General features: G+C 46.6%; 1 protein-coding gene across 4 annotated transcripts; it reads left to right on the forward strand.

The window, feature by feature from the left end:
* Positions 1-6,985: 6,985 nt before the first annotated feature.
* On the forward strand, positions 6,986-116,409 carry LOC132392844 (neuropilin-2-like). Of its 4 annotated transcripts, XM_059967327.1 has the most exons (17): positions 6,990-7,847; positions 31,368-31,548; positions 38,194-38,375; positions 55,038-55,268; positions 56,543-56,698; positions 57,389-57,558; positions 61,049-61,204; positions 71,040-71,184; positions 72,162-72,520; positions 76,538-76,682; positions 83,933-84,049; positions 88,333-88,494; positions 90,310-90,572; positions 91,213-91,309; positions 93,075-93,122; positions 112,455-112,535; positions 113,607-116,409. In XM_059967327.1, exons 1-17 carry the CDS (start codon positions 7,769-7,771, stop codon positions 113,909-113,911), a joined length of 2,877 nt encoding a protein of 958 aa, XP_059823310.1. In that variant the 5' UTR covers positions 6,990-7,768; the 3' UTR covers positions 113,912-116,409. The 4 variants fall into 4 exon arrangements, with proteins under 4 accessions (XP_059823311.1, XP_059823312.1, XP_059823310.1 ...); XM_059967328.1 differs by lacking the exons at positions 112,455-112,535; positions 113,607-116,409 and adding an exon at positions 94,014-108,370 and having other exon boundaries at positions 6,986-7,847; XM_059967329.1 differs by lacking the exons at positions 112,455-112,535; positions 113,607-116,409 and adding an exon at positions 105,687-108,370 and having other exon boundaries at positions 6,989-7,847.
* The last annotated feature ends 20,345 nt before the right edge of the window (positions 116,410-136,754 follow it).

A 136,754-nucleotide genomic window follows, 5' to 3' on the forward strand; every position in this document is an offset into this window, starting at 1 on the left:
AGAATGCTTTCCACCACTGGTCTGTAGAAATTTGCAAGGGTTTTTCAAATACCAAAATTCGAACTCCCAACAAAGTAGGGTGTCTTTTTTCTGATTGCATTAATGTATTGGACCCAGCACAAATCCTCTGGAATGCTGACATCCAGGAACTTAATCTGCTCTTACTTTCCCCTGCTGACACCTCAATGAGGTCTTGTGCTTTTTCTCCTGACCTTCCTATCCTGATATTCTCAATCAATTCCTTGGTCTTACGAATATTAAGTATGAAGTTGACATTGCGACACACTCAACCAACCAATCTACCTCACTCTTGTATGCCTCCTCATTGCCATCTAAAATTTTACCAACAGTAGTGCCAACAACTATTGTTGGACAACAGAGGGCCTGAATCTACCTGATCCAACTAATTGCACTATCTACTGAAGTTCCAATAGTTCAACATAATTAAGGAACCATCTCTTGTCTGAGTAGGAAAATTCTCACACCAAAAGACTTATAAACTCTTTATTAAACAAAAATAGAAATGCTTGAAAACTGAGTCATCATCTGTGGAAAGAAAATAGAGTTTACTAATATTTTTACTGAGTATTTCTAGCATTTTCTGTTTGTGTTTTAGATTTTTAGCATATAGAGTCATAGAAAAGTACAGCACAGAAACAAGCCCTTTGGCCCATCTAGTTAGTGGTGAACAATTTAAAGTGCCTACTCCCACTGACCTGCACTGGAACCATAGCCCTCCATACCCCTACCATCCATGCACATATCCAAGCTCCTCTTAAATACTGAAATCGACCTTGCACGCACCATTTGTGCTGGAAGCTCATTCCATTTTTTGTTTTTTCAAACTTTTTAAGGAACTTAAAAGAAAGTTAGATTTGAGTTTGAGAGAATAAGAAAATGGAGCAAGGCAAAGCACTAAACAAATATTGTAAAACAAATTCCATGGGAAAGGCAGCACAGCTTGGAGGGCTACTCCAGTGATCCTGCCCACTGGTACTGCGCATGGAGTTTGAAAACTCTCCCTCTGAACGCATACATTTTCTTCAGGTGCTCCATTTCCCAAAAGCATGCACGTGGGGGTTTGTGAGTTAGTTGGCTGATAGCATTCGGTTTGGGAGTGGGGAGAGATGGGGCAGCAGGTGGTGGGGGTGTTGACGGGTTTCTGTGGAGAATAAAATGGGATTAGTGTAAATGGGCAATTGATGGTTGGCAAGGATTAGGAGGCTCCAACATGCAAGATCAAAAGAGACTGCAGAGAGTTATTGAATCACCACCATAGAGGACTTTTTCAAGAGGCAATGCCTCAAGGTGACATGCATCACCATCTGGGGTTCACCCTAACCTGGAGTAGGTTAAAAGTTTGGCACAACATTATGGGACAAAAGGCAATGTTCAATGTTCTACGTTCTCATTGCTACTGTTGGGGAGGAGGTAAAGGGGCTGAAGAACCTTTTTAGGAACGGCTCTACCAAGAGTTTTTTGAATGACCCACGAATCCATGAAAACTAAATTATTATTTCTTTTTTGCACTATTTATTTATTTTGTAACATAGTAATTTTATGTCTCGCACTGTACTGCTGCCACAAAGCAACTCGGATCACGATACACGTCGGTGATAGTAAGCCAGGTTCTGACTCAGATTCAGTCTATTTAGGCCTTTTTCCACATGACCAGCATATCCCTGCAGTAAAGCATCATGGGTAAGGCCATATTTAGAGCCCCATATTTCATATTGGGTAAGCAATTTTCAATTCCTTACCCAATATGAAAAATGTGATCATAATCACATTACTGTTGCTTGTCACATTTCTGCAATTACAATGACCAAAAAGGCAAGGAAAATCTTAAACCTGCTGGGCACACATGTGCACCCTGTTAAAGTGAATACACACACACACAAACATGTGTCCTTTCAATGATTGTGGGAGGGGGGATCTGCCCATTCTGGATCCTACCACTACCCCCCTTGATTATGCCCCTGACAAGGTCGACACACTTAAAAGGAACATGAATTCCAGAGCACTTTGACATATGCTGTGGTCATGAAAGGCTCTTTATAAATGCAAGATTTTCATTTATTAATCATTTGCCTTCACCATCTGTCCAATCTAATCTTGATTAACCACGACCACTCACCCCAGTTAACCCTGGTTAACTCACACCATACCATTCACCCTTCAACCTTGTTCTTGTTGACTGATGAGTTGCAAAAAGAAAACTATGTTTAAAATTGGCTATGAATCCTCATGTTCCAGTTGATATTGGAAGTTTTTAGCCACAGAGAGAAGGGTAGATCCATTCTGCCAATCTATTCACCGTTAGTAACTGATCCATAGTTTATTCCCAGTATTGTGTTTCCCTAATTAGGGTTTGGAGGGGTCATGGGGTAGGAATATAAAACATTTTGTACAGATATAGCAAGGGGGTAATTTTATTGTGGAAATGTAACATACCCAGGCTATTATTAATAGTCCGATATGATACACCTAAACTATTATATTTCAGGGAAATTTAACAATGACTTGAGAGAACATGTTTAGCCGTTCACAACTGAATGCACATCTACAGGAAAAACAATTAGTTTAACAGTGGTTCCATTTATAAAGGAAGGCCATCAATATCAGTTGTAAATGGCCTGAAGTACCCAAGAGTGGGAGAAGAATTCTGCCTCCCCCTGCCTTTCTCTATTGGCTACTGCAGGCCATACCTCTGCACACAGAGCTGAGGGCAGGATATGGCCAGCTGTGGTGACCCTCATTGTTATAACTGGGTGGGATCTCTTACTGTTCTAACACAACCCATTTATTTCAGGAGAACAAACAGAAAAACAAACCAATATATCTGTCACCTTAAAACAACTAGATATGATATTTTTGGGTCTAATATGGATATTCTGGTTTCCCATCTAAACAAGAAGCATTTTTGTGTGTGAAGGTAAAACTGAATATTCCAGTCTACTGTATCATTCTGTTATATTCCAGTCTTGAAAGTGGATAATATATCAGACACCTTAGCTGTGTATCTCAGATATATCATCGACCTCTCAGATATTTTTATATATCAAGGTGATATATTAGAATGTTAATTTAGCATGGATGATAATATTACTCCCCAGGTGTATTATTATGTTATTTCTCATGTATGTTGCTCTGTTGTACTCATGAGCTTTCCTTTTGCCTCTCATCCTCGCAATGTTAGGTTCCAGGCACTCCAAAGTGTTGTAGTCCATGTGATCCAGTGCTACATCTCAGATACATCACAGTGTTAAATCCCCAGGTTTATCAAGGTCTAAAATTCTAGAAATATCATTATCAAATTACAAATTTATGCTACATACATCAGTGAATCGTGGTTATACCCCAGGTATGTATTGGTTTTATATCCCAGGTATAAAATGAAAGGCTATCCCAAGTACATTGTAGTTATGTACCAGGTATTCTAAAGCACTCTATCCCAGGGAGAGCATGATATACTAATCGTAGCATTTCAGACCGTTATGTATTATGTGATATCCAGGACGGTGGTGAATATTCTTAGCCCGGGCTGAGGCGTTTGACATTGTGGTGTTCAGAGAGCTTGGCAATTAGCCTGCTGGCTCTTCATCGACTAGTCGAGGGGACACCCTCGCTGCACAGTTGTTGGTATTTCTCCCCGGGAATGTTTGTGTTACATCCTCCTAGGCACATCAGAATGATACGTCCCAGGTAAATGAAGGGGCTATAATCTCAGATACATCAGAATATTATATCCAAGATAAAAATTCCAAGATGTTAAATCACAGGTGTTTGGAGATGTTCTACCCTGAGTATATTGACAGACGAGGGGTGATTAATATATTTGTGACCTAAAGTAGAAGGAGTCAATTTTAGAAAACCTAGCACGTTTATTTTTCGACATAGTTCCCCCCTACATTTACACACTTAGTCCACCGGTCGTGGAGCATACGGATCTTGGACCACCAGACAGTGTCCACGGCAGGGGTGATTGATAAGTTTGTGGCCTAGGTAGAAGGAGATGAGTTATACAGCTCTCATTACATGCACATGCAGTTCAACTCTTTGAGTGATTATACAGAAAGTTTTAAGTTAATAGTTCATCTCCGTCTACCTTAGGCCACCAACGTATCAATCACCCTTTTCATTATAATGAAGGGATATGAAGGTCTCTTCATATCCTAAATATTGGATATGAAATATCTGAAGGTATATGAAATATACCTGAAATGTATGAAGGTCCTAAATATATAAAGTGGGTACACCATGATGTTATATTTCAAATAAATGAAGTTGTTCTATTTATAGGCATATCGGTAATGTAATTGCCCTGTAGTAGCACCTGAGGTAATGCTTTGAATCCCGAGTATAATAATATCCTTATCTCAGGGTGTTGCAACCCAACAAGAGTGTTGTTCTACAGTGTTAAACCCAAATATTATCCAATTGCGGCACAGTAAGATACCTGCGGTTATTGCCCTCTGTAGGTGTACCACGATGGGTCCAAATACTATCTTGATTCCAGCTTAAGTACAATATGTTTCGTCGTTTCGGCTTGTTAACAGCTCGGCAAATTCATATCTCGCGGTCAGCTTTGAAGCCGGGCTTTTCGGGATCCACGTTGGCATGTGCATGCGGCAGGAACATACTCCCGGGAACGGCCAGTACCCCCCGGGCTTGAGAATCAGATGTGGACAGCACCGAGACAGCACCGCGGAGAGGGTAGGGCGGCAGAATGCGCCGCTCCGAGCAATGTGCAAGCGGCTGGGAATGGGGGTTAAGATGTTGCAGTGAACAGGTCGGTGTGCGCATCCCGGTACCTTGGGACGATTGGTGAGGCAGAGAAAGCCTGGCCGTTATCTGGATGCCTGCGGCTGGATAGTTTCCAGCCAGAACCTGGCCCCGGCCGAGGGAAGCTGTGAGCGCTGGGGACCCCCGCTGTATGTTCTTACAGTGCGAATCAGTGGTAACGCCGCCCGGTCTCCCACTCCTGATCTTCCTCAGCCCGCCCCGCCCCCGCACCAGGATCTGAAATTTTAAAATGCTGGGCATTTCAAAGTAACTGCGGACTGATCGATCTGCATTGGCTGGCCAAGAGCACGATTCCCATCTCGGTTTGCAGATTTCCCAGCCTTGTGAGGGGTCTCCGGTGCCGCTCCTTCCCCGCGGAGAGCGGAACGGACCACAGCCTTAGAGAGAGAGAGAGTGTGTGTGTGTGTGTGTGTGTGTGTGTGAGAGAGAGAGATGTCAAGATAGACAGAAAAAGGAGAGAGACTATACACGTACTGCATAGAGAGAGAATTATGTTGTGTAGGGAGATGTGATTTGTACTAAACGTACATATATATCACGTGATTGAGTGTATATACAGCGGGAAAAATATAATAAGCAAAAATATCTCAACATTGGGAATGCAGATACGATGAACATTTCTGCGCATCGAATTGAAGATAGTAAAATAATTCGGGTGTGGCGGGAGGCGGGGGGTGCAAATGGGAGATTGTATCAGTCGCCAGGCAGGAGAAATAAAGTGTGAGATAGCGAGACGATGGACGGATGGTGGGGAAATGGGAGGGGTATGGGTATATATGCATGTAGTGCGCGGGAACGTGTGTAGTAGCTGAGCGTGTGGTGAGGTATTTACTGTATTGGGTGAGGCGATAGTGACTGTACATAGAGAAGACTAAGCAAGATCGGTGCATATCGTTAACAAGGACAATTATAGAGAAACATATAGAAAGTGGGCTGGCTTCTATGTAATCGGGAGGAATTGCCATCTGCTGAGTGAGCACATACAGGAAGGGACAGAGTGAGCGATGATTGAATGAGTATCAAACGAACGAGGTTGCATGCGTGGCGAGAGGGCATCGTGCGATTATATATAATGGGATGTACAGCATATTGTAGTGTGGAGATGAGTTAAAGGTGATCGGGAATGTCTAGTGGATAATGAACTTGTAGTGATTAATTTCCCCATATGTAGGCAGTGATCACTGCAAGATAGTGGGCATCAGTACTTGGGTACCGAGTAGGCAAGTGAGCATTGATGGGAATACGCTACGTGGGACGTATTCGTGGTATATGATTAGCGATAAGGTATAATTAACGAGAGAATTTATCTTGAGAATGTTCGTGAGTGACAATAGTGATAACATGTCATATGAGAGGAGAATATATTTATAGTGGAAAATATTTATGTTGAACACACACGCGCACATGCCGTATACTATATATTTTATGTATATTATATGTTGCGTATAAACATTGAGAATGCATACTTGGAGACAGATGTATAAAAATCCAGACATGAGAGAGTGTAACACATCCATTCTTATGGCGCCTGTTTAATGCATAATGTGTTTGCAGTTCACTTGCATTTGTAACACAACCCATTGTAACTCCTAAATCACTGCTTCATTTGAACGGAATCAAGCGGTATAATCCCTGTGTACTGTACGGCTCGCTTTGAGGAATGTGCGCCCGAACATGAGAAGGGTTGCTCGGAAAAGTGGCGGCTTCCTGGGATTATCCTTTCGTGACTCTCCCGCCTTATGAATCAAATAGTTCTTCTGTCTTTTAATGGTCTGTTATTATGATATAAAAACACCGCACATAAATACTTACGAACGCACATCCCAGCAATTAAATTGTTGCGCAAACGCATCAGTCTCCGCTTCACTAAAGAGAGAAAAATGCTTTTATTAAAGATTTTGTTCACTGGGGCTAACGAGTAATGACTCTTACTGTGTGTGTGTGTGTGTGTGTGTGTGTGTGTGTGTGTGTGTGTGTGTGTGAGTGTGAGTGTGTGTGTGTATGTGTGTGAGTGTGTGTGTGTGTGAGTGTGAGTGTGAGTGTGTGTGTGTGTGTGTGTGTGTGTGTGTGTGTGTGTGTGAGAGAGAGAGAGAGAGAGAGAGAGAGAGAGAGAGAGAGAGAGACCTGGAGCGCATCTTACGTTGAAAGTCTGGCTCGCTTTAATCGTGGCTCTGGGAGGGCGTGTGTGTGTGTGTGTGTGTGTGTAATGCGATAGTCTCCGTTTTTTATGCCTTCGCCCTCATGCGTGTAGAACAGTCCGAGGGAAGGGAAGAGGCGAGAAAGAGAAAGAGGGAGGGAGGAGGAGGAGAGCGGACAGGAACGCGAGCTCAGAGGCGTCAGAGCTCATTAATACATCCCAAGAAACACAAAAGTGGTGCCCTGCACGTTGGAAAAGAGGTACTCCCTCTCTCAAGTTAGATCTGCTTTGGCACTGAGCTAAGTTTTAAGGAGGGCTTATGTGGAGGAGAGCGAGTTCTTGTTTGAGGACTGCGTTGTTTCAAAGCAGCAGCCAGTCTCCGGATCATCGCCGACCAAACGCTACTCTTAGTATCTCTGTTCTGCCGAGATATCTGCTGCTTGCTGTTCGGACCGCGTCTCGTTTGGTGTTACACCACCCCCCAGGGATGTAACACGGGAGGGAGAGGGAGAGAGATAGAGACAGGAAGCCTTCAAACCAGCTAACAGAGGAAGTGACACCAGCCTATGCTTAAAGAGGACAATTTTTTTTCCATTCTGTAATTGTTTTTGAAGAGAGGGGGAGATTGGAGTGTGGCGTATCAACCGAGAGAGAAGCCTCCGTGAGTGTGTGTTTGTAAGGCAGTGTGAAGAGGGATCGCACATCTCACAGCAGGACAAGACGCGACTTGGAATATAACGGGACTCGGTTCCGCCAGAAGCGATCTGAGGTGGAATTTACAAAATAAAAACAACCCAAAGGAATCCTCTGGGACGCGGAGGGGAGATGTTCAGGAGTGCGGTTCCAGCGACGCTCCTCTGGATCAGTTCCTGTTGTTTTCTTAAACTTGGCGCTGGGCAGAACGGTAAGAAGAGAGCTCCCTTAAAACTTTCGAAGTCTCTGGGCCGAGGACTCCCGCGAATGTTATAACAGTTTTCCTTCCGTGTCATTCTAAACTTTCATAATTATTCCCTATCATTTAACATTTCCTTATCAGCACATCGCACCATCCGAGGCGTTTTAATGGGAGTTGGTAACATCGCAGCGTAATTTTGTGTCTGTTAACGGTGAACACATTTTTGCTCGCCGCGTTCCGGAGAGACCAGCGGCAGATGTAGATCCTGGCTGGTTTTAAGGAGACATGTGGGTTAAATAAAATAGGTCTTTTTTTCAAGGAGAGAGACAACATGAAAAAGAGAGGGTGGAGAATAAGGGGCAAAGTTACCCAGAACAACAATCTCGCTGGCTTGGAGTGGGACCAAGCAGGCGGTGTGTATGTGTGTCTGACTGTTCTCCCGCTGCGGCCGGCTCTCCGCGGCTTCCACACAGGTACAGACACACGGAGCAGGGCGCCGGTACAAGCGGGTCTAACCCGGCAGAGGCTGAATATCTGGGTGCTGGTAGTGGGAGAGACTGGCATCTGCTCCTGCCAGTATCTCTCATTAAGCGCATCTCCGTCCCCATTCTCTTTCCTCTGTACCTCCGTCACGTACACTGGCAAGGCAAGTTGTGAAGATGTTCTCCCCGCTTCCGCCCGAGGCAGGGCCGGTAACCGGGGATCTATCACTGCGCTCTCTGCGCGGATACCTGTTACTCCGGGGCACCGGGTAATCGGGTACTAACGCTTACCCCGTCTCTGTCTCCACTTCGGCGGCTAATGTTGCCGTGCGAGAAAGCCGCCGACCTGGCGTTAACGGAGCAACAAGCGAACCGAAGTCCCCACCTTCCCCGGCTCTGCTCGCTCTGGCCCCGCTCTAGTTCTAACGGAACAGCTTCCCATCCCGAAATTAGCAGGCGTGTGGAGCGGAAGTTAACGAGCTCCGCGGTCCGGGATCCTGACCCGACGCCTCAAGCCCCACCGGAGATCTAGACGGGTAGTGTCGGCCCGTTCCCCGGACTCTGGCGGGGAAAGTGACCACTCGTCCGTGGGGGGGGGGGCGGACAGGGACCCGGGGGTCTAGCGCACCACCCGTTCTTCCCCCATCTCCCTCCCTCTACCTCCCGTTTTGAAGTGGCTGGGGAAAATAACCAACTCACGTCCCACCCCGCCGACCGGGAGACCTGGCGCGGTTCGCCCGCTGGCGCCGAGAACGCGGACCGGTGAGCTGAGTCGCCGTCGCCGCGTTCCCCCGCCGGAGGACCGGGGCACCGCCAAACATGCGCTTCTCCCGCTGCCTTTGCCCTGGAGTTCTGAGCTGCCGCTCTCCCAACACAGAGGCAATTCCAAGATTCCACCTCTACCTCCAGCAGTTATTCCCCACTGCAGCCCCAGTTACTCGGGCCCCAGAAGGGGGACACGGGCAGCCCGCTGTACACTGGGCGCACACGGAGTTAGACTCATGAGGTGGGTTCAAAACCAGGGAGGGCAGGGGAAAACAAGGGAAAGTCAACGGGCGCTGAGCTGTGGGACTCCAGTCCATCGCTTTACATTCTGCAGGGAAGACAGAAGGTTGCTTTCTGTCTGGTCTGACTGAAATGCCGCGCGTTCTCCCCATCTTGGAGCACCCGGTACAATTTGTGTGGGATTGATGGACAAAGTGGCGGACGCTTGCAGGTGATGGGTGAAAATGAAAAACACGCAAACCCAAACCAAAAACAGAAAGTGCTGCAAACACTCGGCAGGTCGGATATACCATCTGTAGAAGGATAAACGAAGGTCTGGGTTGAGGGGAAATTGATGTAATCATTCAGCAAAGAATCAGGCCCTTCGGCCCATTCATTTCACACTGATCCCTCCCTCTATGCTCCCTCTCGCATTCCCATCAGCTCCTTCTGGCCCAGGTCCCTCCTCAGGCCAGTTAACCGCTGGTGTGTGGGCTGAAACCTGAGTGTCCTGGGTGGCCACAGGGAGAAGGTGGAAACCCCACGTCGACAACACCAGAGGCCGGGATTGAACCCGAATCTCTGGAGCTCCAGTGTATATGAAAGGGAAGTGAACAGTCAAAACAATCGAATGACAACCCAAACTGGTCACTGTCACTGGAGCAGAAACCCCTGGCACCTTTCGTCACATGCTCATTCTAGCTCCCCAGGGGCTTAGACCACTTTTACCATCACGCACCAAGCAGCAATCTTGATGGCTTCCGGTCTATTTGCTGCCGGTGGGTTAACCTGGAGAATGGTTGCGTTGTAAGGGTGGAAGTGGTTTGCCGGCGTTTGGACCATGTGTATAGTACACATGGATTTTAAGCAGAAGTTAAAGACGTGGGGGGAAACCTCTCCAGAAAAAAGATATAGGTTGATATCTGCAGCTGTCATCTTGAGTAATGGTGTTTTCCATTCCCTCTGGAGACTTTCCCTGCTATTTTGAGTTTAGTTTCCAGATATCTCCAAACGTAAATTTACCGTGTCTACTGCCTGTGCCTGAGACTTGGCGATCCAGCCAACTCTCGCCCACTCCATCTGACTGTTAAGCTTCTTGAGAACTTGTTTCTTGGTTAATGGATGAGTTCAAGTTTGTAATTGCATAAGCATCACCCGGCAATTCCGCCTCCGTAAGTCCCCCCCTCCACTTATTTATTCTGTCATCACACTGTCCCACATTGACACCGTGTTAGCTCAAGCTATACAGAGAGTTCTTCCCTGAATTTCAGTGTGACATCTCCTTAGCTCCTTGTATCTTGTCCCTCCCAACTACTAGAACATCACCACATCTTCACTCTTTTCAAACTAAACGTGGCTCTATTGTAAGGGTGACAACTACAGTAGGAGTACGAGAGAGAATAGCTCAAGCAAAATAAATGGACAAATAGAATTGATGTGATAGCCAGTCTAGAGCTGATGGGCTGAAAAACTTCCTGCTATATTAGGAAATCACCTTCCCCGCAGTGGGTCAGTGCTGCCAGTTATTTGTCCTGATATGCTTCAGCTGTGAATAAAACAAATGAAGTGTAATTTTTTTCCCCTCCTCAAGGCATTTCCACACTAACAATGGAATGTTTCCCTACCTTTTTAGGACAATGTTTAGTTTGGGAAGGAATGCTTGAAACTGCATGGGATATTTTGGTGCAAGAACCAGTCATTAGCTGGCAGACTCGCCTCAGCGAGTGAGTCATGACAGAGTGTCGGTGCATTTCAACCTTTGTCTGTCAAGATAAAGCTCCATCCCATCCTGTGTTGGCATTGAGCAATCTCTCAGATGCATCAGAGCACCAATTAAAGCCTGCCTTTAGATGTCCAGAAAGCGAACACTTAGAAATTAAAATCTGCCTTCACACTGCAACTCTCAGAAACCCAGTGTGATCCCACAGTCAATGCAGTGCTTTTAAAGTCGAGGTTTACGGAAAGACGGTGGATAACCTGCACATAGCAAGCTTCCGCAAGCCAGAGTCAGAATCAGGTTTCTTATCTGTGACACAAGTCATGCACTCTGTAGTACAGTGTAATACATAAAAATTGCAATGATATATTAAATAAGTAATGTAAAAAGAGAGCAAAATGTGAGGTAGGGTTCATGGGTTTGTTGTCCGTTCAGACATCTGATGGCAGAGGGGAAGAAGCTGTTGCTAAAACATTGAGTGGTTGTCTTCAGGCTCCAGTACCTTCTTTCTGATGGTGGAAATGAGAAGAGGGCATGTCCTGGGTGATGAGGGTCTTTAGTGATGCCTTTTTGAGGCATTGCCTATTGAAAATGTCCTCGATGGTGTGGAGGCTGGTGCCCATGATGGAGTTGGCTGAGTTTTCAACCCTCTGCTGCTTTTACCGATCCTGTACATTGATCCAGAGTCTAAAGTGACTTAGCAAGTCTCCCCAAACTCTCAATGGAATATCTTTCCTTTTGCCTGCTTGCCTTCCCGGTGATTGCATCCACACAGAATGCTGGGCTCAGGAAAGATCTTCGGAGATGTTGACACCCTAGAACACGCGGCTGCTCAAATAATGCCCACCAGACAATTCCTTTCAATGGTGTTGATTTCAGAGAGTTATGTGTCTGAGCGATCATTAGCTGGGCATTAATGCAGCATTACTGTAGCACGACTTGGCACAACTGTCCAAGTTGTGTGTGGGACTTGGGAGTGACAATGTTTCCACAAGTCAGTGCTCCCTGCCTTCGGAGGTGCAGAGGCTGTAGTCTGGGAGGTGCTGCTGTGGAAGTCTGGATGAGCTGTCTCAGTCTATCTCTTTGCTGATATCTCATATCCAAAGAGCGGTGGTGGTGAACAGATACTTCATCAGGGGGGTGGCTTGTCATCAAATTGGGGGCTTTACTATGGATGGCATTGAGTTTTTTCAGTGTTGTGAGATATGAACATGCCAAACCTGGGGAAGAGCTTTGAATGTGACAAATGATATTGAGATGTGGGTTAAACAAAGGATGCTGTATAATTCACAAACTGTATTATAATGTGAGATTTTAATTTCCACTGGTGTGCAGTAGTAAAATTACCAAACTTCCCTTTACAAGAGAATTAAATAAAAACTTGCCAGCAGTGTGTGCCTACAGTTTAACAGACCAGGTCCTTACTGTATAGGTATCATAACCGTAGCAATGGCTCTTGACACCTCTAGTCTTAAATTCAAATAACTCAGAAAGCTGGTTAATAACAGATCCTGAGAAAATGAGCTGTAATTAGTATGGTACAAACTGTCTAATTCCAATTACAGCATATCCTCCTCTTTTTTCCCCTCTCCTCACACATAGACTAATCGAGCACTGATATCGCCGATGTCAGTGTGTGCTGAGGCTGCTGGAGAGATTGAAATCCTTTTTCCTGTTTTCCTTTTTTTTACAAGCTATAATCGGCTTGTCTGAAATTTGAAAATTTCACAGGACTCCTTGTTAGAGCCATTTCATAACGCCTCTCCAAGCCAACTTCCCATTCAAACACCTCCGCTCCGGGCTCAGCGACACAACTTACACAACTGGAGGCAGCAAGCGCCCCCTTCAGGGCATCCCGTGTTCCTGCCTAGGGTGTCTTGGCCGATTCTCCGGTGCAGCACCAAGATATTTTGCCCCCGTTTCTGGCGAGGGGATTTCTCTCACCACCTTATGACAGAGGACTGTATTTTTGGATGAACGGTAAAATAAGGGTCCGATCTGCCCTTTCAAAAGATGCAAACAGCACTCTCTTGACGGATAACAGATGAATTCTCCTGGCAAACGGTAATTTGTTTTTAAGGCGCAACTGGTAGCGCCGGTACCTAGCCCGAGGTTCAATCCCGACCTTGGGTGCTGTCGAGGGTTGTCGTCTTCACCCGTCACCCGTGTTGGTTTCTATTCCAAAGTAGATTAATTGGCACTGTGAATTGCCCTGCGTGTAGGGGTGGGGGGGGGGGCTGATGGGTACTTGGGCAGAAGAAAAATAATAGATTAATGTAGATTTAATGGTGATTGATGGTCTGCTGTGGGCTTGTTTCTGTTGCTATGATTCAATTGCTCTTCTTTCAACATCAATAAAACAAATTGTCCGATCATTATCAATCAGATTGCTGTTTGTGGGAGCTTACTGTGCGCAAATTATTGTGTCAAGTTCACCTCATTTTGACACTGTTGTTCAAATCACAGCATTGGCTGTGATGTTGTTGGGCTCTCCTGAGGCTGTGACCGGCCCCTCAGCCAGTGATTCTTGGGAGAGTTTTATGAAACGGAAGGCGCAGTAAGTGCCCCCAAAAGGACCAAGTAACCCGGGGGCTTTGAGGGGGATGGAAAACTGAAAGTTTTGAAAACTTCTCAAACCTTGGAACTTTGCACCATTGGTGGGAAATGATGGGTGCTCCCTGACTCCGAAATGGACTGCGGGGATATTGTGGCCAGCTGAAAGGAGCTGATTGCAGCGCAGGGAAAAATGGAGGGCTTCAATGACTTCTGTCATTGCCCAGTTTAACAGACTGTGTCACTGGGACTCTTGTAAGTGACTGCTGCCCAACTGCAGTAAATAAGGGAAATGTTTGCGTGTAAACAGTATGGCCATGGGAGCAGACTCATCCAGGCCTGGCGTGTTATTGGAAAGCACAAGGTTTTCCAAGATCAACTTCAGTGCTCTCTGTGCCAGGTGCCTGGCGTGTCACCACTGACTTGCATGGTGCCATAGAAAAAGGGGAGTTTGGGTCACTTCCAGCCACAGGGGAAGGAAAGACAGACATTGCCAAGCTGACAGACATTGTGTCCTCATCCACGAGTTCAATCCATTCTGTGTAAAGCAGATTTATTCCTTTTAATTTTGAGCTGATGCTCGAACTTGTGTTCATTTCCCCCCAGAATGGAGGCTGATGAAGGGTCAGCCCGAAGCATTGACTGTTCCCTCATTTCCATTGACGCTGCCTGGCCTGCTGAGTCCCGACAGTTTTTTGTGTGTACTGCAATGCCTAGCAGAGGCTGACCACAATTGTCCCTTGTTTCAAAGGGCAACAGCCATCCTGGAGAGTCAAATCAGAGTTCCACTCATTGTGCCCGAGACGGAGTTGAACCCACAACGATCCCATCAGCCAGAAGGTGTCACCAGATGGCGATAGAGAGCAGGATCCGGTTTCCTTATTTCATCTAAAATTTTATTTCACTTTCATGAGACCCAAGGTAGAACACCCTGAAACATTGACCCTGATTCTTCCTCTACCAATTCTGTTTGACATGATCCTTCTGCTATCAATTCCTCTGCCCTCCATAACCCTCAAACTCCGCCAGAGATTTGCACCCTTGGGGTCTCTGTGATGATGTAACTCTGGACCCTTGTGCGTTGCCCTATTGTCAACACCTTTCCACTTGCAGCCATGCCTTAAGGTGCCAGGATCTGGTCTTTGAACCCTCAACCTCCAGCCTCTCTGCTCCACCTCATCCTTTTCACCTTAACGTTGTGCCACTGACTTTAACTTCTCGTAGCTGACTGTTAAGAATCCCACCCAAGTCTGTGAAACAGTTTGTCAAGTTTAATGAGAGTAAGTAAGCAGAGAATGTTGTATCTGTTTAAGCAGTCTGTGATATACCCAGCTTCTAGTTCCTCCAGTCTGCACCCCACACCTGAGTACACAACAGAGGTACCCAACGGCATCTCTTAAACTAACTGAAATTTACAGCAACACCCCAAATCACCATGACCCTATAACCAGTTCTAATGGGTTTTGTCCAGGGCCAGCGTCCCCAGGAGATTTTTCCAGTTACATTGTGAGATCAGTTATGTCTACTTTAGAGAGCAGATGGTTGCTGTGGTTAATATCTTGTCTGCTAGGCTGCAAGTACCAACCACAATAGTCTCCAGCGTGGGATTTGAATCCACAATCTTCCTGACTCGGGTGCTGCTGAGCCACAGCTGACACTGCCTCTAAGGCACTCCCATTTGGAACCCACTGAAGAGTGCAGAGAATTTCCTTTGGGCCAGCTAAGTGATTCATCAGGAGCCTCTGCCATAGCTGACACTGCCTCTAAGGCACTCCCATTTGGAAAATCCACTGAATAGTGCAGAGAATCTCCTTTGGGCCAGCTAAGTGATTTGTCAGGAGCCTCACTATGCTTCCAAATCCCAAACTGGGATTTTCCTTAAAAATCTGAAAACGGCACCACAGCTGAGAAGCCTGAGGCCTTCTTTCTAATTGATTCATTCATTTTACAGGATCTGGACCACACTGGCTGGGTCAATATTTATTGCCCATCCCTACATTCCCTTGGAACTGAAAATCCTCCTCTGCCATTTCAGAGCCAAACACGTGGTTGTAGGCCGAGACTTAACTTCAGCGCGAATATATTAGCAATACATGTGGGTCATTTACAACAATCCAGTAGTTTTCAAGTCATCAGTACTAATTGGTTGTAGCAACATTCCAGATTATTAATTAAATTCAAGTTCTGTGGTGGGATTTGAAGTCAGGTTTTTACATTGTTATTCACACTTGAAGTGATTTCCTGGTTGTACCTCTGTCGTATCCCTCCTGCAGGCCTTTGCTGTCTGCCCTGCTCTGTGGCCATCCAGGTATTTCTGTTCCTCATCTTTCTAGCTATTTTATTCAGTGATTTCCTAGAAACCTTCCCCCCCCCACCCCCATTTCCAGTCGGAGGGTGTGAGGTCGAGAGATAGGGAGGGAGGGTGAGAGAGAGGGATGGCTCGGAGTGCTTGAGAGCCTTGGCGTGTGAGAGAGAGCAGACTGAGGCCAGGATGCTGGTGGAAGGCCAAAGGGAGTGAGTCCGCAGAGCTGAGAGCAGTCTTGAGCTGGCAAGAAATCAAATGTTTCTACCTTCCTAGGGAAAAAAAACATACTTCATTTTAACAGCTGCTGCAGTGTGTCTGCGGCAAATGTGAGCTCAGTTCACATTCAGATTGGGGGAACTGCTTCAAAGCATTCACTGACAGACTGCCAGCTTGATTGCCCACTTGCTCCCACCTGGGAGTCCCTGTGTGTGTGACACAGTGCAGGGATTGCCCCTGATTCACTCTGTCATCTTTCTGTCACATTTTTTCACTTTCTTTTTGCCAAGGGGTTTCCCTTGTTTTATTTTAACTCCTCCTCAGGTGTCCTGATTGCCGGATGAGGGGAGAGTGCAGTGTGCTGGGGCTGGTGGGCTTTGAGGTGGGTCTGGACAATGGGCTCCATGAAGTTTGGGTCAGGTGGGCCAAGTGGCATTCATCTGTCAACACACACAAGATGCTGGAGGACCTCAGCAGGCCAGGCAGCGTCTATGGAAAAGAATACAGTCGACGTTTTGCGCCGAGACTCTTGGATCTCGGCCTGAAACATCGACTGTTTACTCATTTCTATAGAGGCTGCCTGGCCTGCTGAGTTTTTCTGGCATTTTGTGTGTGTTGCTCAGATCTCCAGTATCTGCAGGTTTTCTCTTGTTTGTGATTGGCATTCTCCTATCCCTTATTTTCAGGTGTGTATTATCTTTCAAAGTCATAGAGGCCCTTTGGCCTGTTGTTGCCAGAGTGGTTCTTCTGAAGGAAGCTTTTACCCATTACTTTTCTCTTTCACTGCATTTTATCCAATTTCCCTTCTGCTTAACAATTATTGTTCCCACATCTCCTGTCATTCCTTCAGTGATTTGTTGGAAAATGCTGGCGCACATTTGTTCAACTCCACCGCTTTAAATTGTGATTTCTTTGTGTTTTTTTTTGTGCATTCTTTCCGAACTGTTTCCACATTCCCAAAGCAACAGTCTTTTCCTGAGCTTAATGTATCTTACAGGGCAAGGGAGGGTCTTGCTGGCTGAGCAAGTGCCTTTCCGACCTTGCCTGCCTCATTCGCCTGTGCTATTTGCTTCATTCAAGAAACCGGCTCCTCTCAGCGTGTCACAGAATGTTCACCAAAATTACCCAGTTCTTCTTGGTTGGTTTATAAACAAATAAAAGCCACTAGACGGGACGGGGCTGCCCTTTCCTTCCTAAAAAGCACGATTAGAGAAGGGCAGCACTTTTGCGCAGTGCCAGCAAGCACCTGTTTGGGGTTCCATTCCTGCTGCTGCCTATATGTTCTACCCCTGGCAATGTGGATTTCCTCCAAGTGCCCCAGTTCCCTCCCACAACCCAAAGGCATATGTGTTAGGGTTAGTGAGTTGTGGGCCTGGTACATTAGCACTGGAAGCATGGCAACACTCGTGGGGTGGCCAATGCAAACAACACATTTCACTGTATGCTCTGACGTGCATGTGACACATAAAGCTAATATTTCTCCTTGTAATCTTTAAGCAAATAAGAAACTGATGCCAGGAAATTTAACTAGTCATTATTATTTGCCAGTTTCTGTCATCTTTACTTTCTTACCCAACATTTTGCACTGGTCCTTCAGCCACCCTGCCTCTGGTTCGGGGGTTTCTTCTCCTACACCCCTCCACTTGCCCTCTCCCTCACCGAGCCTCATTCCTCAAGAAGACCATTACTCAGGGCCAGCTCCTTCAGCAACAAAGCACGGTATCCTTCCGTTCAAAAGCAGGAGAGAGAGGATGCCACAAGCCATTTAAAACCCCTTACAAGTTTTAGTCATGAGTTCCGGAAGGGCTGAGCAACAGTCGCGTTTTGTAGGTTAATTACAGTGAACTCCTGGGGAGCAAATAATATACCCAGGGTGACTTTTGTTGGTTTAGAGGAAACTTAAGCTCTGCACATGGTGGGGGGGGACAGGGGAACAGGGCTTTGAGAAAACATGGCTGCGACGGAGAAACAGCACCAAAACAGGCCCTTCAGCCTGCTGACATCAACCACCGACTTGCGCCAGTCCCGTTTCTTATTCCCCCCTCTCCCCCACTCACTAGTGCTCAGTCAACTTACCAACCCACATGCCCTTGGGAATGTGGGAGAAAAGCAGAGCACCCGGAGGAAACCCACGTGGTCACAGGGAGAACGTGCAGACTCCACACAGACAGCACCTGAGGTCAGGGTTGAACCCAGATCACCAGTGCTGAGGGATGGCAGCACCATTGGGTGCTCTCACCGTATTCTTGGGACGTTGGTACTTTGAGGAGATTAAAGTGGCACATGGTCATTCTCGGTAACTTGAGAAATTAATGATTGCTTTGAGAAATTTTGATGCAGTACATAGGGTGAAACAGCTAGACCAGCAGGGCCATGGATATACCAGAAAGAACAGATCTAAGGCAAAGTAAGAGTAAGGTGAGGAAACTCAAGTCTAGATGCCCAAAACGTTGAAGATCCAAACTCCGGACTCGCCAATGACGGAACCCTGAATACTAGGCCTTGAACCATGGTCTTGCTGACCCCTGTATGGGGTCACCAGTCTTCATGCCTTCTGCCTGCACTGAATTTCAATCGTGGAACTTGCTGTCAACTTCCTGACCTGGTGGTGTCAGAGGGCACCAGCCCTCGTCCTCGCTGTTCTGCCAACCTCATACCCAAACACGGAGGTCCTCTGTAACAAGTTCACATTGCCAGTTTTCAAGTGTGGAGCTGAGGCCTAGACTCCAGCCTGACCTCTGATTCCCCATATCCCTGTCCCTAAAGCATAACCTGACCCTTAACTCCCCCTCTGACCCCTAAACCCCAAAATTATCTGGCTCCTGCTAAAGCCCAGCGCAGGGCCACAGGTCAGGTGGTCTCCTTCCGTCCTGGTGCCCTGCAGGCACCGGGCTCTCCCACCATGTCCTGGCAGAAAAGGCGACAGAGGTCCCTGGTCTCTGGGCTGCTGAAACCTGTGCTGTAACTGAATTAGGAGCAGTAGCTCTGGCACCTGACCTGCAGAATGCTTCCTTTGAGGAATTTCCAAACAGATGGAATTTACAGATGTTCCGACCGCGTGGTCACATGACGCCAATGGGCCGGCTCGGCAATATTTCAGCAAAAAATTATTTACGATCATCATTTCGATGAATCTTAAATCCAGCCCAATGATTTTGTTTGCAATATCCATTTGTAAAGCATCGTAAATCATTCTTAATGAGGTGTTATCTTTCTTTTTCATTCATCCATGGACACAGTTGTGAGGAAGAGCGGCTCCTGTCCTTTGTTGTAAATATGAAAACGCATGCAGTCTAATTAAAAATTGAGAAAGCAAACTGAAGGGACTTGTACTTATCTGGTCGGGTGGGATCCTAAAGACGACTCCCTAAGTGTGTTTCCGCTTGCTACGAGCCACTTATTTATTTGTTTATTTAGAGGAACAGGCCCTTTCGGCCTAATGAGCCGCTCCACCCAGCAACCTGCCTCCTTAACCCTGGCCTAGTCACAGGACAACTTACCATCAGCAATTAGCCTACCAACCGGCACGTCTCTGGACTGTGGGAGGAAACCCACACGGTCACCGGGACGATATTCAGGCTGCTTACAGCCGGTGCCAGAGTTGAATTCCAAACTCCAAACGTTATTGTGGCACTGAGGAATGAGAAGGATTCCTTAATCTGAGGGAGGTTGAGGCAGGAACATTTGAGGCGTGGGATTGACCTCGTGGAGCAGGTTGAAAGGGATTGTATGAGGTATGGTAGGGTGGGAACATGTCAAAGTCAAAGTAAATTTATTATCGAAGTGTGTATATGTCAATTTTATTACAGGCATTTACAGGAAAATAAAGAAATACAACAGAATTTATGAAAATCTTGACATAAACCGACAATGTACAAAAGAAAACAAATTATGCAAATTTTTAAAAAATACACACAAATCACACAAACACATGAGAACATGAATTGTAGAGTCCTTGAAAGTGAGTGTATAGGTTGGTGAATCCGTTCAGTTATTCACACTGGTTTAGGAGACGTTTAGGATGGTTGTAACTGTTCCTGAACCTGGTGGTAGTGGAAGAGAGCGTGGTCTGGAAGGTTGGGGTTCTTGAGGATGGGTGCTTCAGAGCTCCTTGTAAACGTGATCAGTAATGGGGAGGTCTTTTCCTGTGATGGACTGGGCTGAATCCACCACTTTCTGTAGACTTTTCCATTCCTGGCCATTCATGTTTTTATATCGAAATTTGCCCTTCAGCCCCGCCAAGTCCATTTGGACTTCAAGCACCAATTTATTCCATCTTTTTTTCCACATATTCCCATAAAGTCTATCTAGATTCCACCCGCCGCCTACATGCTCGGAGCAATTTGCAGTGGCCAATCGAACTACAAAACCTGTGGGAGGAAGCAGGAGCATGCAGGGAAACCACTGTGGCCACAGAGAGAACGTGCAGACTCCACACCGGCAGCACCCGAGATCAGGGTTGAACCTGGACCTGTGAGGCAGCTGCCCTACTAGTTGCACCATTGTGCTGTCTCAATTCTTTGCATAATTTGGTGATTTGAGTACTTGTTCCTGGGAAAAGTGGGTCAATGCTACAGAAGCAAGAAGGGATTCAACAAATCCCAAGAAGTGATGCTCTCCCTCTCTCTGTCTCTCTCTCACAAACACACACACTCTCTCTAACCTCTCCCTCTCTTCCCCTATCTGTCTCTCTCTTTCTCTCTCTCCACTCTCTCTGCCCCCTCCCTCTTTCCTCACTCTTTCTTTCTTTCCCTCCCTCTCTTTTCTCTATTTACCCCTATCTCTCTCTCTCTCTCTCTCTCTCTCCCTCTCCCTCTCCCTCTCCCTCCTGAACTTTACTCACTCTGCAAACTGCAGTAAGCTAATCTCGACATCAGGAAAGCTCACTAAGGACAGGAGGCCTTTCTGTGTTTAAAGGACGCTGTTTAGCACATAAATGCTTCCTGTCATCGCCAGGCTCCCTTATCCACGAAGCTGATGCTGAGATATGCTGGTTTGCATTCATCTGGGATACGCACAGTTATCGGCATCATAAATAAAACGCTATCACATTGATCCAAGATATTCTGGAAACAATGCACCTTTGAAAAGGTCTTTCTTAAAATCTTTTTTTTTGTTGGCTTGCTTTTATGGTGGCTTTTTCCCACTCTTGAGATAAGGGCTACAGTATTTGCATTTTTTTCACACTCGTTGCCAGCATCCAAGACTTCCAAGTAGTAGGTGGTGCTGGCTGAAAAGTCTGCTCAGACGTAAATGAGATCTTCCGCTTGGCATTGTACACCTTTTGCTTTTAGTGCAGAGAGATGCAGGGTTCACACTATCCACCTGAACCAGGAGTGGAGTGCACGCAGTGCGGATCTGCTGCGTTCCAGGGTAGATTTTCTGAAGCCCCCTTTACAAAGTATTCAAGCATTCTGAGGAATATAGTCATCCATCAATCCAACTGATTTGGTCACTTGTGGTTAAAACCGCTTAGTCAGACTGGTTGGTGGTAGTAATGGGCGTTTGCAGACCCAGACGAGGGGGGTTCACTCTTCCCCCCACCCCCACATTTAGTGATAAAACACACATTTGCATTGCATTCATTGGAATTAAGATATAAGATAAGATAAAGATGAGCTTTATTTGTCATGTGAAATGCTGTTTGTGTCAAATCAAATCAGCAGGCGTCGTGCTGGAGGGCAGCTCGCGGGTGTTGCTGAGATAGCGTGATGACAACTTGCTAACCCTAACCGCACGCCTTTGGACTGTGCGAGGAAACTGGAGCAGAGACAGAGGAAACCTACAGCACAATGCAGGCCCTTCGCCCCACAAAGCTGTGCCGAACATGTCCTTACCTTGGAAATTACCTAGTGTTACCCATAGCTCCATGTACCTGCCCAGGAGTCTCTTAAAAGACCCTGTCGTTTCCGCCTCCACCACCATCAACAGCCCATTCCACACACTCACTCTCTGCGTAAAAATCCTACCCCTGACATCTCCTCTGTACCTACTTTCAAGCACCTTAAAACTGTGCCCTCTCGTGCTAGCCATTTCAGCCCTGGGAAAAAGCCTCTGATTATCCACATGATCAATGCCTCTCATCATCTTATACACCTCTATCGGGTCACCTCTCATCCTCCGTCACACAACCTATTCTCATAAGGCATGCTCCACAATCCAGGCAACATCCTTGTAAACCTCGTCTGCACCCTTTCTATGATTTCCACATCCTTCCTGTAGTGAGGCGACCAGAACTGAGCACAGTACTCCAAGTGGGGTCTGACCAGGGTCCTATATAGCTGCAACATTACCTCTCGGCTCTTAAACTCAATCCCACAATTGATGAAGGCCAATGCACCGTATACCTTCTTAACCACAGAGTCAAAGCCAGAGGAAATCGACGCAGCTACAGGGAGAATGTGCAAACTCCTTTCAGACAGCAGCAGGAATTGAACCCCATTTGGTGATCGCTGGCGTTATAATAGTGTTACATTATGCTGCCATGCCATCCCCCCTCCCCTCATAGAACATAAAACATCCTAAGTTGCTTCACAGCTTATGGAACAGCTGTGAGGTGTGGGTGTTGTGCGGTTGGGATCCAGACATCTGATTTATGTAACTGCATTGTGGCAATAATCAGAAGATCCTCTACAGTTGGTAACTTTGGTTGCGGGATCCAGGATTGAGGAGGGAAACCCAAAGACAAAACCTGCAGATATTGGAAATCTGACATTAAAAAAAAATCAAAAATGCTAGTAATACTCAGAAGAGCAGGTGTCGCCTGTGAAAAAAGAATCCATTTCTCCATTGAAAGTCTATTGCCCTGAAACATTACCCTAGCTCTCTCTCCACACATATCACCTAATCTGCTGAGTGTGTCCATTGTTTTCTGTTTCTGCACAGGAGAGAGTTCTCCTACACAGCTACAACAGCACCTTTGGTCTCCAATTTAGAAGAGATCTCTTACACAGTTACAATGGGATCTTTGCTGTCTAATTTAGACGAGTTCTCCTCCACAGCTGTAGTGGGATCTTTAGTGTCTAATTTAGAAGAGTTCTCCTACACAGATAGAATTCTGATCTTTTGTGTCTAGTTTAGAAGTCAAGTTGGCGTAGGCTAATACAGGGGTTCCCAACCTGGGGTCCACGGACCCCTTAGTGGTATTGGTGCATGGCATAAAAAAGGTTGGGAACCCCTGGGCTAATATTTCAGGTGAAAGGCACTCCTGTGTATCAGCTTGAATCTCACCCTTGGGTGTCTGGAATGCAACCGAGCCCACCACCTTCAGATTTAGTTTGAGAAATCTGCTGAGCCAAACGCGGTCCAAAGTGAGTATCAGAGGTGAAGCGCCCAATGACAGCTGAGAGAAAAACCCTTTTGATGCTTATCCCATTATCATTGATTACCAAGGACCCTTCCCCACTGACTCCAGAGTCCCCTCAGCCCATTGAGACCAATCCAGTAATCAACAACACACTTACACTAATCTGATATCACAACCCCCCCCCATCCCACAGACAGCAGGGGCAATTTACAGTGGTCAGTTAACCCACCTATCTCCACAAGTTTGGGATGTGGGAGGAGATCAGAGTAGCTGGAGAAAATCCAGATGCTCTGATCATGGGGAGGACATTCAGACCGCACCCAGATAGCACTGGAGGTCGGGACTGAACCCGTGTTGGTGGAGAGGTGGGGCTGTTGTTCAGTGACCTGTGCCACTGGGTCTCCCTCTGACCTCAGCATCAGTGTCAGTCACCTGGCAAGGTGACAAGGCTACCCAGCACCAACCCTGTTGCTCTAGATAGTGACCTAATGCCTTTCAAGCACCCAGGGAGCTTCAGAGGAGGATATAAAGCTTCTTTAGGTATGTGAATAGCAAAAAAATAGTTAAGACCAAAATTGGGCCATTGAAGACAGAAACGGGTGAATTTATTATGGGGAACAAGGAAATGGCAGACGAGTTGAACAGGTACTTTGGATCTGTCTTCACTAGGGAAGACACAAACAATCTCCCAGATGTAATAGTGGCCAAAGGAACTAGGGTAAAGGATGAACTGAAGGAAATTTATATTAGGCAAGAAACGGTGTTGGATAGACTGCTGAGTCTGAAGGCTGATAAGTCTCTGGGACCTGATGGTCTGCATCCCAGGGTACTTTAGAAATCGTGGACGCATTGGTAATCATTTTCCAATGTTCTATAGATTCAGGAACAGTTCCTGCTGATTGGAGGGTGGCTAATGTTGTCCCACTTTTCAAGAAAGGAGGGAGAGAGAAAACAGGGAATTATAGACCGGTTAGCCTGACGTCAGTGGTGGGAAAGATGCTGGGGTCAATTATAAAAGAGGAAATTATGACACATTTGGATAGCAGTAGAAGGATCAGTCCGAGTCAGCATGGATTTATGAAGGGAAAATCATGCTTGACTAATCTTCTGGAGTTTTTTGAGGATGTAACTATGAAAATGGACAAGGGAGAACCAGTGGATGTAGTGTACCTGGACTTCCAGAAAGCTTTTGATAAAGTCCCACATAGGAGATTAGTGCGCAAAATTATAGCACATGGCATTGGGGGCAGAGTACTGACATGGATTGAAAATTGGCTGGCTGACAGAAAACAAAGAGTAGCGATTAATGGGTCCCTTTCGGAATGGCAGGCTGTGACCAGTGGGATACCGCAAGGTTCGGTGCTGGGACCGCAGCTGTTTACAATATACATTAATGATTTAGATGAAGGGATTAAAAGTAACATTAGCAAATTTGCCGATGACACAAAGCTGGGTGACAGTGTGAAATGTCAGGAGGATGTTATGAGAATGCAGGATGACTTGGACAGGTTGGGTGAGTGGGCAAATGTATGGCAGATGCAGTTTAATGTGGATAAATGTGAGGTTATCCACTTTGGTGGCAAGAACAGGAAGGCAGATTACTATCTAAATGGAGTCAAGTTAGGAAAAGGAGAAGTACAACGAGATCTAGGTGTTCTTGTACATCAGTCAATGAAAGCAAGCATGCAGGTACAGTAGGCGGAGAAGAAAGCTAATGGCATGCTGGCCTTTATAACAAGAGGAATTGAGTATAGGAGTAAAGAGGTCCTTCTGCAGCTGTACAGGGCCCTGGTGAGACCCCACCTGGAGTATTGTGTGCAGTTTTGGTCTCCAAATTTGAGGAAGGACATTCTTGCTATTGAGGGAGTGCAGCGTAGGTTCACAAGGTTAATTCCCAGAATGGTGGGACTGTCATATGTTGAAAGATTGGAGCGACTGGGCTTGTATACACTGGAATTTAAAAGGATGAGAGGGGATCTGATTGAAACATATAAGATTATTAAGGGATTGGACACACTGGAGGCAGGAAGCATGATCCCGCTGATGGGTGAGTCCAGAACTAGAGGCCACAGTTTAAGAATAAGGGGTAGGCCATTTAGAACAGAGATGCGGGAAAACTTTTTCACCCAGAGAGTGGTGGATATGTGGAATGCACTGCCCCAGAAGGCAGTGGAAGCCAAGTTTCTGGATGCATTCAAGAGAGAGTTAGATAGAGCTCTTATAGATAGCGGGGTCAAGGGATATGGGGAGAGGGCAGGAACGGGGTTCTGATTGTATATGATCAGCCATGATCACAGTGAATGGTGGTGCTGGCTAGAAGGGCTGAATGGCCTAATCCTGCACCTACTGTCTATTGTCTAGAGGATTGATGAAATGGTCACTCTCGTGTCCTTTCTCCAGGGATGCTTCCTGACCAGCTGGGTCTTTTAGCATTCTCTGTCTTTAATTCAGGTTTCCAGCATCTGCGCTCTGGGCAAGTCGATATGAAGGTGAAAAAACAATGGAAGCAGTTGACTGGACAGTGACATTGTCATATTGTAGAGGATGTCACATTATCGCTTCCCTTCCGTGTTTAAGCAAGACATGGTGCCTTGTAAGGGAGATGTTGCCAAGACAACCGTGCCCTTTAAGGAACACCAAGCGTGTGACCTTTATGCAGGCTGCAGCAGGGCTGCTAATGAATAATAAGGTGTTAACATTGACACAGGCAGAGACCCACACTGAAAGGATTAGCATTTACAGAGGTGAACACAGGGGCCCTTTCAGCGTGGACTGTACTGAAAAAAATCTTCCATTCCTGAGAAAACTTCACAAGAAATACTTAGTCTTGCCCTTTCGCTGAACAGGAAGCTTTTTAAAATTCCCAATATACTTTTATTGTCCCTTAGCTGCAGAAGAGTGTGACCCTCTCTGATATTCACTCACCTCAGCTCTGAACTGATTCCACAAACTATGGACTCACTTTCAAGGTCTCAACAGCTCAGGTCTCAGTATTTATTTATTTTTGTATTTGGACAGTTTGTCCTTTGCTTATTGGTTATTCGTCAGCCTTTGCTTCTGTGTAGTTTTTCACTGATTCTACTGTAAATTCCTGCAAGAAAATGAACCCCATTGTAGTATATAGTGATATGTATATATTTGAAAGTAAATTTGCTTTGAACTTTGAACTGTTCACCCCTGCACAGCCATTCATAGCTCTTCTGCAGATCCCTCTGTGTCAATGGTTACTTACCGTGACCCCTGTAGGATATTATTATTGTGTTGGCTCCCTCTGCGGCTCCAGTCTTTCACCAGCTCTCCCTGTGGAAACAAACTCCACAGCATTACAAGGCATTATTTGTCAGTCACGGCCATGCAGTTCTCGGGGGCTGCTTCCTCTTGTTCACCTGCCCTTGACCCTTCACCCTTATTGACTTCTTTAATAAGCCTTTGACTTGTACAGCGCCCATATTGACCTCAGGAAGTCTCAAAGTGTTTCACAGCAAGCCTCGAGCTGCTGTCATAGTGTAATATCTCAGAAAAGTTCCCTCAGAACTGCAAACAAAATTTTGTAGCCAAATCTATGGAGGAGGGTTTAATTGTTTCTGGGTTTTTTGTTATTTCATAAATGGACATTATTTATAAAATATATATACAATACACACGTTCAAGGATCAACTTTATTCAGCACATACATTTACATGTATTAGGAATTTGCTGTGGCGTGCTGGTCAGCATGCAACAAGAAACACAACATTCAACAATGATAAAGAATAAAGAAATACATAAAAATAAAGTTAGAGGTTAATGTACCGAAATGGAATAAAATGTGCATAAGTACATAAATACCAGCATGTATTTACAATGTAAACAGTGTTATAAAAATTGATTGCAGTGCAGCGACCAGGGTAATAGATAGAGGGGTGGTGATTGGGGGGGGGGGGGTGCGGGGGTTGACTAGAATGATTGAGCAGATGGACTGCCTGGGGGAAGAAACAAAATTTTTCTTTTATTAGCGGTTTATAGTGTTGTCTGGTCTGTTTATTCATAGCATTGTTGGATCTATATATTTATAGTGTTCGGGTTTGCAGTGTGCAAACCACGTTCATGTGACCTTTTCAAACAGTACATGCTTAGAATGTTCGAGAGGCTTTTTCACAGGACCCGACTGCTCAGTGCCGATTGCAATCTTCCAGCGCTTTGTGGTGAATGTTTGCTGCTTTTGGGATGGCTTGTTAGTCCCTTTGCTAATTGGTTCATGGGATATGGGACAGCAGGTTATGGTGATAATGAATCAACCTTCATCTAATGGCGTAGCAAGCTCAATGGGTCGAATGGCCTAAATCTGCTCCAATCGATAACAAGTGCACAGTGCACCAGCTTGAAGCCAAACTTGCACGAGGCAGTATATGGTTGAAATCAACTCTTGCTTTGTTGGGAATGACTTCAGCCTTCCCATTCTGTTTTCAGAGAAATTCTTCTTTACACTCACCCACTCCTTGCCATAGCACTCCAAATCCCCACCTTGAAATTGGCTTTAACATCTTTCCCTTTGGTGGTGTTTGTCACAACAACAGTTGCTAGAACTCAGATGCTATTGCACCATTTCTGTCTTGAATATAAAAGTTGCAGGAGGAACTCCACAGGTCACACAGCATCTGTGGAAAGGGAGCCGGTTAACATCCGAGGCCCAGAGATTTTCATCTGATCCCGGACCTGAACCATTAACAGTTTCTCCTTTGACAGGGGATGTCAGTCCTGCCGAGGCCTTCCCAGCATTTACTGTTTTCCGCTTCATTTGCATTGCATTTTCTTCAAGCTCCCCTTCCCACTCTCCCTCTGGCCTGTCTGTTATTGGCCGTTTACCCTGCTTTAGGGAGGGCAAATGCAAGCTGGGAGACCAACAGCTCATACATCTGGGTGCACTGCTACTCAATGTCAGGAACAATGAATTCTCTAACTTCAGGAAACCCACCTTCTCCCACCACCACCACCATGTCCCTTTCCCAGTCCAACTAGTCCATCCAAGTTCTCTGTCCTTTCATTCACCTTCTCCATCTCTCATTACCAAGACTTGTTAGCCATCCCTCTATGGTTCCTTCTGCCTATCTCCCACATGCCTATCCACTATCCCTTGGTGGACCTGAGGAGGGCTAAGGCACTGGTGACCCCTGTTTCCATCCAAGGGGTCAGTGTGGACATAGTGGAGGATTACAAATACCTGGGGATATGAATTGACAATAAACTGGACTGGTCAAAGAACACTGAGGCTGTCTACAAGAAGGGTCAGAGCCGTCTCTATTTCCTAAGGAGACTGAGGTCCTTTAACATCTGCCGGATGATACTGAGGATGTTCTACAAGTCTGTGGTGGCCAGAGCTATCATGTTTGCTGTTGTGTGTTGGGGCAGCAGGCTGAGGGTAGCAGACACCAACAGAATCAACAAACTCATTCGTAAGGCCAGTGATGTTGTGGGGGTGGAACTGGACTCTCTGACAGTGGTGTCTGAAAAGAGGATGCTGTCCAAGTTGCATGCCATCTTGGATAATGACTCCCATCCACTCCATAATGTACTGGTTAGGCACAGGAGTACATTCAGCCAGAGCCTGATTCCACTGAGATGTAACGCTGAGCGTCATAGGAAGTCATTCCTACCTGTGACCATCAAACTTTGCAACTCCTTCCTCGGAGTGTCAGACACCCTGAACCAATGGGCTGGTCCTGGACTTATTTTCACTTGGCATGATTAACATTATTATTATTTATGGTTTATATTGCTATATTTCTTCACTATTCTTGGTGCGGCTGTAATGAAACCCAATTTCCCTTGGGATCAATGAAGTATGCCTGTCTGTCTGTTCACCTCTCCCATACCTTCCACCACTTAGTCGTACAGGCCTGTCACCCTCCCTTATCAGATTCCACTTACTGCCTGGCAGCCTCTGTCTGAACACTCTCCCCTCCCCTTCCCCATTATCTCACCAGTCCCACCCTACTCACCCCAGTCCAAAGCACTCCCCATGCTGCCACAAGAAAGCAGTATTCGTTATTGATGTCCCCACCATGTAGACCACGCTTTCTCCTACTCCTCAGTCCAAATACCCCACTATCCTACTAGGACTTCCTAACCCCAGAGCTCAGAGAGTCAGAATACACAACCGCTCCTCCCTCCCCGTCACCCTGTACACGGGATGTGTGCTGAACCCTTTGGTGTACGACCTGCTCACGCACAACTGCACGGCCAACTGCCCAAGCAACCACACTGTCAAGTTCGCCAGTGACATGACACCAACAACGATGAGATGGCCTTTCGAGAAGAGATGCAAGAACTTGAGGGTTGGCGACAAGCTAATAATCTCTTCCTGACGATCCACAGTACAACGGAGATTGTTAGCAGCTTCAGGAGAACTTGCCCACTCCCACCAACCCCCCCCCCCCCCACCTTACACTGGTGGCACGAGCAGTTTCGATCTGGCACATCCCAGAACACGTCCTCCTCACCAACACCTCTACTTTCTGAGGAGGCCGAAGAGAGCTGGACTACGCACATCTACACTCAAGTCCTTCTGCAGATGCATGGCACAGAGCTGCTATGACACTACATGGTACAGAAACTGCACTGTGGTGGAAAGGAAGACCCTACCACGGGTAGTCAAAACTGATCAACATACCCCCAGTACCAGCCTACCTACCATCAAGGAAACGTGCCAGTAACTTCATAAAGGATCGCACCCACCCTGCTGGCGGTCTGCTTGTCCAACTCCCATCAGGGAGGAGGCTATGTAGAATTCATGCCAGGACCACCAGACTCAAAAATAGTTGCTTTTCCCAAGCAGTAAGGCTGATCCAAACCTCCACCCACTAACCCACCCCTCCACACCCATCACCACTACTTTATCATTTCTGGTCAGTCACTCCTGTGCCTGGTGCCATTATGTACATATAATCGATTAATGTCTATGAACTATCTGATGTGTTCAGATTTATTGTGATTTTTATCTTCTCGTGTGTTTTTTGTGCTTTTTCTGTCCTGCATCGTATTCGGAGTTACAGTTATTTTATTCGCTTTTACATTTGTGTACGGGAAATGACATGAAACGATCTTGAATCTTGAATCATGAACCTTCTCACTATTCCATTGGGCAGGAAGTACAGGAGCCTTAGGTCCCACACCACTAGGTTCAGGAACAGTCACTACCCTGCAAATACCAAACTCCTGAACCAGCGAGGATAACTTACTCAGCTCAACACTGAACTGATTCCACAATCTGCAGCCTCATTTCAAGGATTAATGTCTTCAGTATTACTTCTAAATTTTAAATTGCACAATTTGTCTTCTTTTGCATATTGGTTGTTTGTCCATCTTTGTTTATGTATAGATTTTCATAAATTCTATTGTATTTCTTTATTTTCCCGTAAATGCCCACAAGTAAATGAATCTCAGGGGCTTAGGTGGTGATGTATATGAACTTCGATAATAAATTTATTTTAACCTTTGAATTTGACCCGCTGAGTTCTTCCAGCAGTTTAATTTTTGCTCCAGATTCCAGAATTTGCCATCTCTTGTGTCTTCTTTTGTAGGGTTTTGTTTTTTTTTGCATTTACCATAGCAAAGCGACCCACGTTGCTAATACCTTCCTCTAGGAACTCAGCAGGTCAGGCAGCATCCATGGAAGGGAATAAACAGTCAATGTTTTGGGCTGAGACCTGACATTAGAACTCCTGACAAGGGTTATTCCCCTGAATGAATCTGCCTGACTTGCTAAGTCCCTCTGCTATTGTGTTGCTCAGGATTTACAGCATCTGCAGACTCGCTTGTGTCTAACCTTCCTCTTCATGGTGTCTGATCCATGGACGTTTCTGCTTCTGAGCTAAGGCAACACCTGTTAGATTGGCAGACAAAAGTAAATGCTGAAAGATCTGGTTTTAAAAGAGAAGTGTTTCTCCTGCCCTGATGATTAGTGTGGTAACTCCAGTTTCTCTTGAAGGTGCTGTGCCTTGCGGGGAGAGTCTGGATGCAAGGGAAGCAGGATACATTACCTCACCAGGATACCCTCATGACTACACGCCGCACCAGAGGTGTGAGTGGGTCATCCATGCGCCCGAGAGCCACCAGAAGATTCTACTGAACTTCAACCCCCATTTTGAACTTGAAAAGCATGACTGCAGGTACCAAAGATAACCAATGTGAATTGAAGTCTGTTTGCCATGAATGTAAACCTCTCTCTCTCCGGATAAAATTGTAGATCTATGCATATATTCTATGCTTATTTTCTATGTTTCAGTAACTCTACGGAGAGCCCAAGGACAGTATTTCTCAAACCCTCGAACATGAAACATCCATTCCTCCCCCTCTCTCATTAAGTGTCTGTTATGGCAAAAACATAGTTCTACAAAATATCTTTGCTGGGGGAACATGGCGCTGTGTGGAGCGGTTATATACAACTTTCAGACTGGGTTTGAGTGTTTCCATCTGACTTTAGACTTTCCTGGTCTGCAAGGAATATTCCAGGTGTGCTTTCACCAACATCACCCAAAGTTTTAATGTGATGTTGTAACATGTGGTTAGAGGGAAAGAGATTGGGATTGAAATGTTCAGCGTACCAACATGGGCTCAATGGGCCAAATGGCCTTCTTGTGTATCATAAGGAAATACGAGAAACTCACCATAGGGTCAAAAAGCAGATAGAAACAATTGAACTCAAACTCCAAGAGTTACATATAACCACTCCACACAGTTGTATATAATCATACAATTCCACATTCTCTGAGCCAAGATATTTTGCTGTCTTGATCTTGGAGACCTTCACTCTCAAGAAAGCGTCATGAAATCTAATGCATCTCCTTTGGCCATGTACAAAGCAGAACGTTGCTCTATTATAAATGAGTAGTGATGAGTGAGTCTGTCTATGAAGGAAAGGGTATTTGATTTCACTTCAACCTTAAGCAGATTAAAATTATATTCTGTTTTCCCAAGAACAAGCATTCATATCTCAGTAAAACAGCCATGGTCCCATGAATAACTTTGACAAGATACCCTGTACATTGAGAACACCCACTCACCTCACGACCTGCAAGAGAAGTCTCCAGAATAGTTTTGAAGCTGACTCTCACTCAGGACAAGACAGATGACTTTAAGGCCTTGGGTCTGATAGGGTTTCTCCAGCAAAGATAGAGGGGCAGGGAGGCTGAGGGACTGAGGGAAGAAGTTCCAGAGCTCAGATGATGTAGGAGTGTGAAGAGGACAGGTCAGTAGGAATGGGGGAGAGATGGGTTAAATGTGTGTGCTGCCAGTGTGCTCTGTTGATAGACTTCTTTCAGTAGAATACTGTGGGCATATCTTCCTTCAAAACCACACACACACACACACACACACACACACACACACACACACACACACACACACACACACAGAGGCACTGATACATATACACACACAATGACCCACATATGTAGACACACACCCACATAACATACACACAGAAGCATGCAATACACACACACACACACACACACACTCACTGATACATATACACACACAATGACCCACATACATAGACACACACCCACATAACATATACACAGAAGCATGCAACACACACACCCGCACTGATACATATAAACACACAATGACCCACATATGTAGACACACACCCACATAACATATACATAGAAGCATGCACCACACACACACACACACCTGTCACGACGAGCTGAATTAGACTGCTACAACGTTGTGTTTGCTACCCTCTAGTGGCGGAGGTTGAGATGAACACCTCAGGTTCCCTGCAGTCTCAGGACAAGCAAGCGTCGGAACTGCCTTTAGCTCCTAGCTTTTTCAGGATAAAAGAGAAAAATTTGCATTTATTTGGCACCTGCCACAATGTCAGGATGTCTCAAATATCAGCCCAGCTAATCAAATATGCATTGGAGTGTAATTAATGTTGAACCGTAGGACGTGTCAATTTGGAAACAGCCATTTCCACACTATGTTTACAAGCAGATAACCAGCTTTAATGGTGTTGAGGCCTCAATATTGCCCAAGGTGAGGGGGTGAGGGTGGGGGGGGGGAATAATAGTCTTGCTCCTTTGCTTAATAATGCTGCAAAGGTTTTTATGTCTATCTGAGAGAGTGGACGAGGTCTGGTTTTAATATCATGTGAAACCAGAGGGCAACACTCCCTCGTTCTGTTCTCCTAGCTCTTGAGGCTTTATCCAACAGAATGCTTAATATTCTTAGCTCAGCAGTAGAGGATTGCTATTCCTGTCAGCTGTGCATGTATACCAGGGGAGCAGCCCTCTATGCAAAGTAGACTTTTCTCCCACTTACCTTGGACTGCATTAGTGTGAGTTCTACTCCTCCCAGCTTCTGAAATCTCCTGCAAGAATGAAAAGTAGGTACCTCCGCACTAGTCTGCTCATGTAGGAGACAGACTGCTGAGGAAGATGGTACAAGGTGTTTCACACTGAGAAAGCATCTGGGGAAATCCAAGAGTGTGGGGGGGGGGGGGGAAGGCACGGTGTTGTTGTAATGCAGTTAGTTGTGGATCCAGTAGGCAGCTGAGCGATAATGCGTGGAACGTAAGCGATGCAACTAACGGAAACAGTGATGGTGTGCTGAAGAGGGTGCGGTATGATTATCTGGCAGAGAAAGGAACACAGGATATGGTGACAGAGTCAGATGGTGAGTGGAAGTTCAAGTGGGGCATTAGTGTCTCCAGTGGCCTTTAGGGTCAAATCACCCACTTCTCGGCTGCACATTTGATAAAAGAGGAAGTGATGGAAACATTTAGTGAGCCAGTCAGCATCTGTCAAAAGTAAAACAGTTAATATTTCTGGTCCAAAACCCTTCCCCAGTTTTGACAAATGGCCTTCGACATCACTCTGTTTCTCGTTCCACAGGTGTTGCCTGCCCCGCCCAGTGTTTCCAGTATTTCCTGCTTTTGTTTCGGATTTTGAGCACCTGTTCTGATTTGCTACGTTGGGGATAAACCTTGTGGCCAGAGAGGATGGGGTGTTGCATCCCTTTGCAGGGAGTTTATCACCCTGCTTCCCAGATACTGGGTCAGAGTGAGAGTGAGATGGTCCCCAATCCCCACAGGCCGCTTACGGTCTGCACCTTGATTGCAGAACTGGGCTTCAGCAGCGACAAACAGGCAACGATGATCTGATCGCCCAGCCGGTGGGTCGGTTACTGTTGGGGCTGTGATAGCTCTTGCAACATCAACTGAACCCACACGTGTGAAGGCAGTGTTTTGCTGTTGTCACGAGGGGGGGGACAAGGGAGAGGACCCACAAGCAGGGTGCAAACGCGTCTTTCTTAGGTACAGTAAAATAGCGTTTATTACTCGCTACACAGAAGATCGGGGAATCGAGGAGGACAAAGAAACACGAACCTTGGACTAGGGGACAGCGGGAACATGGATAGCCATGGCTTGGACTGGGAGACTAGGACCTTGATTCACTGCCAGCAGACGCTTGGATACGAGGGATCGCCACAGCCAGCAACGTGGACACCAAAACACAGGACAAGGAATCTTGAACCAGGACTCCTCCTTCGAGTTGGTACTCTTCGTCGAGGGGTAAACACGGACAATGGGCATGAACGTCGAGCCAGGACTCCGCCTTCCACTCAGGCACCGAGCCGGGGCTCTTCGAGGGGTGGACACGGACCATGGGCATGAACGTCGAGTCAGGACTCCGCCTTCCACTCAGGCACCGAGCCAGGGCTCTTCGAGGGGTAGACACAGACACTGGGCATGAACATCGAGCCAGGACTCCGCCTTCCACTCAGGCACCGAGCCAGGACTCTTCGAGGGGTAGACACGGACAATGGGCATGAACATTGAGCCAGGACTCCGCCTTCCACTCAGGCACCGAGCCGGGACTCTTCGAGGGGTAGACACGGACAATGGGCATGAACGTCGAGCCAGGACTCCGCCTTCCACTCAGGCACCGAGCCGGGACTCTTCGAGGGGTAGACACGGACAATGGGCATGAACGTCGAGCCAGGACTCCGCCTTCCACTCAGGCACCGAGCCGGGACTCTTCGAGGGGTAGACACAGACCATGGGCATGAACGTCGAGCCAGGACCGCCTTCCACTCAGGCACCGAGCCAGGGCTCTTCGAGGGGTAGACACAGACCATGGGCATGAACGTCGAGCCAGGACTCCGCCTTCCACTCAGGCACCGAGCCGGGACTCTTCGAGGGGTAGACACGGACAATGGGCATGAACATTGAGCCAGGACTCCGCCTTCCACTCAGGCACCGAGCCGGGACTCTTCGAGGGGTAGACACAGACCATGGGCATGAACATCGAGCCAGGACTCCGCCTGTCTTGTACGAAACCACACCTGATGTGGTAACCGCAGGAAGGTTAAGTATCTCAGTCCCAGGTGGAGCATTAGCAATGTCAGACTCTCCGCCGCCAGAGGAATTACGAAATGCCTCCTGTTTCTTTTGACTTCACCATTGGGGAAGTACTTTCCAGTTTAGTGAAGAACGCTGGTGAATAGCTTATGTTTCCTGACGATCTCGAGTCACTCCTTGCAGCAGAATCTGGGGCACGACCTCTTCGCACAAGCAACGGCATCAGAAGCCATTCATTACTTGGGGGCAGCCTTTGCTTCCCTTTGCCTTCGCTGGACTACACTCTGGCGACGGAAGGCGAATTGCTGGTACTCCGACTCGGGCTGGATGACTCTGGCTTGTCTTAGCAGCGGCGACTTGCGAAGGCTTCTTAACACTCTTGCCCCGAATGGCTAAAGCCAGGGGCTTATAAGCTGCCGGTTCGGGTCGAGGGTAGATTACCTCGATTGCCAAGCTCAAGGGACGCGTGAAACGGAATTAGAAGGGAACAAGGAGTCAATGGTCCAGATCGCAATCTAACTAAATTTAAAGGGGAACCGATCCGGACCATGAGAGCTGTGTGTTGTTTTGTTGCTTGTGATAGGCATGCTATGCCGACGGTCAAATATGCAGTGACTCTTGGGGGCTTGATGCAGAAAGCACACCAACACAATCAAGCTGTCAGGTGTTAATTAAGGCCTTGATATTGTTTTGGCTGTTCTTTAATGCACATTCTAATCTTGTCCCCTCTGCCTGTAAGTCTATAGACCCTTATCACACAGATGGGGCAAATCTAGGGAGGACAAGTGTCTGATCCAAAAGCATCAACTCCAGAACTCGAAGCTGAAGATTCTTTGAACTTAATGTCAAAGTTGACATCAAGGTCCCTTAAACTGATGCCTGCTCTGGCCGCGTGCAACCTGTCCTCCGTGTCCCATCTGTGTGACAGAGTCCATAGACTCATGGGCTCTGTCATGCAGATGGGCAAGGCTAGAAGGTGCATTGGAGAACCAAATCGCACTCCATCCTGACTCGGTAAAATGTCATTGTCCTTCGTTGTTGGTGGGTCTAAATAATGGGACTCCCTCCCCAAAGGCACTGTGGAAGCATTTTTGTCAGGAGGACAGCAGTGGTTCCAGCTGGGAGCTGATGACATTCTGCATTTCATTATAACATGGAACAAAGCCAGTTGGACCACGGAATCAATGCTGGCTGCAGGCCTCACTTCCAGCTAATTTCCCTGTAACCAATGTTCTCCACATTCGTAAAACATAGGAACAGAATTAGGCCACTCTGCCCATCAAGTCTGCTCTGCCATTTGATCATGAATGACTTATTATCTCTGTCAACCCTGTTCTCCTGTCTTTTCCCCTTTGACGCCCTTACTAATCAAGAACCTATCAACCTCCACTTTAAATATACCCAATGACCTGGCCTCCACAGCCATCTGTAGCAATCAATTCCACATAGTTACCGCCCTCTGGTTAAAAACATCCTCCTCATCTCTCTTCTAAATGGACCAGAGGGCACAGCCTCTACTGTGAGATTATGTCCTCTGGTCCTAGACTCACCCATTATAGGAAACTGTCCACTCTAAGTAACTCTTTCAATATTTGATAGGTTTCAATGAGATCCCCCCTCCCATTCTTGTAAATTGCAGCTAGTACAGGCCCAGAGTCATAAATGCTGCTTATATGTTAACCCTTTCATTCCTGGAATCATTCTGGTGAATCTCCTCTGGACCCTCTCCAATGTCAATACATTCTTTCTCAGATAAAGAATGTTCATGTTGCTCCAAGGGTGGTCTGACAGTGGTCAGCATTGTCCTCTCGAAATGAACTCTAGCACTGCAGCTGCCTTCCTCACTACCAACTCAACCTGCAAGTTAACCTTTAGGAAATCCTCTGATGTCCCTTTGCACCGCTGAATTCTCGATTTGCTCCCTATTTAGAACTTTCTTCCTGACAATAACTCCTCGCCTCCAGGTTCCCCCTCTTGCCTGCACACTGGAGGCAAGTAACTGCAATCAATTAGAACCCACGTGTCTTTGGATGTTGGAGGACTCTAGAGCACCCCTACGGTCACAGGCCATTCATCCACACGGGCAATGCCCGGGGTCAGGTTTGAACCTACGTACCTGGGGCTGTGGGACAGGTGTGCCACTGAGCCTCTCCTCTCATGGTGACTGAAAACAGAGTTAAATGCTGGCTTTGCTGGTGATGCCGAAGAAGGAATTTCTTCCGATGATGTTATTCTCAATCTGGATGAGTAAATCCAGTGACCTAGGAGGGAGTGTGACTCGGAAACGGAGGCCTCTTCACACCACATTGAGGCTGCTCGTTGATAGATGCGAGAGTCCATTTTCCTTTGACCTCAGTGCCATCACCCAGACCCTCCTGGTCAGGACGAGAGCAGACGACCACTCAGACGGCTACACTTTTTAATGTATTTCCATCTGCCTTAGGTACGACTACATCGAAATCCGGGACGGAGACAGGGAGGATGCGGACCTGCTGGGGAAGCACTGCGGAAACATCGCCCCCACATCGATCATCTCCTCGGGTTCCGCCCTGTACATCAAGTTCGTGTCAGACTACGCGCACCAAGGGGCAGGATTCTCGTTGCGCTATGAGATCTTCAGGACAGGTTGGCTTCACGTCTCCATGTTGTGGTTGCGGAGAAAGTTTTTAACCTAATTCTGGGGGCTTGAGAGTGTTGCACCAACTCCTAGAGGCACTGCACTCAAGTGGGAGGGCTGGGGAGGTAGCATGAAAATGCAACTTGGACCTCAGGATGGGATCCAAGTGGAAATTAGAGGGAAGTAGTAAGGATAACTCACATCTGCCTTATCTCAGTGGAGGGAATTTAAGAAGTTGGGAGTTTATTAATGAATGTGTCCATATGCTCACAGGAGCTCCAAAGTAGGAGCAGCGAATTATAAACACAAGAGGTTCTGCGGATGCTGGAAATCCAAAGCAACACACACACACACACACACACATAATGCTGGAGGAACTCAGCAGGTCAGGCAACATCTATGGAGAATAAGTAGTCAATATTTCGAGCTGAGATCTTTATTAGGCTCCTCAAGCCTGCCCCACTGTTCAACATAAACATGGTTGATCTACCTCAGGCCTCAACTCCCTCAGAGCCCTCAGTACCCCAATTTTACAAGACATGTGTCCGCTTCCACTGTAGTGATCTGGCCTTTGTATCCATTTGAGGCAAAGAATTCCAGAGGTCCATTACCTTCTGAGAGGAGACACTTCTACTACCAGGATTTTAAAAGACATGCCCCTTATCTTGACTGTGTCTCCTCTTTCAAGACTCTGTCACTAACGGAAACATCTACCCTGTCGTGTCCTCTCAGGATCTTAAGTCGTAATAAAGTCACACTTCTCATGCTTCTAAATTCCAGGGAATATACCCCCAAAACCACGTCCCCCCTCCCGAATTAAGAAGGGTTTGATTCCTGCCGCTATCTGTAAGGAGTTTGTTCATTCTCGCCGTGACCATGAGGTTTTCCTCTGGGTGCTCTGGGTTCCTCCCACATTCCAAAGAGATCTAGTTAGGATTAGTGGGCTGCGGGCATGTTACGTTGGCAGTGAAAGCGTGCCCACACACATGGGCTGCCCAGCAGAACTCTCAGTGATTTGAAGCGAAGTGATGCAATTGTCTCGACGGGCATGTGACAAATAAACTTCATCGTTATCTCTTCAAATCTCTCATCTTTACGTTGTAACCTGGGATTTCCTTGCAGCTTCGCAGGTTGCATAAGTTGCCCAGGCCAAGGAAGTTCTTGTACTGTCCCGGGTTAGCTCAATCCTACCAAGGTTTCCTGTCCCACCACCTCCGTCACTATCCTCCCTAGAGCTGGCAATTTAACCCTTAGAGCTTGTTCCACCCAGACAGGTAGCGGCTTATGTGCACCTTAACCCTACTTATTTGGGGATGATAGAGATAGCCAGTCAGGAGAATCACATCCGTGGGTTTCTGATATTCTGGGCAGTATGGATGGATATAGGGTGGTGTGGGTGGCTATAGGCTGTGTGCATATGGGTGCATAGGTTGTAGTGTGGGTTGGGTATGTGCCTCAGTGGAGGCATCACCAGCTCTCATTTTACCATTCTGTTTCATTGTGAACAATATTAATTGGGGATGGGGCTGTCAGGTATCGCCTGCTTCTCTAGGGACAATGAGCCCGTGGGTGGTATATTGGTCAATCAACATCAGGGTGTGAGGGGTGGTCTATGCTCGTGTGATATAAGCAGAGCAGCTGTCAGTGGTAAGACACACAGGAAGTGGTCAGACCAGTGACTGACTGCTTGCGTTAACTAATGGTTACACTGGCCGGAGCAAGGTTGTAGATTGTGCCTGTCACTATCTCTGACTGTACGGGTGTAGGCTGAGCCTATCACTGTCTCTGACTGCCTGGACACAGGTGTAGACTGACCTGTCACTGTTTCTGACTACCTGGACACAGGTGTAGAACGAGCCTGTCACTGTCTCTGACTACCTGGACACAGGTGTAGACTGACCTGTCACTGTTTCTGACTGTCCGGTTCTAGACTAAGCCTGTCACTGTCTCTGACTACCTGGACACAGGTGTAGACTGACCTGTCACTGTCTCTGACTACCTGGACACAGGTGTAGACTAAGCCTGTCACTGTCTCTGACTACCTGGACACAGGTGTAGACTGACCTGTCACTGTTTCTGACTGTCCGGTTCTAGACTAAGCCTGTCACTGTCTCTGACTACCTGGACACAGGTGTAGACTGACCTGTCACTGTCTCTGACTACCTGGACACAGGTGTAGACTGACCTGTCACTGTCTCTGACTACCTGGACACAGGTGTAGAACGAGCCTGTCACTGTCTCTGACTACCTGGACACAGGTGTAGACTGACCTGTCACTGTCTCTGACTACCTGGACACAGGTGTAGACTGACCTGTCACTGTCTCTGACTACCTGGACACAGGTGTAGACTGACCTGTCACTGTCTCTGACTACCTGGACACAGGTGTAGAACGAGCCTGTCACTGTCTCTGACTACCTGGACACAGGTGTAGACTGACCTGTCACTGTTTCTGACTGTCCGGTTCTAGACTAAGCCTGTCACTGTCTCTGACTACCTGGACACAGGTGTAGACTGACCTGTCACTGTCTCTGACTACCTGGACACAGGTGTAGACTAAGCCTGTCACTGTCTCTGACTACCTGGACACAGGTGTAGACTGACCTGTCACTGTTTCTGACTGTCCAGTTCTAGACTAAGCCTGTCACTGTCTCTGACTACCTGGACACAGGTGTAGACTGACCTGTCACTGTCTCTGACTACCTGGACACAGGTGTAGACTGACCTGTCACTGTCTCTGACTACCTGGACACAGGTGTAGACTGACCTGTCACTGTCTCTGACTACCTGGACACAGGTGTAGAACGAGCCTGTCACTGTCTCTGACTACCTGGACACAGGTGTAGACTGACCTGTCACTGTCTCTGACTACCTGGACACAGGTGTAGACTGACCTGTCACTGTCTCTGACTACCTGGACACAGGTGTAGACTGACCTGTCACTGTCTCTGACTACCTGGACACAGGTGTAGAACGAGCCTGTCACTGTCTCTGACTACCTGGACACAGGTGTAGACTGACCTGTCACTGTTTCTGACTGTCCGGTTCTAGACTAAGCCTGTCACTGTCTCTGACTACCTGGACACAGGTGTAGACTGACCTGTCACTGTCTCTGACTACCTGGACACAGGTGTAGACTAAGCCTGTCACTGTCTCTGACTACCTGGACACAGGTGTAGACTGACCTGTCACTGTTTCTGACTGTCCAGTTCTAGACTAAGCCTGTCACTGTCTCTGACTACCTGGACACAGGTGTAGACTGACCTGTCACTGTCTCTGACTACCTGGACACAGGTGTAGACTGACCTGTCACTGTCTCTGACTACCTGGACACAGGTGTAGACTGACCTGTCACTGTCTCTGACTACCTGGACACAGGTGTAGAACGAGCCTGTCACTGTCTCTGACTACCTGGACACAGGTGTAGACTGACCTGTCACTGTCTCTGACTACCTGGACACAGGTGTAGACTGACCTGTCACTGTCTCTGACTACCTGGACACAGGTGTAGACCGAGCCTGTCACTGTTTCTGACTGTCCGGTTCTAGACTGAGCCTGTCACTGTTTCTGACTACCTGGACACAGGTGTAGACTGAGCCTGTCACTGTCTCTGACTACCTGGACACAGGTGTAGACTGAGCTTGTCACTGTTTCTGACTGTCCGGTTCTAGACTGAGCCTGTCACTGTCTCTGAGTGTCTGGGTTCGGGTGTAGACTGAGTCTGTCACTGTCTCCGACTGTCTGTGCACATGTGTGGACTGAGCTGTGACTGTCTCTGACTGTTGGTGTATGGTTGCTGGCTGAGCCTGTCACTGTCTCTGAATGTCTGTGTACAGCTGTAGACTGAGCTGTCACTGTCTCTGATTGTCCGGGTGTGGGTGTTGACTGTCCTTTCACTGTCCCTGATTGTCTGGGTACGGGTATAGATTGAGCCTGTCACTGTCACACACTGTCCGGATACGTGTTTGTAATGAACCTGTTGCTGTCACTCACTGTCTGGGTACAGGTGTAGACTGAGCTTTCACTGTCTCTGACTGTCCGGGTATAAGCGTAGACTGAGTTTGTCACTGTCACTGTCTGTTCGGGTGTGGATGTAGACTGAGCTGTCACTGTCTCTGATTGTCCGGGTATGGGTGTAGACTAAGCCTGTCAATGACTGTCCATGTATGGGTGTAGACTGAGCCTGTCACTATCTCTTGACTGTCCGGGTGTAGACTGAGCCTGTCACTGTCACTGACTGTCTCTCCACGTATGTAGACTGAGCTGTCACTAGCTCTACCTGTCAAGGTACGGGTGTGGACTGATCTGTAATTGTCTCTGATGGTCAGTGTATGTGGGTAGACTGACCCTGACACTGTCTCTGACTGTCTGTGTACAGGTGTAGACTGAGCATGTCCCTGTCTCTGACTGGCTAGGTATGGGTGTAGAATGAGCCTGTCACTGTCTCTGTCTGTCTGGTTACGTGTATAGACTGAGCTGTCACTGTCTCTGACTGTCTGGTTACGGGTACGGGTGTGGACTGAGCATGTCACTGTCTCTGACTGTATACCAGTGTAGACTGAGCTGTCACTGTCTCTAACTGTCTGGTTACGGGTGTAGAATGAGCACGTCACTGTCTCTGACTGTCCGGGTACGGGTGTGGACTGAGCTGTCACTGTCTCTGTCTGTCTGGTTACGTGTATAGACTGAGCTGTCACTGTCTCTAACTGTCTGGTTACGGGTACGGGTGTGGACTGAGCTGTCACTGTCTCTGATTGTCTGGTTACGTGTATAGACTGAGCTGTCACTGTCTCTAACTGTCTGGGTACGGGTGTGGACTGAGCTGTCACTGTCTCTGACTGTCTGGTTACGTGTATAGACTGAGCTGTCACTGTCTCTAACTGTCTGGTTACGGGTACGGGTGTGGACTGAGCTGTCACTGTCTCTGATTGTCTGGTTACGTGTATAGACTGAGCTGTCACTGTCTCTGTCTGTCTGGTTACGTGTATAGACTGAGCTGTCACTGTCTCTAACTGTCTGGGTACGGGTGTGGACTGAGCATGTCACTGTCTCTGACTGTATACCAGTGTAGGCTGAGCTGTCCCTGTCTCTGACTGGCTGGGTATGGGTGTAGACTGAGCTGTCACTGTCTCTAACTGTCTGGTTACGGGTACGGGTGTGGACTGAGCTGTCACTGTCTCTGATTGTCCGGGTACGGGTGTAGACTGAGCTGTCACTGTCTCTGACTGTCCAGGTATGGGTGTAGACTGAGCTGTCACTGTCTCTGACTGTCCGGGTATGGGTGTAGATTGAGCTGTCACTGTCTCTAACTGTCTGGGTACGGGTGTGGACTGAGCTGTCACTGTCTCTGACTGGCTGGGTATGGGTGTAGAATGAGCTGTCACTGTCTCTGATTGTCTGGTTACGTGTATAGACTGAACTGTCACTGTCTCTAACTGTCTGGGTACGGGTGTGGACTGAGCTGTCACTGTCTCTGACTGTATACCAGTGTAGGCTGAGCTGTCCCTGTCTTTGACTGGCTGGGTATGGGTGTAGACTGAGCTGTCACTGTCTCTAACTGTCTGGTTACGTGTATAGACTGAGCTGTCACTGTCTCTAACTGTCTGGTTACGGGTACGGGTGTGGACTGAGCTGTCACTGTCTCTGATTGTCCGGGTACGGGTGTAGACTGAGCTGTCACTGTCTCTGACTGTCCAGGTATGGGTGTAGACTGAGCTGTCACTGTCTCTAACTGTCTGGTTACGGGTACGGGTGTGGACTGAGCTGTCACTGTCTCTGATTGTCCGGGTAGGGTGTAGACTGAGCTGTCACTGTCTCTGACTGTCTGGGTACGGGTGTGAACTGAGCTGTCACTGTCTCTGACTGTCTGTGTACGGGTGTAGACTGAGCTGTCCCTGTCTCTGGCTGTCTGGGTACGGGTGTGGACTGAGCTGTCACTGTCTCTGACTGTATACCAGTGTAGGCTGAGCTGTCCCTGTCTCTGACTGGCTAGGTATGGGTGTAGAATGAGCCTGTCACTGTCTCTGTCTGTCTGGTTACGTGTATAGACTGAGCTGTCACTGTCTCTGACTGTCTGGTTACAGGTGTAGACTGAGCATGTCACTGTCTCTGACTGTATACCAGTGTAGGCTGAGCTGTCCCTGTCTCTGACTGGCTGGATACTGGTGTAGAATGAGCCTGTCACTGTCTTTGTCTGTCTGTTTTCGGGTGTAGACTGAGCATGTCACTGTCTCTGACTCTCTATATACCAGTGTAGACTGAGCTGTCCCTGTCTCTGACTGTCCAGGTACGGGTGTAGACTGAGCTGTCCCTGTCTCTGACTGTCCGGGTACAGGTGTAGAATGAGCTGTCCCTGTCTCGGAATGTCGGGGTACAGTTGTGGATTGAGACTTTCACTGTCTCTGACTGTCCAGGCATGAGCGTAGACTGAGTTTGTCACTGTCACTGTCTGTCCGGGTTATGGGTGTAGACTGAGCTGTCACTGTCTCTGACTATCCGGGTACGGGTGTAGACTGAGCTGTCACTGTCTCTGACTGTCTGGGTACGGGTGTAGACTGAGTTTGTCACTGTCACTGTCTGTCCGGGTTATGGGTGTAGACTGAGCTGTCACTGTCTCTGACTGTCCGGGTACGGGTGTAGACTGAGCTGTCAGTGTCTCCGACTGTCCGGGTACGGGTGTGGACTGAGCTGTCACTGTCTCTGACTGTCCAGGTACGGGTGTAGACTGAGCTGTCACTGTCTCTGACTGTCTGGGTACGGGTGTAGACTGAGCTGTCACTGTCTCTGACTGTCCAGGTATGGGTGTAGACTGAGCTGTCACTGTCTCTGACTGTCCGGGTACGGGTGTGGACTGAGCTGTCACCGTCTCTGACTGTCTGGGTACAGGTGTGGACTGAGCTGTCACTGTCTCTGACTGTCTGGGTACGGGTGTAGACTGAGCTGTCACTGTCTCTGACTGTCCGGGTACGGGTGTAGACTGAGCTGTCACTGTCTCTGACTGTCTGGGTATGGGTGTAGACTGAGCTGTCACTGTCTCTGACTGTGTACGGGTGTGGACTGAGCTGTCACTGTCTCTGACTGTCTGGGTACGGGTGTAGACTGAGCTGTCACTGTCTCTGACTGTCCAGGTACGGGTGTAGATTGAGCTGTCACTGTCTCTGACTGTCCGGGTACAGGTGTAGACTGAGCTGTCACTGTCTCTGACTGTCCGGGTACGGGTGTGGACTGAGCTGTCACTGTCTCTGACTGTCTGGTTACAGGTGTAGACTGAGCATGTCACTGTCTCTGACTGTATACCAGTGTAGGCTGAGCTGTCCCTGTCTCTGACTGGCTGGATACTGGTGTAGAATGAGCCTGTCACTGTCTTTGTCTGTCTGTTTTCGGGTGTAGACTGAGCATGTCACTGTCTCTGACTCTCTATATACCAGTGTAGACTGAGCTGTCCCTGTCTCTGACTGTCCAGGTACGGGTGTAGACTGAGCTGTCCCTGTCTCTGACTGTCCGGGTACAGGTGTAGAATGAGCTGTCCCTGTCTCGGAATGTCGGGGTACAGTTGTGGATTGAGACTTTCACTGTCTCTGACTGTCCAGGCATGAGCATAGACTGAGTTTGTCACTGTCACTGTCTGTCCGGGTTATGGGTGTAGACTGAGCTGTCACTGTCTCTGACTATCCGGGTACGGGTGTAGACTGAGCTGTCACTGTCTCTGACTGTCTGGGTACGGGTGTAGACTGAGTTTGTCACTGTCACTGTCTGTCCGGGTTATGGGTGTAGACTGAGCTGTCACTGTCTCTGACTGTCCGGGTACGGGTGTAGACTGAGCTGTCAGTGTCTCTGACTGTCCGGGTACGGGTGTGGACTGAGCTGTCACTGTCTCTGACTGTCCAGGTACGGGTGTAGACTGAGCTGTCACTGTCTCTGATTGTCTGGGTACGGGTGTAGACTGAGCTGTCAGTGTCTCCGACTGTCCGGGTACGGGTGTGGACTGAGCTGTCACTGTCTCTGACTGTCCAGGTACGGGTGTAGACTGAGCTGTCACTGTCTCTGACTGTCTGGGTACGGGTGTAGACTGAGCTGTCACTGTCTCTGACTGTCCAGGTATGGGTGTAGACTGAGCTGTCACTGTCTCTGACTGTCCGGGTACGGGTGTGGACTGAGCTGTCACTGTCTCTGACTGTCCGGGTACGGGTGTGGACTGAGCTGTCACTGTCTCTGACTGTCTGGGTACAGGTGTAGTCTGAGCTGTCACTGTCTCTGACTGTCTGGGTATGGGTGTAGACTGAGCTGTCACTGTCTCTGACTGTGTACGGGTGTGGACTGAGCTGTCACTGTCTCTGACTGTCTGGGTACGGGTGTAGACTGAGCTGTCACTGTCTCTGACTGTCCAGGTACGGGTGTAGATTGAGCTGTCACTGTCTCTGACTGTCCGGGTACAGGTGTAGACTGAGCTGTCACTGTCTCTGACTGTCCGGGTACGGGTGTGGACTGAGCTGTCACTGTCTCTGACTGTCCGGGTACGGGTGTAGACTGAGCTGTCACTGTCTCTGATTGTCCGGGTACGGGTGTAGACTGAGCTGTCACAGTCTCTGACTGTCTGGGTACGGGTGTGGACTGAGCTGTCACTGTCTCTGACTGTCTGTGTACGGGTGTAGACTGAGCTGTCACTGTCTCTGACTGTCCTGGTACGGGTGTGGACTGAGCTGTCACTGTCTCTGATTGTCCGGGTATGGGTGTAGACTGAGCTGTCACTGTCTCTGACTGTCCAGGTTATGGGTGTAGACTGAGCTGTCACTGTCTCTGACTGTCTGGGTACGGGTGTAGACTGAGCTGTCACTGTCTCTGACTGTGTACGGGTGTGGACTGAGCTGTCACTGTCTCTGACTGTCTGGGTACGGGTGTAGACTGAGCTGTCACTGTCTCTGACTGTCCAGGTATGGGTGTAGACTGAGCTGTCACTGTCTCTGACTGACCAGGTACAGGTGTGGACTGAGCTGTCACTGTCTCTGATTGTCTGGGTACGGGTGTAGACTGAGCTGTCACTGTCTCTGACTGTCCAGGTACGGGTGTAGACTGATTTGTCACTGTCTCTGACTGTCCGGGTACGGGTGTAGACTGATTTGTCACTGTCTCTGATTGTCTGGGTACGGGTGTAGATTGAGCTGTCACTGTCTCTGACTGTCTGTGTACGGGTGTGGACTGAGCTGTCACTGTCTCTGACTGTCCGGGTACGGGTGTAGACTGAGCTGTCACTGTCTCTGATTGTCTGGGTATGGGTGTAGACTGAGCTGTCACTGTCTCTGATTGTCCAGGTACGGGTGTAGTCTGAGCTGTCACTGTCTCTGACTGTCTGTGTACGGGTGTGGACTGAGCTGTCACTGTCTCTGATTGTCTGGGTACGGGTGTAGATTGAGCTGTCACTGTCTCTGACTGTCTGTGTACGGGTGTGGACTGAGCTGTCACTGTCTCTGACTGTCCGGGTACGGGTGTAGACTGAGCTGTCACTGTCTCTGATTGTCTGGGTACAGGTGTAGACTGAGCTGTCACTGTCTCTGATTGTCCGGGTACGGGTGTAGACTGAGCTGTCACTGTCTCTGTCCAGGTACGGCTGTAGACTGAGCTGTCACTGTCTCTGACTGTCTGTGTACGGGTGTAGACTGAGCTGTCACTGTCTCTGACTGTCTGGGTACGGCTGTAGACTGAGCTGTCACTGTCTCTGACTGTTTGTGTACGGGTGTGGACTGAGCTGTCACTGTCTCTGACTGTTTGTGTACGGGTGTAGACTGAGCTGTCACTGTCTCTGACTGTCCAGGTACGGGTGTAGACTGAGCTGTCACTGTCTCTGATTGTCTGGGTACGGGTGTGGACTGAGCTGTCACTGTCTCTGACTGTCCAGGTACGGGTGTAGACTGAGCTGTCACTGTCTCTGATTGTCTGGGTACGGGTGTAGACTGAGCTGTCACTGTCTCTGCAGTAAATCAGAATCATGCTTATTATCATGCCATCTCTTGTAAAGTGTGTTGTTTAGTAGCAGAAGTACGGTGCAAGACGCTGAATATTTCTATAACTTGTAATAAGAAATATATTAAAAAATAAATAAATAGTGTAAAGAAGAGAGCAAAATGGTTAGATAGTGTTCCTGGGTTTAGGGACTATTCAGAAATCTAATGGCAGAGGCTGTTCCTAAAATGTCCTGAAATGTTGAGTGTGGGGTGGCAATGAGAAGAGGGCGTGACGTGGTTGGTCTTGGTGGGTCTTTCGTGATGGACATCACTTTTGAAGATGTCCTCGATACTGGGGAGGCTAATGCCCATGATGGAGCTGACAGAGCCTGCAACTCTGCAGCCTCTTTCAGTCCCGTAACCTTGAGCCTCCAGTCAGTCAGCAACCAAGCTCTGTGCAGGTCATCTGTAGAAACTTGCCGAAGTAACATGCCAAATCTCCTCAAGCTCCAAGTGAAGTGGAGCTGCTCGTGTGCCTTCTTTGTGATTACTTCCGTAGTTGGGCCCAAGTAGGTAGAGGATTTCTACACTCTTGCTCGACATAAAGTGAGTCCCACTTGAGGTTCTTGTACCTGTATCAGTTGTCGTTGTAGCAGCAACGTGTCTGTAAGTGGCCACACCCCGACACTCACATGCGCCTACCTCACACCATCATGTATCTGCCTATGCAAACATACACACACACACACACAAGTGCATCTGTACGCACATACGCATAAATACATATCCATACACGGACACTGAGGCACAATGCTAACATTTGACAGCTTCTAGCTGACAGGCAATAGTATCCTGACGTCCCATTGCTGATGTAACCCCGCAACTCTGTCCCCTGGGCCTGCTCTGCCAGGCATGTCTCTGTTCTACACCTCAAGCCTACTTGCTTCATGATGGTACATTTGGAATTGGCCCACCCAGGAAGATCAAACACCTGGGTTTATGAGATGTTGGGGCAGCATGGATGAATATATGGTGGTATGGGCAGGTATCAATTAATAGGGGGATATATTTGTTGGTATCAGTGGATTTGGAACAAGTGATTTGTGATCCCCTGTAAAAATCCCTGCTCTTTGGAGCAAAGGAGGATAAGAGGTAATGTGACAGAGGTGTACAAGATGATAAGAGGCATAGATCGAGTGGATGAACAGAGACCTTTTCCCAGGGCAGAAATAGCTATTACAAGGGGGCATAATTGTACGGTGATTGGAGGAAAGTATAGGGGGGATGTCGGAGGTAAGTTCTTTAGACAGAGTGGAATGCCCTAGCAGTGGTGATAAGAGCACTTATGAAACTCTTAGATAAGCAATAGTGATAGAAGAGTGGCCAACTTTGTAGAGGGAAGGGTTAGATTGATTTCAGAGTAGGTTGAAAGGTTGGCATAACATTGTGGGCCGAAGGGCCTGTACTACGCTGTAGTGTTTCGGTGTTCCGTTAATTACCGTGAAAAACCCTGCTGTTAACCTGAGATATATTGTCCACCTCCAGTTGCCCCTGGTGTGGGTAGGAAGCTGGGCCAGAATGGGGGAGTTCAGCACAGTGGCTTTCTGAAGGGCCTTGGAGAATCTGTTGGGCCTTGACATGTCACCAAGGCTGGCTGCTCCTTTCCAGATTCATTTAATCACGATAGTTTTACCAGCCTTGCTGTCTTTGGATAGGTGGTCCAGGCCACTGCCTACAGATTCAGGAACTGCCTCCTTCTGCCAATCTATGTCCCCCCTCTCTCTCTCTCTCTCTCTCTCTCTCTCTGTTGTCTTGATCATGTGATTCCCTTTGAACCACCTGACCCTCGAGCTCCTCTCATTGGCTTATCCTCCTTTTGCACAACCAACTGAAAAGGTAACTTGACCCCTTGGATTAATCCCAACCACCCATCACCTCTCCATCCAAAGGGCATATACTTTTAGCCATCTTCTTCCATTGGGAAGGAGCCTTTCCAGGAAGGAAACTCCAAACTCCGCAAGCAGAGAATGATGAAGGGATGGGGAAACCACTGAGAATGAATAAATAAAGGGGAGGCAACCAGCAGGAAGAATATTTGGAAAACCAGTATGTTGTGCCTTTGATACGAGAGTGGGTAACAGACCAGGGAAACTGGAGTTAATCATTTCTCTGTTCAGCGGTGAAGAGTTATCCAGGAATGTAGTTTGTTTATTTGACTGTGGAGCTGCCAACATAGAGGGCAGGTAGCATGTGACCCATCTCACCTTGTGCTTTCTTACTTTCAGTTCTCTGTACCTCTGAGTTTATGTTCTGAAACCAGCTGGCAGCTAAGAAATATGAATTGTGTTTATTTCTAAATATTTCCTCGCACAAAAAGCCAAGACAGTGAGAGTGAAAGAGCGAGCGGTGAAAATCAAACAGTGACACACAGAAGGGAGAACAATGGAATGGGTGGGGGAAAGTGGAGAGAGCACAACTTATGGAGAGACCCTTAGGTATGTGGGGGGGGGGGGGGAGAGAGAGAGTGAGTGAGAGAGACAGAGTGAGAGTGAGAGAGAGAGAGTGAGAGAGTGAGTGGGAGAGTGAGAGAGAATGAGACAGAGTGAGGGGGGAGGGGGAGAGGGAGAGAGAAAGAATATATATGTAATGTGTGTGTGTGTGTGTGGTCATTTGAAGACAATTATCTGTTGTTGCCAATACCTGATGCAGATACAAGATACATGATCCTAGAGCAGAACTGGCTTTATGTTGATCAAAGGTGCTCAGATTTGTAGAAATCCTCTACTTACTGAGGCTGTGAGGAGCAGAGACAGTGACAAGCTCAGCCCACAACCTCACTCCAACCAGTGTAACCGTCAGTTAACCCGGGCAGTCAGTGCATCACTTCCTCTGTGACTTACCACTGACAGCAGCTCTGCTTATATCACACGAGCACAGATCACCCCCACACCATCCCGATGGTGGACTGATATGCCAACTGCACAGTCTCGTTGTCCCTAGAGTGACTCCTGATAGCCAGTTTAACAGTTTTTAAAGCCTCATCCCCAACTAATATCCTTCCCAATAAAATGGTAAAATGACATGAATATGTCACTGTCTACCGTTTCTGGAGAACAATCCTGATCCTTGGGAAAAGCATTATCTGATGTGCAGGCTGACTAACTTCAGCACATTTTTTCATGAAGTCATCAGTGGACGCAGTGAGTCAAAGAGCAGTAACTCATAACACCGAGGGAATTGCTGGAAATAAAGTCACTTAGATTGGAATTACAGGAACAAATGAGACAGAACATATTGTGCGGGTGATCTGAACAGGTGAGCAGGAGGTCTGCAGTTCATTTCAGAGCTAAATTAAGTCAGTGGAAAGAAAGGAGAGGAATAGGTTGCGGGCCTGAAAGCCTGAAGCTCGAGTTGGGTATAATAAGTCATCTGAACTGGCGATGACTGGATTGCTGCTTGCCACGCATGATCGAAGCCAGCTGGTGTTATTTGTAAAGGCTTCAATTCCTTTGTGCTGTGTGATGGTTCAACTCATACACACTTAACGGTACATCCTGAGGGACCAGAGGCAATTATGGTGATATGGTGTGACAATGGGGCCGACTCCTGTTCTGCAAACAGTGCCGGAGACACAACTTTGCCAGGCTGCCAGACAAATGTGTTTTTCATTTAACATGTGTGCGGGCTGGGAGGTTACGCTGCAGAGTCAGTGAACTGTGTCGTGCAGTGAGCTAGCGGCTTGTTCGTGATGCTGGCTGCCGCTAGCGCTCGAAGCAGCCATCAGGGAATCGTGCTGCAGGTTGCAAATGCCAGGCGCGGCTGACTGACTGGGGGGCGGCGGGCGCTGCAGGTAGGGGGTGTGACCCTGATCTCCGGTGCTGCCTGCGTGGAGTTTGCACGCTCGCCCCCCCCCCCCCGTGGGTTTCTGTGGGCGCTCTGCTTTCTTCCCACACCTCGAAGACCTACAGGTCAGTAGTTTAAATGGCCCCTGTTAAGCTGAGCCTGATGCGTGGATGAATGATCAAATCTGGTAGCCAGGGGTTGGGGGGGAGGTGGGAGTGACGGAGTCACAGAACACTCCAGGACAGAAACAGGTCCTTTGGCCCATCTATTCTGTGCTGACTATTATTCAGCCTAGTCCCATCAACCTTCACCCAGATCATAGCCCCCGTACCCCTCCCATCCACATATTTATCCAAACTTCTCATAGATGCTGCAATCAAACCGGCATCCATACTTCCGCCGGCCGCTCGTTCCACCCTCTCACCATACACTATGAGTGAAGAAGCTCCCCCTCATGTTGCCCTTAAAGATTTCACCTTTCACCTTTAACCCATGACCTCTAGTTCTCATGTCGCCCAGACTCAGTGGAAAACCTGCTAGCATTTACCCCATCTATACCCCTCATAATTTTGTATACTTCATCAAATCTCCCCTCATTCTCCTACGCTCCAGGGAATAATGTCATAACCTATTCGATCTTTACCTATAACTCAGCTCCTCGATGACGTTAATGTGGGGAGGATAAAAAAATGGGATTCATGTAGGATTGGTGTAAGTGGGTGGTCATTGGGCAGTGAGCTTTCAGTGGTCTCAGGGCACGTGTCCAAGTGGTTAAGACGTTGATCTAGTGACCTGAAGGTCGGTAGTTTGAGCTTCAGCTGAGTCAGCATGTCTTATCCTTGAGCAAGGCACTTAACCACACATTGCTCTGTGATGTCACCGGTGCCAAGCTGTATTGGCCCTTGCCCTTCCCTTGGACAACATCGGTGGTGTGGAGAGGAGAGACTTACAGCATGGGCAACTGCAGGTCTTCCATACAACCTGGCCCAGGCCTCAGTCATCTTCCAAAATCGATGGACAGCCGAAGAAGAAGAAGCAGTGGTCTCAGGGGCCTGTTTTCATGACTGGCCCCAGTCTATCCCTTATTGAACTCACCAAAGAATATCCAGCTTGGTAATTATTTGTACAAGAACTGATTAAAACAGCGAATCTCTCTAGACCAGAAGGGGGACAGTTGCAAAATGGCTCAATGGCTGGAAAAGCAGCTCTACGGACCGGCTGGTCAAGCCGCTGCCCTATAGGCCTGGTAACCGGGTTCGATACCGACCCCGGGTGCTGTCTACATGCAGGTCACTGTGTAGATTTCCCCTGGTGTACCGGTTCTCTCCCACATCCAGAGACATGCCGGTCGGTGGATTAATTGGTAGATTAAGATGAAGTCAAAGTGACTGAAGATCAGGGTCAGTGGTTTTACTTGTCTGAACTTGAATGAGACAACACCTCGTGAGAATTCTCCATACAAGACCCTGATCATGTTGATTGTTTATAAGTCCAGAACTTCCCAGCTCTGCAGAACAATGGGACTTGAGAGAGTTGATGATCCACCTGGCTGAGGGGAGGATTGAACCTGAACACAAGGAATTACCAGTCAAGAGAGAGATGGGAAGAAATATCTTCACCTAGGGGATGGCATCCAAACTTCTCTTAAATGTTGAAATCAAACTTGCATCCACTGGCAGCTCATTACACACTCTCACCACCCTCTCTTCACGTTCACCTTAAAAAAATACACCTTCCACCTTTAACCCATGACCTCTAGTTCTTGTCTCACTCAATCTCAGTGGAAAAAACCTGCTTGTATTACCTCTATCTATACCCCTCATAATTTTGTAAACCTCTATCAAATCTACCCTCAATCTCCAACACTCCAGGGAATCAAATCCTAACCCATTCAACCTTTCCCTATAACTCAGGTCCTCAAGCTGATGTAAATGTGGGGAGAATGACAAAATGGGATTCATGTAAGGTGGCATTTTCAGTTTACGTGGGCTTTTGAGCTGCGTGAATTGGCCTTTGTGTCCTGCAATTCCACTGCAATTTCACACAGTGAATGGCTGATGTGTGGGGTGCGCAGCTGAAGTACTTGGTGGAATCAGGTACAGTGAACACGTGTGGGAAGAGCTTTGACTGGCAGTGGAACCGGTGAGGCTCAGAAGGAGATGGTATCAATGCAGGCAAACCGGACCGATGTTCGGCGTGAACGTGGGGAGCCAAAGGGCCTGCATCTTCACTGTATGACTGTAACTCTTTTGGAGAATCAGTGACACAGATGCCGCCTAGAATTACCGGAGGCATTTCCTGTTTATACAGGTTGAAACTCTCTAGTCTGGTGCAACTCCTGTGGTCTGGCATGCTTTGTATCTGTGGTACAGATCTATGCTAATTAACTAATACTAACTACATCTAAAACCTAAAATTAACTAATATCTGTACTATTCTGCAGCTAATTAACCTACCAGTGCAACCGTGGATGACTGGACTTCTGACTTGGAGAAACTTGGGGTTACGGACAGTTCTCCAGCTCAGAGGAAGATGATTAGTGAGGCAGATTGTTCATTTTATTTTATTTAGAGATACAGTATGGTAACAGGCTCTTCCGGCCCATGCTATCCAATTACACCCATATGACCAACATACTAGCCCGTAAGTCTTTGGAATGTGGGAGGAAACTGGATCTCCTGGGAGGAAACCTACACGGGTCACGGGGAGCACTTACAAACTCCTTACAGACAGCAGGAGGAATTGAACCCGTTGCTGGTGCTGAATTGGCATTATGCTGACTGCTTCTGTGGTCTAATTTTCCATGGTTTGGCATCCATTAGGTCTCACGGTTGCTGGGCACCTGCACTCAGTGCAACACCCTTCTGATTTTCATTTTCTCTTTTCGCAGGGTCCGACGATTGCTCCAAGAATTTCACGGCTCTCAACGGTGTGATCGAGTCTCCGAGTTTCCCTGACAAGTACCCCCACAACCTGTACTGTACCTACATCATCCTGGCACCGCCAAGGTCAGAGGTGACCCTCACCATGCTCACCTTTGACCTGGAGTACGACCCTCTGCAGCTCGGGCCTGCAGACTGCAGATACGATCGTCTTGATGTCTGGGATGGCTTTCCAGAGGGTAAGGTTGTTGGTGGCTCCAGAGGAGTCAAAAGTAACTGAAATTGTTCAAAGTTCCAAGTTCCAAGTATATTTATTTACAAAGTGCATATATGTCACCACATACAGCTCTGAGATTCATCTTCTTGTGGGTATACTCAGTAAATCCAATAACCGTAATAGAATCAATGGCAGACCACACCCAACAAGGCAGACAATCGGTTTGCAAAAGACAACAAACTGTGCAAATGCAAAAGAAAAAATAATAATAATAAATAAATTAGCAATAAATATCAAGAACATGAAATGAAGAGTCCTTGAAAAGTGAGACCATTGGTTGCCTTGTCCACAAAAATCTTATGCTTCTGTTTAAATATTTTGCACTTTGCTTTTTTTTAATAAGGCAAGATATTGAAGGCTGATCCACTACTATCCTCACCCCTCTAGGCCTTCCTTAAAACTGGGCACTTTTCAGACTAAAGTCGGGTACTGGATTGAACTGATTAGTTTCCCATCCCACCCAACACATTAAGGTGGGGGAGCGCTACACTGAGAGGGGAGGGGTGGCAGCTTAGGTGCTTTCAGAGGAAGGAGAAGAGGGCGAAATAAATGAACCTGTGGTGTGATGAGGCTGTCAGGGCCTGTCCTGTGGGCTTCATGCTTCAACTCTCACGTTATGGTGAGGTGAAGGGTTAAAGATATGGCTTTTCCAGGCAAGGGAAAGCAGCTGCTGGGTTGTGCAAGGGTGAAGGGTCGGTGGGGGTTGGGCAGCTCTGGTTTATTGACCTCTCTTGTCCTTGCTTAACTGACCTCAGAGAAAGAGCTAGGTGGTATCAGATATCTGACGCCTCCCATGGCCAGTGGTAGAGCAGCTGCCTGTGCTCGATACTGACCTCTGGTGGTGTCTGCATGGAGTCTGTGACCACTTTTCTCCCACATTCCAACGAAGTATGGGTTAGTAGATTAATTGATCACATGGCGGTAATTAGGCAGCGTGGATTCAATAGGCCAGAAGGGCCTGTTACCGAGTTGTATCTCTAAATAAATTAATAAATAACAAGTGGCCCAGGCTGGTGTTTGGACTGGGGGAATGTGAGACAATTATCACAGCTTGTTAAAGCTGCTGTCCACTGCCTTCTCTGTCCTGCCAAAGGACGAACTGCCCCAAAGGATCTCACTTGATCTGTTTTGTATTGTTTTGGCTTTTCAATCAAGTTTCAAGCAGAGAAAAGAGATGATTTTTGGAGACTGCTGCAACTTCATGCTTGTTTTGTGTTTCCTTCACCTCCGCTGCAGTGAGTCCTCTAATTGGACGCTATTGTGGCTCAAAGATCCCAACTGTGATTCATTCTGATACGGGAATCATGTCGCTGACTTTCCATACTGATATGGCTGTGGCAAAAGATGGCTTTTCGGCTGAGTACAACATCACCACGAAAGACACTCAGGACTGTGAGTATGTGTGAGCAGACTGTGCGTAGCATTGACCTGACCAAACAGCATGGTTAGGGGAGCTAGTAAAATTTAGATAACTTATCTTCTTCTTAGGGAGGGCATCCACAGCATAGATTGCAACTTAACAAGGATTCAGTCAATGGACCCTCAATGGTTTTGCAAGGATGGTTAGTGTGGGGTGAATGGGATGATTGTTTCAAAGCCCCACATAGATACAAATAAAATAGGTCCATCTGTCCTTCTTGACCCCTTCCCTCCTTACATGCCACTGTTAACCGTCTGTGCTAATAAGTCAGGGTAAGTCAGAGCAACAGGTTGGCTGAACCCATCTGAATCCTTTCCATTCCTACCCCCAGCTCAGAGTTGCTGAATCTCCTGCATTACCTTGGAGTCTCCAAGAACTAATGACCAGGATTTTAAAGAGTAGATGAAAAACTTTGTTTATTGGTTAGAAAAATGGAGGAGAGGGCAAAAAATGTCAATCAAGTTACAAGCAATCATGACAGGAAGAGACTGTTTTATCACCAATCAGTTTGGTGAAGGTGTTGCTTAGAGAAGATGGGCATGTTGGCCAGCCAACAGTGGGCAAAAGATATCTGATATGTTTTCTGGGTGTTAATCAATGCTGAATGCTTCACTGCAGCTGCCCGCCAGTCCAAGGTTTTAACTCTTTGATTGCATTTGCAGCTTATCAGTGCAACAGCCCATTGGGCATGGAATCTGGTCAGATCAGCAACATGCAGATCACAGCTTCGTCCTCCTACTCTTTGGGGAACTGGGAAGCGAGTCAAGGTCGACTCAATCACCAGATCAACGGCTGGACACCCAATGAGGACACCAATAGGGAATGGATACAGGTAGGTCTGGAGATTGTCTAAAGGGCTGTATTCTGAGCACATGGCATAAGTCCTTGAACAGCAATCTAATCGGCTAAACTATAGTGCGATGACCCCAGTGAAGAATAGACAATTGAAACTACCAACCCGCCCAATGACCAGATCCCACCACATTAAGATCATATTGACTTTGCCAAGGTTGAGTGGGCTTGGAACAGTTGGAATTGTGGTTCAGTTGGTGACAGTGAGTAGGAGGACTGAGCACAAGGTGCATGTTAGCTGTCCATTCAGGGAAGACCTGTCCTCTCAGATATTGGTGCTATTCAAAGCAGAGCCTGGAGATTTCTTCTGGATTTCAAGTCAACATTATTTCTCACCCAATAGCCCTCGTCTCTGTTGGAGTTTGTTGAGGCTTTCAGCGAACAAATTCCTTGCTATGCTTCCCACCTTGCAGGGGTGACTGTGCATCATTGGCTGTGAATGTGTTGTGTTCAGTTCAAGAGGACTAAAATATAAAAGCAAGGACATATTGTTGAGGGTTTATAATAGGTTGCTCAGGCCACATATGGAGTATTATGAGCAGATCTGCTGGCATTGGAGAGGGTCCAGAGGAGGGTTACAAGAATGATCCTGAGAATGAAAGGATTAATGTTTGAGGAATGCTTGATGGCTGCCCAGTGTACTCGCTGAAATGAAGGGCAATCCCATTAAAATGTACCAAATATTGAAATGCCTGGATAGAGTGGATGTTTCCAGTAGTGAGAGAGTCCAGAACTTGAGGGCACAGCCTTAGAATAGAGATGAGGAAGAATTTATTTAGCCAGAGGGTGCTGAATCTGTGGAATTCATTGCCTCATATGGTTGTGGAGGCCAAATCATTGGGTATCTTTAAAGCAGAGTTGTTAGTTTCTTGCACAGTCAGGGCGTCAAAGGTTACAGGGAGAAGGCAGGAGAATGGAGCTGAGAGGGATAATAGATCAGTCTTGTTCTCTCACACTCCCTCTCTTGCTGCCCTCACATCCAGCCAGCCATGCTCTGGCACAGTCAGAGTGTGGGCCACTCAGCCACAGGAGCGATTTGATGAGAAATTGCCAAAGGGTTTGGTTATGTGTAGAATATTGTATAAATGCTGTTGAGGGTTCTATGCTTCCACAAAGCCTTGAGATCTGTTTGGGGTCTTAAATACAGCTTCCTCTCTCTTTATTTCGAACCCACCACCCTCTTCTTACATCTCCTCAAGGGCTGTCTGTCCATCACCCTTCCTCGTATCTCCTACACGAAAAAACCCTGTCAATTGAAGCACCTTCCCCTCACCTCCAACACACTCCATTACATCAAACACCCTTTCCTTTAACTTAGCTATTTTACCCCATCAGCTCAAATGCTCCTTCCCATCACGTCATGCACCCCTCGCGCTTCCCCCATCAACTCAAAAACATCAGCTTCCTCTTCTCCTTGAACATCCTTCCACTCCGCCTGCTGAGTTGTACCTGCAGTTTTTGGACACAGTGCAGAACTTGGCAAGGCTTCTTCGAGAGCTCCTGCCAAACCCACAACCTCCACCACTCTGAAGGGCAGAGGCAGCAGGTGCCAGCAAATTGCACCACCTCCGCTCTCCATTCCATGCTTGTCAGCGCTGAGATTTGGAACCTCTCAACAGTTTTGGGTTTAAAGCCCGAAGCACTCTCCACAACAAGGTTTACACCAGCACCATTAGCTGGCCTTGCCAGTGACACCTGTGCCTCTTGACCCACAGTTTTCAAAACTGTGACTTGAATTTAACAATGCAGGAATGGAACGAGGTACTCAGATGTTTTAACAGGTTAGAATGAAAGAGGAGAGCGGTGACCCAAGGGAAGGTCTTAAGCTTATGAAATGTTCTGATAGGACAAACATGGAAAGATCTTCCCATTTCAGGAGAGACTGGAGATTAGTGGTCACTGATGTATCGTGTCTAATAAATCCAATAAGCAATTCTGAAAACACACTACCCAGAGAATACAGGAGCACAAAATTCATTCCAAGAGTACGTGGTATTCCAAGAGTTCCAGGGTACGTGCTTTTGAAAATATTCTGGATACATGTGTGAGGGAAGAAGGAATCGAACATTTTAACTAGAGTTGTAGAGCACTACAGCATGGAAACAGGCGCTTCAGCCCATTTAGCCTGTGCCAAACTGTTATTCTGCCTAGTCCCATCAACTCGCCCCTGGACCATATCTCTCCATACCTTTAGTATAGGAGTTGGGATGCTATGTTGAACTTATCCAGGATGTTGGTGAGATCAAATTTGGAGATCTGTGTGAAAAGGAAAGAGAAAATCTACAAGGATGTTGCTGGGATTTGAGGATCTGAGCCTTAGGCAAACATTGAATGGGTAGGGATTTTATTCCCTGGAGTTTAGGAGAATGAGGGAACATTTGATAGTTCTGTGACGGGTATAGGTAGGGTTACTGTAAGCACCTAGTTCTGGATGAAACTAGGTTAAAGGTGAAAAGGGGAATATTTCAGGGGAACCTGAGGGGGAAATCCTTCACTCGGAGGATGAAATGAGTGTGGAACAAGTTGCCAGACTAAGTGATGGATGCGGGTTCAATTTCAACATTTAAGAGACATTTGGATAAGTACATGGATGGGAGGCGTATGGAGGACTATGGTCCTGGTACAGTTCACCACTAGATGGACTGAAGGGCCTGTTTTCATGCTGTAGTGCTCTGTGACTCTGTGACCTCTTCATTTCCCAAACTGCCAAGGCAGCTTGGTTACTTAACTAAGTCATTGCTAGAATTTTAGAACACTATGTTTTTGTTGCTTAAAATATGGACTTCTGGAATTGGGGTTGATTACAGTGAAAAAACATAGTTTTGCAAACCATCAATACAGGACTTTTCAAAACATTCGTAAGTATTTTGAGGTAGTACAAGGGTTCAGAATAAAATGTTACAGTGACAAAGAAGGTGCAGTTCCAGTAGACAATTGGGTGTAAGGGTCTTGACCAGTTATATTGTAAGGTGAAGAGTTCCCCTTTAATATATTAGAGGTCTGTTCAAGGATAGAAGTTGTCCTTGAGCCTGGTTGCCGATGTTTCCAAGCTTTTGTGTCTTCTGCCCAATGAGATAAGGGAGAAGAGTCTGGGGTCTGGGGTAGGAGGGGTCTTTGATCACATTGGAGGCTTTCCCAAGGCAGCAAGAAGTGGGGACAGGGTGTAGGAGTGGAAGCCAGCTTATGTAACACTGGCTGTGTCCACAACTCTTTGCAGTTTCTTGAGGTCACGGGCAGTGCAGTTGTCGTGTCAAGTTGTGATGCATCTCGATAGGTTGCTTTCCTTGGTGCATTAATGAAAGTTGGTGAGGGTCAAGAGGGACATGCTGAATTTGAGGAGGGAGAGGCTCCAATGAGCTTCCTTGGCCATGGCATCAACGTGGTTGGACTGGGTGATGTTTGCATCTAGGAACACGGATCTCCCAACCATCTCCACCTCAGCTCTGCTGATCTGGTTCTTCTTGCCACAGGTCGACCTGGGGCTTCTGAAGATCCTGACTGGTATTGCTACTCAAGGGGCAATCTCAGTGGATACATCCAAGACATACTTCGTCAGTAGCTACAAGTTGGAGGTGAGCTCCAATGGCGAGGACTGGATGACCTACCGACAAGGGAAGAACCACAAGGTAAGGACCAGTGGGCCTTGATGTGCTGGAATAGGTGTGCAGGTGTCTGAAGGGGTGACTGGCCTTCTGCTCCCACCTGGCCAGCTGCACCATTTTATTTTGCTGGGGTGGTGCTTGGTGAGAGGGAAGTGGATCATTTTGTATTTTTCTGATAACAAAGAAGATTAAAGATGAGCTTTATTTTTCACATGTACATTGAAACATACAGTGAAATGCATCGCCTGCATCAAATCAAATCGGCGAGCATTGGGCTATGAGTAATGTCTCCTCTAACTTTTTTTTACAGTTGTGCGGACCGACCATTGCTCTGAGCAGGAAATTTTTACACAGCCTGAAAGCTGCGTGGCATTTTAAATGTTTTATTTTGTAATAGGCGCATCGCACAAATACAAACCACAACAATATCAGTCAGTCAAAACAACTGACAGGCACAATGGTAAAAGTAAAATGTTCTGACTAGATGGCGTGGTCGTTCAATGCAATGGCAGTTTATTAATAAATAGCTATTGACTTCCATTCTGTGTTTATTGTTACAATATGTAACAATTATGTAACTTGAAACACTGACAATGTAAATACATTGAAGCTCTAAAATGTTTCAAACAAAAGGCTGGGTACGTTTATTAAGAAAATTTATGGATTTTATTCATTAAAACATAATTAATTACAGGGTATTTCACAATTATATTAACATAGATTTCAAAATTATATTAGCATAATTTCAAAATTATATTAACATCATATGAAAGAGAATTTCAGCTGCACGGCAACAGAGGCTTTGCTGATGGGAGCATTTCAGTCACTGTGCAGCCATGCACCTGCTCAGCCTATAGGGAACAGTGGCTGGGAATAGCCTGCAAGTGTCTGCAGACTTCCGGCATCAACGTAGCAAGCCCACACCTCATGGACCCTCACACGGACAGCTATGGAATGCGGAAGGAAACCCGCCAATCACGGGGAGAATGTACAAACTCCCTTCGGCAGTGGCTGGAATTGACCCCAACAGGTGATCGCTGGTGCTCCATTGTGATGTGCAAACTGCTATGCTGCCATGTTGTGATATGTTTCTGTAGACGAGACTCACCCTATCACTCAGTAGCCCCCTCCCTCACTGTCAGTGTCGCTTATTCCAGTCTTCCCCCACCCCCATCTCTCTAGCAGAAGGAGTAATCCCCAGGTTGGCCCAGGGACCTTTTCATGAGCATGTCCTCTTGCTTTAGGAATGGAAGATTTCCAAATACAACACCCATGTTCTACCTAGTTCACAGGGTGGAAACCCCTCCATATCTCAGCACAGGCCTAATATCAATGGCAGCTTCTTCACCCAACTTTGGGGCTTTGGCGATAGCGAGAGGGCGTCAGGGCAGGAGACCTAGAGCTATTTCCACACAGCCTTCACCATCAGTCAGAACACTTGAGTACAGAGTTGGGCTGTTCTGTTGCAGTTGGTGAGACCACACTTGGAATATTGTGTACAGATTTAGTCACCCTAGGGAAGACAGCAGGGAAGAGTTGTGATGATAAATCTCGAGGGCGAGAGTTATATGGAGAGGATGAGTCCTCATGGTACACTGAGAGGTATCCTTATAGAAGTGTATAAAATCATGAGGTGCAAAAATAGGGTGAATACCCATCGTCTTTCTCCAAGGAAAAGGGAGCTAACAGCTGGAGGGCATATGTTTAAGGTGAAAGGGAACTAAGGGGCAACTTCTTCATGCAGAAGGTGGTGCATGTATGGAATGAGCTGCCGGGGCAAGTGGGCTGAGGCAGGTACAATAACAAGACTCAGAAGACAAGTGGATAAGTATGTGAATGGGGGGTGTGGTGTGGTTTAGATGGATATAGGTCAAATGTTGGGAAATGGCATCAGCTTGCTGGGAATCATGGTTTACGTGACTGGGTTGGAATGTGTTTCTGTACCATATTATAATATAGGTACCCCCCCCCCCCCCACCCCAGCATTTCAACTCTCAGTCATGACGGAGATGGATGCCGGAGGGATGGAGACCTATGTCTGCTGTGTCCCACTGATTCCATACTTGGTCATTGAGTAACCTCACCCTCAACCCCCTTTACCAGTTGTACTTGTTAATCCAGTCCCCTCCAAGCTCTCAGCATCTTCCCTCCAGTTTGGAAACTTCATCACCATCAAACGAGGACTGGGTCATTTAAAACTGAGGTGTGTAGACATTTCCTTTCTCAGAGGGTAGTGAGCCTCTGCCCCAAAAGGTTGGGAAGAACAAATCATTAGATATAATCAAGGTGGAAAGGGACAAATATTTGAAAGATTGAGGAATTGGGCACTGTGGAAACTGACACATGAAAGGTGTTGAGACTAGCTTGGGATCTGCCATGATCATACAGACTGGCAGGGCATTCTTGATGGGCCGGGTGGCCTAATCATGTTTTCTTGAGTTCTTATATCGCCTGGATTGGAACATGTACATTATAAGGAGGGGCTGGACAGGCTGGGTTTTCTTTTGGTGGGGTGGGGGGGGGGAGGGACCTGATAGAGGTGAACAAAATTATGAGAGAGGTAGACAGGGTCGTTGGTAAGAATGTTGCTGGGGTGTCTAAAACAAGTATAAGTTGAGAGATCCGAGGTCTGAGGGGGTGTTTTTCACCCAGAGGATGTCTGGAATCTGGAACAGTGCCTAAGGAGGGGGGAGCAAGGATTCTCACATCATTTCTGAGGCAGCCAGATAAGTACCTGAACTGCCAGGGCCAATGGAGGCAAACAAGTTTAATAGAAATGGACATTATGGATAGTATAGACACAGAGGGCTGAAGGGTCTATTTCTGTTCTGTATGACTGTGGGCTTTACATTGAAGGTGTAATATGATCTCTAACACGTCACCCCTCCAAAATCAGTTCCCGTTGCTCACTGTCTCCTGAGCAGCTGTCTGTTTTTCTGCTGATGCCCACTTTCTTATCTCCGGAACAACAAATCAATCCCTACGGTCACCAAAACAAAAATCATCTTCTTCGACTTGAGAGCAAATAAAGAACGAGAAGTGAGAAGGTTGTATGACTTCTGGCTGTTTGCTTTTTGAGTCATTTAACGGTGAGGAGAACCTGAGAAGCAGCAGGAATTATAAACTTATGCTGCTGATCTTCTGTCTGGGCAAAGCGGATTTCTTTTGAGAAACGTGGCTCAGTGAGTAGTTCAAGGAATGCGAAATTTAAAGCATCATCTGTAATTTCTCTCACTTCCACAATTAAGGTGTTAATCGTGCCCCTGTTGTGGAGAGCCTAGGTGGAGCGGGGGTGGGGGGGGGAAGATGTTGACCTGTTGGTCACAGTGGGCTATGGGGGCGGGTGAGAGGGAGGAGGAGATGGAGGCAGTAATGGTCCCTAATCAGATGTTGGCAGCTGGACTATTACTTAGAGCTGCACTCTTAAGTCCCACGGGAAGCCTGCCTGATTGTTAATGGGTCGTTGTCAGCTGAGGTACAACAGCACGACTGGGTGACATTCCAGACCTGGAAGGAACGTAACAGCAAGAGGTGAAAGGGAAAATAAGTGCCGAATTTCTATAAAGGTTTTTACACTGGGTTCTTGGAGGGAGATGGTCCCTGTTGAGATGAGGGAGGCGAGATTCTCAGTATGTACATCACAATGTGATAATGGCCTGGTAATCTCTGTCAGTGACAGTGGATGAGGGAGCAATCACTTCACACAAGGGACCGCCTTTCAGCCAGCAAGCTGGTAAAATCAAGGAGTAATGTTGCACAATCAGCCCCTCACAGCACGTCCTGATTGGCCTTTTTGATTTGCTGTTTTTAATTGGCTGTGCTCATGCTCCAGATCCCAGCATCCACCGTCCCTTGTGTTCCCCTGTCCTGACAGAGTATTGGAGACAGCTCCACGACAGGGTGTGGGGAGGTGGTTCGGGGGTGGGGGAGTGAGAAAGGACAAGTACTTTTCACTCTGTAGCACATTTCAGATATTCCTTCCTCACACATGGCCGGAGAGAAGGGCCACTCACCTCATCACTGCTAATGTCTGCTGGTGTGTTGGTAATGCAGCATTGGCCAGTGTGGTTCATTGTGACAGACTTTGGCACATTTCATGTGCAATAAGGGAATGATTGAAGTGGACTTGTTAGTGAGTTTACTCTTTGGGGTTAACATTTACAGGGGACACTGGGGATGCCATTGAGGAGGAGTGCTATGCAGGAGCCGTTATCACTTGCTCCAAGCCCCCTGCAACCAGTCATTGGTTATACTCACTCACAACCAGACGAGGTTCACGAAAACAATGCTGGGAATGAAAGGGTTAATATATGAGGGGCATTTGATGACTGTACTTGGTGGGGTTTAGAAGAATGAGGGATAGTCTGCGATACAGTGGATATTTCCAGTAGTGGGGGAGTATAGGAGCAGAGACGGCACAGCCTCAGAATGCAAGGACATCCCTCCAGAGCAGAGATGAAGAGGAATTTCTTATTCTAGCAGGTGATCAATCAGTGGAATTCATTGCCACAGATGACTGTGGAGGTCAAGTCATTGAGTTTATTTAAAGTGAAATTGATAGGTTCTTGATGGGCAGCAAATGTTACAGGGAGAAGGCAGAAGGATGGGTTGAGAGGGATAAGAAACCAGTTATGATGGAATGGCAGAGCAGACTCGAAGGGCTGAATGGTCTAATTCTGCTCCTATGTCTTATGACCTTATGGTCTAATCACCCCCACCTACCTCTTCTGCCTGCACTACCTACCTGTCATCTTCCACCTCTGCTCAGTCCACCAATCAGATCAGAGTCCTTCCCTAACACTCTCCTTCTCCTCGCTATATTGGCCTTATCTCTCCACTGTCAGTCCTGATGCCTGGCTTCAGCCTGAAACATCCACAATTCCTTCCCTCCCACTGACGCTGCTTGACCTGTTGAGTTCCTCCTGCCGATTGTGTGCTGCTCCAGATTCCAGCAGTTGCAGTCCCTTGTGTCTTATAATCATGTTGGATTGACACTTTCTGAAACTGATGGCTGATGTTCATAGCGCTTCTTCTTTTCCAATAAAAGATTCTCATTGTGTTTTCAACTGTATGAGAACACACAGTTGAGTCATGGAAGGGTTTTCTCAGGTCAAGCAATCTGATGCAGCAAAGACCATACAAACCTGCAAAGACAAGTCCGTCCTGATGAAAGGTCTCGGCTCGAAATGTCAACTGTTCTCTTTTCCATGGATGCTGCCTGGTCTGTTGAGTTCCTCCAGCATTTTGTGTGTGTCGTTTGGTATCTGTGGCTGGGTGCATTTCATCCCATGGTCACACACTTTCGCTCAATGTTCTTGCCATTGCATCTCCTCAGGACAATGGCCAACAGTTTACTGGAAGGGATCAAGGCTCTTTGTTCATTTTGACTGTCAGTGCCCAGGAAGGAAGTCTGTAGAAAGTGGTGGATACAGCTCAGTCCATCACAGACAAAATCCTCCCCAGCACTGCATACTTACAGGAAGCACTGTCACAAGAAAGCAGGATCCATCATCAAGGACCCCAACGATTCAGGCCATGCTCTCATTTAGCTGCTCCCATTGGGCAGAAGTGACAGGAGCCTTGGGTCCTACTGCCAGTTTCAGGGATAATTATTGCCCTACAACCATCAGGCTCCTGAACCAACCTCACTCCCAATACTGAACAGATTCCACAATCTACGGGCACACTTTCCAGGACTCTACAACTCACGCCCATGGTATCATTTTATTTATTTATTTCTTTTTGCACAATTAGTCTTCTTTTGCACATTGTTGATTGTCAGTCTTTACTTATGTATAGTCTTCATAAATTCTATTGTATTTCTTCATTTTCCTGCAAGTGCCTGCAAGAATCTCAAGGTGGTATGCGGTGATATATACTTTGATGCATAGTCAGTTCAGCGCCTCAAACCGACTTGATCATCAATTGTCATGAACAAAAGGATCCAAGAAATGAATGCAAACAATTACCCAAACACTCTACTTTTTATTCTTCTCCTGGGTTTTGTCGCAGCAAAGTTCAGGAGATTAACTCCTAGAGACTTTATGCTCTGGGGAGACAGACAGACCTGAAGCCTAATCAGCTTTCAAAGGATGATTGTGCTGAGAAAACCTTTGGGAATCCTTTCCATTTCTGCTGTTCCTTACCTAAATTTTTCCCTTGCAATCGGGAGACCTAAGGGACCTTAAAATGCAGCTTTGGGATGCAGAATGCTTGTGGGCATTGGGAGGGGTCAGGAGTTGAGTGAGGACAGGCAGAGTGCTGCAGATGACAATTTTATTTTTCTCTACTCTCATCACTGTCCTGTAGGTTATTTTTTATTCCAAAGGCATCCCACTATCTACATCTAGACATCGTAAAATGTCTGCCACGAATTCCTACAAACAGCTTTAATGAAATTCACTCAAATTAGTTAAGAGAGAAATGATAAAGTTGTCTTTCTGTTGTAGTTTGGTTTCAGTGACACTTCTTTCAAAATCACTAACATTCTTCACGCCAGTTTGAAAAGGCCAGGTTATGGTTAGTAAACTGCGACAATGACTGTGACGTCATGTGGAATTAGAAGAGTGAGCTGGTGATTTAGAAAGGAAATGTAAATGAAATTGGATTGACACATCTGTGAGTTAGGGAGGGTAGGGTTGAAGGCAGCTTTGGAATCAGATCATTAAAATATGACCTCGAACAAGACCCTAAAGGAAAGATCAGGCCAAACAACAAAGCTTTCTGGCAGACATGTTGTGATGTTCAATGGAAGTACCTTGGGTAACGAGGGACATATGGACATGAGGCAACAAGGTTTCAGTCAGGACCCTCCTTTACAGGAGCAGGTGCTTGTGAAAAATGGGTCCTGGTGGAAACCACCATCTCCCAATCCCATGGAGCTTAATTAATTACGGGTGTTATATTTAGGCTAGACGAGCACATGAGCTGCTGAAGTGTTCAGGGAGCACGCCCAATAAAATATTATTGTTACAGCTGAATCATCACTTGAAAATGATGAAAAGATACACATTTAGGCTTTCAGACAAAGGAAAAGTAACCCCATTTCTACACCCTTCACCTCAGATCTGTAAAACGGACTACTAAAACATTATGAATGTTTAATTTCAGAAAGTAGAGTTCAGATGGGAAGACCAACACTGACATTGAGGGAATGGCCAGTGAGACTGACTCTAAATGGGTGTATGAATGGTGAAAACCACCTCTCAGTTCAGGATCTGGGTGATGTCTTCAATCTTTACATTTGGGAAGGTGGGTGGTCAGGAAGGGGAGATCAGTCATTTAATCTGAGCCACAGGAGTGAGACCACCCGCTTAAATGGGGAACAGGAAGGGAGAACTCTCCCTTAAATGGAATGGGGATCGGAGAGGTGAGAGCAGCCTTTTAATGAGCAGTCAAGGAGGTGAGAATGCCCCTTTAAGTAAAGAGGTCTCTGGAAGGCCTATTGCCCCTTCAAGTGGGCAGTCAGGGAGGTGAGAACATTTGTTTAAATGGGGAGGGGGCACAGGACTGTCCCGTTAAATGGGCAGTCAGGGAAGAAAGAGGCGTAATGATCTGAAGGTGAGACTCCCTTTTCTAAAGCATTCCTCTAGTTACCTATGGAGGGCTGCCATTGGCAAGCCCCTCCCTTAAACAGAGCCCTACCTCCACCCCTCCCACATTTGAGTATTCCTTTCCAAGAGGAATCCGTGGAGATCAGTAACACGAGGAAGCCTCAACTCATAAAGGGAGAAAGAGCACGGAGAATCTTGAATCCTTCCACCGGAAGTCCAGTGTGTGTCAGAAGGAGCATGGCACTTCACAAACCTCCGTCCACCCCCGCTGGTCAGGAATTCCCATCCTATCTGTACTCTCCCTCGAGCCACCCGCAGAGCCCGTAGAACTGGAGGGGGGCGATCCAGGCCAGCATTTGTATCCCAGAAGACTGAATTAGAAGGAGAAGAAGATTATTTGATTGCATGTCGAAGTTCAAAGTAAATTTATTATCAAAGTACGTGTAGTTTATGCTAGTTTAAGATTGATTTCCTTGCAGGCATTCACAGTAGAGCAGAGAAATAAGATCAAATCGGTGAGAAACTGCACACAAAGACTGACCAGGAACCAATGTGCAAAAGAAGACAACCAGCAAAAACAAAAAGAAACTAAATAAATAAATACTAAGAAGATAAGTTGTAGAGCTCTTGAAAGTGAGTCCATGTGGAATCAGTTGCTCTAGCCTATCGATCCTTCCAAAGCATGGACTAGCGTAACATCAGAGAACAGTCACTCATCACGCACACGGCAAGGATTGAATGCATCCTAGGTGTCAGCGAGGTTAAAACAACAGCCAAGGACATGAAGTGGAACTGGGGGAATGTTGCCAAGCGCAGGGAGTGTAGGTACGGTGGGGGCTGGGGTTGCAGCCCCTAATGGAAAATTTCTGTGCACCACATTTCTACTTACAGTTTAAACAAAAGGAGAAGTCAGTAAATCTCACTGCTGGCTAACCTCAGCCCTGTTCACTTGAATAAGACTAATGTTCCACTAGATTTCCTTGAATTCCTTTCATCCCCAGAGGTACTGTGCTGGAAAGGTTAGAATTGTAAGTTAAATTCATCAGCTCCGGCAGCATTCAAATGCATAATCAGCCCATTTATATTCACCCTGCCTGCGAGGACCAAACCTGAACTAAGTACGCCCCCAAAGCAGAGGCGAGGTTGGTAGGTTAACCAGCCGCTGTAAATTGCCCCTTGTGTCTGGGTGAGTGCTGGGGAGAATATATTGGGTTAGTGTAAATGAGTCAGCATGGATTCTGTGGGCTGAAGGGCTTGCTTCTGTGCTGCATAATTCTACGATTCGCCGCATTTGGAAAAGGGAACTCTTTGCGTGTTAGCATAGATTAACGCAATCATGTTAACACATGACGAACGTCGAGCTCTATGACAACCTATCGATGCTCACTACTAAAATTGAGTTAAGAAGACTGCAACTAGCGGGGCACTCTCTAAGCCACCCTGAGCTATCTGCCAGCCTAGTCATCGCATGGGAGCCCAGGCATGGGAGGATGAATCCTGGGCACCCTCCCAAGACTAGTCAACATGCTCCTAGAAGATAGTGGCGTGGCTAACGTAGATGAACTGAACACACTGATGAGGGAGAGGGAGGAGTGGAGAGTCTGTCATCGTGCCTGACACTGGCCCCCTAGGCCTGAGTCAACGTAGCCGTAGTAGTAACGCAATCCGCTTTGACTCCTAGTTATTTCCTAGTTATTAACACAATCCGCTTCTGTTCTTAGTTATTTGCTGGTTATTAACGCAATCCGCTCTGTTCCTAGTTATTTGCTGGTTATTAACGCAGTCCGCTCTGTTCCTAGTTATTTGCTGGTTATTAACGCAATCCACTCTGTTCCTAGTTATTTGCTGGTTATTAACGCAATCCGCTCTGTTCCTAGTTATTTGCTGGTTATTAACGCAATCCGCTCTGTTCCTAGTTATTTGCTGGTTATTAACGCAATCCGCTCTGTTCCTAGTTATTTGCTGGTTATTAACGCAATCCGCTCTGTTCCTAGTTATTTGCTGGTTATTAACGCAATCCGCTCTGTTCCTAGTTATTTGCTGGTTATTAACGCAATCCACTCTGTTCCTAGTTATTTGCTGGTTATTAACGCAATCCGCTCTGTTCCTAGTTATTTGCTGGTTATTAACGCAATCCGCTCTGTTCCTAGTTATTTGCTGGTTATTAACGCAATCCGCTCTGTTCCTAGTTATTTGCTGGTTATTAACGCAGTCCGCTCTGTTCCTAGTTATTTGCTGGTTATTAACGCAATCCGCTCTGTTCCTAGTTATTTGCTGGTTATTAACGCAATCCGCTCTGTTCCTAGTTATTTGCTGCCAACACAGATGGAAACGAGGTAGTGTTGAACACACTGACGCCCCCTGTCGTGGCTCGCTTCGTTCGCATCAGGCCCCAGCTCTGGACGAATGGCATCTCTATGCGTTTCGAGGTCTACGGCTGCCAGATTACAAGTAGGTCTCCCCCTCCAGACCCTCATCACTCCACCTCTACTACCAACCACACTCTCAATGTTCCCCCTCCACTCCTACCCCAGCATCACTAAGGCAGATACCTCAGCATTAAACTTCAAAAGCACTTCCTCTGCAGTTACCCAAGATCAAGAGTTCCAGATTTTCTTTCTGAGTGAACTCAAAGCAAACGCTTTACAAAATGATGCAAAGATTCTCGAAAGGACGGGATCTGCTGTCCTCATTTTCTCAACAGCTATAGCCGGGTTACAATGCTTTATCTTGTCCATGGACCATCACTTATCTAATTCACACAAGCTGTGCAAAGCCCAAATATATCTTCTCACCGAGGGCCCTGACTCAAAGCAGGACTGCATTTCTCTAATGCATTTAATAGTGAGCAATTTTGACATGCCTTATAAAAGCATGAAATTAAATTACAGGGTCACACAAGAGGGTGGCCAAACGGTTTAAAAACCAGGTGGGTTTGATGGCGTGACTAAGAGGCACAGGGGTTCAGGGAAGGAGTTACGTACAAAGTTTTGTGGCTTCACGACTGCAATTTCCTTTAACTAGTTAACTAGACCCACGTTGCACAAGTCGTAGGTGAGGCCGCCCTTGGAGTACTGTGTACAGTTTTGTTCACCCAGCTATAGGAACAATGTTAATAGACTGCAAAGAGCCAGAAAAGATTTAGGAGATACTGCCAGGACCAGAATGCGAGAGATATAGGGAAAGGTTGGCCAGGCTATGCCCTTATTCCTTGGAAGAAAGAATCCGTGGTGAACTTATACAAGTTTAAAAAATAATGACAGGCATACATAGCTGGATGGTTTAGTCCTTTACCCAGGGTAGAGTGGTAAGGAAGACATAATTAGCCTTGATTTAAACCTGTAAGTGGGTCGAAGTGAACTAATTGTTGTGCTGATACAGGCTTCAGGAGTTCCACAGGCTCCAACAGACTTCTTCTTTTCCAACAGATGCCCCCTGCTCCGATATGTTGGGAATGGTCTCTGGGCTCATCCCCGAGTCACAGATCACAGCCTCCTCCACACGGGACTATCACTGGTCGCCGGGCAGTGCCCGGCTGGTTGCCAGCCGCTCCGGATGGTACCCAAGGCAGCCGCACCCCTTGCCCGGCACCGAGTGGATCCAAGTGGCTCTGCCCTCCCCGAAGACTGTTACTGCCATCATTATCCAGGGGGCACGAGGGGCATCGGCTGTGGGCGGCGGGGTGGGCGGGGAGAACAAGGCCTTTGTGCGCAAGTTCAAGCTGGCCTACAGCATGAATGGAGTCAACTGGACTTTCGTCAAGGAGTCTGCAGGACAGAGGCACAAGGTACGTGTGTGTGTGTGTGTGTGTGTGTGTGAGTGTGTGTGTGTGTCTGTGTGCGTGCGTGTCTGTGTGAGTGTGTGTGTGTGTGTGTGTGTGTGTGTGTGTGTGTGTGTGTGAGTGTGTGTGTGTCTGTGTGCGTGCGTGTCTGTGTGAGTGTGTGTGTGTCTGTGTGTGTGTCTGTGTGTGTCTGTGTGTGTGTGTATGTGAGTGTGTGTGTGTCTGTGTGTGTGCGTGCGTGTCTGTGTGTGTGGTGTGCCTGTGTGTGTGCCTGTGTGTGTGCCTGTGTGTGTGTGAGTGTGTCTGTGTGTGAGTGTGTGAGTGTGTCTGTGTGTGTGTGTGTGTGTGTGTGTGTGTGTGTGTGTGTGTGAGTGCGTGCGTGTCTGTGTGCGTGCGTGTCTGTGTGTGTGTCTGTGTGTGTGTGCCTGTGTGTGTCTGTGTGTGTGCCTGTGTGTGTGTGAGTGTGTCTGTGTGTGTCTGTGTGTGAGTGTGTGAGTGTGTCTCTGTGTGTGTGTGTGTGTGTGTGTGTGTGTGTGTGTGTGTGTGTGTGTGTGTGTGTGTGTGTGTGTGTGTGTGTGTGTGTGTGCGTGCGCCTGTATGAGCAAGTTCTAGAGGGAAATGATTGGACGTATGTCCTTCCAAACACCTAGAAGGCTGCTGTGAGTGATGTTGGCAATTAATTTGGATTTACGAAACTACTCTCTCCATTTTACTGAAAAAACAATCCTGCTTTTATTAGGAAACTTTACTATGGATTTAGTATCAGTTCTATTTGGGTCCTTCAGAAAAATTTTGAATAAACTCACTGTTGTAAAATAGACTTAGCTTGCTCACTAAGTAGATTGTAAATCAGTTCTGTTTAAACAAACAGCGTTTGTTGGAAAGTGAACTGCAGTCTGTTCTGACCTCCCTGCAGCTCACTGGCTACTCTTGGTGGGATAATGAAAGGGACAGAGATATGGTCCATCTCTCATCTTGACTGAATTAACCGGCTCCCAGTAAAGAGGTACCCTGTTGATCCCATATCTGATACTGGTGCCTCGGGAGGATTGAATTCATTTCTTTCAGGCAACACATTCCAGATTAAAAAAAAAGTCTCCTTTGCCTCGTCTGTCAATTATCTTAAATCTCTGTCGTCTGGTTACCAACTCCGTTACAAGTGGAAGCAGATTCTCCTTAATTGCTCTATCAAAGTACTTCATAATTAAATTAATTTCAAGTAATTTGAGCATTAAGTGAAGAGGCAACTTGGAATCTTAACCTGAGTTATTTTACCTCTTTATGATAATTAAAATAATATCCTGGATTTTAAAATTGATGTGTAACAATATGGGGCAGGCACAGCTGTTTTGGGGGATTGAGGCAGTGTTTTTTTTTACCGTGTGCTGAAAAGAACACAAAGCTGGCCTGTACAGTGTGAGGACATTGGAGAGGTCCAAGGGAGACTTACCAGAACTGAACCTGGGCTATGGGAGGTTGGGGAAATTCTGGTCACCTTGGAAGGAAGTAGAAGCTTTAGAATGGGTGCTGAGGAGATCTACCAGGATGTTTCCTGCATTAGAAAGCATATCTTAGAAGGGATAAGCTGAGTGAGCTAGGGCTTTCTTCTTTGAAGCAAAGGAAGATGAGAGGCCATGGTAGAAGTGTTGAAGATGATACAAGGCATAGATCAAGTGGGCAGTCAGAGACATTTCTCCCGGGGTGGAAATGGCCAATGCTAAGGGGCATAATTTTAAGGTTATTGGAGGAAAGTATAAGGGGATGCTAGAGGCAAGTTCTTTACACAGAGAGTGGTGAGTGCATGGAACCCCCACCAGGGCTGGTGGTAGAGATAGGTGCATTAGCGGCTTTTAAGAAACTCTTAAATCATGGATGATGGAAATATGGAGGGTTATGTAGAAAGGAAGGACTAGATTGATAGAAGAGGAGGATGAAATGTTGGCACAACATCGTGGGCCAAAGGGCTTTTACTGTGCTGTAGATCTGTGTTCTATGTAAATTGTTGTTCACCTCAGGTTGGATATAAAGAAATTAAACAAAATTGTCCCTTAAAGTGTGGAAGAGAAATAACAATAAAAGCTTCTAAAATTGGATTAAGGCAACATGAGTGAATCTGCAGATGCTGGAAATAAATAAAAACACAAAATGCTGGCAGAACTCAGCAGGCCAGACAGCGTCTATGGGAGGAGGTAGTGACGACCTTTCAGGCCGAAACCCTTCATCAGGGTTTCATCACACTCCTGATGAAGGGTTTCGGCCCGAAACATCGTCACTACCTCCTCCCATAGATGCTGTCTGGCCTGCTGAGTTCTGCCAGCATTTTGTGTTTCTATCTAAAATTGTATTAAGTATATTGTTGGGGGGGGGGGATTGGTTCGGGGAAAATACAATAGAATGGAATCAGAATCGAGTTATTATCACTGACATATTGTGAAATCTGTTGTTTTGTGGCAGCAGAACAGTGCAAGACAATAAACTACTTTAAGGGGCAGTAAGAATTTTTTTTAAAGTGCAAAATGAGAGCAAAGTAGTGAGGTGGTGTCATGGCTTGTTCAGAAATCTGATGGCAAATGAGTAAATGATCACCCAGTGAAGGAGCTCTCCTGACTCCGGTAAGGGTGAACGGACTGCCGTGTTATGTTATTCTGACTGAAGGACAAGGTCACCAAGAGAATGAAATGAAGGAATTCAAATAGGATACAGCAGAGTGCTGTCCCTAATTAAAAATAGAGCCTTTTTGTTACAAGAGGAGAGGAATAAACCTTGTGGCTGCCAGGCTCTCGCTAATTAATCATTTATAAAATTTGTTTTCATTCAATCTCCAGCTTATTGATTTAATTTCCAACCTGTGGCAAGTCCAATATCCAGAGTGGCAGATAATGTTTGCTGACCCTCCAATGTAACAGTGATGGAGAGCAAAGAAGGAATTTCCATTCCTCGGGTAATCTTGGTGCTCCCAAGATGCTCCAAAAGTACTTTCCAAGCAATGAAGGCCTTTTCACTCGCAGTCTCTGCTGCGATGGCTCCACGTAAAGCAAGCAGATTATGTCTAGCTCTTTCTCCTTCAGTGATACTGGCTAATCGCCTTGAGTAAGCAACTTCCTTTCCAGTCCTGATGAAAGGCTTCGTCCTGAAACGTTGACTATTTATTCAATTCCATTGATGCTGCCTGACCTGTTGAGTTCCTCCAGCATTTTGTAGATGTTGCTTTGGATTTCCAGCATCAGCAGAATCTCTTGTGTTTATGGGTAAGCAGCCACCAGCAGACCTTCCTGTCCTGGAGTCTTCAGCCAAGCCAGTGCCTCAGGGCCACAACAAAGGGGTGTTCTGGATGTTCAACTGAACCTCCTCTACCCTTCCCTGGTACAAGCCAAACATACCTCAGTACCTTCTTTGAAGAATTGAATTGACTTTATTTTTGACATCCTTCACATACATGAGGAGTAAAAATCTTCGTTACATCTCCATCTAAATGTGCAATGTGCAATCATAGTAATTTATAATAAATAGAACAGTCAATGTAATATAGTGTACACTCAAATCAGCGTGAGTTAATCAGTCTGATGGCCTGGTGGAAGAAGCTGTCCCAGAGCCTGTTGCTCCAGGCTTTTATGCTGCGGTACCGTTTCCTGGATGGTAGCAGCTGGAATAGATTGTGATTGAGATGGTTTGGGTCCCCAATGATCCTACAGGCCCTTTTTACACACCTGTCCTTGTTGATGAGGTTCATCTCATGTGTTGGGGTCTAATATTCAACCCCATCCCTCCCCAAGCGATTAATTATCTGGCCCATTACAAACTAGCTAAATTAGTCCTCCAATGCATGGATGACTACATTCCAACAATATAATTGCTTCACGGAGAGTTTGGGACGGCCTGAGCCAGTGAAGGGTGTTGTATAAAAGCAGGTTTGTTTTTCCTTTACAGTGCGGGTCCATTCCACATCGCTGCACAGGAGGATCAGTTGTTCAACAAAGTCTCCTGGTTATTTTTCCCTAATCTGTCTCTCGTCCTCCTCCTTAGATGTTTGAAGGGAACATGAACTACGACACGCCCGAGATCCGACGGTTTGATCCCGTGCCTGCGCGGTTTGTCCGAGTGTACCCTGAAAGATGGTCTCCTGCTGGAATTGGGATGCGTTTTGAGTTGCAGGGCTGTGATTTACTAGGTAGGTGCATTGAGGAACTGTCCTAAGAGATGTGGCAAACACTGTTTGAATAACACGTGTACGTATGCACGTGTGTGTTAGTGTGCATGCACATGTACACGTGTTTTCTTGTGTTTATGTAACCATGTTTACATGTGTGCACTTACATTTGTATATCTGTTTGCTTTTGCTTAATTTGTACTTATAAAACCAAAAACAACATTCGACACAGGAGCGGAATTAGGCCATTTGGCCCATCGACTTTCCATTATGGATGATTTATGGTCCTTCTCAATCCCATTCTCCTGTCTTCTCCCTGTAACCTTTGAGACCTCGACAGATCAAGAACCTATGAACCTCTGCTTTAAATATACTCAATGACCTGGCTTCCACAGCTGTCCCGTGCAATCATTTCCACAGATTCATCACCCTTTGGCTGAAGAAATTCCTCCTCATCTCTGTTTTGAATGGATGTCCCTCTGTTCTGAGGCTGTGCCCTCTGGTCCTCGACTCACCCACTGTAGGAAACATCTTCTCCACATCCACTCTGTCTAGGCCTTTCAATATTTGGTAAATTTCAATGAGATCTCCCACTCATTCTTCTAGTGAATATTGGCCAGGAGCCATCAAATGCTCTTCATACATTAACCCTTTCATTCCCAGATTTATTCTCATGAACCTCCTCTGGACCCTCTCCAGTGCCAACACTTCTTTTCTTAGATAAGAGGGCCAAAACTGCTCACAATACTTCAACTGCAGTCTGACCAATGCCTTAGAAAGCCTCAGCATCACAGCTTTGCTCTTACATTCTAGTCCTCATAAAATGAATGCTGTCATTACATTTGCCTTCCTTACTATGACCCTACCTGCAAGTTAATCTTCATAGAATCCTGCACAAGGATGCCCAAGTTCTTTCGCACCTTTGATTTTTCAATTTTCTCCTCATTTAGAAAATACTACACCTTCTACCAAAGTTCATGATTGTGTACTTCCCAACACTATATTCCATCTGCCATTTCTTTGACGATGCTTCCAATCCATCCATGTCCTTCTTCCTCAACACTACCTGCCCCTCCCACCTATCTTTGTGTCATCTGCATACTTGACCACAAAGCTATCAATTATGTCATCAAAATCGCTGACGTAAAATATGAAAAGAAGTGGTCCCAATAGCGGCCCCTGTGGAACACTAATCATTGACAGCCAACCAGAATAGGCCCCCTTTGTTCCCACTCTTTGCATCTTGCCAGTCAGCCAATATTCTGTCCAGGCTAGTATCTCTCCTCTGATATTATGAGCTGCTATCTTGTTAAGCAGCCTCATGTGTGGCACCTTATCAATAATAGACTCCAGCATCTTCCCAACCACTAAAGTCAGGCTAAATGGCCTTTTACCTCCCTCCCTAAAGAGTGACATTTGTAATTTTCCAGTCCTTCGGAAACATTCAGAATCTATTGATTCTTGAAAGATCGTTACTAATGCCTCATCAGTCTCTTCAGCTACCTCATTCAGAACCCGGGTGTGTAGTCCATCTGGTCCAAGTGATTTATCCATCTTCAGACCTTTCAGCTGTGCTTATGTGTACGTTCATGTGTGTGTTTGAGAAGATATGCATCGATACGTGTATATGTGTGTTGTGCATTCTCCTGCTTATGTTTAAACATGTATATTCACATGCTTCTGCATATGCCTCTGTGTGTATGTGTGCACGCATGCACTTGTGAATGTGTGTGAGTTTGTGTCTGTGTGAGAGAGACTTTGTGTGTTTGTGTGTGAGAGAGAGTTTGTGTATATGTGTGTATGCATTCAGATGTGTGTATGTTTTTAAAACGGGGATCTGTGCTTGGCGGTTGCCACTGCCTGGCAGCGTAGCACTAACAAGTGACCCCAGGTTAAGTAGCAAAGAACATTTTACAACAGTGACTTATTCCATCTGTGTGAAGTGACAAGAATCTTGATCAATAACAGTCACATATTTACAGAAACGCACTGGCAAGCACTCTCGCTCCTTGTAGTTTTCTGCACACTCAGGGCCGCACACACATCTCCCTTCTTATTAAACGTGATGTAATTTTCTGGCACACAACTTCACTCAGTTCGCGGCACTGTAATCACTCAGTGTAGTACTTACACCTGAGAACAATCGTACACGTGGTACTCAGACACTTCAATCATCTCACTCTGCATCGGAATGACACATCCTCGCCTGCTCTCCTCCCCCCCCCCCTTTAGCAGTCACCCCTGAGCTCTCACACGTACCCCAAACACACACCTCACCCGCTTCAGCAGTGTCAGGATCAGGATTCAAGATTGAAGATTCAATTTTCTTTTTAATCACGTGGACGTTGAAATGCGTCATCCGCGTTAACAACCAACGAATCTGAGGGTGTGCTGGGGGCTGTCTGCATCTGTCACCACATATTATGATGCCAACATAGAGTGCCCACAATGCATGGCAGAGCGCAACACAAGCAACAAAATAACCACAGCAAAAATAGCCCCATTCCTCTCTCAACCAATGTACGTACACAGACCTCTACCCTCAGTACAGGCCTCCACCCTCCCACAGACTTGGATCGACAGTCACACTTACACACAACCTTACTCACCACTGATCTAACTCAGAATACTGAGGCACACACTCTCTCGTTATAATTTTGCTTGCCACAACCTAGCAAGAGAGAAAAACAGACAGAAAATTTATTGTGGATTGTTTATTTATGTCTGTCTCCTGCTTCTCCGCACACAATAATCTGGACATTCTTAATCCAAATAATCTTGCGAGAAACACTTCTAATATGATCCCAGGAATGAAAAGTATGAGGAGCATTTGATGGCTCTGGGTCTGTGCTTGCTGCAGTTCGGAAGAATGAGGAGAGATCTCACTGAAACCTTCAAGTATTGAAAGGCCTAGATAGAACGGATGTGGAGAGGATGTATTCGATAGTGGGGGACTGTCAGACCAGAGGACACAGCCTCAGAATAGAAGCATGTCCCTTTAGAACTGAGATGAGGAGGGATTTCTTTAGCCAGACGGGGGTGAATTTGTGAAATTTGCTGCCACAGATGGCTGTGGAGGCCAAGTCATTCGGTGTATTTAAAATGGAGGTTAATGGATTTTTGATTAGTAAGAATGTCAAAGGATACAGGGAGAAGACAGGAGAATGGTGTTGAGAGGGATAATGAATCAGCCATGATAGAATGATGGAGCGTACTTGATGGGACAAATGGCCTAATTCTGCTCTGATGTCTTATGGACTTACTGTCTTATGAAACAGAGTTGCTGAGGTTATTTTTAGTGAAAATTTGGGAGGAAATCCTTTTTTATTCAGTTGTGGTAATAATTCAGAACCAATCAGAAGTTCATATTTAATGGGCTCCATGGTCTGGTTGTCATAGCCAGAGGTGGTAATAGAAATGCCCCCAATGGTGTCTGCCTGAAATGGCCTCTGACTGCCAGGTCCAGCTCCTGGCCTTCACGTGCAGCTTAGCTACTGAGCCCAGCAGAACCGTTTCTAATGACTGGAGAAGGGGCAGAGGCAGGTTACCGGCACCTTACAGCAGTAGTGGCTCATCAGCCATGGCTCGAGCTCAACTAGAGGGAAAACTCTGATCTCCAACCTCCGCTGCCTTGCAGCTGTACCTACTCGTGGGGAAGCCCTCAACGGGTAAAAGCTGAGGAAAAATCCAGAGCTGGAGTCACTAAGGCAGTCCTACATTGTGTTCCACGCTGACTGGCAACTCCTGCGATGCTGTTGGTGCCAAACTGTGTCGGTCTCTGCCGTTCCTCTGGGTTCATCGCTGCACGGAGAGGGGGAGCCTGCTGCGTAGGCAACAGCTTGCTCTGTATATCGTGCTGTCCTGGCTTGCGTATCATGTAGACAGCTGGGATGCAATACCCATCGTCAACCCCAACCAGGAGAGGGGCCACACGATCGGGGAAGTGACTGGGTCGTGATTTAATAAGAGAACATAATTTACAAGGGCACAGGGAAGGAGCAGGAGATTAGGACTAACAAGAACCAGTATAGGCTCAATGGGCTGAAAAGCCTCCTTCACCATATCAGTTTCATTTTGATTAAAGCAAAGACTTTTCAAAGGAATTTGTATGCGACATAAATCTCCCAACGGTTCTAAGAAATGACGGAGGTGGATTCAGATATTGTTCTTGGCTGCTTGTGCTAAACATGTAAAGTAGCAGTGGGTGCTTTGGAAATTTAGTTATATGGACTTCCTTCGAACGAAGCATTGGAAATGAGAAAAATGTGGAACTGCTACTCCCCTGCACATTTAGTCGAAGCAAAATAAAGCATCTTTCTACCCTAGATGACTTGTTCAGCGGGCTGTGTTACGAAACAGCAACTGAAGTTTTTTCTTGGAAGAAGAAAGTCAGTGAAGTTTACGCCTCAGTCCTGCTCACCAGATGTTTGGGTGTGGGGTAGTGCTTACGAAAACTACATCTCAAATACTTGGCTTCTAGGTTCCCAGGACAGGAAGTCATCATAAGAAAGGGTCTGTTCCTAATCAGGCACAGGGAGGAGGTTAGTCACTCCTATAACAAGCTCTCCAGGCCTGTTGTCACCCCTGACGCACCAGTTGTTAGTCCCCCCCCCACCTCCCCTCGGGCCACTTCTTCCACCGCTAGCAAGTGGACTATTGAACTCTGACAGGTTTCAGCTGGGGCATCTGTGAGGGCAGTCTGTTTACTCCAGCATTCGGTTAGGAAGCACGGCCACATGTCCCATGCTGCTGGCTTGTGGTTTCATTCAATTAGCCTTCAGTGCTAACTTCCAGCCATCTGCTCCCGATTACTCTGGACGGCAGCTCTGTACTCATTTGTGAGGCTTTGACAATGGCTCCTCAGATCCGGGAGTAATCCCCACCCACGCTCTCATCCTCGTCCCTCTTCTTTTTTGTGACTTTTTTTATTCCCTCTCATTAGCTTACATTCTGTCTCCCCCCACTTCCCCTTTATCCCCTGACTCCCCCAGCCCTGCTTCTTCCTTCCGAATCCTTTACTTTCCTTCCTGCCAGATAATGGCGTTTTCTTCAATGCTGGGCCCAGCTAAAGGCCTGGTCGTGAATCCACACTGCTTTGTTATCCATCCTAAGTGATAGCACTGAGCCTGGGCCACCCTGAGCTGCATTTCTCTTTCATTCTCTTCCCTTCAGTTCCCAACCCTGTGAGCTGGTCTACATGTGGAAGGCTGGCCGGTTTCTGTCAATTATCCCTCGTGCAGGAGAATTGGGGGAAAGTCAGAAGTTCAAGGGCATGTGGAAGGGACTGGGTCACAGGGAAATCGAGGAGGGGGTGATAGGACAGAATTACCTCCATCTAAGTCATAAAGAATGAAAATGAAAACATTTCTTTTAAAAGACAATAACTCTGAAACTGGAGCCCTCAGTCTGGCACTGAAAAGTCAGCCTGGGCTTTTAGGTCCTTTTGTTGACACGAGTATGGCCCTCTGTGTTTTCTTTCCGACTGCGTAACCTCTGTTAACTGAACTCAGACCAGATATTCTGGGAAACTGGCAGGAGTTAGCTTTGAGCAGTGATTTAATGCAAGGCCATTGAGGCATTTTAAAAAGCTATTGTGATTAAGAAGTGATTTGGTGCAGGCAGTTTTTGAAAGTGTGCCAAGTTGGACTATGAAATAAAGAGATTCATTCATATTTATAATAGCCTTGTTCTAATATGAAACAGTAAATATTACCCAGAAAACCTACCCATCTTTTAATTCCTTCCACCCTTCATGATGTGAAGTTCAGACACAGAGCAGGCACCCCAATATTAAATATAAATTCAGAGTTCATTGCATTTTAAATTAGTCACAGATTTTGGTGTGTGTGTGTGTGAGTGTGTGTGTGTGAGTGTGTGTGTGTGAGTGTGTGTGTGTGTGTGTGTGTGTGTGTGTGTGTGTGTGTGTGTGTGAGTGTGTGAGTGTGTGAGTGTGTGAGTGTGTGTGAGTGTGTGAGTGTGTGTGAGTGTGTGTGTGTGTGTGTGTGTGTGAGTGTGTGAGTGTGTGTGTGAGTGTGTGAGTGTGTGTGTGTGAGTGTGTGAGTGAGTGTGTGTGTGTGTGTGTGTGTGTGTGTGTGTGTGTGTGTGTGTGTGTGTGTGTGTGTGTGTGTGAGTGTGTGTGTGAGTGTGTGTCCTAACAATACTTGTATTTATATGACTTGACTTCATGTTGAGCATATTTGCAAGAATTTCACTCAGTTACAAAATGGTAATCATTTGTCAATTTGTTAGGAGGCCATTAAAATGTAATTAAGGGTAAGATCCGAGCTGAGTTTGTTTAAAATGCATTTGCAGAAAGTTTCGCTGGGAGTTGGCAAACAATGATGGATTGAAATACATATTCCTTCAATGATGTAACCTCCTCCAATCTAAAGGAATCTATATGTTCCTTCAATTCTGGCCGCAAAAACATCTCCCGGTGTTTTTTGTCCAGCGTTTGCCACCAGGTCTAGGCCACATCTTCTGGAATTTATAAACATCTCCACTTTCCTCTAACTCTTCTCTTCTCCCTTTTGTGTTCGTTGTGGTGAAACCTTTCGCCTTTTGACAAGGTATCACAACTGCTGTTGAGGCACCATGGCAACCGTCAGGCATCCAATATTCCTTTTCTTTACATCCTCCCCATTTCCTTTTTAAACTTGGATTGATTTCTCAGGAAGGGTGTGAAGTAGTTGCTGTTTGAATTGGAGATGGGACAGTCTTGGATTTTCTCTGGAGTGTCAGAGCTGAGGGGTTTGTAAAATTATGAAGGCATAGATACAGTCTTTTTCCTTTGGTGGGAGTGTCAGATACTAGAGTAGAAAGCTTTAAGATTTGAGGAGGAAGGTTTAAAGCAGATGTGTAGAACAGGCTTTTTAAGTAGAGGGTGCCTCCAGTGCACAGCCAGGAGGTGTGGTGGAAGGAGATGCAAGAGCAACATTTCAGAGGCATTTATACAGATTCCTGAACAGGGAGTAGAGTGATACCATTCATGTGCAAGCAGATATGATAGGTATCATGGTTAATACAGACATAGCGGGCAGACAGTCCTGATCCTGTTTGGTACCATTCTACATAACAGCACCCAGATTCTAACCCTCACCTACACGCCGAGGGCAACTTACAGTGGGCGATTAACCTCCCAGTCCCACGCAGGGGGGACGCTGGGGCCACCCGGAGGAAATCTGTGTGCTCACAGGGAGAGGGTGCAAACGTTTTGAGTGCTGTGAAGGAAAATGAGAGCCAGGTCACTGAGAATACGCTGTCTTTTCCAGCAACTACCACGTCTGCTGCCACCGTTGTGTCTACGCAGTGGGGTGTGGAGAATGCCACAGAGGCCCCTTGCACGGACGAAGCCGACCCTGCGTGTATGATCGGCCCCCATGTGGTTGGTGAGTGACATTACATGCCGGAATCACAGCGATAAAAACACATGGATGCTTGAGTTAAAGATAATGTGTCTAACCTTTAGAAGGTGGGAGGAAACACAAGTGGGGGTCATGGGGAGATCATACAAGCTCCTTATAGACAGCGGTGTGAATTGAACCCCGATCTCACAGCAGCCGCCGTAAGCACTGTGCTACGGTGCTGCCCCTCTGCCAGTGTGAACACTGAGCTCGCACAGGAGAGGAACAGCTTGTGCAACCTGCCAAGCTGCCTGGAAAGCTCAGGCCCCAATGTAAAGATGAAAGATTTAAAGAGACAAAGATGACCTTTATTTGTCAAATGTACATCGAAATGTACAGTGAAATGCATCGTGTTTCATCAAATCAAATCAGCCAGGCAGCCCACAATGATGGCACGATTCTGGTGCCAACATGACCTGCCTATAGCTCACTGACTCTCATTCATCTGTACACGCAGGGAAACCTGGAGGAAACGTCATGGGGAGAACGTACAAACTCCTTACAGGCTGTGGCTGGAATTGAACCCAGATCCTACAGCTAAAGAGTTGTACTAACCGCCATGTCACCATGCTGTCCGATATAGATTTACTGGTTTCAGTTTGTTTTCAGACAGTAGCAGGATGAGATATCTCCTTCCGGTTCATATACTGCACTTATAATGCCAGCTAGAGTCTAGCAGATCGTCCTTAAGAAGCAGTGAGCCAAGCATCCTGATAAACACAGGGCCTAAAGGCTCGTAAAATATATACTGGAGAAGCACAAGCCAGTAGTCCAGAGGCCAGTAATCCAGAGTAATATTTACTTATAAACCAGAGAAAGAAGGCCAACACTTCAGAGCAGTGATGGGCTGGTCAATGGGCAATAGCTCAGGGGAACAGCAGCCCAAGAACCTGAGCCTGTAGTCCAGACAAACCAAGGAAAGCAGAAGCAAGACCCTAACAAGTGCCGACAGATACTAGGCCAGTCATTCTGCATATCCAGTGGCCTGCAGACACAGCCAGTCTCGATGACTACCATGTTTAAAAACACATTCAGAGAAACTCTAGCCAGTGAGTCAGGGGAACACCAACACGCCCTTATAAATGGGCACATGTCTGAAATTTAGATGTGAACAGAATCTTATTTTGTCACTTCTGACCTTAAATGTGGCAGGTGAAGGATAGGAAGACCAACTTATTGGGTTTATTTGCTTTCGTAGTAACCATGGTAACCAGTGGCTGACGGTTGGTGGGGGGGGTGGTTAATTGAAGAGGGTCTGCGTGGCTAGAGTGGGGCAGGAAGATGGATGGGTAACACCACTATGCTCTTAACCACAGGCAAAGTCAGAAAAGCAATAACATGTCACCTTCAGAATCCCCACTGATGCTTCCCACTTGAAAGCTTCTCCTTGGTTTCCCTCTTTGCCACCATAATCTCTGTACTCCTGGGATCTCCCTGACCTGTCTCTCCCCACACCCTCTCCAGCACAAGTATGTGTCCAGTCTCTCCCCTCGTTGGTGTCAGGGCCGGACCACCTCGATGTTTGTCAGGTGCCTCCCTGAATCCCAAGGAGACAGCAGCTCTGCCAGTGATGGCGAACGACACAGGTCCAAAGGGCAAGTGATTTAGTAACATGGAAAAATGAACGCCGGGCAGTGTTGTGCCTGTGAGGTGGCTCTTCCCCACTTGGTGCAAGGCTTGGTGTGGCCATCCCTTAGTCCCATTGCATTTGGAAGGCAGGGGAAGAAACTTTGATCTCCCCTATTTCCCAATGTAGGGCCATAGAGTTGTAGAGCATTATGTCACAAACACAGGCCCTTTGGCCCATCTAGTCCATGCCAAGTTATTATTCTGCCTGCTCCCATCGATTTGCATCTGGACCATAGACATCCATACCCCTCCTGTCCATGTACTTATCCAAGCTTCTCTTAAATAGTGAAATTGAACGCACATCCACCACTTCTGCCGACAGCTTGTTCCACACTCTCAGTTAAGAAGTTACCCCTCAAGTTTCCCTTAACTTTTCACCCTTAACCTATGACCTCTAGTTCTTGTCTCACCCAACCTCAGTGGAAAAGGCCTGCTTGCATTTATCCTATCTGGACTCCTCATAATTTTCCATACTACTATCAAATCTCCCCTCGTTCTCCTAGGCTCCAGGGAATGAAGCCCTAACCTGTTCAACCTTCTCCTCCTATAACTCAGGTCTTCAGGTCCGGGCAACATCCTTGTACATTTTCTCTGTACTCTTTCAATCTTAGTGCTATCTTTCTTGTAGGTGGGTTAGCAGATGTGCACACAATGCTCCAAATTAGACCTCTCCAATGTCGCCTACAACTTCATCTGGACAAACTCCATTACTTACTGCTGACTCCTCAGCTCAAAATCCCTCAGGTTCTGCACCATTTCCCCCTCATTTGCCTCCCTTGCCCCCGTTTCAACGGTGGCAGTAGGAGGCATTGAAATTTGACATGGTTTCTCTCTCTCTCTCTCTCTCTCTCTCTCTCCCTCTCCCTCATGTTCCGTGAGTATTACCTCTCCAACTCGACTTCACACCTTTCTCCCCTCCCCCCACCTCTTCTCCCTCAGTCACCACCAAGACCTGTTGTATTGACCTACACATAGTTTGTTTTAATCAAACCTGTTTGCAAGACTTCCTGTAATAATTGCTCGATCAGTTTCCTGCATATTTAAGGTCAGACCTTAGGCTTAAAAAACGTAGCTGCAAAGGGATTTGCAATCAAAGAAAGTAGCTCACTTTAAGAAATGTGCACAGACACACTCCCTAAGGAACGAGGACCTCTGTTGGAGAGGTAGCTTTACCATTAAGGACTCTAAAAGATCATGTTCCCCTTTCCAGTTGTCATGTTAGATCGTCCTTACCAGGACTCGATTTCAAGGTTTGACTGTACAATATTTTCCCAGCAGCTGAGATGTGGGCTACAGAACTCATTGGAGGATGATAGTCTTATATTTAACCTTTTATTTTTCAACAAATGGAAAACAAATGATGGACGGAAGAGTTTCTCCATTTTTGATCTTTGGGGTATGATAATTGGAATAGTGTTGTTTGAATTCACTGGGGGGCAGGGGGAGGAGGTCTATAGAACTAGATCTGGTGTTCCCACTGAAAGTGACACTGGAAGGAAAGCCAACTGGGAGAGTTAACACAAAGTACACTGCAGATGCTGTGGCCCAATCAACACATGCAACACGCTGGAGGAACTCAGCAGGTCAGGCAGCATCCGTGGAAACGAGCAGTCAACGTTTCGGGCCGGACCCTTCGTCAGGACTGTAGGTCCGGCCCGAAACATTGACTGCTCATTGCCACAGATGCTGCCCGACCTGCTGAGTTCCTCCAGCTTGTTGTATGTGTCAACTGGGAGAGTTGCCCGTTCTGAGAGTGGGCTGCTGTGTGTTATTGGAGTAGGGAGGATGGAATTTGGTTCTTCTTGGAGGTTTATTCTGCAGTGGATTAGCTACATCATAGGCCCCGATTTGCAGAGCGGTCCTCTTCTACAGGGACATCTGCTGTGGCCAAACGCTGAGCTTTTGGAGGGGTGCACATGGAGCTGAGAGAGGAGGGGGATACCCCACTAGCCAGCCAGATACATCCTAGTGATCAATGGCCCTCACACCTGACCTGCCAAATGTTTATGCAGACGGAGTAGGAAAATTTCTCCATCCACATAGAACAACATTTAACACTAGAGGTAGTAGGGGGGAAATTCCAAGGAGATGTGGGGAGGAGAGGGGCAAGCTTTTATTTTGTACAGAGTGTGGTGAGTGACCGGAATGTGCTACCTGCTGTTGTATCTGCCTACTGCAAATACAACGGCAGCATTTAAGAGGCTCGTAGATAGGCAGAAGAATGAGCAGAGAATGGTGGGATATAGACACTGTGTAGGTCGAAGGGATTAGTTTTGTTCAGCATTTAATTAAAGTTTAAAGAGCTCAGAGCAACATCATGGCCAAAGGGCCCATTCCTATTTTACTGTTTTGTGTTCTAACTATGTACAGAAATAGTGTTGACGTTCCACTCCTTATTTCCCCTTCACAAGAACATCTGGCTGACCCTTCACTGCGCCTATGACCCTCTCCTCGTGTTTAATCTACCTTGTTCCGTGGGGAAGGTAGGGAGAGGAGGTTAACATGGTTGAGCAGCAGTGGTGGAGCATTGATATTTTGACTACTGACAACATTGGCTGGTGTGGTGGGTGGTGGTGTGGTTGTAGCTGGAAAGGGAGTGAGTACACATCTTGATTGAGAATTAACATCCCGCTCTGCAGAGATCAACTCCAACATCGAGGGCTTCAACTGCAGCTTCGGGGCCTTGCACGAGAGTGAGCTGTGTGGGTGGTCACATGACCCTTCGGCCCCGTCCAGGTGGTCCGTCTACTCTGGGAGCCCAAAGGTGGAAGATTTGCGACTGAACCACTACCACAATGCAGGTAAGTCAAACTAAAGGCAAGTGTACCCTCACTTGAAGGGCCGATACCTCCTGCTTTTCAATAACTTGTGGCCTAGTTTTACATTTGCAGTTCAGCAGCAGTCTGGTTCATGTCTTCCTGAACTGTCAGGCTTTGTCAGTAATTCAGTGTGGCTGCGTCAGTTCTCAGTGCTCAGACAAGTCCACTCCTTCCCAGCCTTCCATCACCTTACTAGCTGGTGACAAAATCAATTTACATTTCCTCCTCACAGGCTAATTTTAGATGACAGGCGATATTCAAAAACACGAGGAAATCTGCAGACGCTGGAAATCTTGAGCAACACACACAAAATGCTGGAGAAACTCAGCAAGTCAGGCAGCGTCTAAGGAGAGGAATAAACAGTTGACTTTTCTGGCTGAAACCCTTCAACAGGACTGGAAAGGTTGGGGGTGGGGGCAGGGAGCAGGAACAAGAAGGTGATGTGGGGAGGAAGTACCACTTGCTGGTGATAGGTGAAGCAAGGAGAGGGGATAGATTGGTGGGCATTGAGGGGGGGATGAAGTGAGAAACCAGGAGGTGATATGTGGGAAAGGAAAAGGGCTGAAGAAGCAGATACCTAATAGGAGAGGAGAGTGAACCATAGGAGCAGGAGAAGGAGGAGGGGCACCAGAGGGAGGTGATGGGCAGATGAGGAAAAGGGAAGGGGTAAGAGGGGAGCCAGAATGGGGAAAGGGGGTAAAAGAGATGGGGGAGGGAGAAATTACCAGAACTTAGAGAAATCCCTCCTCATGTCTTCATGAACTCATCAAAATATGTGTTGCCTATATTTACATTCTTCCATGGCCTTGTCCTTCTACTATTCTGCTCCATCCTCCAGCCCTACAATTTTCTGAGTCTTTTCGCGTCCATGATCTTTATCCAAGGGCCAAAGTGCAGTTAATCCTTTCATAAACCAGTTCATTTGCTCATCCTTGAGAACATTTACAAGCATGTTGCCGGGACTTGAGGGCCTGAGTTATAGGGGAACATTGAATAGGCTTTCCATTCCCCATTCTGGCTCCTCTCTTGCCCGTTCCCTTCTCCTCACCTGTCCATCACCTCCCTCTGGTGCCCCTCCTCCTTCTCCTGCTCCTATGGTTCACTCTCCTCTCCCATCAGATTCCTTCTTCTTCAGCCCTTTACCTTTCCTACCTATCACCTCCCAGCCTCTCACTTTGTCGTTCCCCTCCCCAACCTGGCTTCATCTATTTTCTTGCTTGTACCACTTCCTCTCCCCACACCTTCTTATTCTGATTTCCTGCCCCCTTCTTTCTAGTCCTGAGGAAGAGTCTTGGCCCAAAACATTGCCTGTCCACAGATGTTATGTGAGCCACTGATTTCCTCCAGCATTTAGTGCGTTGCTCAGAATAGAATTATGCGGGTAATAGACAGGGTGAGTGCACGCTGGCGTTTTCTCCACTGGTTGAGCAAGACTGAAGCTAGCAGTCATAAGTTTAGGGTGAAAGGTGGAATATTTAAGGGGAGTCTGAGGGGAAAATTCCTCCCTCAGAGGGTGGTGGGAGTGTGGAACAAGCTGCTGGTGGAAGAGGTAGATGTGGGTTCAATTGCAACATCTAAGAGGAGTTTGGATAGATACTGTGTATGGATGAGAGGAGGTGGAGGGATATGAACAGGGTGAAGGTGGATGGGACTAGGCAGAAGATCAAGTCAGCATGGTCTAGGTGGGCTGAAGGGCCTATTTCTGTACTGTAGTCCTCTAGCCCCTTAAAGCATAATGCAAATACAAAAATGTATTTGCATTACGGAGCCTTTCACACATCTCCCTCCTTTTTCCAGATAAATGGAGCTACCTGCACATCGAAACCTCCAGGTTGCTGGAGGGACAGCACGCCAGGCTGCTCAGTCCCATGGTACCGCCCATTAACAGCCACCGGTGCATGGTGTTCTGGTACCGGATGCGCGGTGCCGGTGTTGGTGTGCTACGGGTACTGCTAAGGAAGAGACCAGATGACCTGATGCTGTGGTCGCTGAGGGGAGATCAGGGTGACAAGTGGAAGGAAGGAAGGGTCATCCTGCCAGGATATAACAGTGACTATCAGGTAACTTGCTATCTAGGTAATGGGGGCAGAAATGGAACATTTGGCCTATCGAGTTTGCTCCACCATTCAATCATGGTTGATTTATTTTCCCTCTCAACCCTGTTCTCCTGCCTTATCCCCATAACCTTTGATGCCCTTAATAATCAAAAACCCATTGGCCCCTGCTTTGTATAGACCCAATGACCTGGCCTTGATGGCTGGTCTTTGGCAATAAATTCCACAGATTCACCGCCCTCTGGCTAAAGAAATTTCTCCTCATCCATAAAGAGTTGAGATAGACTGCCCCACTATTGGAAACATTCTCTCCACGCCCGCTCGAGCTAGGCTTTCCAATATTCGATGGGTTTCAGTGAAATCCCCCTTCGTTCTTCTAAACTCTTCTAAGCCAGAGCCATACGACACTCCTCATACATTGACACTTTCATTACCAGGATCATTCTCGCGAACCTCCTGAACCCTCTCCAATGGTAGCACATCTTTTGCTATATAAGGGGCCCGAAACTGCTCACAATACTCCAAATGCATTCTAACCGGTGCTTTATAAAGCCTCAGCATCACATCCTTCATGTCATCAAGCCCATTTGTAGTTTGATGAGGAAGTTCTTCATACTCTATCACCTTGCTTCCCTTCTCGTTCCAGGTCGTCATTGAAGGCATTGTAGGCAGAGGTGTCAGTGGAGAGATGGCTATTGATGACATTGCTATAGCATCGCATGTATCGCTCGATCACTGTATTCGTAAGTACCCGAGCCTCTTCATCAACAGCAACTTATCTAGGCCAGTAGGGAAGGGGTGAGCAAAGGAGATCAGAGAAAAGTCAGTAAGGTTTGTAAGATAATCCATCAAGGGCAGTGCTTTGGATCAGCTTCACAGATTTAATATCCTGGGTACGATCCTGATCTAGAATGCTGTTTGCATGGAGTTAGCATATCCTCCCTGTGACAATCTAGTTGCTCTGGTTTCCTCCTTTGCTCCAAAGATGGGCTGATCAGTCAGTTAACTGTAGATAGTGACAGAAAATGGATGGCTATGTAGGACGGAAGGGTTAACTTAATCTTAGAGTAGGTTATAAGGTTGGCTCATCATAATTGGCCAAAGGGGGCCGACCAATGCTGTAGTGTTCTACGTTCCACGTTCTAAATCGCCCCTTGTGATGGATGGGAATCTAGACTTGATGGGCTGAATGGCCTCCTTATAGCATAAGGAAAGCCCAATGCTATGACAGCCTGGGGCATTCCGGAGTTCAGAGTTCAATTCCTGAGCTGTTCGGTAAGGAGTATTTGTACGTTCTCCCCGTGGAATGTGCGGGTGGTCCGGTTTCCTCCCTCGGGTTAGTTGCAAATTGTCCCGCGAGTAGGTTCGGGTTAGTCGGGGGCTGCAGGCTCGCTGGGGCAGCCTGGCTTGGAGGGCCAGAAGGGCCCTTCTCTGCACTGTATCGATAAATAAATAAATACGAGCAAATCTCCTCACCAGTTCGTGACGATGGAGCGGTACGTCCCTATCTGGCTCCGCCACATTACCACCTCTCACCTTCACCCCCACTGCATGTCGTTACTGCCGTAACCAAGGAGATCTGGCTGGGGTCATTCCGCTCTGCTCTGTACTGGCACAGGATAAGGAGAGAGTGGTGCTCAGGGAGAGGAGGGCAGGGTCATGTTACACAGCTAGGGCGCAGAGAAATGTCATCGGCAAGACATTTGGGTGGTAATGGAAACTGTCTAGGGAATGACAAAGATAAACATTCACATAAAGTGATTTCCAACAGCTTTTTCAGAAACATGGCAACCTGCTTGTACTTGTCACGATCACATGGATAGCTATGAAGTTACGAGCTGATAGCCTGGCCTGAAATTATGTTAGCTGAGAGGTTAAAATTAGTGTGAGGCATTGCCAATAACTCCCCAAGTTTGAGGGCAGGCAGGGCTTTGCTTTTTTTTAAAAAAGAGAGACAGATTGGATTTCACTCTGTAGCCCACCTGCAGAATCAGCTGAAATATTCTTCTTGGCTTGTTGCAATTTGGTCACCATCACAAAGTCAGCACAAGGATGTAACGTACTGCATGGAAGCAGGCCGTCCGGCCCACTGAAAGCCTGCTACCCTTTTACACTAATCATACACTCATCCCATTTCCCTCCTTCCCCAACGCTCTTACCCATTGGCATTTGGGAGGGTATAGGAGCACCCATGTGGACACAGAGAGAAGATAGTGGCTGAGGCCAGGATTGCTCCCACTTCACCGGTGCTGTGCCTCCAGCCAGAGAATTGGTTGTGCAAGATCTCCGCACAATAGTGAACAAGGCAGACTGAAAGGACAAGCCTTCTGCCGTTCTCTGGGAAGGAATGGCTTTGTGGAGACGCTTCTGTGCAATCCATATAAACGTGTGCAAAAGAACTTGTCTCCTCTCCGTGTGATCAAACTCTTTGACATTTGGCCTCGCAGTTTTGTAGCAAAGTTCTGCTGGCTATCTAGAGGGTTAACACTGCTTAATTTTTATTCACAGAGCCCGTCAGTGCCTTTCCTGGGATCCACACGAGTGAAACACCAACAGGTGAGTGTGCTGTACCATTACTGAGGCTGCTAGTGACTAACAGGCAGAAAGCTATTTGGAGGTACTTAACTGTATGGAAATGCATGAGCGAATGTAAGGGGCATGTCTCCATTTCTGAAGGCCCTCAAAGGGCCTAGTTAGGCTTGCTACGATATTGAAAGAGCGAAAAGTAACCTGAAACTGTCAAAATAGGAGTGTTTTCCAATTAGTCTATGGGACAAACACTTGATGAATTTGTCTGAAATTTCCCCCCTCACTCCATTTTTACAGAGGAGTTAATTGATTTGTCTTAAAACAGGTTATCTCCCTCTGAAAAGTAGCCTAGAGGGGTGATTTGGCTAAGTATACCAAGTGTTTGTACACTTGTGGCACAGCATAGTTTCAGTCTTTTAGTCTCTAATTGATTGGCCTATCAGGGTAATTTGATCTCTTTTAAGAGTGCCTTCTGATTGCTGCTGTGATTGAGGATGTGCATTTTTTTAATGTCATTGACCACTTTGCGCAGTAACAAAAGAAGCAAAGCCATTGTGCATCATGGGGTCTTGCTAGGCCTCACTTCCTGCTGTGGTTGTGGAGGATTCTGGGAGATTCCCAGGCCCATCGCCATGGAAACCTGCCCAGCTGAAGGGTAGCCTTTTCGAATGCTCAGAAGAGCTGGGCAGCGCTCACCTGCGTCTGCTACCCCTGGCAGAGGTGGCCTACCACTTTCAAGTGTGAGGTGGCCGCCAACTAGTGAACACCACTCCTTCCATGCCTCCACTCTTACTTTTCCACCTTGGCAGGGACCCAGTGGATGGCGATGGCATACTCCATGATGCACCAGGCCCACTGAGCATGCTCTTGTCAATCATTGAGATTGGTTCCCAGCGCTATTTTGTGTCTCTCCACCAGGGGAACGCCCTGCGGGGAGTGAACCCACAGTGGAGTCCGTGTCAGCACAGCCCATGCCCAATTTCTGGTATTACATTATTGCGGGAGGAGGCGCTCTGATAGTGCTGCTCTGTGTCTCTCTGAGCATGGTGCTGTACCGCCAACGCTATGGATTTGCAGCCAAGAAGAGCCTTCACTCGGTAAACGTCCACTTCCCCAACGGCTATGTCACTGGTGTGGAGCCTGGGCTCACTATAAAAATGGGGAAGGAAGATGAGAGAACACACTGCTAGGAGTGCCCTTAAAACAAAACAAACCAAACCGAGAAAGGTTATTCATATCGCCAGCTCTACTTGCACTCTCCACTGCAATCACCATGGGAATGCCTGCTACTTCTTTCTCTCTCTACTCAACATCGCACCTGTGGATTATAAATAGAAAAAGAAAAAGAAAGTGACGATCTCAAATATCGTGTACCTTTCCCCTTTCTCCGGAGAGAATTGGTTGTGCAAGATCTCCGCACTGTAGTGTTCAAGGCAGACTGAAAGGACAAGCCTTCTGCAGTTCTCTGGGAAGGAATGGCTTTGTGAAGACTCTTCTTGCTGGTACCTTGTGTAATCTTGGGCAGAAAAGAATCGGCCATCATAATCTATGAAAAATATTTTCTAAGAAAGCAAGGAAGTGCATCACAATTCCCTATGAGGTCATTTCTGTTTAGGAACAGACTGAAATTTAATATAATGATGATGGAGCAAAGTGGTTACTTTTAATGCTGGGTAATTCTAGGCAATACATGATTTCATGATTGTTGATATTCATTCCCTCAAGCTGTCTTAATTTTTCTCAAGCCTTTATAAACTACCTCTTCCAACTTTCTAATATTAAGAGTTGAGAAAGATCTCTTATTAGTTATGATCCTTGGTTCCCATCACCGCCTCATCCAATACTATCCATAGCTGGACAAGAAGTCAGACACACTGATGTTAATCTGTGGGATTGACTTCATCTACACTCCAAAACAATTCATGATGATTTGACAGTGAGAGAGGGGTATGATGCAGATTGGGATACGGAAACTCGTTCTGCTAATCACTCAGATCATGGCTGATCGAAGCCCCGTATCCTTTAATATCTGTTGATGACAAAAATATGTTGAATGTAAACTTGGGCATCCAAGCACTTTCTAACAGGACATGGCTCTGATTATACTATCTTCCCTAGTAGGAATAATGTTCCTTGACTTATTCGGCTCCCCTCAACACCTTCATAACTTTGCCTCTGAAGCCTTTCATGTTCTAAGGAATTGGATACAATTGTCTATGTTTGAGAGGTTTTATGTTGAATCCAGGCTGGGCAAATGTGTTCATTGTAGGGGGCCCTTTCAGGTCGTCGAACACTTGTGATATCCCACCTTGCAATTTCATAAAGGGACGTAGCATGATTTGATTTCAGAGGGTCATACAACACAGAAACAGGCCCTTTCCCCCCGGTTCGTTGATGCCACCTATGATGCCTGTCTACACTTATCCCATATTTCTGAATGTGACGCATATCCATCCTATTCATAGACCTGTCCAAATGCTTACTAAACACTGTGATTGTACCTGCCCCTGGCAGCTCGCTCCATATACCCTCCAAGCCTCCATGTCAAAGGCTTACCCCTCAGGTCCCCTTTAAATATTTCCTCTCTCACCTTAAACCTACAGTATATCCTCTAATTGTAGACTGCCCTACCCTGGGGGGAACGACTGTAATGATCTGCCCCTTGTATGCCCCCGATAAAGTTATAAGACCATCCCTTCAGCCTCCTGCACTCTAGTGAGAACAATCCCAGCCGGTCTGTGAAAGACATTGTCATGTTTTGTTAAGAATTGTCGAGCCGTTATTAGAACAGACAACTAAAATGTTCTTTGTCTCTGGTGCTGTCCGTGTGGAGTTTGCATGTTCTCCTTGTGTCTTGAGTATTCTGATCACCTCCCCCACCCCCATGTCCTGAAGATCTGAAGATGTGTTGGGAGGTTACTGCCTGCTTTAACTTGTCGTGAGAGTGGGTGGGCGGTGTGAGAATCAAGTGGGGTGTTGAGAAACATAAGAGATTAGTTTACAGGAAAATGAGTGGGGTAGTGGGACTGATGGAAGAGCCAGGTTAGGCCCAATGGGTTGAATAGTACTTTGTTGTAGGTACTGTAAATAGAAATCTTGGAGCTCCTGGCTGGCAGATGTTGGATAAACTCCAGCGTCCTGCAGACTGAGCACCTTTAACAGGGCAAATAGAGTGAGTGAGTGAGTGAGTGAGTGAGTGAGTGAGTGAGTGAGTGAGTGAGTGAGTGTGTGTGTGTGTGTGTGTGTGTGTGTGTTTTTGTGTGTGTAATTCACATTTAATTGTTGTGAATTTGCAAAAACAAACTTTGCATTTGAGAACAGATCCATCTTGCGCACCATGGTTTGAAAATTGTGTCTTTGTAAGGCGTCATCAGGCAGACTTGTGAAACCTTGACAAGACAAATAAACGCATGTGCCTGATCTACCGCAGCATTCTCCAAACAGAAAGGACGACAGTTTCCCGAGCAAAACACACAGAATGCTGGAGGATCTCGGCAGGTCAGGCAGCATCTGTGCAGAGGAGTAAACAGTCGATGCTTTGGGCCGAGACCCTTCAACAGTATTTAAGACAGTTACCATGTCGTATAATACCATCCAATTAAAACTCCCAGTTCCAAATGTAGGAAAATAAAAGTGATTGTGTGGCCCTTGGAGCAACACAGAACAGAAACAGGTCCTTTGGCCAATCTCGTCCATGCTGACCAGACTCTAAACTACATCAACCTGATTACATACTTCCTATCCAAATACCTGTAAAATTGTCTTTGTATTTGCTCCTGACACCAGCTCGTCTGGCAGCTCAGCCCCGGTAACAGCTCTCGTGTCTGAGAAACCTTCCTCTCCGTTCCCCGTGTAGATCATTTCCCTCTCATCCTAAAACTATGCTTTTTAGTTTTAGACTTCCACCTGGGAAAAAGTTCTGTACTCTATACTCTATCCAAGCCCCTCATAACTTTATAAACGAGAAGGTCACCTCCAGTGCAATTAAAACACCTAGATAGATCCCTTTGAACTTCACTTTATTGTTTTCTCCATTTAGAAACATAGAAAACCTACAGCACAATGCAGGCCCTTCGGCCCACAAAGTTGTGCCAAACATGTCCTTACCTTAGAAATTACCTAGTGTTACCCATAGCCCTCTGTTTTTCGAAGCTCCATGTACCTATCCAGGAGTCTCTTAAAAGACCCTATCACATCCGCCTTCACCACCGTTGCCTGCAGCCGATTTCACGTACTGACCACTCCCTGAGTAAAAAAAAACTTACCCCTGACATCTCCTCTGTACCTGCTTCCGAGCACCTTAAAACTATACCCTCTCGTGTTAGCCATTTCAGCTCTGACTAACCACATGATCAATGCCTCTCATCATCTTATACACCTCTGTCAGGTCACCCCTCATCTTCTGTCGCTCCAAGGAGAAAAGGCCGAGTTCACTCAACCTATTCTCATAAGGCATGCTCCCCAATCCAGGCAACAACCTGTAAACCTCCTCTGCACCCTTTCTATGGTTTCCACATCCTTCCTGTAGTGAGGCGACCAGAACTGAGCACAGTACTCAAAGTGGGGTCTGACCAGTGTGCAACATTACCCCTCAGCTCTTAAACTCAATCTCACAATTGATAAAGGCCAATGTACTGTATGCCTCCTTTCCATTTATAGAATAATCTACAATTTGATCCCTCTTACTGATGAGCATGACCTCACACTTCCACATATTCAACTCCACTTACCATATATTGGTCCAGTCGTTTGGACAAGTAGGTTTCCCCATTCAAAACCAAAAAGGCCTCTTCCCTCATGGGGTATGCTTACCCTCTCACTGGATATCCTTGCCAAAAATGTGATGTCCCACTGCCCCTCTGAAAGTTCAGACATCATTTTGTGCATCTGTGTGAAGCAGAAAGGACTGAAGATCTTAGTCTCTAAGTCATACAGCCCTTCAGCCCTCGATGTTGTGCAGATCTACTCTAAGAGCAATTTAACCCTTCCCTCCTACATCCATGTTCCTGTCTCAGAGTCCTTTAAATGCCCCTAATATGCATTTGCTACTACCCTGGCAGGGCATACCAAGCCTGCGCCACTCTGTGTACAAAATTTATCTCTGACATCCTCTCCATACTCTCCTCCAATCACCTTAAAATCATACCCCCCCCACCCCGTATTAACCATTTCTGCGCTGGGAAACGGTCTCTGGCTGTTCACTTACTCTATGTCTCTGATCATCTCGTACACCTCTATCACGTCGCCTCTTGTCCTCCTTTGCTCATGCACCCATTGATGCTAATCCCACTGCATTCCATCCACGGTCCCGTCAACACCCCCCAGGTGCCAGCACTCACCTTCACAGCCAGTTATCCCACCTCCCAGCAGGAGGGAAATGGAGCTCCCAAAGAACGGGGAGTACATGGAACAGATAGCACCCGAGGTCAGGATTCAGCCCCGGTCTTGAGCTGGGAGAGGGCCAGGGTCTTACAGCTCCAATTTGGATTCCAATCCTACACCACCAACAAAGCAGATTAACACAAAACCAAGTCAGTGTCTCTTTCAAGTATTCTGTGAACTATTCTTTTTTGCCTATTTCCTGTCAGGAATAGCACCTTCCCCAGGGGTGGTTAGTGAATCGGTATTAGATGCTGCCTTCTTGTGTTAATAAGCAAGCAACTCGCACTTGACAGGGAAAAATGTGAGAGCTTCACAGGGGTATTATCGAAGAAACCTTGATGGCCGGATACTCCGACAGTTTGACAAAAAGCTTGGTCAAAGAGGTGTGTGAGATTCGGGGAGAAAATTCCCTGAAAACCACACAGCTGCTAGGCAAAGGCAACTGGAGATTTGCAGCAAGCTGGAGTCTGACAGGCAGAGGAAAGATATTTATTTAACTCCTTGGCATCATGAACAATAGGACAGATAAGGTCAGCAGATGGATTTGTCATCCATGAGAGGCTGGTTGAATCAAGCCCAGGCTGGTGAATCAGGGGCTGCTCTCTGTGGAGACCACTAGCCACTCACCCGCACCCCCCCCCCCCCCCGCCCACACACACACACACACTCTTACTTTGACAGGGAATGAGTTAAGCCATTTTCCGTAGGTAAATCAGCAAACTGACATTCTCCCTGCCAAGCCACCGGTGCAGGAACTGTGATGTATTTGGAGTGGAGGGAGGGTGATTGATACTAGTACAGAGCTCTAGTTACACCTACTCTGAGGATCAGGGGTTCAGTTCTGGGTTGGGATTGGGGCATAATGGCTTTAGAGAGATTGTAGCAAATAATTATCAGCCTGATGCCAGAACAAGGGTTACATTTCAAGGGCAGATCACTGATTGTGTTAGCTGACCCAGGGGTAGGGAGCTGCCATCAACACGGGAATTCTCTTGCTGAGTTCCTCCAGCATTTTGCATGGGTTGCTTCAGTCAGCATCTATGGACATGAACAAACAGTTGACATTTCAGGCCGAGACCTCTCTTCAGGTCTGGAAAGGAAGGGGCAGAGATGCCAGAATGAAAAGGTTGGGGGGAAAAGTAAGGGCTGGAGAAAAGAGTGAACCATCAGAGAAAGAGAAGAAGGAGGGCACTAGGGGATGATGATTGTCAGGTGAGGTGAACGAAGAAGAGCTAAAAGGCCAGAGTGGAGAATAGAGGAGGGAAATGGGGGAGGGGAATTAGCAGAAGGAGAAATCAATGTTCATACCATCAGGTTGGAGGCTACCTAGATGGAATGAGATGTTGCTCCTCCAGTGGCTTCATCATGGCAAAAAGAGGAGGCCACAGACAACATGTTAGAACGGGAAGTGTTTGACCGCTGGGAAATTCTGCTTTTGGTGGATGGAGTGGAGGTGCTTGACAGGCACACAGTCATGTATGTGAATAAAGACACACACACACACACCAATTGCAGACATACATTTACGGGTACATACACGCACAAAGAAACACTGACACACAGACTCTGATGCACCCCTATATCGACAAACACAAACATACAATCTATGTCACAGATGTACGATTGACATTCACAAATGTAGGCCTCCGTCAGTCTCGACAGACCATGGATTCACATATAGACACATGCCGACACACCATTACTATACACTGATGTGTGTGTGTGCATGTGTTTGTGTGTCCGCGCACGCACACACACGCACAGTTCACTTTGTATCGTTCTTTTCTGCACTTGCTAAGAGCACCCATTCAGAGCCTTGGCAATACAGCCCCCCCCCCCCCCCCCCCGAACCTCTTGTCACCAGATGATGATGTCATTTTGATTGCCAGTTTTGACAAGAACTAAATGTCAACATGAAGTCGGTCTTTGGAAAGATTTGATTGAAATGGGATTTTGCCAGCGATTAACTAGAAGAGGAGTTTGCTCTGTGCTAATGGTAATCATATACTCCAAGGGAGAGGAAAATGCAAAGAATTACATCTGCTGGTTTGGGTGTAATTTGAGTCTGCAGCGAGCAGCGTGACATTGCCTTCCATTGACAAAAGGCCGTTAATGATTCAGCATGGCAATCAATCACTGCTCACAGTAAGTGCATGATCTCTTACTATCAAATATGCTTTCTAAAGCAGTCTTAATCCAAATGTCACAGTAATTCATATTCTCTGCACTTTAACATCATGTTTAACTTATGATTGCCACATAATCACCAGCACTAGATAAGGGAGATATTTCTGCAAATTTCATCTTACCCACCTGACAGTGGTTGTGTGCTTTACTAAGTCAGGAGTTACTGGGGTTGGTCCTTGCCCTGTGAGGCTTCAGGATGAACCGTAGGTGTCCTGGGGAAGCAGAGGGGATTCAGGGCTGTGATGCATCTTGAGTGGAAGATTAGCCATCTTACCAGCAAATTTTGATGGAGCTCTTCCTAAATAGCAGGGTTTAGATGGATATAGGCCAAATACAAGCAAATGGGGCTAGCTGAGATAGGCCTCTTGATTGGCATGGACAAGTTGGGCATTACTGTGAGTCTTTGTCCTGAACAACCTACAACCCTCAACTGACATCGCTGAACTGGGGGTGAGCTTAGTTTTGTGGCATCCTGCTATGCACTGAGGCCATAAATTTTGATCACGACAATATTTTAAGTAGTTTTAATTGATTTCAAAGTGATTTGGAATGAGAGAATTGAAATACAAGTTCATGTCCCTTTTACTCTTTGTTAAAGCCATGTATCTGGAAATGGGACTTGTGGTATGTAGGCATGTTGAATTGGTGGAGTGCATAGCAACTCAGGAGCCCTAAAAGTAACGGTGAACTTTGGGCATCCTTGCTTTCAGAGAATATTACTGTGGTTTATTTTCCTTTTAAAAAATGTGTAACCTGATCTGTGTTTTAACAGATGCTGCTGCTTCTGAGAGGGGCATCTGCTGTGTGTTCATGCACTGGCCCATGGAGTTGCATGGTACATTAGGTCTCCTGGGAGTTAAACAGTCACTCAAAGTATAGCATCCCCAGGCAAGGCTGAGTTCACAAAGTCAGAGTTCTGCCCCCCCACCCCCAATATGACATCACAGTGACACTGCAGCAGTACTGTGATATCATAATGCGTGGTGCTGTGTCGTAATGTTTTTGTGGCATTACAGATGGACATGGGCCTGTGTATTATGAGAGTACACTGGAGGAATGGTGGGCTCTTATCTGGACCAGCTTCATACAATATTCCCACTCTAGCCAGGAGAACCCAGACTCCACTTCTTAATTGTGCCCCTTTGACCCTTTCACACACAGAACATGCCAGGGGGCAAAAGAAAATGTAATCTTCCACCTAGTTTTTCTCTTTCATTTCTGATTGCTGGTTGTTGACAATGACAACTGTCATTTACAAATGGGAGCAATTTGTCTCCGATTAATTTACAATGCCAAAGAGATCCAGAGTAGGGGAAAACTTTTAGGGATCAATAGTTTCAGGGAATGGAATAGTATTGGATGTGCTGTTATTGTCCAAGTCCTGAGAAACAGAATGATAAAGGTCAAAGGAACATGGTAGCTTTCTATGCCTCTCTGAAAGTCACCTGCTCACCTCAAAGCCTGTTGGTCTCATCATGTCTCACATAATGTCTCTGGGAGCAAGTTTATCTAATGTGTATTTGAATGGATAAATACCAGCTCCACCCTTGTCTCTCTATGAAGCCTGGATCAGCAGTTCAGTAACAATGGTATATGCGAGTTGTGTTAAATTCATGGCAATAGGTTGACACTCAACACTTTGCCAAGTATCCAGGGAAACAGACTACTCACACCAGCTTCCGACTGTTTTTTACTCCCAAAACTGTACTTTATTCATCAAATTTTCAATGGAGGACATTCACTTTAACTGAGCAGGTTTATTGTTATTTGCACAAATACAGTACATGCATGCACAGGTGCAATGAAAAACTTACTTGTAGCAGCACCACAGGCATGTAGCACTTGATGCAAAACATACACAAGAAAATAAAACACAAATTGAACATAATTTTAAAAATTATACAAGAAAGAATATAATTGGAAGGAGAAGTCCTCTGCGGACAGAGAAGTTGTACTGAGTTAGTGACTAGGGTTGTGCAGGTCAGTGCATGAGCCAATGGTACGAATCTGTCGATGGACGTTGCCTTCTTGAGATGGCATTCCGTCTGCTTGTGAGATTTACATTACATCAGCACGATAGTGAGCTTTCTTTCACACAAGTCCAAAGGGTTTTTATATGGGCTCAACATTCAGTGCACAGTGGCAGGAATGTCTTGTGCAGCAGCCTTCCTTCACAGAGTTTTTAAGAGGATTCAGTGTATCACTCAGCATATAGTCCTAGACTTTGGAATGTGACAGTCAGCCATATTGGACAGTGTTTGGTTGTCTGCTTCGAATTACCCCAATAAGGCGAAACACTCTGGATAGCCCTCTCCGTTCAGGTGCATGGATCCCTTTCATATACAAAGAAAAGCTCCCATCTCTAATCCAGCAAGTGTTTTCAATTATTTGATACTTTCTGAATGAGCAAAGCAGTTTTATGGTGACAAATTACTTCAAATTTGGTGCAGCCTTTCCAAAGAGAATCGACTATTTGATAAACAACCCCTGTAAAAATCACTTTTATTGTATTCCATTGGGATGCAGAGTGTCCAGACTAAATGCTGTAGGCCTAATCCTGCTCTTATGTCTTTCGGTTGTTATATCTGCTGCAGAAAGACGAGTTACAGGACTGGGCAGGTTACTTGGAGCATCTGGGCTGAGACAGGCTGAATGTTTCCGGTTCTCTTCTCAGGTCTATCTTCACAAGGCTTTCCTCCAAAAGCATGTTCCACCTGTGGGAGTCAGGTTTGACACATTTCTACAGTCACTGTGGCCTTGGGAAATCCTGAAATTTATAATTGGCTCATATGGACATGACATGACAAAAGTACAGTCAATAGAGTTACTGCCTCAGAGCAGCAGGGACATGGGGTCAATCCCAAGCTCCAGTGCTCTCTATATGTTGATCACGTGGGTTTCAGCTATGTCCTCCAGTTTCTTCCAACGTCTCAGAGGTGAGCAGGTCAGTAGGGTCATTGGCCCCTGTATGTTGACCCCAGTGTGTAGATGAGTGGATGAATCTGAAAGGCGTTATTAGGAACGTAAGGAGACTAGGTTACAGGGAAAATTGTTCTGTGAGCTGGCATAGACTCAATGGGCCAAATAGCCACCTATGTCATAATATGAAGACATGTTGCAATTTTAAAAAGTCAGTGACCATTTCACTGTAGTGTCCCAGGGAACGCCTTAATGCTCTTCAGAGCTTTTTCTGGACATGCTTCTCCTTAGTGAATAATGTCAGTGAGACCATGGACTGGTGCAAATAATCCCTGATGGACACAGATCACAAGGTCCTTTTCAGTGGCACATCCACACCATTGATGGTCAGCAGGAGAGGTTCAGGAGATAAGAGATGCTGAGTATGAGGGGTGTGGGGAAACACATGGATGCCAAACAGTAGCTTTCTGCCCAGGTGTCCCTAACCTTGTGCCTTACATATTCCCCTGGATGAGTGCGGAGGTAGGGGGAGGGCAGGCTTGCTGCATGAGGCCAGTGATGTGGGTGGAAGATGGAAAGTAACAGTTTGCATTTACCTGGTGCCTTCCAGGATCTTAGGATGTCCCAACTGCTTTGGAAAGTACAACTAACTCCTACACTTTGGGCCACTGCAGACATCAGGTTCCCTGCTTTTTGGTGATGTTGGCTTGGCCAAGGAATATTGTTTGAGGAACAGGCTGCTCTTCTTCATGTTGCCCTAGTCTATCTTGCCAAGAGAGAAATAAAGTGACTACTGAGTGTATGTTTGTGGTCTTCTGCCCATCTGCTTCAAGTTTCGATGTGTTGTGCATTTAGAGATGCTCTTCTGCACACCAGTGTTGTAACAGATGGGTATTTGAGTTACTGTTATCTTCCTGTCAGCTTGAATCAATCTGGCCATTCTCCTCTGAACTCTTATTAACAAGGTGTTTTTGCCCACAAAACTGCCACTCACTGGATGGTTTTTGTACCATTCTCTATAAACTTCAGAGACTTGTGTGTGAAAATCCCCAGTGATCAGCAGTTTCTAAGATACTCAATCATCCACCTGGCATCAATAATCATTCGCCGGTCATCACTTAGATCACATTTACTCCCCATTGTGGTGTTTGATCTGAACACTTGACCATGTCTGCATGCTTTTATGCATTGAGTTGCTGCCATATGGTTGGCTGATTAGATATTTGCATTAACGAGCAGGTGCACAGACGTACTTAATAAAGTGGCCACTGAGTGTACATTTATTTGCTCAGTAGACTGGACATTGCTGGAAGAGGCAACATTTATTGTCCTTGTTTAATTGTGCCTGAAATCAGGACGCAGATAAGAATCTCCCACGTTGGTAGGTCTGAAGGAAGGAGACAGATTCCTTTCCTCATTAGTGAACTGTGTGGGTTTTGTAACAATCCAGTAATCTCACAGTCAGCATTCTGGAGATACACTTTAATCCTGGATTGGTTTAACTGTAACACTCACTTTGCCTAGCAGCTCAATATAGGGGGTGATAACCCCCAGCCCGGCCAAACTTAAGAAATCTCGTTTGGGCGGATGCTGCGCAATGTGTCCCCTGTTACAAATCAGTACCCCGAAATAACAAACCGTACACAATATGCAATTAAACGATTAAGCTTTATAACTCTTACTTTGACTATATGGTTAGTAGAGAAACAAAATTTTAAAAAGGGCCCAAATCTTATTAAACAATCTGTGCACAAAGTTGGAGCTCACTCATAGGCCAATCGGTTCCAATCGACCTCCTCCGATCGTCACTGCCCCACGGACCTCGCTCTGAGTCCACCCCATCCAGCAGTCTACCAATTCTCTCTCCCTCTCCCCCTCTCCCTCTCTCGCAAAAGCCCATGAAATCAACTACTTCCAGGTTCACAAAACAGGGCGATAAAATCCTGATTGGCGAACATGCATCCACAGTTCTGTTATCTCCAGCTATACCCAAACATTGCTGCTACAGGGAAACCGTTACTTCAGCAGTGAACATTACAGAAAAACCTATTACATTAGCAGTGAAACCTTACAGCATGTTACATAATTATTTTGTGTCCACAGGGCCACCAGGTGCGATCTGAATTCGCCTCTGGATAATGGACCCTGAACTCCAGCTGCTGGTCCAGTAACTTAACCACAATGCCATCATTTAAAGGACAGCACCACTGATGCTCCGCAACTGAACCTGTTCCAGATCCCAGCATGAGCACACTTTACCCTGCTGGCATATACCATGCCAACCTGGCCAGGACTGAGAATCAATTGGCAAATGCCTGTTATGTACAGCTGAGGTGGAACTAGATAGGTGAAAGTATGCAGCGAGATTTTATTTTTTAACAGCATGTTTTATGCCAGAATGGTAGAGCAGAGTTAATTAAAGCTTTAGATTCAAATGTCAGACTGCAGCGTTCGATCTGCAAGCGGCCTACATTGGGATGGAGGAAGAGAGCTGATTAAAGCACCACAGGAGAGCTGACATGCTCATTAATTCTGTGACCCCTAATTCCAACATAAGAGCTGCTCGATCATTTACAGTTGCCTGGAATTTACTCTTGACATTCCCTACGGATGATGTTTAACGCATTTATGCAGCATCCCTCTTTTTTTAGCTTGGCTTTTAAGCCTTTTTTTTAGTTTTCTACTTAAAGGAGCAGATGGAAGAATGCTTAAGAATGTGAAAATCACTTTGTCAAAACAGCAAATTTTAGACTCTTAACCTTACACTCAATTTTCACCCTGAAATGACTGTTCCCTCAAGACCAGGAGGGTGACATAACAAGAGCTGATTGCAGTGACCAGTCTTATTATCCTTCAAGTCCAGAGATTAAGGGGTTTTTAAGTCAGTGAAAGGAGTTGATTTGGTAAAACAGAAACTATTTCCTCTGGGGTAGCAGGTCAGAACCAAAGACACAGCCTCAAAATCTGAGCGAGACCATGCAAAGATGACATGATGAATCTCAGCTTACATTAGCCGAGGTGAATGGATAGCTGCCCCTATCGTATGAAGGCACAGTGGTCTAGCAGGTAGAACCACTGCCTCAGAACACCAGAGACGGAAGGTTCAATCCTGATCTTGGGCACTGTCTACGCCGTGCTTGCGTGTCCTCCCACTGCTCTGGTTCCCTAAATTGTTCACATTGGTAGGTTAATTGGCTGCTATGAATTGCTCTTGGTGGGTGAGTGGCTTGTAGGATCAGGGGAACTTGACAGGAATGTTGGGAGAATTAACAATGGAGTTAATGTGGGATTGGTGGTAAATAACTGTCTGATGATCAGCATCAACATAGTGGGCCAAAGGTCCTGTTTCTATGTCGTATCTCTCTGTGTCTATGAAGATGCTGGGGCTGGCATCAGTTGAAACTTCACAAGAGAGATTGGTAGATATCTTGTTCAATGAGGACAGATGGAGATCAGTCATACCCAGCTATGTGGTAGAACGGGCTTTAAGGGCTAACCATCCTGTTCCTGTTCCGTCATGTTGTTTTGGATCATTCCTGGCAACCGTTAGTGGGCCGTACTCTCTGAGAATGTAATGCTGTGTGCCACGAGTCCTGTTGTTTGGTTGCAGATTGTAGTGCAAAATATTTTTCATGATAGTTGCATCCCATGGAAATTGGTAAGTCAATTGAAAGCTTTTCTTTTTAAGAAACAGTTTTTGTTTTGGTGACATTTAAAGATTTAAAACCTTCTAGCCTGTTATTTAACTAGAGATTTCCCTCTGCTCAATTGTTGTCTGATGTGCAAAGAGTTTACAAATGGGACTTTCACTGAACATGTCAATTACCCGGTCAGGTACTCTGGATCCCCCTTGGCTAGTTACCCCTGGTTAATAGTCTTGCTCCTTTCCCTTAGCACACCGTCCTGTCCCCTGGTGATCGCCTTGCAAATAATGGGGAGTGGGTGGGAAACGTGGGGGGTAGGGAATGTTACCTCCTTGCAGCTCCTCTGGGAGGATTGCTCGCTACTACTGAAGGTGTAAGGGTGCTCAAGTTGCTTCCCACCCACCCACAGGATGACACAAGGGCCGTAAGTTAAAGAAAAGCTCGTAGTTCCACTAGGTTTTGGGAGACTCTCTGGTGCTGATGCTAGACCCAGCAGCCAGTTTGTACAAAGCAGCCTCTTTCCAAGGGCAGTATGATGATGGGCTGCAGTGGCTTGTCAGTCTGCTCTTTAAGGTAGCACCATGGAATCGTTCACACCACAAGAAATGAGGAAGTCTCGTCTCTCCTCAGAGGTAGCACCTCCGCCAACATGATGCCCCCTCAGTACATCAGGAGTGGAGCTTGCTCCAATACCCCTCCCCAATGGCTGGGCTTGAAGCGAGGGGGTGCAATTTTCAGAAGATGCTTTAAGAAAGCACTGTCCAGTGTAAGGGGGAAGCTGAGAGTGGGAGAGCCTTATATAAACTGGGATGCACTGTGACTCTTTTAAACATTTTTCTTGGTTGTTTGGGATTTCACTCCCGGTCAGTCAGCATGCCGACTCCTCCCCTATACTGCATCTGTCTTGCCCTCCCACTTTGCCTGTGTCCTTTTTCGGTACCCTGAGCTCCCGCCATTTGACTGTTCCGTGCTTTTGAATGTGAATGTTGCAGTGGGGTGGTGTGTACAGTGCCTGTGCCTCATGACGTACTCACTCAGTGGGCGGGGATGCTCTCGTTTCTTTGCGTTTGTTTGAATGTAAGTTGGCTGCCCTGGAGATGTACTCTGTGGAATGGAATAAAGATGCTATTTTTATACAAACAATATGCCGTCTAAGATCTCTTTAAAGTTATGGGCTGGGAATACTCAACCTTGTACTCATTCCATCCACCTACAGTAAGGATCACCAACCTGAGGTCCATGGACCCCTTGCTTAATGTTATTGGTCCATGGCATGAGAAAGGTTGGGAACCCCTGATCTATGGATTTCCATATGATGCATTGCTCCAAAGTCTTAGCTCAACCACGGAATTTCCCATATTTATACGTCCAATGTATAATACTGGTGTTGCCCGCTTTACGAATGTTTGCTTTACGCCATTTCGCTTTTACAAAAGACCTACATTAATAACCTGTTTTCACATTGCAAAGAGGATTTTCGCTTTTACGAAAATTTTTCCCATATAACTTAACGGTTCTTCACTTTACGCCATTTTGGCTTAAGAAAAGTTTCATAGGAATGCTCTACCTTTGTAAAGGGGAGGGGGGGAACACCTGTATCCTTTTTGCTAAATCTCACTAAATCCCAATGCAGGTACCATTCCCACAGAAGTCCTGACTTCAGTCTAGGGTATCTGTGACCAAGCACTTTTTAAATCAAACATGATTTCTTGGTGGCCAGTCATTTCAATTCTACTTCCCATTTGCATTCTAACATAGCACAGTCCACGGCTTTCTCCACTGCAATGGTGGGGCTACTCTCAGGCTGGAGGAGCAGCTCCTCATATTCTGTCTGGGTAGCCTCCAACCTGACGACATGAACATTAATTTCTCTAACTTACGGATTTGTCTCCACCCTCCCTTACATTCCCCTTTCTGGCTCCCCTCATTCTCCTTCTCTTCTCAGATGCCCATCACCTCCCTCTGGTGCCCCTCCTCCTTCCCTTTCTCCCATAGTCCACTGTCCTTCCTTACCAGATTCCTACCTCTTGGGCTCTAGACCTATTACTTTCCAGCTTCTCACTTCATTCCCCCTTACCTGTCCAGGTTCGATCCAGTCAATGGTCGAACTTGTCCACTTGTACTCCTTCCCTTCCCACCACCTTCTTATTCCAGCTTCTTTCCCTTCTTCTCCAGTCCTGATGGTCTTGGCCTGAATCATTGACTGTTCATTTTCCAAGCTGTTTATTCTCTGACTTACTGAGTTCCGCCAGCATTTTAAGTGAGTTGATCTGGATTTCCCACATTAGCAGCATCTCTTGTGATTACTTTTTAATATTACTTGCTTCCCTTAGAAACACCCTTCCTGGAACATGCTTCCTCACCACAGTCAGCACGGCCAAGTCTGCTGGAAGCAGGATCCACCTGGAGGGACACCTTGGGCACAGGAAGCCCCAGTGTCCTGTTCCTGCCAGGTCATCTCTGCCTCCTACTAAATCCACTCGAGGCCCATCAATGTCCCGCAGTCCCGGAACTGCACGCTCACAGTTGGCGGGTTTAAGCATTGAAGGAACTTTTTTTTCTATCATTATTACTCTATCAACCACAGGCCATATTATTTTGCATTCTTATGAATCGTTCCAAAAGGATGATGCTTGTGTTATTATTTAAAGCATAAAATATATGGGTAGAACTTAAAGAACTCTCTTTTGGTTGAACTGCTTCCTCTGGTGGCTATGGGGAATTGTTCCTCCTTCTCCAGTAGAAATTGGCCACTAGAATGGAATCTCTCCTTGCCCACCTGCTTGAAGGAAAACAACTCAAATGAATGAATGGGCAAAGAAGTGGCAGATGGAATACAGTTCAAGGAAGTGTGTGGTCATGCACTTTGGGAATAGGAATAGAGACATGGACTATTTTCTTAACAGGGAGCAAATTCAGATATCAGGAATGTAAAGGGACTTGGGAGTCCTCACGCAGGATTCTCTGAAGGTTAACTTGCAGGTTGAGTCGGTGGGTGAGGAAGGCAAATGCAATGTTAGCGTTCATTTCAAGAGGGCTAGAATATAAGAGCAAGGATGTGATGCTGAGGCTTTATAAAAGTATTGGTCAGATTGCACTTGGAGTATTGTGAGCAGTTCTGGGCCCCTTATCTAAGAAAGGATGTGCTGGGTCCAGAGGAGGTTCACAACAATGATTCCAGGACTGCGAAAGGGTTATCATTTGAGGAACGTTTGATGGCTCTGGGCCTATACTCACTGGTGTTTAGAAGAATGATGAGGGATTACATTGAAACCTATCAAATATTGAAAGGCCTAGAAAGAATGGAGGTGGAGAGCATGTTTCCTATAGTGGGGGAGCCCAGGACTAGATGGCACAGTCTCAGAATAGAAGAATGACCCTTTAGAACAGAGATGAGTTGGGATTTCATCAGCCAGCGGGTGTGGTGAATCTGTGGAATTCATTGCCACAGATGGCTGTGGAGGACAAGTCATTGGTTATATATAAAGTACAGGTTGATAGTTTCCTGATTAATAAGTCCACCAAAGGTTACATGGCAGGAATGGCAGGGGTTGAGAAGGCAAATATATCAACCCTGATGGAATGGTGGGGCAGACTTGATGGACCAAATAGCCTAATTCTCCTATGTTTTATGGTCTCATTCACCATGTGAGAGAATCCCTGCACTGCCTAACCCTCCTGTGAATTCTCCCCATACCCCTGCCAAGGCATCTCCTTAAAAGTGTTGCACTCAGGACTCAGCAGACCATCTGAGACTTAACAAAGACCCTCTTGGGTCCTCTGCATTCGTGATTACTGAACCCTGTTCATGCACAGCCTGGAAATTTGCTTCCAACATCTTTACCCTCAGGAGTTCTCAGATGAATTTTACCTTCCAGTGTTATTACTCGGACTTCAAACAAGAAGATTACATTGAACGAGCCTACAACTTTAACAGTCACTGGAGCTTCTGGGAAAGCGTCAATGGTCTGAGAAAAGTATCATGCAAGCTCACTTGACCTAGGGCACAGTGGGATTACATTACCTAGTTCTTTGTAAAATATATGTTTGACATACCACAAACTGATTGGTCCCTTCCTCACAAGAGCCCCCACAAAACTTGTTTCTTCTACTGCACGTCAACATAGAAGCCCCAGTATCCCAAATCTGCATTGGTTATATTGGCAGTCACTAAAACAGAATGTGGAATACTGATCAGACCAAGACCTGTACTCTCTCCAAGAACTGTTTGTAACAACACTCACAGATCCTTCCCAGGTTGCAGCAGGTTCCATTCCTGAGATCGACTCGTAACCCAAACAGTTCACAAGTCAGAAATGCAGCCGCAGAGGGAGCTCCCACAAGGCAGGAGATGTGCAGCCCTGCAGTATCTAGTAGACCCTTCTTGTCAGTCTCCCAAGCACTTGATCGTGCCTATCTTGGGAACTAAAGGGAAGGAGTTGTCCTTATTGTGGTCATGAGGCTCTTGAAAGATGTAGAATCAAGGTAAGTGGGTGAAATGGAAACTATAATCAGTGAAAGGGGCTCCATGTCAGGTGTTGGTAAGTAGGGGATGGGGCTGTATTCCATTGGCCAGTGAAACTAAACTACATATGAGGCCAAATGTGAATTGTTGTGGTGGTGATTGTGGAGTCTCCGGGAGATTAGGGCCAACCAATGAAATGGATTAAGGAAGTGTAATGGAGAATCCTGTATTAATGGAGGAAGAGGAGAGAAAAGGGCTGCTAGCAAAGGCCGAAGATGGATAAGGAAGCACTTGGAAATGTTGATGGCACAGTGAAAGGTTCTGAAGCCACTATCACCCTGATTTTGGAATTATCTTCACGTATACTACCTTAACACTTTGGAAAATTAAGATGGATTCCAGGGCTTGATGTTGGGAGTTATAAGGGAAGGTGTTACCCTCATTCTGGTTAGGAAGCTGCTGAGAAATGCGGAAATGAGAGTGGATAGGTGGAATAGAAACTATAATCCATTAGGTCAGTGAGAGAGGTTCCACAGTCTGAGTGGAGCTGGAGTGAAAGACTGTACTAAACACAGCAAATGTACATTTTTTTCATTTGATTTGAGTGAGCTGCCAGTCTGTGAATTTATCAGCTTTCATAAACCTTCAGTGACTATAAATTGATCTAGAATAAATGCCACTCTAGATGTTACCTGTGTGGAGGTGTTTGTATGACCCAGCCCACACCTGATATAATATTCTACCTTGCTCTTTGTGTTACAGCGAAAGAAATGATCTCTGTGGATGGTGACGGCATGCTGTTTGAGCCCGGTGAGGAAGCTGACTCCAGTATTTACAAGAAAGGTAAAATCCCATCTCAAGACACCATTTCCACTTTTCCAAGGACTATTTAAAGAATAAAAGTAGATGCTGTGATCATTGTAGTTTGATCACCGAGCTGCAACCATTACCGACACAAAAATTAGGCCGAGTGAAGATGGCTGTGGAGACTGAGTCACTGAGCATGTTGCAGAGGGGAGTTTAAAGATACAAAGGGAATTGAGGGATATACAGTTAGTTAAGGAAAGTGGCATTGATCTTAGTGAATAGTAGGGAAGACCAGAAAAATCAAATGTTGTCCTTTGTAGCAAGAGGAAATGAATACTGGAATATTAGTTGTATAGCGCCATTGACAGGAAGGATGTCTTTGGTCTGGAGGGAGAGCAGCAAAAGTTGGTCGGACTGATTCCTGGGATGGCAGGAAAAGCATATGAAGAGAGATTGAGATGATTAGGCTTATTTTTAGAGTTTAGAAAAATGACAAGGGTCTGGGTAGACCAGCTGTGGTATGGTGGTGTAGTCCAGATGCAGGGGGTCAAAACCTGAGAATACAGGGCAGATGAGTTAGGAGCGAAACGAGGAGAATTTCTTCACCCACTGAATGGTGGTCCTGTGGGACACTCTACCCCAGGAGGAAGCTGAGATCAAAGTATTTAATGCATTCAAGGAGAGGGGTCTAATGGATAAAGAGATCAAGGGGTAGGAGAGAAGGGAAGGACATTTGGACGATCAGCCAGAATCGGAAGGGCTGAATAGACTACTCGTGTTCCTAATTTATATTTTTCTATTTCTCACCTTCTCTATACAAAAAGATAATTAGAGAATATACATTCAGGTAAGGTTGTGGTTAGTGTAATGCTATTACAGTGCCAGTGTTCCAGATTTAATTCCCGTTGCTCTCTGTACGTTCTCTCCATGACCATGTGGGTTTCCTTAGGGTGCTCCAGTTTCCTCCCATGTTTCAAAGATGTAAGGGTTAGTAGGTTAGTTGGTGACATGGGTGGAATTGGACAAGTGGGCGTGTTGGGCTGGAAAGGCCTGTTGCCAAGCTGTATCTCTAAATAAAAACACAGTGCTACTCCTGCTGCATTACAGATGGGCCCAATGGAGACGCAAGTACGATGCTGCCCTCCAATGGGATGTCAGTCACCCCGAAGTCTGGAAGGGACAAGAACTGGCTCTACTCTCTTGACCCGATCCTGGTTACCATCATCGTGATGAGCTCGGTGGGGGTCCTGCTCGGGGCAGTCTGTGCCGGGCTCCTGCTGTACTGCACCTGCTCCTACGCTGGCCTCTCTAGCCGGAGCTCGACCACGTTGGAGAACTACAACTTCGAACTGTATGACGGGATCAAGCACAAGGTAAAGATGAACCAACAGAAGCGCTGCTCAGAGGCCTGATCACCCCAGGACTACTCCATCATCAATAACTTGGAACCCATGAACCAGAGGGTGCAGTGTGTAAAAGACCTGCCTTTCAATCGTAACCATTTACATTCTGATGTGCCCAGAACCACTACATTCCACCCCCTCCCACTTCCCCCCCCATTGAATGTGGGGTCTATTTAATTACCACTTGGTCAGCACTAAAGAGCCTTAACGACTATTTTCCCATGGATATGAGCCATCGTTACTGCCTTGACTGTGATCTTTGGGATGATATAAGGGTGCACCTGTTGCAGAGAGACTGGCGAGATGAATTCTGATCCGTACTGCAAAAGGAAGTCTGTGTCTTTCACATTGGCCACCAGGTTTGGCCTACTGTGCCATGTAACTTTCTCACGTTCCAATTCCCTGCTTCACTGTTCCCGAGCCTACAGCCGATGCCCGCGATGCCTTGGTGGGCAGTCCGAACTGGAAGATGGTTCCAGGTGGCCTTCACCTCAGGCCCAGCAGACCAGAATGTACCCTCGAGGTCTGCAGCTCCAGGAGTCGGCAGCATGAAGTGTCTTCAACCATTTAAGCAGCTTAAAAGAAAATTGTGGACTATATGCAGAGTGCCTTTAGACAAGTGTGATCTATTAGCTTTGGCAAAATAGTTTTGACATCCTTCCTGTCTGTGACAGAAGAGTGTTTTATTGGACACTGCCTTGAGGTCTGTGCAGTGCCTGATCAGAGGATTTTATCTATTATTATTTAATATACAGTGCATTAACATCCCAGATAGGGTTTTTGACTGGTTTGGGAGGGGAGGATGGTGGCTGGATGGTGGCGGGGGGGGGGGGGGGGGGGTTGCAAATAATTCTTTTGGGGCTTGTTCATATGGATCAGAGATGGGAAGAAACATTTGGACCACAAAGAGTTTGAATTCACAGATTTTGAAAAGCTCTGGTCAGAGCTGACTGTCAGGATTCACTGGCCTTCTTCACAAAGTGGGCACCCTGTTCATCATCAGAGAACAGCCTCAAACTCCGGTAGCCAGTAGGACAATTTAAGAAAAGCAAGAAGAACTGCTGGTTTCTGTAAGACTGGGCTGTAAAAGTTCTACAAGTCTGGGTTCAAATGAGGCTTTTTGGGAGTTTACAAAGGTCCTTGGCTGCCTAGGTTCAAATGAGCCAGCAGTCTGCAGTTATAATGTTGGATTTGTACTTTGTTTGGGTACAATGATGCTGGCCGTCTCTTCACACTCGGGGTTCAGCAGAATCCTGCAACTCACCCTCCCCTCCCACCTCACCCCCACAAAAAGGCTGTGGTGTCCAGGCCCACAGACACTGCCAACTCCTTGGCTACCAGTGGCCCAGGCAACTCCATGATCTGTGAAAGCCACCAGAAGATCACTCAGTGATACGGAAGCCAAATCTGGTGCAGCTGGAACTAGGAACACTTGTTGCTCATCCCCACTTCCCCTTGACAAGCGACTGGTGAGTCATCTTCGCTTTTGGGCCCAAGTTGTGGGGGTGCTCTCACTCAGCTGTTACCTTGGAAAGTCTGGGACCTTTGACCAGTGAGGATGAATAGACGGTGATTTATTACCAAGTCAGGTTGATGCAGATACTACAGAGGGGCTTGAAGCAGCTGCCTTTGTCCTTCTAACTGGTTGTGGGGAGATGACCTTCTGGCTCCGTGAGATCAACCAGGGAGCGTAACAGTAGGCAGCAGGCCAAGGAGTAAACCCGGCCTCTGTGTAGTGTACCAAACCCCTTTGCGAGGTTGCCATCTTTCCCATCAGAGGGAGACTGGAACAAAAAGGCACCCAGACCTCACCTCTCCCCACCTCAGAGGTTTATTTCCACAGGACAGTGCACATGAAGATCCAGTCTCCTTCTTACATGGAGATTCAGAGGAAGTTAAAATGTCGGAGGAGATTTTTGGCCAAACTGTTCCATGTGCACAGACATTATCAGCAAGGTCGGGGGGGGGGGGGTGAGGTACGCCACTTTCTATGGAATACACTTTGTTTTATAGAGTGTCCATCTTGCACAAGCTCATTCATGAGAGCATGTACAGTGTTATGCCTGTGACACACCCATGGTGCACAATTTATACCTGAAGTGGGCTTTCATGTCTATGACCCATTACTTATGAACACAACCAGCACACTGTCTCCAATGGTATAGTCTGTATGGTGCTCATTCCCACCACGTAACCTCTCTGAACCTTGAGGCCAGCTCCACAAAACCCGCTCAAAGCAAACAGCCGTGGAAAAATGCAGGTCATCACATTGTCACGGTGTCTTGTTGCTTAACAAGCAAGAAGTCCCATATCCTCCGACTTGTCTGAGGACCCACTAAACAGAGGACTGGTCTGCCCTCACTGAATTACATTCCACCATTCCCTACAAGACGAGGAAATCTGCAGATGCTGGAAATTCAAGCAACACATGCAAAATGCCGGTGGAACGCAGCAGGCCAGGCAGCATCTATAGGGAGAAACACTGTCGACGTTTCGGGCCGAGACCCTTCATCAGGACTTAATACGTCCTGACGAAGAATCTCGACCCGAAACGTCAACTGTTCTCTACAAGGGTTTGCCCTGGTGAGCTGGAACAGTGAAATGCCGTTTAGGGAATGTTCTATGTACATGAGGGACAAGGGGATAGGGAGAAGTGGATTGGATGAGATGACATAAAGTGGGAGCTCAATTGTAATTTCAACCATGATACTAATCTGTTGGGCCACATTGAGTGTTGTTGTGATGTAAGTGCTATGTATTTCTACCATTTCCAGTGTGGCACTGTGTGTATATTTTTTATGATGCCATTTTTATATTCAAGCTGGATTATACACCCGCACATAAATCGTAGCTGTGATGACAGACGTGTGTGAGAGAGAGTGAGTGTGTCTGTGTACATGTGTGCATGCGTCAGTGCACACCAATGTGTGAGTGCGCAGACAGTCGCGTGAGTGTTCACGTGCTTCCCCAGCAGTCCAGCAGACACTGTACAGATGGAGGTGCGGGTGGGATTGTCACAGCCAGCCCCTACCCTGCAGGCGAGGAGTCTTGGCCTCGGCAAGGGATTTGCATTAAGCTGGTCTTATCTTAGTTCCAGTACCGACTGGTGGGGAAGGACAGTCATGACTGGAGTTCAGTGTTGGAGGTACTCATGTCACCTAGTCTCCTGTGACAATGTTTGCCTTGTAGATTTGAAATACTGTCTTAATAAAGTCATTGTAATGGAACAGCTACTTCACAAGCTGAATACATTACTGATGAGATATTTCCGTATGATAAATGCCTCAATAAAAAAAGTCATCATAAAAAAGTAGAAATGAGAAGATTTGCACATTCCAGTGTTTTTTTTACATTGAGTGTTATTGCATGAAAAATTAGTAACTTTTCCAGTATTCACGTCCTATTACACTTACACATATCAACCTTTCTATAACTTAGCATTGGTCTTCAAACACTCTAGACTCTAAGTAATCATGGAAGATTCAAACCTGCCCTTTCCCACACACACTGATACACAGAGCCCAGTGTGGGACAGATGCTGAAGGAGTGAGTGCTGCCTCATCGAAGGAGCCACTAAACAGAGGAGCGGTCTGCTCTCTCAGAATCGTATTCCACCATTTTCTATAAGAGTTTGCCTTGGTGACCAGGCATATACCAATGAATAAATCAAAATTTCTAAAGAAAATTTGGTCTCCATCACCGAGGGAGCTTTTGTACAAATCATTTGGAAGGACAGCCGGCATTTAGCTGCCCTGGAGAAGGTGGTGGTGGCTGTCTTGTAGTCCAGGTGTGGGTGGACCCACTACACTGTTTGGGAGGGAGTTCAGTGAAGGGTACAATTCCGAGTAAGGACGGTGTCTGGTTTGGAGGGCAACGTCCAGATGCTGCTGTCCCCTTGCTTTTGCTGCCCTTGTCCTAGGTAGTGAGTCTGGAAGGTGATGACTAAGAAGTCATGGCTACTTGATACAGTGCATGTGCCGATGGTACAAACGGCTGCTACTGTGCTTCGGTGGTGGAGGGAGTGAATGTCTCTGGATCACGTGCCTATTAGCAGGGCTGCTATGTGCTTCATCGGGTGTCGAGCTTCTTAAAGTTTTAGGTGAGTGGAGGGGATCCCATCCCATTCCCGACTTGAGCGTTGTAGACGTTCTGCAGGCTTTGCCGAGTTTGACTCTCACAGCCGGCTGGCACGTTTACCACATTCCACCTCAACCGACAGCATGTTACTGGATGTGACCCTGGGAAGGGGCAGTATTCCCAACACCCTGAAGGTGGCAATGGGCAGGGGGTGGGGGGTAAGGAAGGCAGAGCAGAAATGGTGACAAGCAAGGTGGAAGAGAGAGAACCAAACAGCAGAAGCCAGGGAGGGATGTCTGACTGGCTTCCAAACAAGTCCTCTTTCAATTCTGACCCTGTGGCTTTTGGAGTTGGGTGGCAACAGTACCTTCAGCTGCCAAGGCCTTGACTTTTCCATTACAGTAGAACATCGAACAGTACAGTACAGGAACAGGCCCTTCAGCCCAATATGTTGTGCCCCACTAATTAAAACTAGCAGTTAAATGCCTAACTAAAGTAATCCCCTGTGCCTATACAATGTCCCTATCTCTCATTCTCTGCACATTCATGTGCCTGTCTAAGAGGCTTTTAAACGTCACTACTGTACCTGTCCCCACCACCAGCCCTGCAGGAACTTGCCCCTCTCTGTGTAAATCGACTCACCCTGCACATCTCTTTTGAACTTGCCCCTCACTTTGTGCAGGCTCCCTAGCATTAGGTATTTCAATCCTGGGGAAAGCACGCTGGCTGTCCACTCCATCAGGCCACCCCTCAGCCTTCCATCACTCCAGAGAGAACAACACAAGTTTGTCCAGCCTCTCCTCATAGTACATCCTCAAATCCAGCTGACATCCTAGTAACCATTTTCTGAGCTCCTGCGATAGGGCTACCACAATTAGATGCAACACTCCAGATGCAGCCTAATCAGTTTTATAAAGCTGCAACTTAACCCCCCGTCTGTCTCCTGAAATCAATTCCTTGACTAATGAAGCATACAATGTGCTTTCTTTTAAAATCAGCCTTTCAACCTACTTCCAAGTTCATTTTTCCACTCTGTGGGAGCTATGGGCTTGGAATTCCTTCCCCTCCCCCCCCCCTCTTCCATTCTACCTTACACCCCATTACCTCTGACCTTCAAGATAAAATCAATCCTTTTTAACAAATCAAGAGATTCTGCAGACACTGGAAATCCGAAGCAACACATGCAAAACACTGGAGAAACTCAGCAGGTCAGGCAGCATCTGTGGAAGAGGAGAAAAACAGTTGACATTTCAGGCCGAGACCCTTCGTCAGGACTGGACAGGAGGGGGGAATAAGCCAGATTAAGAAGATGGGGGGAGGGAAGGGGAAGAAGTACAAGCTGGCAGGTGATAGGTGAAACCAGGTGAAGGGGAAAATGGGTGGCTAGGAGCAGGGTGGATGAAGTGAGAAGCTGGGAGGAGAGGTAAAGACTGAAGGAGGAGGAATCTGATAGGTGAGCGGACCATGGGAGAAAGGCTCCAGAGGGAGGTGATGGGCAGCTGAGGATAAGAATGGGGAATGGAAAATGGCCTTATTGTGACAGAAGCGGAAGCCATGGACTGACGTATCAGAATGGCAGTGGGAAGTACAATTAAAATGGATGGCCATTGGGAAAGCCTGTCTTCTGTGGGGACCGAGTGAAGGAGCTCAACGAATGGTTCCCCAAAGCCCACATCACCTGTCCAAGTACATCCTAATGCAGCTCAGGATCAAAGTTCTTCCATGTGGAACCGTGGGATGGTTAACCACATGCAGAGGTGCTGCATGAATGCAAGTTATTGTCAAGAGCAGTGTGAAGCTCGCACATTTGCAAATTAGGAAGGAGGGTCGGGAACACCTGGGTAATCTATCCTGAAATGTGCTATAAGGTAACTATTTTCCAAAGGACTAAGAACGCTGGATCCACATGCCATTACTCGAGATGTTCTTTGACATGGGGAAGGCTCTAATGAAGCAAAAGAAGATGGAAAAGGTAATCTTGTGGCTAGAAATGAGCAGTACAAGGTGTAGTGGAAAAATAAACGAGGAAGGTTTGATTCAGTGTGTAGGAGGGATGAATCTCAAAGCCAAACTTTCCTCTATTCATAAACAAGGTCAGTGTCCTCAGTCTAATTGAAACGCCTCCGTATTGCAGCGCTGGAGAAATCAATTCTGGACTGTCCCGGAAGGCTGTCATTTGCCAGATCATTAATAAGCTGAGAGCATGTAACAAAGCCAAGTGGTCAGACTGAGCAGCCTTCAGAATTATTCTGTTTCACACTTATTAAAGTCACACCATGGTCATTGTGAAGCTGCCAGTGGTGTAATTTAACGGCTTGAGTCAACTGGGGGCTTTGGAGAAAGGGGTAGAAAGTGTCAACCGGTCCAACTGTTGTGCCAGGCCCTTCACTCGTTAGTCCTTGAGTCCTGCTTCAAGGGCAAACTCTAAAAGAGACACAATACATGGAGTATTGCAAGAGGTTCTGCAGATGCTACAAATCCAGATTAACACCCACAGAATGCTGGAGGAATTCAGCAGGCCAGGCAGTATCTATGGAGTGGGATAAATAGTTTCGGATCGAGACCCTTCGCCAGGATCATGTGTGCAACATGGAGTAACAGTTGAATTTAGCCCATTGTAAAGCTGAACAAAAATTCTTGGGCTATAAATTGACATAGCTATAGGGCCAGCACGATAGTGTAACGATTTACAGGGCCAGTGCCTTGGTTCAATTCCCACCACCGTCTGTGAGAAGTTTGTACGCTCTCTCTGTGACCATGCGGGTTTCCTCCGGGTGCTTTGGTTTCCTCCTGCATTCTGAAGACGGGCGGGTTAGTAGGGGTAGTTGGTCACATGGATTGGATTGGGCATCATCGGCTCATGATCTCTAGAATAAAATAAAATACCTGTGGGCCCTTGAGATGGTGGGGTGTGTACTTCTGCACGCTTGAGCTGGTAGATTTGAGTAGTGGAGGTGCTGTTCCAGCAATTCAGCCCAAAGGCAATTGGGAGAAGGGCAAAAAGCTTCCAACACAGAACAGAGGGAGCTGTAGGAACAGAACTTGAGTTAAGTCCACAACTGGAGTAAACCAGTTTTTAGATGGAACTGAAGGTTACACGTAGGTTAAGAAGCACTATTGGATAGAAAAAATAGTGTACTTAGAGCAGCAGGTAAAGGGGGAGAACGCTGAGCCTGGTCAATAGTGGTAGTACGATTGCTCGAGTTGAGTGCGATATTCTCCTGAATGGTTATTCCATTAATAGAGAATATCTGTGTGTGACTTTGTTTAACGGGGGGGAAGCCACCACATGGTTGTAGACAGATCAGGATCAGGGTCCAATCAACACGTACAAACAAGCTGGAGGAACTCAACAGGTCGGGCAGCATCTGTTGAAACGAGCAGACAACATTTTGGGCCGAGACCCTTCATCAGGACTGAAGGAGGGGGCAGGGGCCCTATAAAGAAGGTGGGGGGAGGGTGGAAGGTATCAGGTGAAAAACCAATCAGAGGAAAGATCAAGGTGTGGGGGAGGGGAAGCAGGGAGGGGATAGGCAGGAAAGGTGAAGAAAGAATGTAAGGGGAAAGCACTATGGGTAGTAGAAGCAGGCAGAATCATGAGAGAGGTGATAGGCAGCTGGAAGAGGAGGCAGAGTGAAAGGGTCAGGGTCCAGTGGCATGGAGTGCAAGATGACTGGGTTGTGATGTGTCATCATCTTCCACCAGCTCCACCGATGAGATGATTGGTTGGATCACTCTTTGTCTGGAACCTTCACCTTGACGTAACTGGCATGCATGACCCTACCAGGAGCTAAGCTCCAGATGGCATCACTCCTGGGATTTCGGGAACTCACAAGCCTTCTCACCACGACCAGACACCAAGCCTCAGAGATGACCTGGTTGGCGTGCGTTAGACAGAGACACCAACTCCTCTAGGGAAAGAGTCCAGCACAAAGGGTTCAAAACCTGAGCTGGGCAGTTCACTGTGGCGCCTTGAAGCACTTCTTCATGTTGGGGAGGGGGGTGGAAATGCAAAGCTCTTAAGCAAAAAAACCGGGGGCCAACGGATAACATAGGACCGAGCGTGACTTCTCCAGGATAAGTCCTGAGCCACGGTGGGCGAAGTGGGTGGGGTCACAGGTCCAACCATGGCCAAGATTGAAAGGCAACACAGGTTGGAAGGGCTGAGTGGCCACCTCCTCCGTCAGTGTATCATACAGAGATATGGTAAGGAAATTCAGCCCATTGAGTCATGCCAACTATCACCCAGCCATTTACACTAAGCCCGTTTTTATTTTCCCCACATTCCCATCAGCTCCTCCCAGGTTCCACAACTCACCTACACACTAGGGACAATTGGCAGCATCCAATTAACCTACCAACCTGTACGTCTTTGAGACGTGGGAGGAAAGCGAGCACCGAAAAAATCAATGCAGTCACGGGGAGAACATGCAGACTCCACCCAGACAGAACTGGAGCCTTAATGCAATGAGGCTGCAACTCCACTAGTTGCGCCACTGTGCCAATTCTGATCTGATGCTCGTACATCGCTAGATGGACCGGGCTGCGGCAGGGGTAATGTGAGCTCTCCCCTCTCACTGCTTTCTCGTTCGAGTTCTAAAGCCCAGCTCAGCAGGTCTTGGCCAGTTACAGCCTCGGTTAAACATGGGAGAAACCCCCAAGGGCGGCAGGATTTCAAAGCTGTGCTAAAATCTTCCCAGCTGGATCCACACTGCATTTCCCTTTCCGTCATCAACCAGCTCCTGCAGCCTCTCTGAACACTGCAACCAGTTTGATTGTAATCGCTGCCAAGCGCTGAGCTGCGTGCCGCACTGCAAGTACCTGGAGCGAGATTGTTCCACAGTCAGTGCCGGCACTGAGACAAGAAACCTACGTCCCATGGGCGTGGGTTGGATTGAGACACAGATGGTCGGAGGCAGGCCAGCCACTTCCCACCAGAAATCCTTGACTTTTGTTTCCTAACTAGTGGAGTTCCAAGGATGGATCACACCCCCACCGACCATCACCACAGTTTTACGATGTATACTTTTGAATGCAAAGTAATCATCTGCCAGTCTTGCCGTCAGACCATGAGGAAAGCATTCCCATTGTCTTGACAGCCTATTGCCTCGTCTTTTGATTCCAACCCTTCCAGTTCTGGGTTTGTTTGTGAATTCAAACACCTGGCGCTATAAAAAGGCCCTTCAGCCCATCTAGTCCATACTGAACTAGATACTGAATTATTCTGCCTAGTCCCATTGACCTGCCTCTGAGCCATGTACTTATCCAAATTTCTCTCAAATGCTGAACTCGAACCCACCCACTACTTCCACTGGCAGCTCGACCCACCCGCTGAGTGAAGAAGTTCCCTCTCAGATTCCCCTTAAATATTTTACTGATCACCCTTAACCCATGACCTCTAATTGTAGTCTTACCCAATGTCAGTGGAAAAAGCCTGCTTGCATTTACCCTACCTCTTCCTCTCATAATTCTGTAGCTCATAATTTGCACACCTTCTGTCAAATCAGCTGATAATGTTCAATTGTCTGAGGAAATTAACTCCAGTTTCTCCACGTTACTGAATCCTCCATTCCTTGGATTGTTCCAGTAACCTGTACCTTCTCCTTCTCCTGGTGCTGGCCAGCATCCTTTCTTAAGGAGAGTTCATAAAACTGGGACAGCTGAGTGGCGCAGATGGTAGATCCATTGACTCACCACGCCAGAAAACCAGGCTCAATTCTGACTCCCACTGCTGTTTGTGTGGAGTTGGCATGTTCCCCCATGAACTGCCTCACATGTCCCGTGTCCCAAAGACGTGCAAGGCAGTAGGTTAACCGGTGGCTGTAAAGTAGTCCGAATGTGTTGTCAGTAAGAGGGAGAATCTGGGAGGGGTTGGTGAGAACGTGGGGAAAATAACAAATGGGACTAATGTAGTGTCAATGGGTAGTTGGCAGAGATTCAGTGGGCTGTGTTTCTCTGGGAATCTGAGAATAATAGGCACAATCCTTTAAGGGGCAGAAGAGCACAGTTTCCTGGGACTATATATCATGGGGGTAATGTCAGGATGGCTGAGCATCCTAGGCTCTGTGTTCTTTACTAGAGGCATGGGTTCAAGTCCCACTTCTGACAGTGTTTTACAGAGAAGACTCGAAGAGTCAGATGGCCTAATTCTGCTCCTATGCCTTATGGTGTTATAGGAGTATATACTCGTAGTTCATTAAAAGCAGCAGAGGCAGATAAAGAAAGTGGTTAAAATAGGATCCTGGGCTTTATCAAAAGAGCAGAAAAGAGCCTTACATAAAACACTGGTCCATTCTCCATTGGTGCTTAGTAACTAATTCTAGGCTCTTTGCTCTAAGATAGGTGTGAAGGCCTAAATTGATTCCAGGGATGACAGGCTTTATTCACATTCATAGGCTGGAGAATATGGAGTACATCTCTTCGAAACACACTATTTCCGGGGGATCTATGAGAGGTTTCAGTTCGTGATGGGTATTGAGAGAGCAGATGGGGACAAACTGTTCCTATTGGCATGGCAGTCAAACACTAAAGGAGCCAAAGTAAAGGCAATTGGCAAAATGAACAAGAAAAAAAAAAGCATTTCCATATGCAGCAAGTTGTCTAGGATCCATTACCACAGGTGGTAATTGAGGCAGATCCAAATGAGGCATTCAAAAAGACAACTGGATATGTATCTGAAAGGAAAGAATTTGCAGGGCCTTGAAAGGTATGGCTCTGATAGTCCTTTTGTGTTGTAACCATTCCATCTTTCTAAGAAAGCAAAGTCATCCACTGGGAAGATAGCCCTTCCCAACACTTCAGTACTCACACAGTACCACCTGGACTATTGTGATACATTTAACTAATGCTCACCAACTCAACCACCTTCTCAACTGATCCTGCCAAGGATAAAGATACCTGTAGCCCCAGCATTCTCTAAACAATATCTCAAACAGTTCAATATCTTTCACCTGTCACGATCCACCATCTCATACATCTCCGTTGACCCACATCTGTGATAAATCTGCCTGTCTTTTCCTGTATCTCCAAGTCTGTTACTATTTCATTCTCCGAGTTTTGCAAAAGTTGTGAACCTCATACACTGCTATCATAGATACCAATTTCTATTATATACTTCCCTTAAGTGCATGAAACAAATACTTCCCACTTGTTTATTAGCCAGCCTGTTTTTTATCCTTGCAACCACTTTCTCTTTCTCCAATGATCTTGAGTTTTGTTAACTTCTACTCTGTTGAGCATCAGCAAACGTCTTCTAGAAGTTCCGATACACATCAACCTCATCACCCTCATTGTCCCACTCAATGTTTCCATCCAAAAAACAATGAATTTGTCAAACATGATTTGCTTCAGCAAATTTGCATTGGATTAATCCATACTCTTCTACCAAACCAAACCTTTTCTTAATCCTGCTGAAGGGTTTCAGCGCAAAACATTGACTGTGCTTTTTTCCATAGATGCTGCCTGGCCTGCTGGAGCTCTCCAGGATTTTGTGTATGTTGCTCGGATCTCCAGCATCTGCAGATTTTCTCTTGTTTGTGCTTTTCTTAATCTTAAAGATTTCTCCGGTGGTTGGCCTTTGTGGTTAAGAGCCTTAAAGAATTCAGGAAGAGAGCAGCTGAAGATATTTGAGAGCAAGATAGCAGTTCTTGTATCAGGATAGTAAAGGGTTCTGGAGCTTATGTCTCAGGGCAGTACATATAGAAGAAAGGACATGAAAGTTGATGAATTGTATTTGGTGGATCATGTGCGAAGTCGGGCATTCCATTCTAGAGTGGACACAGGAGCCCTCCATCTCTGGCCACATTCCCTGTGATGTTTATGGAATACAAGACTTGAGAAGCTTGGGGAAGTGTGCAAATTTAATAGGAAACATGAAAAGATAAATGTGTTAACTAATCAGTCTATAACAATTGAGGAATGTTATTTGAGGATTAACAGTATCAACAGGAACAGAAGGGAACATCAGAAGAGTTGCCACAGGCTTCCTAGGAAATAAAATGTATTTTTACAAAAAGTAGTCCAAGCAAAAGTCAAACAAAAACTATTACGGGAAAAGGAATATAGGGTGGGATTAATGAAGTTAGTGTGTGTGTGTGTGTGTGTGTGTGTGTGTGTGTGTGTGTGTGTGTGTGTGTGTGTGTGTGTGTGTGTGTGTGTGTGTGTGGAGGTAGAGAAGGCCAAGCACAGCACAGAGATACTGGAATGGGTTAGAGATACTAAATAATGGTTAATTTCTTCAACACCTTTTCACTTGGAAGCCTTCAGCTCTTTGGTTGAAGGAAGTGGCTTGCTTGGTCCAGTAGTTGAATATCATAGTTCGTATGATGGACCCACCAGAATAAACCCACCCTGAGTTTTCAAGTCCAGTCATTGAGGAAAGGGAAGGATCCAGGGTGGGGATGTATGGGGTGAGCTGGGGCAATTGGAAGAATAGTGTTCCTTGTGGGGAAATTCCAAGTGGTAAAGGTATTGGCAGTGAATGGCCTCTTCCTGATCCACAGTTCCATTGTCTGATTTCAGTGTAATGGATCGAGTAACACACTGAATTTTGCAAATATATTTTGTGGCTGTTCTTTACAACACTGAGCAAAAGCACTGCTTACAGAATTGCAAATTGCAGATTACAATATTAAAAGCACTTTCTCCAGAAAATGCTAGATATGATCCATATAATCTTCAGGTTATCTTTTAGTGTGATTACATATAAATAAACAATGCAGAGTTTCACACAACAAGGGAAAGTTTGCAGATGGACGACTAGGGAATGGGTAACCAGGTGACCAAAGAAATTCAGTCAGAAAAATGGTCAGTGGCAAATATTCTCGGGAAGAAAGACCAAAGACATTAATTTCTAAATGAGGCAATTTTATGGGTGAGGTGTATAAGGAAATCATTGAAGGTGACAGAACGGGATAGCAAAGTGTTTGAGTCTAAACAGAGGGCTGAAGTCCAAGAAGAGATCGGGTGGGCAGAGATGAGTTGGGCCAAGGGCTTGAGTCTGTGCTGTGTAAGTCAATGACTGAAGTGTGTGAGTAAAGTTGAACCTTTATGGAATACTAGTTCTTGGCAGCAGACTACGGAGAGGATGCAGAGGACTTGGCAAAAGGCACAGTAGTAATTCACAGCATGGCCACAGGGATGAAGAATTACTGTTACATGCATAGACTCTTGAAAATGCTATTGTTCTCCATAGTAATTATCCTCAGGATATTTCCCAGAAGCTTTTAAAATCACTGAAATGTTTTGTTAGAGCAAGTGCTTCTTTGCTAACAAGAGATCTAATGTGATCGGCGAAGGCGTACAGTTAAATTGAAGCTTCAGTAAGCTGTCCAGTTGTCATGCTTGATTGGCTGGTCAGACAATGGAGAAACGGGCTCACGGCCCACTTAGTTCCATCATTAGAGTGGTGGACGCAGGTCGAAAGCAGTCTTCCTCATGGAACTGGATAAATACTTGAAGAAGTAAAGATTCCAGGGATACAAGGGAAGAGTGGGAGTGCGTCTCCCTGGGTTGTCTCTGAAGGAGTCTCCATGAGCCCAATGTTCTCTTTCCTGCACTGTGATTTGATAACCGGACCATGCATTTAAAGAGCCAATGGATTCACACGGATTCTGCCATAAGCTTCTATGATAATAAAACCATATGACATAGGAGCAGAATTAAGCCATTTGGCCCATTAAGTCTGCTCCGTCAATCCATCATGGCTGATTTATAATCCCCCTAAACTCCATTCTCCTGCCTTCTCCCCATAACCTTTGACAACCTCACTAATCAAAAACCTATCAGCCTCCACATTAAATATACACAATGACTTGGCCTCCACAGCCATCTGTGGGAATGAATTCCACAGATTCACCACCTTCTGGCTAAAGAGGTTCCTCCTCATCTCCTTCCTAAAGGGATGTCCTTCTATTCTGAGGCTGTGCCCTCTGGTCCTAGACTCTCCCACTACTGGAAACACCCTCTGCACGTCCACTCTACCTAGGCCTTTCAATATTTTTTGATGGTACGTTTTGATGCGATCATCCACGCATTCCAGTGAGTACAGGCCAAGAGTCATGAAACGCTCCTCATACATTAACCCTTTCATTCCCAGGGTCATTCCTGAGAACCTCCCCTGGACCTTCTCCAACTTCAGCGCATCTTTTCTTAAATAATAGTTCAACCACTGTCTAACACCACACTTAGAATGATATTGAGCATCAGCTGGTCATTCAGTGAACTGCATAGACAGGAGGAGGACTGAATTTAACTTTAGCATGAACACAGAATAGATTCCCATCCCCATTGCATAACCTATCCCGACTTGCCTTTCCACTGAGGCCTTCATGGACTCAAAGCCAAGTGCAGCTTTGTGTGCAGTTCCAACTTTAGTGGGCTGAAGAACCTGCTTCCATGCTCTATGACCCTAAGATTATCTTGGGATTTGTTTTTTGTTCTTCTGAACTTCCCTTCCTCTCAACCACCTTTGCAACATGCTCCAAAGACCATGAGTCGACTGCTTAGAAAGTCAGGTGTTGGGAATACCATAAAATACAGGGAGAATGTGGTTGAGAGGGATAATAAATCAGCCATGATGGAATGGTGGGCAGACTTGATGGGCCAAATGGCCTATTTCTGATCCAATGTCTAATGGCTGAAGCAGGTAGCTTGCCCTCTTAGTCAAGCTGCTACCTTAGCTCAGATGAAGATTGCCGCTTTTGAGGGTAATGTTTAAAGTTGGTACTTATATCTGCAGAAGGGAAGGAAAATAAATCAGAGCAGTTACTATGATATTTCAGGTTCTGGTTTGATCAAAGCAAAACAGGAGCACTTTTTTATATTAAAAAAATCATAATACTTAGTATGCCAGGCAGATCACGGAGATAGTTAGTATGCTGGTGCATTTCTCTGGTCACAGCATCTGCCAGCTACTTTAACAGTGAGCTGGTTCCAGCCCAGTCTTGTGCTGTGTCGCTGTAATAGAGTTGTTCGCTATCAATGGTCCACTGGGACAAGCCTTCATCATGATTTCTGAGAAGAACAAGCCAACACAAGGAACAATTTTCACCTGGGAAACAGCAGCATGTCTGCATCTTTCTCCACGCCTTGGTTTGGTAGTGAAACAAAAAATAAGCAATAGTCCTAGAGCAGGGGTCGGCAACCCGCGGCTCCGGAGCCACATGCGGCTCTTTCATCTCTGTGCAGCGGCTCCCCGTAGTTTGTTAGTTTTTGAAATGTAATTCGAAATTTGAAGATTATGGTGATCTTGTACAATCTAAAAACGTTGCGGAGACTCCATTTCCTGGCACATCCGAACCGGCTCACAATTAGCCACTGTTCCGGCTAAGGGAGATAGCCTACGGGGGTTTGTGAGTACATGTCTTTTGGAGCATCCGCGCCCACGGGGACGGGTTGAGGGAGGCTTTAAAGCAAGGCTGTTTAGTTCGAATAAAGTTACCTTTGACTGCAGTGTCTTTATTTTAGCGCTGCATGTAGCGCTACACCGCTACAACGTGTTTTTTATCGCTATTAATATACATCACCACTGCCAATGCCTGACACCCGCCAGTGCGCGCTTTCTTTTAATTCTTCGATCCAAGGTAGGCTACCTATGGAGTAACCTTCAACCCAACGTCTTTTTCTCGGAGTTCAAAATGTTTTTGTTGCATGCAGAAATGTAATTTCATTTTCTCAGCAGGAGTTCATCAATTTCATAAATGCAACACATTATAGTTTGTTTATACATAGCATAAAGGCAAAAAAAAAAACCGTTGTATGCAGTGTTATTTCATTTTAAATGTCAAACGGGTTTTGTGGCTCCCAGTGTTTTCTTTTCTGTGGGAAATGGGTCCATATTGGCTCTTTCAGTGGTAAACATTGCCGACCCCTGTCCTAGAGTCATAGAGGATGGAAACAGGCCATTCAGCCCACTCAGTTCATGCTGATGATGGCCATTAACTGTCCATTTACACTGATCCATGTACTTATCGACTCCTCCAGATTCTCCTATTCAGCTACACATACAGGGCAATTTTATTTGCCAATTGGCCTACCAAGCCTTGTGACTTTGGGACACGAGAGGAAGCTAGAGCACTCGGGAGAATTCCACATAGTCACAGGGAGAACATGCAAACTCCACATGGACAGCGCAGAGGTCAGTATCAAATCAGGGTCCCTGGTGCTCTGAGACAGCATCTCTGCCAACTGTGCCACCTGAATGTTGGTTTCCCTTCACATTATAGTCTGAAAATTAATAAACTACATTTAACTTATGTATTTCTGCTATGGGATATAGGACACCTTTTGATTTCCCTCCTCGAAGATTGTACTGGATATCTGAATCTGCTTCTCACTGCTGAACCTATGGGTCTTATTTCAATTCAAGTTCCCCGTGTTCATCTCAGCTGTAATTTAAGGGCAACACTTTCCATCATTCGTTCTACTAGCTTCTCATTACTATCAGAGAGATGTTCAGCACAGAAACAGGCCCTTTAGCCCACCAAGATGCACTGACAAAGAAGCATCTGTTTATAATAATCACATTTTATTCTCTCCACATCCCTATCAACTCACCCCCACATTCTTCCCCTAGCCTACAGACGAGAGGCAATTTAATTGATCAATTAACCTACCACACACAGGTCATTTAGATGTGTGAGTTAACCAGTCACAGGGAGAAAGCCCACACGGACAGCATCCTGTTGTGTTCATTAATGTGGGCAATGCAGAGCACACCAGCACCGCAGCCTGCAGGACATTCAACTGGACTTTACTGACAACACTGCTCGTACAATATGCAAACTCCTCCCATGTGAAAGTGGCTAACTGAGTGACAGAGGACATTAACTACCACAACATCTCCCCTTCTCGAAAAAAAAAGATCTAGGAATGTACTTCTTAAATATGGAAATGCATTGAAATTAACAATTCAGTTCACTTTACCCATTGCACATGACTTATGCTCCTTGGGTAAACATGTAAAGGAATTGCCAACAACATAACAGTCACAGTGTCTCAGTCTCAGTCTGACACTCTCTCTCCCCCTCCCTCCCTTTATTTTACCAATTCCTTTTTTTAAAGAACACTCTCATTTTGTGAAATGTTTTCAACATTAAACCTCTTTTTAAAAAACACTCAATCTAACAGGGGTCAGGCCAGACTACCTGAATACTCTGGCAAAGTGAGTGCATCATTCTGCCCTAAGCAATTAGGCTGTGGAGTATATCCCCATGGTGGGACAGACAAATGGCCTGATCTGGTAAAGGTTCCCGGAATTGTTGGAGCAGATGGAGTTTCTTGAACAGGTGCATCCACCTCAGGTAAGCGATCCTCATCATGAGGATCAGGCCACTCTACTCCTTTCTCTAACTTTCATGGACTTTGAAGGTGCACGAGTATATGCCTGTTCCACCTGATTTCACCTCCTGATGTTCTGATCACAAACCATCATGGTGCATATTGCCCGACTATTGTACCTTTGGTGAATGGGTCTGAAACCCAAACAGCTTCACCACTCCTGAGTGGCAACAAAGACTTTGCTCTGTGTCTGAGATCATGCATGCTCTTCATTTCCTCACACTGTGTTGTCTCAAGACTTCTCACTTTGTCTAAGCCCGGTAAGCGAGGTTGGAGAAGGGAAGGGGGAACAGGTAGGCTTGTTCTCAGTCTCCAGCCCACTGACAGCTCCGATGAACTGCTGCCATTTGCAGGAGGCCGTCAGTAAACATTTTTGTGCAAGCCTCAATGTTTGCTGGATCTTGGTGGCCAGTGGTAACATTCACTTCTTTTTAATACTTCACTGGCTCTTAACAGTTTGATAGCTCTTCCTGTTTCTCCATTTGCCTGTGGGTACTGTGGACTGCTTGTCTGGAGTTTGAACTCATAGTCCCTAGCAAAGGCTTTGAATTCTGAACAGCTGCATTGTGGACCTTAGTCTGACATGCCTGTCTCCGGTACCTCATGGTGAGTTATTCAGGTGCTATATACCTGCTGCTGAGGATGTAGAGGACAGCTTGGACACGTCAAAGTTCCATGAGCAGTAATCCACAGTGAGAAGATGTTCATCTCTTTTCAAGTCAAAAAAGTCTGTGTCTGCAATTTGCCGTGGAAATTCTGGGAATTCTGTGCAACGGATAGGTTCAGCATGATTTTTGTGGAGCTTTCTGCGTGCTTCACATTACTTTACATAATCTCCCAGCTGGGGGCTCAGACCAGACCACCACACGGACTGGCTTGCTCTTAGGCACCATTTTTCAATGCCTTGATGTCCTTGGTGGATTTAACTGATAATTTTGGTGAGGAATGACAAAGCCTTTAGCAGCAAACCACCAAGAATGATGAGTGTCTCTCTCAAGCCAGTAAATCTGACTTCAGGGATCCTCTTGGAACAGCTGGTCATCTCCGCTCACGGTATTGCATGGCCTTGCAGCAGATTTGGTCCTTTTTCAACTCAGCGTGAATTTCATCCAGTTTACTCTGTGACGAAGGAAAGCTTTCACACACTTGAGCTAAGCAGATGTTGGTATCTTCCATGACAGCGGTCAGCTTCCATCCGCTCACTTTTGCGTGCTATCCTTAACAGAGTGTCAGGTGTGTGAAAGATTTGCTAGGGACATGTTCAATGTCATAACAGTATCACATAAACCTCATTCTGAATCTTTGCAGATGTGGAGGTAAGTTTTCCAAGTGTTTTGAGCTGAGGAGTCTGACAAGTGGCTTGTGTCCTGTACCTAGTATTAATTTAGTGTCTATTAAGTAGCGGCTGATGCATTTACAAGGCACATGAGAGCAGCATCTCCCTTCCAGTTGATAAATACCACTGGTTTCCATACACCATGGCAGTGTTGCATGAGCATTCCCCCTAGGCCAAAGGAAGCAGTGTCTGCTGAGATCCTGGTTGCTTTGTTCAGATCAAAGAATGCCGAAGTTGGCAGAGAGGTAAGCTCTGCTCTAAGTGATGAGAATGACTTCTCCTGTGGTGTGTCTCAGGTCCAAACACTTCTCTGAGAGAGGAGGTTTCACTGCCAAATCTGGAATGAACTTTCCCAGCTGATTTACCATGCCAAGGAAACTGTGGATCTCTGATACATTTGTAGGTTGTTCCATGTTCCGAACTTATGCCAGTTCATCTGAATCTGGTTGCACTCCCTCAGAGGACATCTGGTGACCTAAAAACTTCACCTTCAACTTTGTAAATTTGCATTTCTTTGTCTTAAGAGTGATTCTAATCTGTTTCAGTTTCTCCAAGGCAGCTTCCACTCTTTTGTCATGTTCCTCATTTGAGCCTCTGAAGATAAGTATATCATCCATGTGGCAAACTACTCCTTCCATTCCCTCCAAAATTTGGTTCATCCTCATCTGAAAGAATTGAGGGGATGATAAGATGCCAAAAGGAAGTCTCTTGAAGGCATAGCATCCAAATGGCGTGATAAAGGTTGTGAGCTTCTGTGACTCAGGAGCTAAACTGATCTGCCTGAACCCATAGTTTGCATCTAGTTTGGTGAAGAACTTTGCTCCACCCAGCATACCCAACGTGTGTTCAACAGAGGGCAGACAAAACTTCTCCTGCCTCACTGCATTATTTAATTTTGTAGATCAACACAGATCTTCAATGTGCCATCTGGCTTGGGAAGAGGAACAATACCCCCAGATCAATCAGTAGGTCCATTCACTCTAGTTATGATGTCAAACACCTCCTTTCTCTCAAGTTTAGCTTTGACCTTGTTCATCAAAGGGACTGATATATGCCTCGCTGTAGTCAGAGAGTAGAATGTCACCCCTGGCTTCAGTTGGTTAAGGTACTCTTCTTTCAGTACCCCTAGGCCTGTGAAGAACTCCGAAGTCCTCTTTTGATTGTTTCTCATTTTTACGGATGGAAGTAGTAAACATTCCTTTCACATTGAGCTTATGTTTCCCTGACCCCATGAGGACTTTCTTTGTTGGGTTTAGGGTAAAGCCTGTTTTCTTTGCCAGTTTTGTATCCTGACATTCAAGGACGGCTGTGACATCTGCCCCAGTGTGCATTTTGAACATCACTGCCTCATTTTGCAGTTGAACTGTGATACACTAGCCTTGTCTATTTGAATCTAGAGCCCCATGGAAAGCCCTCTCCTCATCACCATGGTCCTCTTTGACCTCCTGAAGAACTGTTTTTGAGTGACACTGGCTTTTATAATGGCCAACTCTATTGCACTGGTGGCATTTCACTTCTTTTGCTGGATAGAGTACTTTGACGTAAAATGGAGACTTGCCGTATCTCCTGCAGTTGCACAATTTACCTACTTTTTGCTTTGTGATGCACCATCAATAACTCACACTGAGACGTAGGCGAGATATCGGCTTTTATTGACTGGAAGAAGGAACCAGGAGTGAGTGTCTATCATACAAGGTCCTGGAGACTGAGGCCGATCTTCAGGCCGCAGGTCTCCTTTATACAGGGGCCTGTGGGAGGAGCCACAGGAGCAGTCAGCAGGGGCGTGTCCCGACAGGCACATAGTTCACCACATTCACCCCCCCTTCGTTTGAAAAAGTCCTCATGTAGCGAAGGTTCTTACAAGTCAAGCCGATCAGGCGGTCGAATCTGTCGCTGCGATCTACGTAGCACCGGCTGTGACCGCATAGGTGCCGGCAACATTGGCGATTGCACAGGGACGGGGGTTGCGTGTGTTCTTGCCCACTAGGCGCCGGTGATCCCTCATGCATGTGCGAGGCGCCTGGTATAAATGCGTACGAAACGCCCGGTATACAAGTGTCGTGAGGAGTCTGTGTAGGGCCTGGTGAGTACGGTGTCACCTCTGGTGCAGGGTTCACAGTTACCGGAGAGCCTTCAGGGTAGTGGTCTGCTGCACCTGCGGGTGCCAGGTCGCGGATGGAGACCGTGTCCTCCCGCCCATCAGGTAAGACCACGTAAGCATACTGGGGGTTCGCATGGAGAAGGTGAACCCTCTCCACCAGCGGGGAGTATTTATTGCTCCTCACATGTTTCCGGAGCAGCACTGGCCCCGGGGACGTCAGCCAAACTGGTAGGGTGGTCCCAGTGACAGACTTCCTGGGAAAAGAGAATAGGCGTTCGTGAGGGGTGGCATTGGTGGACGTACATAACAGAGAGCGGAAAGAGTGCAGTGCCTCAGGGAGGACCTCCTGCCATCGAGAGACCGGCAACCCTTTGGACTTAAGGGCTAAAAGTGTGGCCTTCCACACTGTGGCATTCTCCTGCTCTACCTGGCCATTACCCCGGGGATTATAACTCGTGGTCCGACTGGTAGCAATGCCCCTAGCTAGCAAGTACTGGCGCAGCTCCTCACTCATAAAGGAGGACCCTCTATCACTGTGGATATAGCAGGGATACCCGAACAGAGTGAAGAGCTGGCGCAGGGCTTTTACGACGGACGTGGCAGTGGTGTCGGGGCAGGGGATGGCAAAGGGGAACCGTGAGAACTCGTCAATAACACTGAGAAAATAGACATTGCGGTCAGTGGAGGGAAGGGGGCCCTTAAAGTCAACACTCAGGCGTTCAAAAGGGCGGGTGGCCTTGACAAGTTGTGCCGTGTCAGGACAGTAGAAGTGCGGTTTGCACTCGGCACAAATTTGGCAGTCCCTGGTCATCGTCCTGATGTCCTCCAGGGAGTACGGCAGGTTCCGAGCTTTCACAAAATGGTAAAATCGGGTGACCCCCGGATGGCAAAGTTGTGCATGAAGGGCGTACAGCTGGTCGAGCTGTGTGCTAGCGCATGTTCCCCGGGATAGGGCATCAGGGGGCTCATTGAGTCTGCCAGGCCGGTACAGGATATCATAGGTGTAGGTGGAGAGTTCTATCCTCCACTGCAAAATCTTATCATTTTTGATCTTGCCCCGCTGTTGGTTGCTGAACAGGAACGCAACCGAGCGCTGGTCGGTCAGCACAGTGAATCTTTTGCCAGCAAGATAGTGCCTCCAGTGCCTAACAGCCTCCACTATGGCCTGGGCTTCTTTCTCCACCGCGGAGTGCCGAATTTCAGAGCCTTGGAGGGTGCGAGAAAAGAATGCTACTGGTCTGCCTTCCTGATTAAGGGTAGCAGCCAGAGCGAAATCGGAGGCATCACACTCCACTTGGAAGGGAGCGGTCTCGTCCACTGCATGCATCGTAGCTTTGGCAATGTCCGCTTTAATGCAGTTGAAGGCCGCGCAGGCCTCAGCAGAGAGGGGAAACGAGGTAGACTTGACCAGGGGGCGAGCCATGTCTGCGTAATGGGGGACCCATTGGGCGTAATAGGAAAAAAACCCCAGGCACCGTCTGAGGGCCTTGAGAGTGGTGGGAAGAGGGAGCTCTAACAGGGGGCGCATACGTTCGGGATCAGGCCCAATAACCCCGTTTTCCACGACATACCCAAGTATAGCAAAGCGGGTGGTACCAAAAACACACTTGTCCCTGTTATAAGTAAGGTTCAGAGCTGCAGCCACTTGGAGAAACCGTTGGAGGTTGGCGTCGTGATCTGGCCTGTCATGACCACAGATGGTGATGTTATCCAGATAGGGAAATGTGGCCTGCAGTTGGTACTGGTCCACCATCCGGTCCATTTCCCTCTGGAAGACAGAGACACCATTCGTGACACCGAAAGGGACGCGCAGGAAGTGATAGAGCCGGCAGCCCGCCTCGAAGGCGGTGTAGGGGCGGTCCTCTGGGCAGATGGGGAGCTGGTGATAAGCGGATTTCAGATCTATTGTCGAGTACACCTTATACTGAGCAATCTGGTTGACCATATCTGCGATGCGGGGTAGGGGGTATGCGTCAAGCTGCGTGAACCTATTGATGGTT

Source organism: Hypanus sabinus, chromosome 4, assembly GCF_030144855.1.
Source record: "Hypanus sabinus isolate sHypSab1 chromosome 4, sHypSab1.hap1, whole genome shotgun sequence".
NCBI lineage: Eukaryota > Metazoa > Chordata > Chondrichthyes > Myliobatiformes > Dasyatidae > Hypanus > Hypanus sabinus.

Coding starts and splice junctions, on each gene's coding strand:
- LOC132392844 (XM_059967327.1), top strand. CDS start 7,769: ATGTTCAGGAGTGCGGTTCCAGCGACGCTCCTCTGGATCAGTTCCTGT. Junction 61,205..71,039: donor GACAAGGGAAGAACCACAAG/GTAAGGACCAGT, acceptor CTCTGTTCCTAG/TTATTTGCTGCCAACACAGA. Junction 71,185..72,161: donor CTACGGCTGCCAGATTACAA/GTAGGTCTCCCC, acceptor CTTTTCCAACAG/ATGCCCCCTGCTCCGATATG.